Raw genomic sequence first — 117,500 nt, forward strand, 5'->3', positions numbered from 1 at the left:
TGAATGTTGTCCCATCAAGACGAGCTGTTTTCAACATCATAGGTAAGCTGTATTGAGAATTCATGAAATTGAAAACTCACCTGTACTTCCATTCTGAATTGCCAGCACTAAAGCTGTCCTACCTTCGGAGTCTTTACAGTTGACATTAAATCGACGTCCATTCTCCAACGCATAGATAATAGCTTTCTTGTCACCTCTTTCAGCGGCAGATAGGAACAACTTTTCTACGGAATAGTCCTTGCGTATGAAAGACATTATGCTTTTGGCGGCGGAACAAGGATGCGTAATAAGTGCAGACGAAATGGAACGTTAAAGTGTCAGCAAACACAACATCCCTCAAATAGCGTAGTAAATGTGCATTCCAAATCAACTGTCACGTATTCTGAGATGAATGGAGAGTCCGTTTGTCATTTCAGCAGAGAGGATATCTCAACTGTACGTGATAGTGTAGTCGGAGCGATTGTATGTAAGTGATTACGTGTATGATGACGGCTAAACACATTGGAGCAGAGTTAACGTTCATGCCCTGGATACTCAAGCCAATGGATATGTAAATTAAGTAATTATTCTATCTTATTGGAATATTCCAGACTACCGCTCCTACAAATGCATCATTAATATCAGTGATATAGCTTTGTATTACTGTCATGACACCTGCAAATTAACCCCACGGTTTTCCTGTATTAGGCAAAAATAAAATAAAAATAATTTGTTGCCGATGTGACGTCAGAATTTAAGTTAAATAGGTCGACACTCTATTTTATTTTGTTTAATTTTTTTTGGTGGGGAGGTGGGGGTAATGAAATTGCTTCAACCCATAGACAAGATACTCGTCAGTCTCAATACTTCTACAATAATTTGATGAGGTGTGCAAGAAATAAACTACAATTATAATGTGAAGTAGACGATATCAAGCCAGTGTTGTTAAACAAAAAAAAATATTGACCCAAAGATACTTTGGCAAGAACATTTACATGCATGGAACTAAAGGAAAATTCTCCTTTTTTTTAGATGTGGAAGTATTTAGGTTCGACGGCTGAAACTAGAGTCGGTCGGGTTATCGAAAACACTTTTTTTTATTTGGCCTTAAATGTCTCGGTATAACACGCATCATCAAATTCAGCTGAGAAATTAATTTTGATCTGAAATATGATGACGATTGTAAGATAAAAAAAAATGAGTTTATTAAAAAAAAATTGCAGAAAACCTTATTTAACTGGCGTGGTATAATGTTAATGTCGATAAATATCTCGAATGCCATTTAAAATCGTCACGGTCTTCTGGTGTTGTCAGTAATGGTTGATTTAATTTCCAATTGTTAATATACGTATACTATATCGATCGTGCTATCAAAGTATTTATATAGTATGACTAAATACCTGGTGAGCGTTCTGCCAGTAACAAATTGATAGCTCAGAACGAAAGCGATGTATACCCAGTTTTAAAAGAAATGTTATGGAGAACTGTAAATCTCTTGGCAGCTCGAATCAAAATTCTGAACTTGATTCAACCGTATTTTATATCCATTAACTATTGAAAGGAATTGGAGATGTGAATTTGTTTCTAAACTATATCTAAGTCTTCCTTCAAAGACTACTCTACTAGCGATCAGGTTTTGTATCGATTACGCAGTCAATACTGGTGACAGTACACCGTTCTCATGCCATAAGATGCGATAGTCAGGAAAGCTAAAATAAGAGAAGGGGTGGGGAGTGGGAGTGGGAGGGGGTCGGGTCATAAGTGCAAAGTACATGTTGTCCTTGTAGCGTGATAACTGATTAATATACCTTCACACTCGCAAAGATAACTCCAAGATCAGAAACATACTCCCTGGCCGCAATACCTTAATTGAATGTCAGAAATACTGCATCAATATCATTACATTTTCTGTGAAATTGTTTTTGACGTTCTTGAATTCTTAATCCCCTGGCCACATTAAGACCCTCGTCATTACTTCGAATCCACACCAACAATCTTTCATTTTACATTTATGCACATTTTATTCATTCAAATTGATATTGAGGAAACAACAATTTATCATTCTTGAATTACTTTGTATAGTTACCCTGTAGTTTTAATATTTCCTCTGGCAAAACAATCTTTGTGATTGCAAATATGAAGATTTAGATAATCATGTCTTGCCTACGTGAAAGACCAAAGATCTAAATGATGGTAATAAATTTCGTTAGATGGAAATATTTTTTGTTTGGCTCACTTGTTAAACATGATGGTACTGAGAGAGTTTACAGAGCCGTAGAATGAGGAAAATTTAAGCTATTTGTAAACATGGTTTGTTTGTATATCGAGCTCTAAAAGGCGGCACTCTCGTTACACTGATGCAACTCATTCCTTTAAGTCAAGAACTGAACGAGCTAGTAATGTGTATTTTGGATGTCGTTGGATTCCATCGTGTTTACTATTAGTTAATAATGGTTGTTATTTTTTTATTTAAAAAAAAAAGTGAAACAAGTAAGTGTAGATATGTGCACATGAAGAGTATAACGTACTTTAAAAGTCTGAATGACTCATGACATAGCAAATAAAGTCGGTAGGAAATTTTGTATCATATGTTGTGTTGGTTGAAAAGGTTAGAGAGGTCGGCTTTGAATCAGGTTGCAGGTTCGAGCCCTTTCGGTGCGGTTTGTTTCTGAATGGCTAAAGTCTTTGGGCACGATTTGAACCATGACTGTGCCTCTGTCAACCCAGCTGTATAATTAGGAACCTAGTAGGATAGGGGGGGGGGCAATCTGTTTATAGATGCTGCAATGTATTGCATACTCACCAGGGAGTTGAGGAAGTAAAGGGCCGCTGTGCCGCTATAGATCCATGCCATGGTAATAATTCTAAAATGATTTGAGCGGGAAATCACTACATAAAAACCATCGTCAATTATTCATTATTATATTATATAATTTATTCATTTATTTAAGGTCTCGAATTTCAACAAAAGATAACTATAGCTCTGATACGCACTTGTGGGGTCGCAATCTTACAGTCAATGACGTTGTGATGTTTTCTAATCCTGTCGTAGAGGGCGTCGATTTAAAAAAAAAGGAAGATTACACCTAGATGAAGAAATGTAGGGTCGGTTGGGACATGAGAAATATATAATTAGATAAGACTGCTTTAGAGGAGATATGATAAAGTACATGTCACCCTTAAGAGTACTATACTGTCACGCGAAGGTCACATTGTGTATGTACTGCAGAGTTATTAGAGTGAATACAAACATAGCATAATGTGGGTAATCAAGCCGTATGTTCTAAATCAACTGTCATTATGCACTTTATCGTACAGGAATACAGAATTCCTCTTTTTATAGCTTTTATGTCAGAACTACCATTTGACCTTCTGTGTCAAAGGTTAAATTTAATTCCTCCAAATAAAATATTCTGTCGTCTTTGAGATAATTGTCTTTTTAAAAAAAATAAATGTTTAACTTACGAACAGAGAATATTTTATTGAGTTTGAGGATAAGGCCTAACAAAAAAATAGCGCCAATGGCGTTGTAGCACAACTGTACAGTTTTTAAAAATGTTTTCCCATATTCTGATCCATACTAGGTATACATGTACGTGTCCATTTGCTGAATACATTCATTTGTCTATTTGTCCTTGTTATCTTTGCAATATATGTGATCACCTGACTGTTGCTATGGGCATGGTCTTGTTGCTAGGCACATTTGCATACATTTCTTGAATGTGTCTGTGTTATCTTTGCAAAATATATGATCAATTGGCTGTTGCTATGGGCGTAGTCATGTTGCTAGGCATATTTGCCTACATTTTTTTGAATGGTTATTCATTTGTCTATCAATTCCTATTGCTATCTTTGCAATATACATGATTATTTGGCTGTTGCTACGGGCGTGGTCTTGTTGCTAGGCAAATAATATGCATTTTTTGAATGGTTATCCAATTGTCTATCCATCCCCATAGTTATCTTTGTGAAATACACCACCGATTGACTGTTGCTATGGGCCTGGTCTTGTTGCTAGGCAAATTTACATACATGTTTTGAATGCTTATTCAATTGTCTTTTAATCCTAGCTATCTTTGTGAAATACCTCACTGTTTGGTTGTTGCAATGGGCGTGGTCTTGTTGCTAGGCACATTTGCAAACATATTTTGAATTCTTAGACACCCCTAAGAATGTTCCCACCAAATTTCAGACCGATCTGCCCAATAGTTTTTGAGTAAGTTTTTTGACCAAAAATTGCATTTTTCGACCCAAATCACACACCGGTGGTAAGATCATTTTGATTTGAACAATTTCCCAACAAGACACCCAAGGTGATACACCCATCAAATATCATGGCAATCGGTACATGCAGGAAATTTAACCTGCCAAATACAGTATGATCATGGAGGTCTTGATATGACTATTTTTCTTACCCCATAAAATGTGTGACTTCTTATTCTTTGTTCAAACTGTTTTTTTGAATACCTAAGGATTGTGCATTTATATGAACCTGTTTTAATCATAGTGTCTAAGATTTAATTCAGCTGTGCTAAAAAACAGGCCTAGGTTGCCAAGCAACCTTAAACAGATGTTAATCTTCAAACCATTGACACTGACATTTGAAGTGGCCCATAAAAGATTTAATGATTTCACATCAATAAAACAAAAATCTTTCATTTCCAGGCTGAAGTCAAAGCATTTTGTAATACAACAAATCACATTTCTAAACGTAAAATGCACATTTCTGATGCGATCATTTTCATTTGAACAATTTCCCAACTAGACACACAAGGTAATGGACCCACTAAATATCATGGCAATCGTTTCAGCGGTTTTTAACTTTAAGTTGTTTACACACACACACACACACACACACACACACACACACACACACACACACACACACACACACAGACACACACAGAGACAGACGCCGGGCGATCCCTATAGCACTACTGAACCTCAGTTCAGTTGTGCTAAAAATGTATGGTTCTTATTACGTTCAATTTTACAATAAATGGGTAGGTAGAGTTTTATTTTATTGCATATATATATTTTTTTCATATGTGAGTGTCTAGTTCAGGTAGTTATGTTTTCCGTTGTTTTCCATATGGTCTCTGTGTTATTGGTTTCTTCTCATCAGATGTACAGCCAGTAACGATTGTAAACAGGTTATTTGAATAACATGCGATATTGGCATATTTATATTTGAAATTTGAACTTGCGAATCAATTTATTCCTTTTAATAGTTTTTTTTGACGTTTGTGGCATCAGTTTTTCTGTTTTATCATTTAATATTTTAATGTTATAGGTTTTCTGTCGTTTTGCACTTTTATTGGTGAAAGACAAAGTGGGGGGGGGGTCTGGAAGATAAAGGTAGGACGAAATATAAGCGGGATAAGAGATTGGAAGAACGCTTGAAGGGACAAAGAGGCAGATGGACGCACGGACGGCCTGGCGGTTGGACGGACAGACAGACAGCCTGCCAGATAAACAGACAGACAGACAGACAGACAGACAGACAGACATATAAAATTTTGAACAATATCAGCACCACTCTTGGGCTAAATTATTCAAGCCCATGCTTATAGTTTAAAAAATGTCCGTATTTTTAAAACTTGAGAATAGTTAACAGATAAGAATTACATACTTTGTGCACAGATATACAAGATGGAATGCAAGGTCACTTTCAAATAATTACATCTCTAAATAATATCTTTTGAAATATCAAAAAAGTAATTACTGATCTAACTATGAACCACTTATCGAAGTATGCAATTAATATCTAGTTTTGATTGTTTTATGCCAAGCGATACAGTGTATCTTTGAAATCCGTGTCATCTTTTATTGATTTATGTATGTGTGTATGTTGGTATGCATGTATGTATGTATGTATGTATGTATGTATGTATGTATGTATGTATGTAAGTACGTACGTACGTACGTATGTATGTATGTATGTATGTATGTATGTATGTATGTATGTATGTATGTATGTATGTAATAAATAAATGTATGTATGTATGTATGTATGTATGTATGTATGTGTGTATGTATGTATGTATGTATGTATGTATGTATGTATGTATGTATGCATGTATGTATGCATGTGTGTATGTATGTATGTATGTATGTATGTATGTATGTATGTATGCATGTTTGTATGTATGTATGTATGTATGTATGTATGTATGTATGTATGTATGTATGTATGTATGTATGTATGTATGTATGTATGTATGTATGTATGTATGTATGTATACAATGTATGTATACAATGTATGTATACAATGTATGTATGTATGCACGGATGTATGTATGTATGTATGTATGTATGTATGTATGTATGTATGTATGTAAGTACGTACGCACGTATGTATGTATGTATGTATGAGTTGTCTGATGATCGCACTATACGTGAAACTCCGAGTTACAACCAAGAAAGAGTTCCAGAACTATCAAGACTATATATATATACATATATCCCTCTCTCTCTCTCTCTACCTATCTAGCAAGCTATCTAGCTATCTACCTAGCTAGTTATCTAACTCGCTAGCTGTCTAGCTATCTATCTAGCTATCTACAGAAATAAAGTCACATTGTTATTTATGCCCAACTTTCGGTCAACAAAGTGTTTCCAATACAAACTATACATCCCACTTTTTGATAAGGTGGAGAATCCGTGTAAAATTTGGATAGCTTCTTGCTAGGACATATAATATGACATATGGCGATAAGAACACTAAATATTCTACTATCTCAAATTAAATGGTTTCATGGATATGACGTTTTTTAAAAACAACTTGCAGGGTTTCTTTTTAGGTTTAAGGAATAGATAGGCATAGATTCTCTAAACAAGAAGAAGCTCACAGTCAGTGGTTAATATTTGTTTGTGTTGTAACAAAATGATGTTTTGTATGATTTATGATCAGGAATGATTACGACGCTAAAATCGGAAATTTGATGACACCTTCATTAAGAAAGTCGACGCTGTCAAAACCACTTACATCTGTATGTCCATAATATATGCAATTTACCTTATTTATAAATGGCGCCGTTCGTTTCTAGAATTATTGTGACCCGGGCAATAAAATCTAACGAACGAGGTTGAAATTTTAGGTAGAAAATAAAGATAATCATGATAATCTATTGATCCAATAATTCTCCATTATTTTGACACATCGACCGCGACGGCACATCAATTGATGCCACACAACCTATCTTCATTGGACATTCATCTTAATTTGTCTGTGCGGTAATCTATTTCATTCCAGACTGCAATAGTCTATGCTCTATTTGACGTACAAGCGTTTCGCTTTCGGATATGATCTCCAGTCATAGATTGCTACAGTCCATTTACAAAACCTTTGCAGAGATTCTGGCGTCATTTGACTTGACAACGTCATCGGATCTAGAAATGACTTTTCTGTTTGTGTAATACCTATCTCGTTATCTGTACGTGTAATTTATATGGAACATTTTGCCTGCATATCAAATATTAATGCGAAAATTATTAAAATGTTACTATCATGGCAGATTTGCAATAAAATAGATTGCGATTATAGCAGCGTGAGCATGCCATTTATGTAACAAATGATCTATACCGACCTCAGCACATCGAGGCTTGTGAATGATAACCCATATTGTTGGATGAATGCATGCGCGTATCCCATGGGGTATACGTTCCTAACAATTTTCCTGTCTGTTGAATAAAAGGAATGTCTGTTTCACCATGGACGAATATCATAATTACTTCTTTTCAAGCGTTTGTTTCATAATTACTATTTTAGGTTTGTGAAAGACAATGTTTGAACTAACTGTCGTGAAATAATTTTCAAAATTAGCCCAACATTCCTTATCCATTGAATCAATACTACAATGTCAACACGTGACAAAAAAACCATACTAACACGGAATTTACACTTGGGAATTCGTACTCTTTCATAATTGATACAAATTGTAATATTAATTCTTGTTATATTTATATTGACCCAAAAGGTGACTGCAATAGTATTTTAATCGGTTAAGAGGTCATTGACCCAAAAAATGCCTTACTGGAGGTGAGTACAATATCATGGTCTTCATTTTTGTCGTTATACTGTTGGACAGTGCTTTCTTCAAAGCATTAGAGATTACTGTGTTGTTTGCTCATCTTTATTTATTAGTCAGGTTGCTGCATTTGATCTTAAATGCTACTGATTATATGTCATCTGATAATAATTTTGTCAATGGCTTGAATCCCAACCCATTTGTTGTGACTTAAAGAGGTGAAACTGTACAGTTGTTATACAGAACCAGAACAAAACAAAATGGCATTTTGGGATCCCTATATGTCTTCACTGATGAATTAGAATAGTATTGAAACCCTGGCTGTTAATAAAAGAAACATTACAATGCAACTGAATAAGACTGCTCATAACAGATTGTAGTAAGTTTCGAATGACTTAGAGCGCTAAGCTGCTTGGTTTGGCTTTAAGTTGAACTGTGTGAATGGTCACTGACACAGTTCTATATCGCAGTTTGAGCCTAAAATATACCTTGAATTGGTTGGTCTGCTACCGAAACGGCTTATAGGTGTGCTAGCCATGAATTATCTTGGCTAAACGTGAGTAATTCTGGGGTTACCATGGCTTGGTTTGGCTCCTACTGCTTGGGTAATCCCTGCTGAACTGTCACGTGCTGAACTGAGTGGGTCAGAACCCTGGTTTCATAATTAGCTAATGCCTGGATTTGTCTTATTGGGTACAGTCAGGCTAGTCGTAGTCGCGCACTTAAGTACTAATGTTCAGTGATTCCAGTATTATGCATTCAGTTGCCTACAATGCAGTATGGATAAAGAAAATGCCATATATTCAACAATGTAATCTAACTACTTCTCTTGATCAGCAATCTGTTAGTACATTATATTGTTTAAGTGGGCTAGGACCTATGCACATACTTAGTCGAGTGTTGAAATTGGTCGACACGTGCACATTTACTAATTTCCAATTTCAGATACCATAAAATTGGTGTTATTATATATATTCTGCAGTCGTCAGTCTTATAACAGAGAACATGTGTGCAACATGAAAAAAAATTAGTTGTAATTATTTTTATACATATATACATAGTAATTGTCTCTTTGGCAATTAAATGTCTAGGTAAACAAATAATTTTAATGATCTATTAATAACGTCACACTAGAAGGATGCTACCATTAGATTTGGCGGGAAATGCCCAGTTTGACTTTTTACATCCACTACACAATCTAATTACAAATATTTCCATTTTGTAGAAATAATTTTTTGAAAGCATTCAACCGAGATTCAAGAATAATTGACGAATTCCACGTGTAATATTATCTGCCTTCAACCGTGAGCATACAAAATCCCATTAGATCGCATAAATTGATTTTTAAGCAAATTTTGCGAATTGCGTGATCCTTTTACGTTGATGAACAAATGCCTTACTTTATTATATTCCGAGTCATTCCACTCAATTTCCCTTAAGCGCAGGTCTTTAAAAAACGCCCCCTCCCCCACCACGCCCTAGACATTTTACCCTATGTCACCTGAGAGCAGAACGTATTATGTCCCCAATATGCCCTTTTCTCCTTTCCACGAATTCCATCGTCTCAAGGTTTCTATGACGCCTATCTTCAAATACTATTCAACTCAAGTCCCATTTTCCTGTGCGCTCATAGTCAATTGTCCGGTTACAAGATGCATTACGTGAGATGAATTTGAAGTCGTATATGCTGTTACATTCAGGCTTGATCTTGTCAATACATTTAATATAACACCTTCATAGTTAAATGATGAAAATACATGTGACTTCTATACTAAGTGATTGAATGTATAAAATAAATATGAAATGTGATAAATGACAGAGAAGGATTTTTTTTCTGGAAAACACAGGTCATATGACAAACAACCTTAAGTAGCCTATGCAACCCCCTTCTCCTTGTAATTACAGAATACCTGTATGGGGAGAGGCGGGATGCATCTTCGGAACCGGCATGTCTAGCAACTGAGTGCTCTTTTCAGTCACATTTCCTCGCAGAAATCCAAAGCAACCACCATGCTATGCCTAACGCCGAATTCCCATTTTCAACAGCACATGCACTAACCACTTCCACATGAATATTATTCATATTGATCACAGAAACTTCACAAATGCAATGTTTAGCCAATGACTTACAACTCAGTCCATCACAGAATTGTATCTGCCATTGCAACGTATTCCCTCTCACAAACTATATTGTCCGAAATAAGCGCCAGAAAGACTTTTTACGAAACAGTATTCAAAATGAAAATGTCGACAGTTGCAAATATGTCGATGGAAGAAAACTCATTAAAGGTCAAATATTTACCAGCTGTCAATCTCATCTGACCTTTCGTTTGGCGAAATCATATGCCCGGATGTATGGTGTAAAATAGCTGCTCAGGCTCATTATGGTGACTCCTTATAATTCTAACGTCTACGTTTTATGTAAATTTGAAGATTATAAATGATTTAATTATCGCCTCTAGGTAATTAAACTAATCTGAGAAATGATTGCTTTTAATTAAAGTTTACAGAGCGATTAGGAAGTATGTCAGTGATATATATTACAGGAAAAATATCCATTGAATGCGAATTTGGTTGTTCTTTTCAATTGTCAACTGTATTCATCGAATTAATGAAAACAGTAAGATTTGACCTTTGACCTCCTCTGTGTGAATATAATCAACCCAGGATGCCATTTATCACAAGACCCACGTTCATTACATTTAATGGATTCCCCAGGTTGGATAACGTTATTATGAATTTCTCATTATGTCAGTGCTCAAATACAGGAAATAATATATAATCGTGCGTGTCTGAAAAAAAAATAGTACAAAAAATAAAACGAATTATTGGTTTGGGTATACATTAGATTTCACATTATTCAAAACAATATATACTTGCGATGAATTAGACACAAAGTTAGGATTTGGCCACTACATTAATATGTGTACTTTAAGAAAAGTGATTTTAACAGCTTCTGATCGATCGCGAAAATCTCCATTCTTAGCATTACTCGATGATGGAACCTTGAACTAAATAAATGTCTTTCAAATGCTACTCAACAAATGATAGTGTTTTACAATTCCCAAAATATTATACATTGAAGCTGCACGTTGCAAAGTTAATTTCGACCAAGGTCGGTAAATAATCAAAATTAATATCAATATATCATGACAAGAAAATTTAAAATAAATCATGTATTTTCTGTAATGGTCAGAATGTTCAGTATAAAATATTCAACAAGAATTGTGTGCATTTTACAATAATTAAAAAAAGATTTACATGAAATTAAGATAAGTCAAACAATGAACACTGCAATTACCAGGAAATGAAAATCCGAAGAAAAAAACATGTTGAAAATACATTAGACGACGTTGCAGGGATTTCATATTACAATGATTGAAAGGTATTTTCGACAATGCTCATAAAGATTGCAAACAGTTGAGTGTTTTACATTTCTCTGTCATCTTGTTCAAAGTACAACTGTATTAGCACAGTTCCAGTACAAACTGCTCATGGCATGTTGAAAATACTCCTAAATTAGCGATACCTCAATAAAAAAAATAATAGAACAAACTACAAATCGACTACTGAAATACTGCGCCTATTTGAGTGTGTGATTCAGGTGGTCTATCCATCAATACGTGTTGGTATTAATTATACAGAGCTCACAAGTCCCAGACTGACTAATTGCCTTGAGACTACTACATAGTAGCCTAGACTACTCTCCAAAGTAATTATAACTCCAAGGTAGACGTCAATACTCGTTAAACAGATAATGAAACTTCTTAGTGTCCATGGGATCTTCCTGAATGACAAAAAAAGTGATAATTCATCCGAACCGTCATCGTTAATAAAAGTGCAACGTAAGGTTATACTAATTTTAATTTTAAAGAGAGTTTTATAACAAGGTATAACAAACATGTACATGAGCAAAGTTGTTCGTATCTGGACAAAAAATATGAAATTCATATACCCTGGTTGTTCTACATCACAAAATGGCGTATCTATACTGTTTGACCTTATGTTCTCGAAATATTCTTGAAAACGCACAGGATCACGTTTATTTGCCCATTTTTTCTGAAATAAGGATAACACAGCTGCAATGTTTCATGAATATCTTTTTTCTGCCGGACGAAACACGTGACTTAATAGTTTTGTTTTTGTCTTCTACTCAGTTTGACCATTCGTCCCCTACTGAACAAACTAGAATATTTGGCAATAGTTAGATGTCAGCCCCAATATTTGTCTTCATTCAGTAAAGGCAAGCACGGGTGACCTAATGGGTCTTTGTCATTACTCGTCTAGCGACTCATAGTGACAGCACCCTTAGTTCACTAGTATTTATCGGCTGAATGAAGGCAAATATTGAAGAATAACTTAATTATACCAGCGCCAGTAATATCAAAGAAAAATCGAGGGAAAGCAATGGGAATTTTGAACATTTTGACTCATACACAGCAGAACCAGTAATGTCAACACACGTTATCATGATGTAGAACGACCAGGGTATAAATTCCATATTTTTTGCTTTTGAATGGTATAATAAATCTCATTAAGCAACGAAGCCAGAATATAGATTTCTTTCACATTCATTACTTTGCTGTTACCCTGTTAAAAAACACATAGTTCACTTTCAACCGTTTCAACCGTTGGAATGAACCTAGCCTTTCGGCAATTTTTTTTTTTTAAAAATAGATTGTCAAGTATGAATGTAGACTGTTTATTTTAAACTTCCACATCATAACAACGGAAGACGTACGCGTGCTAGTCGACTGTGCAAATAATATTAGAATAATAGTGTATGATAAACTTAATTTACAGTTTTTATTTTTGAGTCTAGACTTGGAACGTTCAGTGCAGGCTGTATCTCGTAATGACATATTAAACGTTTGACGATCACAGACAGACAGATGTAGAGACAGACAGACAGACAGACAGACAGACAGACAGACAGACAGAGATATGAGCGCAATTATAATTTCGTTGTGAAAACCAATTTATTGACATGATGACTGTAATTGAAGTTCTTCTAGAGTCAAGTTTTTCTGTAAAATAGTGCGTGCACTGTGCACATGTGTAGAACTATTCTTGTAGAAAATCTAAATTGGAATAACCAAGGATTATGTAACACGTGATCGAATCGCCAAGGATGGTAATCTGATGTGTCCATTCAAATATCTAACCATTTCAGGGGATCGACTATATGTGCGAGTGGTTTTTCACCATGTGAGGATATGTTGATTAATCAAAATATATCACATAAATTATCGATATATCTTGCCCGGTGCGGTAAAAGAGGCTGTGTTTTACGACGATGATGCAAGGTAATATACAATACTACTGCCGTCGTGTTGAGGTTAAGAAATTTTCTTTTATTCATTTTTCGACAACTGTAAAGCAAGAAAGAACAACAAAACGTGGTTGAAAATCCCATCTCAGATACTAGCGATAGGCTATATCATTCCAACCAGGATCATGGAAAAAAAAAATAAACACACAGAGAGAAAAAAAAACATGATGAAAATTGCATTAACTGAGCAGAACATTCTCTCAGAGATGTAGTAATGCAAAATGTATAATTCAAAAATCAATGACAAGCATACATTTTATACTGTTTTCATTTTTTTTTATAATTACAAATCTCTCAATCTCAAAATTGTAAAACCATTGAAGGTAAATAACACAGATAAATCTCACAACAGAATAATTGATTTTTTAGACCAATTCATTCGATACCTGTCTACAACTGGTCCGTGTTATAAAAAGAAACACGTCCACTCCTATTGCTTTTGAGTTTCTTTGCTATATGCTGGAAAAAAGGAAACTATGGCTGGTTTGTAATTGTATCGGCAATGATCGACACTGTCTTACATATCGATATTGCGTATTAAGTACTCTATAACTATCAAACACTTATTATCATAGTACAGACACCGAGCTCTATAATAGTACTTATATACTAATAACCACTGCACAAACAACCGTAGTAGCTATATATTCTATTATACAACTTGACACACAAGCCTTAAAATTGTTCGAAACAAAAATACGGGATTTACCAGGGTCGTGCTACATCACTAGAAAGTACATGTACAGCCTTGCTTCAGCAGTGAGCTAAGTATGAGTTAACAAATTCAAAAGATACATATCATTTTCTTGATATTTAAAAAAACAACAATTAAGCGTGGCACGCATAATTATATCATTCCCAAAACGTTTTCATTCAGTCGGGAAACATAAGCGTTTTGTCACACCTCGTTTTCGACTCGTGTTGACAAAGCCCCTTGATCACTCTTCTGGTTTGTCTTGTTTAAATGAAGGAACAAATTTGGGAACAATGTCTAACATTTAAGAAATTTCGCAAGCAAACAAATTTCCTTGTTGTTTACTTTTCCACAAACGGCGGACTGGTTAGTGTTGTGAATACATCTGTACGCCGGGTTGCTTATTAGAATTGTTGTCTTTCTGCTGTGATATTTGAATAAAAAAACATGTCCCGGATTGTATTATTTTTACCAATATTTACAACTACTAGGGCTTTCGATAACCAAATGTAAAAGTAGCGTATGCTAAAAAGCATATCTAACTCAAAGACACACAAACGGTATCCTCAAATGTGTGATTTAATTAAATTAAATTATTGGCAACTATCTGACGTGTAAAAATATTAGTTTTCATATCTCTTGAAGTTTCATTAAGTTAGATGAGAAATATTAATTAATTCTTAGGGAACAGTGGTCTTTACAGAGAAGCCAATTTCTGTAAAAGGCTAAAAAGAAAGCGAATAATTTTACAATAAATGTATCGTGCAATGTTTACATGGTCGACTTTACTTCTTTTTCATGATCGATACAGTTCGATAATTTCGTTATCGATAGATTACACTAATACTATCTCTATACCTAGATGTTGCTAGGCCTCTTCCTCGATGAAGAAGCTGCATATTACACCTGATCACGTGATAAAGTTTAATCAACCAAAAATCTGTAAGTAGAATGATCAAACCACTTTTCAAATTTCTCCGTATAAAAGTTCAGTCGGCCAAATTTGACCAAATAAAAAAAAATATGTGTGTTTCAGGTAACCCGACCTACGCTAGTTTAAGTTAAGCCGCCGACCATAAACATTTTTCCCCAAAAAAGTAAAGTGGTGAGACTGCTCTGCTATTTCCGTGTAAACTTTCTTGCCAAAGTTTCTTTGGCCATTTTTTTAAATCCCATTCCAGTGGAATCAAGGCTTTCAAAAATGTAAGTTGAATTTTTACAATACAGTGTGCATAGTGTGTTTATCTATTTCGCATATATAATTGTTTCAATTTGCTTTCAATACACCTCATCAAACTATCACAGAAGTAGTGTTACCAAGAAGTATCTTGTCTTTGTTTCGAAGCAATTACTCAACAACATGCCTTGCATGTTATCGGAAACAACATTTTTTTTAAACTTTTGGCTTGGGATATATACAGCTCACAGGAGCAAGTTTGCGTTGTACCTTTTAACGTAGATGTATCACGTTATGAGATTATCTTAACGTCTATAGTTTATTTGTAACGGCAATAATTCTAAATATCATTATAGTGCCCATATAAACCAACTTTAAAAGGGACAGTGTTTTCTTTACATTTACAGTGAACAAGTCCAAACTATGGTTTAACTTTGGACTAGTTTCAAAATTCAGTAGCCTTCTCTTTTTACAGTCATTTTCGAAAAACAAACTATCCCGGCAAAGGTTGGGATAAGAGGTAAGCTGGAGTGGTCATAGATGGATTAGAAGTCGTACAACAGAAACGCCAGGATTATCCCCCCAGTTATATTTATCCTACGATTATCAGTCATTGTAATAACTATGTATACTACATGGTTTAAGCAAAGAGAACACTTTATTGATGAATAGGTAAGATTTCGTCATTTAGAAAAATTCAACTGTTTACAGGATGTTGAGTACTCGTGGATTAGCATATACGACATTGAAACGACACATTTGCCATACACGTCACATGTGTGCACATAAATGCACCCTACGTACATTAAACGTTAGCACAAACTTTAAAGAATAATACTTCCCTTTTTTACTAATATATCTATAACCTGACACTTAAAGTAGCCGTAAATATACCAAACATAATCAATATACTCAAACACACAAGTATGACTTGATTGATAAACTTAATTTGCAAAATCTGACTTGTTTTCGTCCTTTTTTTTTCATTTCAAAGAGGTCGCAATAACAACTCGGAGAAGGTTATATTTGCATAATGATGATATGACAATAATTACAACCCTCTATAGATTTCGCAGTTGTCAAGTTTAGTATATGCACATCTAATATTTCCTTTCCAAAATTGTAGGAATCTATTTTTTTTTTTAAATTAAAAAATGTCATAACATTGTATGCTTCTAAAAGTAAAAGGTTTTTGGCAGCACTGCAACCTGATTCCGTAATGTAAAGAAAGAAAAGACGGTTTTGATCATACAATAAATCCATTTCGCCTTACCATCATAAATATATGTGGGAATAATTTGCACATATTGACATTTATGTTTATAGCAAAATATTACCACAATTTGGGGGGGGGGGGGGGTCATAGAATTAGCATCCTTCCATCATTGAGGCTTTGTTATGTTATACGGTGAATTTAACAATACCGTGCAGCTTCTTCCTCCATTTAATCTAAACGACAATGTATTGCAACTCCATGCAGACGTTTGGGTGCCAATGTTTTTTTCTTAGTATCAAACACCCGATGAAGGTAGCGCAAAATGTCATTTGCACATCGTCGTAAACCACAGCCTCTTTTACGGCACCGTCCAAAACGCGCCGCCAATACACATGCCACCATACATATATATCAAATGAACACCGCAAAGACATTCTTGCTCACCAGAGCTGTTATTTCCTCCGCGACACTGCGAAATAACTGTGCGGTGTTCATTTGATATCTGTTTGGTGCCACGTGTCGTATTTCATTTCGATTAAACAAAATGTAACAAGAAAGTGTATTCATTCAATATTGCTATCTTGAAGGGTAGACTGTCCAGTTTGTTGTTGGTTTCTGCGTGGTTGTTTCAAACAGAAAAGCTGCACGGTATAGTGAAATTCGCTGTACAGCAAACGTGTCAAAAGTGTTGATGTCTAGTACTTCGTCTATAAATGTGCGTATATACAATCTGAACATTTCAATGTGTTACTCAGATCAGAATAGCGTCTTTTTTCTTTAAAATTTAATTTGCATAATGACATTAGAGTGATTTTCGTAAGGAGTCGTTGGCAACTTGACCTATGACACTGATTTACATGAATACGCACGTTCAAATTATCATACATTTTTGTACGTACGTACGTGCCGTGTCACATGTCAGAAGTGTACGTGTGTATATATGACTCACTTGTCTATATTTGTCTTGACGTTTGGGCCCACACACTACAACGAATCGCTTACTAAATTATAATGCGACTACCTTGCCTTGCAGGACACAATGTAGCATTCACATTTCGATGTCTCCAACCTTAGTCGAGAAATTTCGATAAATTTCTTTAGAAAGACTGCAGTTTTTTTTTTTCAAATATTATGCTAAACGTCTAAGTTGTCAACTACACATATGGACAGCAACGCATCGAAAATAATAGTTTGGCGAAGAAACTTAAAAAATGTGTTCAATTGCACTTGTTGTACGTTACATTTGCTAACAGTGTGATCTGTGAATGTTGAAACTGATGAATGTTCGAGAAGTACTAACTATTTCAAACGCTCGTAGGCTCAATTATTCTTAAGAGGAAGGAATTCGTGTCAATATTTCCTCAGAATATTAAAACAAAACCACATTGCTATTGACAATTGTGGAGCCTTTTTTTGTTTCATATACGAAATTCAAAGTTTCACATACGCTATTTTTGTTATTAATAAATTCTGGTCTATACTAACTGTGAGTGCTTGCAAACCATGTCTCATTACTAATATATCTATATGACGGTACATGATGAGAGTTGCAAAAATGGAATGGTCGGGCAAAAGATTTCTCGTTAAATGCATTTAAAGGTAATGTACAATGAAAATTACTTAAATAGTCCAATCAAAACTCCACACATGCTGTTCATTTCTCTGTAAATTTTTACAAAGTGTAGTACAGGCGATAAATTTAATAAAGTACTGTTCGTTACATAAATGCACATAGTGACGTTACAAAGTCGGATCAAAATGTGTGTTCACAGAGGGCGCCAATGTGTAGGAGATGTGAGAGCTACCCGAACCGAGCCGTGACCTAATGCTAACGTCATCAATGTATCGTATGTAGCCCCATCTCTTTAGTGGCAGTAGAGGGCGCTGGTCATCTGGCATGCCGAGATAAGAGGAGAAGTCACTGTCCAGGTCAAGGGAAGGAGTTGATTGTGAAAACGTATGAGAGTGAATGTCTGCCATCGTGCTGCTGTTTGAATCAGGGTAAGGAGGACATTCAAGATTATCCTGACTTGGGGCACGTACCGGTGGTGGCGGTGTAGGCCTATCGGTAACACTTTGTTGTACTTTCTCTACTTTGTCTTCAACATTTTGCATTTTGTTCTCCATTTGTCCAAGAGATTCAAACATGTCGTATTTGAGTCCAGACATGTCTTGTTTGAGTTGCAATATCCAGGGGTCGGGGCCTGGTGCGTCATCATCATCGCTTCCTCGGCGTTTATCAAAGATGTACCTTCTGACCAACTGCTGTACAACTTCCTGTATAAAAAGAATGGGGGGAGTAATGATGGTAAATACAACTTCGTATGCTTGACAGGATGGGGTGGACTGGTAGTAAATATAATCATGAATATGACGTAGCATCGACACCACATGGTGGGGCGTGTCACGTGGGACGTGTCACATGGGTCGCTTGGGTAAATTCAGTCCATTTTAAAAATTACAATGACTGTTCAATTAAGAAACGGATAATGACAAAGTCTGCACGAAAGACACCAACCACCATTCCTTTACAGCGTTCGACCACGTACGTTGTGATAGTATACTAGTGTGTGCACACCTTCATACTTTATGAAATTACTATTGTGGTTGTAGGAATTGTATTGGAATTTGCATGCAGTTGCTTTGTTATTTAAATACACTAATAAGCATAAGAGCGCTAATTGCACATGGAATTGTAAACCATGCATGAAAGGTTGAACGAACTGATTTCATTGTCGTAGGGGGAGGGGTCAGCAATGCTGAGCACTATCAAACACTGCGTGGTTCAACACATAGACTCAAGGCGTATAACTTCAAAATAAGCACTCTCATCACATTCATAGACACGATTTGGAGATTAAATATATGAATGAATATTACTACCATTATCAGAGCCAACTTCCAATAAGAAATGTGGCACGAACGTACATAGTAAAATATTGGGATATTACTAGGTTTGGAAACAATGCAAAACTCGAAATACATTTAATCTCTCACCTTATATTCTGCGTCCTTCTTATGAAGCAGATTCTCGCGTCTCTGTTGATATAATGAAAGAATAATCATCAGGAACCATAGTTCGTAGTTATGTCCGTCTCCACACAGAAATGCCATTGTGCCAATGAGCTCCAGGTTAATATTACAAGCATTTATATTTTGTATTTGATATTCAGCACTAATACGAGAGTATTTTTGCACTTAAACTGTGGAACGGTTGGTCAATTAATAATTTTATATCGTATTTCAGTACTAGACCCCATCCCTACAGTTCCCCAGCAATAAGCGCGGGAACATCAGTAGCACGTGTTCAATGTAAATCATGCATTTCGTATGCATAATTCTTTATGCATACATTAAATCAAGGGCCCCTTAGGTCACTCGTATTTTTGTTAGCTGAACGGCGAAAAATATTGGGAAATGATAGACAAATACTCTGACAAATAATCCTCTAGGATGTAACAATTGTACATACCTCTTTCCTGACTTCACCCTCGGCCAGGATCTTGCGTTTGATCACGAGACAAACCCTCCATATTGATTTCCATGTTGGCAGAAAGTTGAACGGTGGCGGCAGTGTAGCGCCCTCTTCGAAGTAACTCATCCATAGTCTTGATCTTGCATATTTCCATTGCATATCGCCATCTTCCTGTGAGTACACAGAGTGAATGATAAAAACAATGAAAATCAATCAAAACCTTAATTGTGTGAATAACGATTGAGGAAATTATCCTAGTGGGTGAGAATTTTTTTTTATAAAACAGTTATAGTGGCTGTACATGTGACGTCACTGTGGACATATTCACAAAATATAATGATCCTATCAGTGAGATAACGCATGGTTTAATTGCTGTTCTTTGATTCAAATCATAACAGGAACATTTTAATTAACACACAGCAAATGATCCACAATTTTTTCTCTCTCCAAAACCACTATTCTCCCGATTATTTATTGCAACTTGGTTCTTTCTCATTGTACATGCACCCCTCAAATATGTTGCTGTCAATAGATTATAGTTATTTTGAAGGTTACTGAACTCTGTTACCTGAAATGAATACCTTACCTCTACATGTGTGTATGTATTGCTCATCATAGCAATGAGTACATTCAAAAGTACTACCAGGGCGATCACGTGGTAGGCAGCATACAAAAGACCACCAACACTTTCAGTGAACCAATGGTTGGCGTCTTGAATGTCAAGGCTCCACAACTCAGAGACACCGAATAGTGCCCAGAATAGTGTACTTAGGGCTGCGGGTATTCTATATTAACAACAATAATAATAATAATAATAATAATAATAATAACGAGAACAGCATTATTAGCTTGTAGAATGTGGCGAACGTCAACGCATGAAATGCTGACGTTGTTTCGAAGTATGTATGTGAAAAACGTCATCATAAACTGTTGTGAATGTGATTGAATAGTGAAATGACGTTCCCGTACAGAGGAATAACACTAGTACAACGCTACCGCAGTGTGCAGTAAACGTCATATGAAAGTGTGTTGGACGTCATACCGTGTAATCAACACACGTGATACATTTATTATTTGGATACATGGGAAGTGGCCAATTTCGAAAAAAAAATGATCGTTTATGATGTACAGTACACTCATGTAAGACACCATACTTCAAGAGAAACCACAACAAAGTTCTAATTCTAACAGGTTTCACACCACCTTGGAACATATGGATGTTGTCACGCATGTATACCGCCCTCTATCCGAACGCGAGTAAATAGTTCAGTCTTGTATTCAAAAAGTATGTTCATATGTTTGTATACATGTATGACAGGGTAAGACCTCAGAAGGTACTAACTTTGATAGCTTATGATGACTTAGACAACGCTACAAACAAACAAACAAACAGACAGACAGACAGACAGACAGACAGACAGACAGACAGACAGACAGACAGACAGACAAGCAAACAAAAACAGACAACTACATCAATACATAGATAATATAATATCAATATTAATATAATAGTAATAATAATATAATTAATTATTATTAATGATAATTTTATGAATAATAATATTAATATTAATGTTAATATTAATATATAATATATGAGCAATCATATTACATCAACATGGAAATATGTCGTAAAGCACTAGCTTTTGTAGGTGTTCGTAAGGAAATTTCACAAACAGACAAACAAACAAACAAACAAACAAACAACTAACTAAAAAAACAAAAACAAACAAACAAACAAACATACACATCGGACCACCAAACAAACACAAAATGACAGCAGCAATAAAACCTGTCGTTGAGTGTGTGATTCAAGACGAATGTCACAATATCTACTATAGTTGTCTTAGGTACAGACAAGTAACACATTTTTGTTTTAGTCTGTGGATGAGCATAATACTTACGTGCCGAAGGGTTGTTTACAGTTCAGTTCGTTGTTGTTTTGGCACCATATTTTAATCTCCCTGGAGTAATACCAATACAGCTGATTAAGACCCACCGAAAAAGCGAACCACACCAAACAAAATATCATCATGAATTTGAAGATATCAAACATCATTCTCCCCAACGATATCTGCATCGGTCCAACGTGTAAACTGACAACGGTTATCCTTATGACGCGTAGAAAACTAAACACTTTGGCAATGGCAAACAATCCTTCGGAGACTAAGACAGGGTCGAATGCGTCCCACGTATTCCGCGACGAGTTCGTATACACCGGACCTTGAAAACGCGACGAGGATTGTCCCTTGGATCTTGTTGTCGATGCGTAGGAATTTGCCCTCGATTCTCGAATCGCTGTATCTATATCCGACACCGATTGTTCTATTTGCCCAATGACTTTCTTAAAATTCCCTGTGATATTTTCACTCAGCTTTTGTTGGTACGACAAGATCGTCTCCAAACGTAAGTTCAGCTCCTTAATTTCCTCAACTACGGCGTGATCATCAATGACACCAGGTAATGGTGTACTTAGATTGCGTTCATCGCCGCTCGAGTCTATATTGATATAGTCCTGATCGTCTATAGGTATTTCGAAACCTCCACGTGAAGTTGTGCTGTTGGAATATGAAGTTGCAGCATTGGATCCAACTGTCTGGTCATAATAGGAGACACAATAGAGAAAGTCAGAACAAAATAGAATCAACTGAATTTGGATCGATTCATTTAAATTATATTATAATTGTGATATACAGCAGATATATTGTAGATGTTACCTATTTCATTCAATGTTATTATTGTTTGTTATAAGTTTGTATGAAGTGACATGACCAGTTATTCTTATGTCTGCAAATCCTAACTTATATTTTCGGGGAGGGGCTTTGTCTGTCTGTCTGTCTGTCTGTATGTCTGTCTGTCTGTCTGTCTGTCTGCCTTTGTCTGTGTATGTGTGTATGCATGTATGTATGTATGTATGTATGTATGTATGTATGTGTGTGTGTATGTATGTATGTATGTATGTATGTATGTATGTATGTATGTATGTATGTATGTATGTATGCATATGTGTGTATGCATGTGTGTGTGTACGCACGCATTGACGTCTGATTGTCTGTCTGTCCGTCTGCCTGCCTGCCTGTCTGTCTATCCGAGTTAACATCAGTGACTTTATTAACTTATTAAGTTACTTTACCTACCCTGAGCAAGACTGTTACTCTGAGAGCAATCCAAGCCCAATATAGTGCAAATGTGACGTATTCAAATAACTTCCATCTAACGTTCTCATCGAGGTATCGCGTTCCTTTATTCCACACTTCCCTACACTCAGCCCACGTGTAACCTGTTGCAAAGAAAGGTACAGCGTTTATAGTAAGATTTAAAGTCATTAAAATCGACCGATAGAGATCATATTTTAGAATATGGATGAACAATGAACTTATTAATTATGAAGAACTGTAAACAGAGATTATGCAAATGAAGCTGCTAGAAAAATATGAACACACAAGAAATTAAGCAGGACATGAAAATGAAGCGCCAACTATGATTGTCGTCTTCTCGTGTTTACAAGATACGGTCGTCACTCGACATTTTCCCTGCGTATGTAAAGTCCGTTTGTAATCTGGCAATGACAGCTCCCTCTAAGTTCAGTTTCAGTATGTACTTTCTATTGTAGCTTGTTAACGGTGAGAGGCATTGACACATTGCTATTCGTTCTCACCTATTACCCATATTAGTATAAGCCATTCAGTAAAACTGGGTAACTCCTTTTTGCTGTCATGGAAGGTTTTCTGAGCCTCAACTGGGTCGTCGTCCTCCTCAAATACGTTTAAGTCCACGGCTTGTAACCCCAGTAAGACGAGAAAGAACAGAGAAGACGCCGTGTGGCAAATAAACTTGACGTAAGGTATCCTGAGAAAACGAGCAAATCTCCCGGTAGGAGCAAGAATGTAACACAGAGAGAGAACGGGAAAACATGCCCCTATAAGGAGGGTGAAACAGCAAGCTCTAGTCCGACTCAAATCCCTCCATCCACGTAGTCCGTGGTACCATATTGCAATTAGCCGTTGTTGGCAGTGTGGATGTGCCACGAACTAGAATTAGAAAGGGATACAAACAAAGTTATCAGTCAATATACCTTTTGAAAATAGGAAATAATGTCTCGTTTAGTACAATGAATTGATAACATCTAAAATGAAAGTCATGATAATATTAATAAAATTAGGGTATCAAATTTATAGATTTAAAAGCCCGGGCCGCGTGTGTGTGTGTGTGTGTGTGTGTGTGTGTGTGTGTGTGTGTGTCGTCTGAATTAGTCCGACCTTTAACAAGTATACACAGCAGTTTTATGGTTATAATTTTTGTTTGTTTGTTTGTTTGTTTGTTTGTGTGTGTGCATGTATGTATGTATGTATGTATGTATGTATGTATGTATGTATGTATGTATGTATGTATGTGTGTGTGTGTGTGCAGGCTTGTTTATTTGTTTGTTGTTTGTTTGTTTGTCTGTCTGTATGTGTGTTTATTTGTTTGATTCTCTGTCTATCTGTCTGTCTGTCTGTCTGTCTGTCTATGTTATGTAATATACACCGTTTACACAAGCCAATTTGACATAAGGACACAGGGTACAGGACCAATGATCAATTTTGTACTCGCGATTTTCCGGATTTCTAATATTATTTTCTGTATATTTCAAATAAAGTTTTAAATACTGTTTCCTCGTACTGTTTTTTTTCTATTTCCTACCTGATATCAATGTCTTATCTGAGTTTATCAGCTTTGCATTAATGAGTAGCTTGCTAGAACAAACTAACTATTTGCCCAAATTAACGCATTATGCCGTGAGTGTAAACATCTACTGATCCGACTAAATGGTAATACACGGAAAGGGGTGAAACTCCAAAGGGACGTGTCCAGAGGACATCCGTAAATCACCCTGCCACTTAATTTATTCATGAATTCACAAAACAACAGGAAATAAACAAATGGTAAAATCATGCATATTTTATAATCATGTAAAAAGCCGACGTATTAGAAGAAATGCTTGCGAAGACAGTTTTGACACGATTGAAAACCAAAAACGTCTGTCGCCTGGACAAAACAGTGTGTCGTTCATTAGGATCATGGATGTAGGATATACTAGGATTGACATATATTATTAAAAAGTCGACGTTGTCCAAGAAATGCTTGCCCGATAGATATTCACGATTGAAAACCAAAAATGTCTATCGTGAAAAATGTAGCATCGATGATATATTTAAAAGCCGACGTATTCGAAGAAATACTTGCATGATAGATATTCACGATTGAAAACCAAAAATGTCCCCAAAATGTAACCCGTGCAGCGCAGCACGATCGACATTTTCGAAAATAGAACATCGCGTCGTTTGGTACATGATAAGACTTTTGGGTTTTATTAAACAGTGCGAAAACGTCACAAAAATGGGGAAAATGTAGGACGAAACTCAAAAATGAAAAAGTATTGACTTCTGTGCAGTGTTTCATGAGTGAATTTTACCCTTTTCTCCTTCCTTATGTCCCAACATTTGCTACGAAGCGAAGATAGCGATTGACAGAATGCGAGTTTATTCCCAGAGAATCCTGGGTAATTTGTTTACAAGTTAGGCACATGTCGCCAGTAATAAACAACTCAGGGGTCAAAGGTTTCAACTTCCGACTTCCTGCTTTACGGATGTCATCGGGACATCGTCAGTGTGTTGGCCTGGTTTCGTGTTAGGGCACTTACAGACAAGCTTCAATGCTGTAACTTCGTCAATGCTTCCCTTCATTTGTACTTTAGGATTTCTGGTTGTGGAATTACCATTGTACCGTTTGAAAGTTGATTTCTTTGCAAATTTCTGGACACGTCCCTTTGGAGTTTCACCCCTTTCCGTGTATTACCATTTAGTCGGATCAGTAGATGTTTACACTCACGGCATAATGCGTTAATTTGGGCAAATAGTGAGTTTGTTCTAGCAAGCTACTAATTAATGCAAAGCTGATAAATTCAGATAAGACATTGATATCAGGTAGGAAATAGAAAAAAAAAACAGTAAGAGGAATCAGTATTTAAAACTTTATTTGAAATATACAGAAAATAATATTAGAAATCCGGAAAATCGCGAGTACAAAATTGATCATTGGTCCTGTACCCTGTGATAAGGATGAACATTTTGAGCACAGGTATTAACCCTGAGCTTGCATGCGCAGTGTTTAAAATATAAGCACGACGCGCAGAGAGGAGCCTCGCCTTCATTTTTTCGTCATTTCCGTTTTAATTTTGTAATTTTGAATGAAATAGGTACTCACCTTCTTTTGTTTATATCTAATTGCGACCTTGACTTTGTAGGGTTCAAGGCCATACATGTCATATGAACGCGCCCACTCTTCCGGATCATGATTGAGAATGATTCCCTGTTCTTCGGAATCTCTGACGTGACCCAATAAGTCAGCAGCGAATGACTCGCACTGACTGGCTAGTTCTTCATAGAGGTAGCGAAACTCATAGTCCCGCACACTGAGCGTGCGCAGTTTACTACTCAATTCAAAAGCCGTACTTATGGGATCTTCACTTGTTAACGATATATAGGCCTGGCTTGCCAAAGCCCTGTAAACATTTATGGTTCCTAACGAATGTTGCAAAGTGAATTCCTCTGTTTGAAAACTGTAAAATTCTGGGTCATCAATTCGTGCCCCGTGGTCAAGAAGGATTTTCACAATGTCATAATTGTTGTGGTGCGCAGCCAGGATGATGGGTGTGACATCTGGATGCAAGTCCCCGTTGAGGGCGCGACAATAAAGCCGATCCTGAAAAATAATAGACGTGGGGCAAAAGTTATTTCATAAAAATAACAGACAACGGTTCGTGTGGTGGTTGCACTGGAAACTGACTCTGTTTCGAATTACACGCATCTCGCACTTATCTCACATCAAAATCACGGCGTTGCCATTCACAGATCGGATACTTATTTTTTTACCGACAATGTTCTGATTAGCTTCTTTTGACTCCATAAAAATGAAAATTATTCCACAATGTTTGTGATCTCATAAATATCAAGACCTAGTTCTGCAAGTATATGAACTTGGACGAGGGTGGCGCTTTATGAAATTTAGAAATCAAGCGCTACTACTTGCTCAGCAACACGTATTAATACAATCCAGAAGTGCTAAACATCGGCAACCTGTATTCTCCAATATCATGACGTTAACAGTAACCCAGAACACCGACTCCTGAAACAACAGCTAAAGCAAGGAATTAGATTGATTGATTGATTGGTTGGTTGGTTGGTTGGTTGGTTGGTTGGTTGGTTGGTTGGTTGGTTGGTTGATTGATTGATTGATTGATTTATTGATGCAAACGATGTTAACGGCCAGAACTCATACTGATCTTGGCAGTGAATATCACCTAATTTTGACCCGGATTTTTTTTTATGTCTCAATAGTATTCACAACAAACTGACATACTTCGAAGATTTAACCTTCTGAGATTTAGCATGGTTAAACACAGCAGAAGAACGATAAGTCATTCTACAGAATAAAACATGTGAACCTGACGTACATGTACGTAAAAAATGTTCGAGCTTTCACGAGTATATGGATTATTAGAACAACGCTCCCTTTGCAACACCTACGCTACAGACATAACGAGTGGAGTGACGTAAGCAAAAGTCACAATCCGGACCTCTACATCAAGTCAGACTATAATTAACCGATGGCCTGGTCGTGTTACTCAGCTTGAAATCATTACTGATATTTTCCGTGTTTCAGTAAGAATTACAACCGTGATTAGACTCGGCAGACAAACATGATAGGTTAGGATTGATAAATCTGAACCTAGGATTGTCCCGCTTCCGTCTGCTAGGAAACCACATACATCATGATTAAAATACTGGCGGATTTTTTTTTCGCTCGATGAATTGTCAGTGGTTTAAAGTACGCAAACCCGTTCAAATTGTGCAATGCACACCGAGGAATTCTCTATCACACGCTGCTCGTTTCAATATGGTTGTAAACTTTCACTGTCTTCGGGACACGGTCGTATTTTTATTAATTAAATGATGTATACTATACCCCAATTTATCAATTACACGGATCCAACATGTCTCAGTGCTAACAGGCATACACGAATGGATAGAATTTTGTTTATGTTTTACGACGTTATATGTGGAAACACCTGCGGGATGAGATGTTTTATAATAAAAATGACAAATTTCCCCATATATAGGAGAAAAAAAGTACTAACAACTCTTGCCTGACCTAAAATTGAAAAAAAGAAATGGACGCCGAGTTTGGTATTGTTATGTAACATGAACGTTGTCTAATTATTGGTATAATATTTTGACGATTTTCACTTAATTGTGGTTATCCGATCGAATAATGTCTTTGTAATAAATAATTGACAATTTTTGTAGTGAATATACATTCGGTTACGTGATGAAAAAGTTATCCCATTTGCAGCAAGTGCACGTTTAATATCGGTACCTTTTTACCAGGACAATAATTCAAATTGTAATATTTAACACCATCTGAGGTTCATCTGAGGAAGAATGCAACTCGGGGACCAATTTCCATGAAAAATCAAAGTTTTTTAAAATTCTCTCTCGATATTTGCCTACGACAGATTGGTCCGTGTCGTTCTTATAATAAAGCATTTTGGACTTTTAGTAGCTTGGTGTAGACAACATTAACAATCTTTTTTTAAAGTTTCCATACACTTGACACTGTGACAGTATTTGTTGGTCATGTTGGCTTCTGATGATTACAATTCATTTTCATATTAAATGTGTACATTACACCACTCTATTTTAATGTAGAATGGGGCTGAATTTTGCTTAAAAACAACATTACAGCAAAATGTGATTTGAGAGAAAAAAATTTACATAAACCAATAAACTGATTTTGAAATTAGTAATATCATCAACTACGAAAAGAGGGTCACGTGCCACTAGACTAGAAGATCTCTTGTCTTGAAATTAAAATTCTAGTTGTGTGACATTCTATCTAAGTAAATATTTATTCTTACACACGTAAGTACGTTCTGGAGTAGGGAGCTAAGTATATATGAATGCACATTTAATTGGTTCTTACATATCATCCCAAATTGCAAATTATTTCTACTTCGCTGACGTATATGGTTGCTGTAGCAACACGGCTCGGTTTATTGTGAACGATCATATTTCCAAACATTCATGGCGTAACACCTTAGCTGGCGATCACTTATACAGCATCGCAAAGTATATTTACTGTATTACCAATCTGTTGAACGCTTGAAAGGCAACATCTGCTTCCCGTTTATTTCATTTTGTAATGAAAATAAAATAAAGTGCTCTACTTGTGTTTTTCATGTTTTCGATCCTTAAAAACAATTTGAAAGCAATAATAATATTGCCGGCTGTGTTTACCGTTTATCATTGTACCGGCCGGTGTATATATAGTTCGAATACCATTCATTCTCGAGGTTGACACAAGCTTTCGAGCTGAAGATCCTTAGTTGTGTATTCTAATTCACAAATACTGAGAATCGCCTTCAGCTACCATATTCACAATATGGCAATTTGGAGTCTTACAATGGAGTAGGAACAAGAAACAATTATTATTTTTTGAAAAAAAAGTAGCGGCATACTGTTTCAGTTGCATGTGAAAGGGGTTAGTGCCAAAGGGCTTAACTCCGGTTTTTTTGTTATGTTTCACTTTTAACATTTCTAATTCCGTCGATGTGTGATTTCTGATGATCATAGAAAAGGTCAGTCTCTATTCTGAAACATAACTAGATTAAAAAACTTGAATTAAAGTTGGCTCACAATCGAAACGGCACAGTGACAAAAAATGGTTGTTTTCCTAAAATGATGTGTTTCTAAAAGGCCTGATGGCATTTTCCGATAGGTTTCTTTTTCCTCTCTGATCTCATCAAAATTGTTCTCAAGCTGGCTGAAAACAGATAATGCGAAAAGAGTCATAACAGCCTATTGGCGAAAATACGCTTTTGGACCTTTTGTAAAACAGTTTTCTTTTTTTTATTTAGTTCCTACGTACTGGTACTAACCCCTGATTTGTTCGGAACAAACATAACGTTTTGTACAGATAATGCTTGGTTTATTTTATCGCTGAAAACTAAATTTCACACTTAATTTGCTTCGATGACAAAGTTTACCCAACCCCCGCAATTCCACTCCAACACGATAACACACTAAATATTTTCGCCTCGTGCACTAAGTCAGCAGATCGGTTTTCTACATATCATTTACTTCCAAAGCCAGTATCAAACACATTTGAAAAGAAATAGTGTTCCCAACTTGTTATTCCTTTTGACTTTTTGAACTGCAGATAACCCCGACTTATGCCGAAACATTTCGACATCACAGTTTGCTCTTTATGTCTCAAGTATTTTCTTGTCTTTCAAGATAATTCGTTTCGTAATTCCACATTCTTGAGTATCGAGTTGTCATCTTATTTACCCCGTATAGTATCTTGTTACGATGAAGTAGCATTGCGTGATAGGGAGATATTCTTGTGATTTATATTCAGCCCGCTGGTAAGTGACTTGGCGGGACCTAAAGCTACATGTGGTCTCGAACTTTACGAGGTTTCCTGTCACATTAGTGTAGTGATTAGTGTGCCTCTACAGTTGGACAAGCCGAATTATGATTAGTCAGGTTTAAATACGTGCAGCGTTTGGTGATACAATGCCTTTCACGTTTTACTTTGTTGTTTTGTTGTCGTTCTTGTCTCTCTATGTTGTTGTTTTTGTTATTGTTATTGTTGCTGTCGTCGTCATCGTCGTCGTCGTCGTCGTTGTGTTTGGTTGCTTTGTTGTTGCTGTGGTTGTTGTTGTTGCTGCTGCTGTATGTGTGTATATACTAAAGGCATATAATAAATCAAATTATGCAAGTTTTATTATGCATCCTGCATATATTAAATTACTCTTAATATAACATGTTCATCGAATACAGTACTAGTAATTGTTTTTGATACAAATTTGCATCATCAGTAAATATTCGTGTACATGTATTGTTGGAAAAAGGGTTCTTGACAGAATGATGACGTCGACCGCAGGTCTAGATGAGACCTCTTTACCGGTATGATTTCTAAAAGTTACACTAAGTTCATCTCTTTATATATACTTGTACATGAGATGCAGTTTTGGTGGGGAAGGTTTCGATTAAATCCATCTGATTGGATTCTAATCTAAATATATGATTGGTTACTAAGACTAGAAACTTCATTGGTTACGTAATATACATTATTTGGATTCGAGATGAATATGCATTAGCTTCGTTCTTGTGCATATCAAAATACTGACTGTGTTTGGTAGTGTACTTTCTTTTCTTGTTCTTTAAAATTTGAAAATGCAGCCATATCAGTTGCATTCCATCGTTAATTAATGATTCTATTAATAATTGGAGACACTATTTTATTAGAAGAAAAGAAATAAATATTTGGAGTGTAGTGAAGTTTATATTGCATTCGATTAATATATAGACTCATTAGCAATTCTATACATAATTGGAGACACTATTTCGAAAACAAAAATATACTTGTGCGTGTCCGTACGTTGTAAGGTTTATATTGGATGTAGATACCCACTCACCGGAATATTCCTTTTCTTGATATTTTCACAAATTAGCAGTACAGCAGTGGTCAATTGGACATCCACTGCACGTAGTAATGCATCGCCTAGTTCTACATCTCGATCGACTAAAAGTTTGACAACATCTGAAATATAAAAATAAATGAAGATAATCATTTTGAAACTGATTTAAAGTTTCTAAATCTGACAATACATCCTAATTTTCAAGTTGATTCAATAGGTTAGTCTAAATTTGACAATATACCCGAAATTACTAAGTAATAAAGTATAGAAATTAGATTCACTTGTTCCAAATCTGCTCATAGAAATAAGCGTAGGTTATAACCCTTCATTTGCTCACTATTCTAAAAAATATCTACTTGTTATAGTACTTGCTTAGTTGAATTGTAAGCCATGGCTCTGTCCGAGGGACGAGTTATCCAATTACTTTGAAATTGAACAGATGTCCTATCTGCACTAATGAATGACAAGCAAAAACACTGTGATTACCAGGGGGAGACTCTACATGTACGTATCATCAACTTGATACCCTCGGTCTAAATAAATCATTTGAAAAAAAATCTTTTTTGTAAAATATTTCGATATGATAGCAAGTGGGGACCATGCATCTTGCTCAGATGATTGATGTAAACGCAAGATACCACTTGTTTGGACGGAATAAATAAGTGTATTAACTACCCTTTCCTTCCTGTCATATTTACTAAGGGACTGTAAGGTGAATTTGTAGGTTGTTAGTAATGCTCACAACGGTTATAATCAGACAAAGTGTGTCTCATCACTTCCAAAATATGATCCATAGGTATATAATTTGATTGTAAAGTTGCACAGGTTACAAGTGAAACCTTTCGGGCCATGTCATTATAATGTTGTGTTGTGATATCAGTACGCTTTAGGTGATTAGGAATGCAATATATTGTATCCGTTTTGATTTTAGTGGGATTCGATGATCATAAGCCTGAAGGAGGGTGGCTAAGTGACTTCAAAGTCTTAAATGGGAGAGGGAGGTTATTATCAACAAAAATATATTGAAAATAATTAATAGATTGACAAGGAGAATACGTATATTGTATAAGCGCAAGATATATCCTCATGAATATATTGCAAAGCACACTTCCCTCCTGTATGTGTGGCAATATGGCTGCCAATCATTAATGGCAGGTGTGTGCATTCGAATTCAACGTTAACCTTGTCTGACGTCAAAGTGAGGTTTACACATTCCCTTTAAGACACGCCTGTCTCGACACCATATTGACACTTCATGTCAATTATGAGTAACATACATGTGAAGAGAGTATTTTTTTACAATGACTCTAATGGGGCCAAAGTTCACATAGTAGCGCCCTCCATCTGTAATACAATTAAATGCCCCTCACTCGAACTTCCTGGTTGTTCTAGACTTAATTCCTCCAGTGTACAACATGGCAGCCGTCCAATATAAATATAAGTAATAACTGGCAGATCTGTAGTTATGCACATTCAGACTACACGACCACAAATGTCAGAGTAACAAATTTATGCTTCCGACATTGCGTTTTCAAAAGCAGTATATAAGTAAACATATATACATGAATTCTCTATTTAAGGGATATGCACAAAGGCCAATATGAAGGTCTACATTTTTACATATGTTCAAATGGTCGTTTTACAACAGTATAAAACAAGCAAGTTCACAATACAATATTTAAAGGTGTTGCTCATTTCTACACTGACACTGTTGATTTTGTCAGTGTCTGAAGGTGAAAATGAGAATGTGATTTTGGGGTGACAAGACATTTGATAAACTCCTGACCTTGATTTTTCTTAAACGAAGAAGCTGTAATGGGCTGTTATTCGATTGTCATCTTCTTTATTGTTTTAGGAAGACCATTTCACATTATTATTTTAAGTACGTCCACCAAACATATGCTATCTCCTTTTTGTTCTTTTACAGTACCCCACAAAAGATGACACATTGTTAGGGAAGTGTCAGTGAACTTTTCATGCGATAAAAAATGTATCTTTTGAATTCGGAACAAACACAACACGCTAAACCGATTACAGACGACTTGGATGAGAAGACAGTAATGGAAACGAAGGTTGAAAGGCAACCTGCTGACTCAGTTCTCAAGATCTAACCACAGCATGCTGTGAGTGGATTTACACTGAATGACGACATAGTACGTGAGCTCATCTAACACTTAGTGGGATTCAGTTGTATGCCATTTGACGTGTAAAGGAGTCACTATGGATACCATCAAATGACGATCTGATGACCCCTTATGCTCTCATCACGTTCCTCGTGTAATCCTTCCCCTTTCTCCTTGCAATGTATAAAGGCGTGAACTCACGCCCCATGAAAGTGATAACACTAATACAGTAAATCACACGATCACACAAGAATGTTTATTTGAAAGGCCATAAAGTCACACTTCTAAACACACTGCAGGGATTGAGTGCCATTAACACCACGTTGAGACATGTCTGGGGGATTTGTTTACTCCTATCGAAGTGGCGTACCTTTCACTGTAGCACGAAGAATTCGTTCTTTTCATCACAGTAATACCAACTTTTTCTCTGAATGTAGAGCTAGAGAATGATAGTGTACTATATGGCGGTAGATGAAGCCCAAGTGTACCAGGCACGAGACATCGAATGTGATTACTTAATTTCACGACTTCTCTCTAAACATGGTTTGTGATGAAAATTAGATCCTGCACATATAGTCTTGAAACATAGACCTTACAAATATAGGGTGAATTAACCATAGACACTACACTTATAGGGATAAACTATAGAACTTACTCGTACAGGGTTAAACCATATACCCTACACGTATAGGGTTAAACCATAGAACTTACCCGACGTATAGTCTTACACCCTAGACCTTACACGTACAGGGTTAAACCATAGACCCTACACGTGTAGGGTTAAACCATAGAACGTGTACGTATATGGTTAAACCATATAACTTACACGTATAGGGTTAAACCATAGACTCTACACGTATAGGGTTAAACCATATATCCTATACGTATAGGGTTAACGCACAGACCCTACACGTATAGACTTAACCCACAGACCCTACACGTACAGGGTTAAACCATTAACCCAACAATCATATAGAGTCTCTGTTTACACCTAAATTATAATCATATTTTGCGAACAAGGCTAATTAGACAATAGTTTTAACTTTGGGATATATCTAATAACTTTTTGTAAAAAAAAACAACATACTACTCTTCTGTCACAAACAACGTCATCAAGTCATGTGACTGAAGCTCATGGTGCTTGATACAATTCCAAAAAGAACATGTACAACTAAGCTTAAGTGGCAAAACCAGGACTGTGATTTGTGATGTAAAAATTAAAGAGTAATAAATGGACGGCTGATTTTTATCTCAGTTGTATTTATTCATACCTCGAAAGAACAACCTCAGATTGGGAAAGGGTTACAGGGGTGTGGTGCTCCTGATTTTGTTTGTTTCCCAGAATTGCCTCGCTCAAGTGTAAATCAGGGCTACTCTAAGCCGGACTTGCCAATTTCAAAAACTCTACTTTTAGAGAATGAAGGATTATTGAAAATGACTTTTCTAGTTTCCTCATTGCATAATGCAATACAGCTGACCTGAAAATGAGCCTTTGATCCCCTTTACAGTAGAAATGATGCTGGTTTGGTGTTTCACTCATGGGTCATTACTATGTTTTGACACAAGCTAGACATTGTTCAACTATAACAATAACAGAGACACAACAAACACAGCAGGATCCTTTACCCAATCACATTGGACAGTGATAAGCATTGCTATTCTTTCACAATTCAGTAAAAACAGGATTCTAATGAAAACATTACACATGGACTTGATGATTTTAATAGCTTCAATTGGTTATTTTATAACCGATAATCAACATATCAACTTGACTACTCCCACATCCCCGCTGTGCTCTGTACTATTCTTGTTTGCATTATATGTTGTCTGAGTGTGTACAAATGTCATATTACATAAGTGTATAACCAAACCAACTGCAAAACATGTAAATGTAGATGGAAATGATTTTCTTTTGGTTTATACTTGTACACTGGCTTTGTTTCTCCATTTAAAACGAAAACAAAAATTAAACCTTTCAGCATACTTATTGGATAATTGGTAAAAATCTCCAGGCTTTAAATTAAGATGTCTCGATTATCAAATTCTCCGTTGAGGCTTTGCGACATGACCGAAGAGTTGACATTCGAGAAATTACCAAAATATCTCAGATTTGCTTGAAGAATGTGTTAGCTGCACATTAACCGGTTTCTGTCAGATGTACTTAGACTGAGACTGGCCTTTAACACGATAATTGGAACAAATGCATGACCTTTGTAAGTTGTTGATTATGCAGCACCTGTAACGACTCGATCGGATGATGTAATGTCTTGCGTGATACTGTAAGTGATATGGTGATATGTCTCAAACGTTCTTATGGAAAAAAAAACATGTAAGACTACTAATCAAGACACTGTCGGTTAATGCAGGTAAAAGCACTAATCGATTAAGCAATCAGGAATGTGGATGGTGTACAGGAGAGGGAATTGGTACGTGGATGGATTACGTTTGTGGCTGGGTGGGTGAGTGTGTGATTAAATGTTATGCACGTAGGTGGGTACTCATATATTAAGGGTAACATATATACTTGTATTGGGTTTTTTTAACCCCTCCCCTTCATTTCACCTCTGGAAGACGTCTAGCTCTTGATTAAGTAAGCATTACGTCAAGGTTGGAACCCCGTCTCTTCCTGATCAACGTAATCTCCAAGTTGCATTTCTTCAATTTTATTCAGATATATTGGGCAATTAAATGTAATACCTAATTGTATCTTTCCGAGACTGGGTGGGAGGGTTAGTAAGTGGGTGGGTGAATGTGTGGTGAAGTGAGTGAGTGAGTCAGTCAGTCAGTCAGTGAATGAGCGAGTCAGTGAGTCAGTCAGTGAGTTTGTATATGCGTGAGTAAGTTCACAAGTGATTCTTTAAGTACATGAGTGGGGAAGGAGGGAGGTGGAAGGAGAAATCAGGACGTTCGTTTCGTTCGCCCATGTAACATTCCTATACCTTAAGATAACCTCTTACTCTAGGCGAATTAGATCTACAGAGTCTTGCTCTAGCTTGCTATCACAACAAACATTATATAAATATGAATGACAAAAAAAACATAAAAATCTCGAATTAGTTTGTTTTCAACATGCTAGAAAGATTGAAGACTGAATTGAAGGCGTTAATTTCGTTTTTACTGCTCGAATGTTTATTCAAGGGAACACCGGAAAGCGATCGCAACACAAATATCGACGGAACGTACGTTGTCACAATACATCATGCCGGAGTAGAAGTCATGATAGACAATTTATATTTTAATTTTCATTTAATTACGAATTTATCACTGAATAAAGATGAAGAATATTTTGGCGAAATGAGACGAACTATGATTGATCAGTTGTATAGTTTGATAGTATGCAGTATTTGCTGTCACGAACTCGATCACGTATTTAAACGCATGCGCATTTATACATCCGAAACAATACCACACAACCATAATGTCGAATAGTCTCGGAGATTACAACTGTGATGTTTCCAAAATGCTGTATGGGTGATTGCGTTTGCTGTATGGCACACAGTAAAAATAACATTCGCATATATGTATCTCACGTCACGAATGAATAACAAAAACACGGTAATAGCAATTCGTCCTCATGCTTTATCAAATCACAAAGGTAAAATCGTCGGTTGTGTCATACAGATTTAAAGTACATAAAAAAGTCACTACCTCAATAATGATTTTTATTTGAAATTCTGATATGTTGTTTTTTAACTAATAACTAATGTACATTTGTTTTAAGTTCTTGCTGACACAATACATAAATTGGCTAAACCCCATTCAACATCACACAAATTAATATTTTTTTTGTCAACAAGAACACAATTACTAGTACAATATTTTATATTTGCTTTTCCCACAGACTTCAAGTAAGCGTATACGGAACCATAAAATCATGGTTATCATTCGTTCAAAAAAGCAGTCGCTTCATTGAAGAAATTGGAGTGTATTTCATCGCAGCACAAAGTGAACGAAAAATAGGGAAAAAGTTACAATTCTAGAGATTTAGAATGACATTGCCAAATGTCTGATAGAAAATACCAAAAGCCTTAGTGTCCAATTTATCATATGTTGATATAAATCATTGCCCTTGACCGAGCCATTACATCTCGCCTCAGGAAAAAGATTGATGTGTAAATTATTCTGTTCATCAAAATCCTTTCACATCATTATATTAGGATATCACAGATTTTGTAATTATTGTTTACAGTTCCAAGTCCAGACGGCTTAACCATTATTATAGTTACGATTCTCAATTACATTACAACTGAGAATTTATCACAGAATCGCATCACAGGGTATCCACTTAATCAAATTATACCAAAAATGATCGGATCATTACGAATCACTTTAACAATTCACCAATACCAACCAACATATGAATCACTCCAAAAAAAAAGGCAATTTAACACTTGAGGTCGAACACTGACAGAATTAATCAGCCACATTGCAAGTCAGTAATCGGTCTATAAAAATCAGATATGCTTGGTTAGGTTTATTTGAAATAATGATATATAAAGATACGCTATTTCAATAAACCAATTACTTAGTTTTGATTTAGAGTCAACGTCTCTTTGAAGCGACAGCCGAAAGTTGTGATATTTCCCATGGTCAAAATGGATATTAAAGGATCAAACAGCTTAAAGTTAGGGAGCCTTTATTTTGTAAAGTAATTCTAGGTTGTTAGTGTTGCCACTAATTCATTTCTCTAGACATTGTTGAGTGTCCCAGAGGTTGATAACCTTTCGGAAACAATGATATGATAGAGGTCAGTAATCAGAAAAGCGCATTTTTAATATGCATAATTTTGCATACTTGGTAAATGGCATAATCTTGTCATCTCTGTCCATCCTGGTATTGAGATTACAATTTATATCAAAACTGAGATAAAAAATACAAAACTATAGAGTTTGAGTTTAGCAACATTACATCCTCATTGCAATACAATATCGTATTTGCTCAGTTTAACCTAAAAAGGACAGTAGGTGAGTATACACATTTTGAGGGGTACTTTGTACTGCTATGCAAGGTAGAAACCAGCCTGGCAACCAATTATGGTTGTTTTCAAAATTCACAAAATCGTAAAAAAAAACCACGATATTTAAAGGCTTCGTCAAATAATATAAACAAGCAAGCGTACTTTATAGGTGGGAAATGTTGTATTTACTTCACCAACTGGCTATATGTAATGGACCAGATTTGTTTATAGTTCCACGTTAATTATTAGTGATTTTAGACCACATTTCGTTCACAATATATACTTGCAATGTATTTGCTGTATATATGTTGCAATTGTTTTATTTTATCGTGGATTGTACATCACATGTTATGTAGTAAGTCATGTGATGTGCAAAATAGAACCTAGTAATAAACGAAGTGATGTCCGCCTTATAATGACAGGGCAAAGAATGGCGTATAGAAAAGCCAACATACTTGTGTAACAATCATTATAAAATTGATAGCGAGAAAAAGGTTGAGAGGGGATAGTAGAGTGTGATCTGTAAAATGCTCATCGAATATCAGCGAATTCAACAAAAGTCACTAAGTGGCAAAACAGTCTGATAGACAGAGGAAGAAGAAGAACTATTACAGAATATCACATCACTCATTATCGTTATGATAATCTTGGTCACGTACATGGTTTCTTTTATTGCATGTATGTGTTACAAATTTATCAACGATCAGACTATACTGATCACAATAACAGAGCATTGCATTTTAAACATACAGTTCCTTGACACGGTATAATTAATGATCTAGCATTTTATGAGAGTCCTTCAGAGAATAAGGAGATTTATAAAGTCATCTAAACCGTATAATGTACTTTAACAACCATATAAATAATAAAATGTGTCTGGTCCAATCTTACAAGCATATCATGCATTTAGTGACAGACTAGATTTGACGGATGTGAACAACCGTATACAAGAAATTAAGACCGTTAAGTAAGTTGTTATCTGCAACCACACACACATCTCAAATTCAGGCGCAAGACATACAATCATAATTACTGTGAAGTATAGCAGCGCATTTTTATATATAGCATAACACATTTCTAGCTTAAACATAAATTTCAAACCATATCATATCAAAATATTTGGAGAGAAAGAGACAGACAGACAGACAGACAGACAGACAGACAGACTGGGGACAGGCAGACATGCAGGCAGACACTGGTGGGGACAAAGACATACTCAATGATCATGACCAATGATGTTGCGTTTGGCAATGAAATGCATTTTAATTTCAACAAATATATACACTAACTTAGTTGGCGATAACCATAAACATTGATATACGCAATTGATTCTTTCTGTGAGCATTGCTAAACTACAGAAACCTATTATGTGACCACTGGTCTTATCAAATTTCAAAAACATATGTATTTATCTGAATGCAAGACTGCTGTTCACCTACATGTAGTACATGCGTTGAGCCATTCTTTAAACACGTTATACTGTAGACGATATCAACCTTTCAATATGTGTAATAAAACTATTTTCATTCTGCCACGACTCAAAGAGCTAACTCCTGAGAATAAAGAACACCTTCGTCTTTTATATTGCTATCGACCCCTAGATAGCCATGGAATCAATAGAGTGTTGCGTTGATGTCGGAAGGGCTTGTAGAATGTAAGTAACAGCAGATGTTATTACATCGACACCTGATTTTAGGCAAGTGGTCTATATACGTGTATGTGTTTGATTACATGGATTCAAATGGTGTTAACATATAAGGCACTCACACAAAAACCGTCAAATATATTAGTAAGTTAAGAGTCTCCACTTAATATACTTCCTATTTACATAAGGATATTAAGCCATTTTGTATGCACAAATACTACGCAAACATTATATGAAACATGGTTCATTACTTAGCTTTGATGGTTTACATGCCTTCACGGACTTTGATATGAGTAGTATTTATTGGCAACGCCCACTCGCGCTTTGTATGTATGTATGTATGTATGTATGTATGTATGTATGTATGTATGTATGTATGTATGTATACATGCATGTATGTATGTATGTATGTATGTATGTATGTATGTATGTATGTATGTATGTATGTATGTATGTATGTATGTATGTAAGTATGTGTGTATGTGTGTATGTATGTATGTATGTATGTATGTATGTATGTATGTATGTATGTATGTATGTATGTATGTATGTATGTGTGGATGGATGGATATATGTATGCATGTATGTATGTATGTATGTATGTATGTATGTATGTATGTATGTATGTATGTATGTATGAAATCAATTAAATTAAAATATGAAAATAGCCCAGTACAGAAGCTCTCCTAATGTTAGACAACATATCGCACGTCATTGTGATTACCTCTAATATAATATGACCAACTGTCGATATTAATACAATTTACAGTATCTATGAAATAGAAATGACTCGTTAGCCGTTCCATTGATTGTTGTTTTAAACACTTGTTTTCTTCTCGGCAACATGGATAAAGCGAATCATCATGAATTATTGCCTGTCGACATATGAATGCGCAGTATTCACATATTTCGCATTGTTTTAATGTTTTATAGCTATACATTAAAAGGCCTTTATCATACGCAGACGCATTGTGTTACGTTAAAAGCGTGTTGATTTCTTCATACATGTCATTTTCGACCTCTCACCCTCTGCAAAGTGCTTTATTAATGTTTGGATATAGTAACACCACAAGAGACTTCACAGAAACCTAATAACACTGTGAGTCTGAGTTTAGCCCCAGGCAATCAAAGTGAGTATATTTTATTGGAACGTAGAGTTGCTTAGCTACTCAATGTCACAATATATCGATACAATATGGATTCTATTCGTGCTATTTCCCTGGAGCAATATGATGTTGCCAATGTATAGATGTTATCATTTCATCAAGTGAATTGCGACTTCTGATATATATATATATATACGTGTACAGAATTTAAATACAGACAAATATATTCTCTTGTCTTCGCTGAAAGCAAATCTGAGAAAAATACAACATACATACATACATACATACATACATACATACATACATACTACATACAATCGCACGCACGCACGCACGCACGCACACACACATACATATATACATACATACATACATACATACATACATACATACATACATACATACATACATACATGTACGGCGCAAGACTATGAAAATAACCAAAATGGTAAATACAAGTTGGACATCATAAAACACACATCAATGTATTTGCTACTTAGAAACCAATTATGATGAAAAGCTGTAAACGTCTAATAAACTCATCTGATTGAAGTACACACATAAAATAACAAAGTAAATTAATAAGAAGTAATGTAAATGTAAATTACAATTAAAGTATAATCTATATTTCGTCAAATACCTGCCAACAATAAAACTCAATGTACATGGGAAAGACGTTAGGTCATTAAAACATATGTGATTAGATACTTGCGATGTGTGAACATGTCAACTTAAACCATCTATAGCACAACGTAACAATTTGTGTGTTTGCTATCCATTCAAAATATTGCATCCCTATGCAATTAAGTCGACTAAATTCTATAGAAAGTCTGACTTAATACTCATATCGTCACTCTAGCTTTACTTTCAGGTGGACATGTGAGAGTATGGTTCTTTTATTGGGGTTTTGTGCTTGAATTATCCGATTAGCCACTACTGTCTGTTCTATAAAAAATTCACTTCTTTATTTGAATAAGTGCAAAAGTATATTTTGCAGTTAGTAACAACCTATTTTTAAAAATAAAATAATCCATTAATCTCTAACGCTTATTCAAAATGCCGTCATACTCATAGTCTTAAAAGCATAGAATTACAATATCCAGTTTTAGCAGAATTAATGGCAAGTTTCCTGTCAACTGTATTGTCCGTGACAATTTTCCCTCAATATTAAAGTTCATGAAATATCTTCAAACTTTGCCATATGAAAGCTTATTAATCGTCCTCTTGATATAATAAAATAAGTTTGGTAGCTCACCGTCTGGTCTTCAATGAAATCCTCAATATTTTATTTTCCCCATAGAGTTAAAACAATATTCGGCGACCATATTTGATTCTGAAATTACTAAAATTTTTTCGTCATCTTTGACTTATATTTGAAAACGCTGTATGGTAATCCCAGTTTCGTTTTATTGATTTTAACTGAGAAAGGTTTCTTGAAAAAGGTAAGTTTAAAAAGCTCATTTCAGAGGTGCATTCTACGTGAACATTATTTTCTTCTTGTAACATTCTGTTTCATTGGTTGCAAGAAGCTGCAAGCGAAGACTGTAAAAAAAATATCAGTAATCTACGGGGCTTTCTTGCAGTCTATATTAACTTAGGGAGGTTTATACAGACATAGTGTCATTGTTTAAGTCGTAAACCCTTCAACATTGATGTCATTATGTTAGAATGACAATTCGATAGCAGTTAATATATATGTTTTCCAGACAGTGTTGATCAAATAAAGCCATTACAAGACGTCCTTGAAAAGTACAACCAAATGTACAGATGTTCTTCTCATCTATCTTGAATTCCTGAAATCCAAAGTTGTCGCACAGAATTGTAAAACAAGTTGACATATTAATCAGAGATATTGAGTATACTCTTTGATGTACATTTTAGATAGGAGCGACACAAGCGCTGATTGACTTAACTTCCTTTAAGCGATTGTTTCCTTGACCTCTCAGCTGATATAGATGTACCTAGTGATATCCATAATTTACTTTACTTCAGCTAGAGTATATAAGTTTGATAAAAATTACTATTTACCAACATCAAAAAAATCAGGGTGTGAATATCAAACGTAGAGTGGCGGGACGACGTTAACATTACAATTTTCTTGTGAAGGACACGGCAAATAGCTCTAACTGAGCTAATAAGGTATGACGTCCAGTCTCCTGAATAAACATTACCTCAGCGTGAATATTATATCAATAAAAAATGAATTTCCTGTGATGGGCATATTCTCTCCCCTCCTATCCCTTATTACATAACACAACGTTACTGTGACGACAATTACAAATGTATTATATGATTACATATTATTTGTGGGTTGCCTGTCAATATTTTTGTTCGTGTTGGGCTCTTGATATGTATGCTAGTCTAAGAGTGCAACAGTCCATGTTCTAATATACTTTATAAGATGTTGTGGAATTTTCTAATCATACGTTTCAATTGATTGATACAAGTATAATGCACTTGTATTAATATGTCTTACGGGTCACCATAATAACTACATAGAGTTAGCTATTATTACCTCACAAAGCTAGTTATGCCGGTGTCCTTCAAGCCATATTGCTTTGGACATCAGTAACATACACATGTTAAGTAACTATATCAAATTAGAAACGAATTGTTCAATATACATTCAACCTAATTTAACTTTAATTACCGTTATGCCTGATTTAACCTAATCGTATAAAATGTATGTCAATTAAACAGACCGCTTGTAAGAACGTTATTGTAGTAACATATTATGTATATTATAGTAATTCTCCAGCTTTTATCACACCCCAGGCTTTAATAAAGCGATGTTTGCAATTACTGTATGCACATACATATACAGAATGTAAACTGTTCTTGTACTGTTAATCGCAAATGACACCTCTATAGCGACAAAATGAAAATACATTTTTGTTCACTATTTCATATTATATACGTGTTATTATTAATATTTATGACTTTATGCATTTAAACTTTTAATGAGTATTATCCGCGTTTTCCTAAAGCAATTATCATTAATGTAATCATTTTGGTACGTACAATAACCAGATTTACGATGTTTTACTTAACATTTAGGGTACAAATGTCAATTTTTAAGCATAAAATGAAAACTTCGAAAGTCACAAGAAATACAAGTAATACAACACATATTCCTGAAAATTTGAGTGCGCGTCATGCCATAAGAGCGCCGTAATATCTCATTTCATAGATTTTAGTTATTAAGTTAGTACTTAGTATTTCAGAGCTATTACACATATGCAATCAATGCAAAGACATTTTCTAATCTATCAATATATTGGGTGTGCGCTCTATCCAAGGGACAGAACTACTTATTTAGATAATTTATTCTTTTAATCGAGGTATGTAGCTCAAGTTCAATATTTGCGGTTACTGACCCAGAATGAGAAAATAGATCGTTTATATATCTAATATAGAACATTGGCTGTCGCCATTGCTCTGTCATAGCGTCTCCTTTCATCCCCTACTTCAGTCATCAACATCAAAACATACATCATAGCAAAAGTACATTAACAGCGAAAAGTACTTTAAATTGTCGATCACCATGACACCACGTCGGAGTCTCTTGAAAATCAATCAGATCCACACTGGCAACTGAAACTGATAAAACTTTGATCTATGGATAGCAAAAAAAAGACGCTATTAAAAATATTCGTTCTTGTTTAAAACATACATACGATATTCCGAATCTGAAGCTAAATGATGAACTTCATATGCAAATGAGCGACATGTATTTTTAAAATACGTTCTCCCTACGGTGTTACGACAATGAGTGCAACGAGGTTTATAAAATTAGTCATAAGTTGTAAATGCAACATTCTATTGGTGATATCAATTCGAAAGTGCCCAGTAGGACGTCTGATTCCTGCTGTCAACAAGTCATTCTTGCTGTAATATTTACCTCTATTCATTCTAAACAGTAAACAATTCTACTGTGCTATTTCCAATAAAAGTGTTATACATGAGATAGGCAAGGCTACTAAAAGGTGAATAGTCCCTAATGAGCATTCGTCCCCCTTGCTTTTCTTTGCGTCTTTGAGCTGTCGCTGTTTTCCGTAGGAACCCCTGTGGAGAGACAGGAGGCAATTTTACTTGTGCATGTTCGATTAACTATACGTCATACAAATGTAAGACTGTCAATCATGTCCTTTTTTTTAAATTCTGTAATAAGTTAGAACGCTATATACATTGTCATGGGTACTATTCTGGTGTACTTTTATATTGATTACGCATAAGTTCACCTATCGGCTGTACTGAGTGGAAAGTAATGAAACCGCTAGACTGTTCACAAATCATACAACCAATTAGCAAGTTTCCTTTAAAATTAACAATATCATTACACATGTTATATGGTCGTCAAAATACATTACACTGGATGTACGTAACAAGTCGTACCGTGAACCGACGGTTGAATCATTGAAGCGATTAATTTTCAATTTTTGGCTCACTCTAAATTACCCCCTTCAAGGATTTGGCTGTCGGGGATGAAGTACATAAATAACATCGCAGACGTAACAAAACAATCAGTAGGTTGCGTGAAACTTGGTTGGTTTTTGAAATTTAGATTGAATACTAAAGGAATAGATTGATATCCATGAGATGACGATAACTTTGCGATGAACATATGACCACTAACATTTCAATCGTAAATCTTTGCTCTGAATATTTTGCCGCTAGAGGTATAGCGGATATACAATGGTTGAACCACATGCACCAAATGTGCAAACAATGTCACAGTAATGTAAAATGAATCTGTTGTTGAGATGGCGGTGAAACGTTTATTTGTGTCTATACGGCAACTATTGAAATAATAGTACTCATTTTCGTGCCCTGACCATACGATTCACTCGACAGCTCAACGAAAAGTACAATAGTTAGAGATATTGCAATAATTCGAGAGCCATATGGCCATTCTAACAATACTGCCAGTATAATTTGAAATATCATCTTGATGTTATTCCCTCACGCGTATCAACCGAGTGTTGCACAGTAGTGAGAATAAATTCTTTCTTTTACATTTTTAGCAAACTTTTAGGTTCAGTATTCATCAATACAATATACATCACTTACCATAATTTCACATTGAAAAGTTTCTCTGTTAAAAAAGCGTGAAGAACTATAAACATAGTAAGCAACATTGTAGACAACATTTTTAGTTACACTGATCCTATTTGATTTAATACATCCATTCCCGACGGATTACTTTCCTCATATACATTTATGGGAGAACGTTACATGCTAATAACTATCAATGAAAGAGATAAAAACCCTTTAAAACTTCAGAGTCGAATATAGAAACACTATTACATGTCTACCACTACAAAGCAAATTGCCGAAGTGTTTGTCCTTGGTATGGAGTTAGTTTTCAACCCTACAGGTTATACAGCATGATCATCACGTAAGATTAATGGCCAATGTATCAAAGTGGCACAAACTTAAATTTGTACTCGTGGGAAAATACTGACATAAAACTTCGGGTAAACTATGTCGTATAATGTTAATGTCGATGCTTGTATTTGATATATTAACATTCGTTTCCTGGTGTTGTTAGTTTGATGGCAAAGTGGGTGTTTCTTTTCTATTTCAGTATACCAACACGTAAATGAATACTAAATGCATTATGCCAAAATACAAATGCTTAAGTTCTACCATAAGGAAATAATGGTTAAGTATATGGTACACTTCTGAAATACAGCAAAAGCTACCCCAATACACGTAAACACAGCTTATAGCCTTGTTCTTCGCATACTATTTATGAAGAATACATACTGACATAATTATATATAAATTATCACCGAAAGTCACACAAAATTATGTTACACTGATTAATCAGCCTTTTACGCATTGCTTCTGTAAAATAAATATTTTATTTATATGCATCGTCGAAAGGTATGAACTTAGCTCATTCCTTGAAGCGCAATTTCTACTCGATAGGAGAATATCACCAATACATATACATATATGTATGCATCCGTTGTTTTAACCTGTAAATAATCCATTAACGATTTAGGAATATAAGCAAATAGTTATCAATTAATTTCGTTTAGCCAAGACGTACCCAACTTTTTAAATTTTCAACACAATACTAAATTTGAATGAACCTTTGGCGTTGCTACAAAAATGTGTGAACATATTACATCAAAGTATGTAGTACATATGAATTATTCATTAAAATGATTTTAGAATATAAGCTAAATGTCATCAACTAATTCCGTTCAGCCATGATTGTATTCAACCTTTTCTAGGCAGTACTAAAGTTGAATGAACTATGGGCGTTGCTACGAAAACATCTTAACATATTACAGCAAAGTCATTATGACCTAAAATATCAACCTCGCACTTTCAAACTTAATTAATTAATTCAACAACAATAAGCTGATATGTTATTCTCTTCACGGATTAACGACGCTGGCAGGTTTCTTTTTCTTGAATTACATAGTAACCTATATTTCTTAGAATATTCTTAAAATGAAAACGTCGAGCCATGTTATAAGGGTGTAACGAAGCGGAGAACAAATTGACAGATTTATGTCATTCGATGTAAGAGTCTGTTTATCTGATTTCTATTTTAGCAATAATTTACTGTCTAGTTAAGTAATTTTTTAAACATCTACACCAGACAAACAGCTCGGGTAAATCTACTGCTTTAGGGCATTAATTGACAGTCCTAATGGAATATTCCAGTCGTTAAATCAAGTCCTCAAACGGACGGACAAGATGTCTTGATAAAAACCTGTTCTATGCTTTTAAGCCTTTTAAACTGACTAGTTTAAATTCAATGAACTATTGTGACAGTTTTGTCTCTATTGCATGTCATGGCACACTGCATATAATATGGCAAACCTGATTTCGTTGCTTGATTGAATAGAGAGCAGTTTGAGAGGAATTATGTATCTATATCAGAACATTTTCAGTAAGATAATATTATGACAATGGAACAGTTCAAGATATCTTAGCGATTACCAAATAATTCATACATACAAATATGTATACACACATGGGTTGTATTGTTTGTAAAGTTACATACATACATACATACATACATACATACATACATACATACATACATACATACATACATACACACACATACATACATACATACATACATACATACATACATACATTATGTTATTTAATCTGTATCTGGCACTTGCTCCTCTCTGTCTCTCTGTCTGTCTGCCTCACCCACCCTCTGTCTGTCTGTCTGTCTGTGTGTATGCATGTCTGTCTGTCTATCTGTCTGTCTGTCTGTCTGTCTGTCTGTCTCGCTGTCTCTATCTGTCACTCTGTCACCCCGTTGTCTGTCTGTCTGTCTGTCTGTCTGTCTGTCTGTCTGTCTCTCTCTCTCTCTCTCTCCCTCTCTCTCTGTCTGTCTGTCTGTCTGTCTCTCTCTCTCTCTCTCTGTCTCTCTCTCTGTCTCTCTCTCTCTCTGTCTCTCTCTCTCTCTCTCTCTCTCTCTCTCTCTCTCTCTCTCTCTCTCTCTCTCTCTCTCTCTCTCTCTCTCTCTCTCTCTCTCTCTCTCTCTCTCTCTCGCTCTCGCTCGTTGTTTCTCTGTATACGTTATACACAAGGACCATAGCTGAAGCCAAAGATGCTGCGCAATTTGCAGATGTGCACACTTCAGGAAATAGAAATAGAGATGACACTAACAGCCGTTGTCTCCACCAAACAGGTTTATCTGTACTATTTCTGTAGGTTGGTATTATAGTCAATGGTAAATTTGAAGGACATTTACAAGAATATATTCGAATGAGCTGACATAGTAGTTACAGTACACACGTCATAAAATGAGTTTTAATAATAAAAACCCTTTTAGACTGTCAATCCCATGTTTCTTAATATTAGTTTGTCGACAAATTTGGTATAATCGTTTTACTTTCGAGGACATTGATGGGATTATAAACTGGCGTAATTTGTTGAAACGGAATATGATGTGACATGGAAATATACAAAAACACAAATGTTATGCTGGGTTTACATTTCCCCACCCTCACCATCGCAGTTTGTCATATATTTAAATTAATGTGTTCTATAAATTACCTTGTTAGATAGATAACAATTGTACCATGCACAAGCTATGTTCAACAAAAATATGGAATATCTATGACAACACGCGGCTATGTCACGACAGCGCATGTCTAAGTCAAATTTGTCTTCATTCAGCAGGAAAACACTGGTGATCTAAGGGATGTCACTACTCGTCTAACGTGTAGTGATGCGGGGCCCTTAAATATTTTACTTGGTTGAATGAATGAAAATAGTAGGCAATGCTATCTACAACATCACCTGCTATACGCATGGCATTCATTTTAAAAACTGCATTAACAGATTACATCTGTTCAAAACAAAGTCGTATATTATACAGAATATTTCTATATTCCTAGTTGAGTCGATTACCCACAGTGCAAGGCTTAAAGTCGCAATGGTTAGGTACATTAGACAACCTACTGGTCAAAACGTATAATTAATGGGATTGGTAGATTTTTTTGTGAAATAATGTGACCCCCCACCTGTCTGTGTTAACTATTGAAAAGGCAGTTAGTGTGAGATTATTTACCCTCATCCTTAACAGACTTGGAAAAGCTATACATCTTTGCACAGAACAAAGGCTGCGATTCCCCTGAGTGATAATGATGTATATAGATGCCATCGAAATGACAAGAAGATTTGATTCGATTCAGTAGGGTTTTATTTCATTACATTGTATATCTTTATTGATGGCTGTGAATATCTTTATAAATGCTAGTCCGAAGCCAACAATGTGTGTGTTCAAAAACACTCGCATTACTTGTACCTCTGACAGATAGAATCTAAATGAATCATTTGGCTATCTTTCAGAAGTCACAATCCTCGCCACATGATCTTAACGCTTTTGTGTCCAGGATTTCTTAAAACTAAAACAGGAAATTAAGATACTCACGTTTCAATCTTAACCAAAACTCCAGGGAAAATGTCAATTTCCTTTTTATATGCTTTCCATACACATTTAAGTATTAAAGTATTGAAAACTTTTAACATTTCCTCTTTCAATGTTTCTTTTTTTTCGTTTCAAATCATATATTGTAGTTGCAAGCGATTATCACTTTTATTATTACGAATCGCATATTACATAAGTATAAATTTACATTCGGGTCATTTTTCACCGGAAACATAAGACGTATAAAATTCATATTTCAAAAGTAGTACTTGCCAGATTTGGAGATTGCCTTGAAGTTATAATACCTTACAATTCAGGTGCAAAAAGAAATGTGAGTGCATATAATTTTTAAATTATTGAGAAGGAATCAGTATTTCAATCATGTAAAAGTGAAATATTGATGGTTAGATACATTGCGTAGTCAAATGTCGATACGGTGCCAGAGGTGCAAGACATCTTATCAATTTTGACAGATGTACAACTAAGCAGTGTCACATCATTGGGCATATTTGCTGCATGACAATTGGTGAAAAGGTGAACTTGTTCACCCTAATTTTATACGCAAATTTGTAAGCTGATGTCATGATATACAGATATGAAATCTCCCGGATGGCAAGGTTGTTTTCAAAAGTGGCCGCTGTATAATAGAGATTACTATCTTACTTAAAGAGTACTTGAAACTTTGGTGATTTTTACAACTTTTTTTACAGACCACATTATCTATAACCTTTGCATAAACTGTGTTAGTTTGTCTTGCTTACACGATGTCTACTCCAAAAATCAAAAGTAATCACAACCTGTAAATGAGTTGAAAACTGTCGATTTATCATACGGCCTTCCTTCTGATTGTTGACAGAGTGATATAGCACGGCAATACTTTTGTTGACATTTACCTGGGGACGGAAATTGAGACCGGTGCTGTATCTTTGGATAAAATTGCACGTTTTGATATTCGAAGATTTGGTTTTAGTCTCTAAATAAATACACTGATGAGCTATGAACAGTTTCAGATGGTCATAAAATGCATTATCAAACCAAAAAAAAAACTATTTTGCATCGATATCTGTGACTGTATGTTGTATCTTTTGTGGTAGTCACAGTGTCTATCGTGACGCTTGTATTATCTATTTCTCATTTGTGCGACAAACAGTCTTCTAATATTATGATTGTAAATGTATTATCAAGATAACTTTGAAGCATTGTAATAAGTCTTCTGGCTTAATGTAAGGCTTGTTCATCTGCCTTGGGACAGGACGTGGTGTCTGTATTAAGATATATTTTATTGGTTCTAGGTTTGACCTTTGGAAATAAAAAACGTGACCTTTGTTTAAATGACATAGGTTCGGATTCTACATAGCACATATCGTTTAGGTGAGCCAGTTGCCTTTAACTTATTACGATAATTAAGTTTGCCGAATGATATACAAAGAATTCTCACTGGATTCAAAATTTTCGCTGATTGTAAGGTGGTATTCTTCTTCTCACCCAAGAGATTTTAGTTAAATTGACACTGAGTTCATTAAACTATATATAGGGAATTAATGAGTTTTCCCTCTAACCTTGTTACACGGAATGTGGTTCCTTTAACAAATAAGAGCAATATTAATTCACTATAAAACGTGTGACGCATACAATTTAGTGGCAGGCCTTTTGGGCATATGAAATGTACATGTGTAACCGCGTGTGAACAAGAAAGTGCAAAACGTTGATCATCATGGAACCATCTAAATTGCTTAATCGTTTTGTTATAGTTAATCCTGTTCACTCGAAGACATGTGAGCTTGAAAAAGATAAAAACAAAAGATAAGCGGTAAATACTTGTACGGAAATTTGCGTGGGTGGCCAATTTTAAATGTGTTTCTTACAATTTCAAGACATGGTTTTCTTTCCATGATCAAACGCTATGTCTTTTTAGACGTAGGGAATATCTTATAAATGAGAATCAAATCCACTCAACTATTAGAAGAATCAAGATAAATTGAGACACCATTCCAAGAAATAAAGGCGTGTTCATAAACCATGGGTTCTAGATTGTCATTTCATGTTTTGTTTGTTCATGTATAGGATTCGCGCAATTGACCTTTCCAAAATTGTCCATGGTGACGTTCTACTTCCCGTCTGTGTGTACCTTTGGGGTATACATGGAATAGGCTACTCAATTAATCATAGAACACTGCTGCTTTCTATATCTGAACAATACGAAAAAACGTATCTTATTTACACTTCTACTGAATAGCATTGGACAAAGCTCTTAAGAAACGGTACAATGAGGTGATTATACCCCCAATTTAAGTGAGGGCGCTGTATTCTCAATTTCCTGTTTTGCAGTCTGGACTGGCGTATTGCCAAGAAACACCAAAATGAATCTTGTTTTACATTCTTTGTTCTGTGTCTTAGCAGTGATCGAGCGCTGTCACGTGATTATGAGCAGACATGCAAATATATTAGATGAACACTAAATATTCACAACAACTAAGTGCTTATTACCTTTAGATACACAGTCATGGATATGTATTGCTCATCTAATACATATGCATATCATTGCTGGACCAAGTGAAACCTTTCTGATGTTAAACAATGTAAAGACTCTCCAGAACGCAAGGTGTATCAAAATGTCATCATTTCGTGGAATGAATACTGAGAGTAATGTTTTAGGCGCATGTATACACATGCTGTCGTAACTTGTGAAACACGTTAACTATTAACAATTAATCTGAACACCCCTGCATTACAGGAGCTATGAAAGACAGGCACACGTTCCCACAAATGCAATCTCCGTCAATAAACCTATTATTTAACATCACAAGTCAACGAAAACAAATTAACGTTTTGAAAATCTTTAATGCAAAATGCCAGAGTGTCTACTTGTATCGTGTCTGCGTAGAATTAGTAGTGACACAAACTAGTCGTTTTAAATTGAGGTCAGTCCCTACGTATTGTATTGGATAGTATCATAATTAAATATCTTCGAAACAAAATGCTTGGCTGCCTTGATTCACCTAAAGTGAATTTTAATGTTCTTATTTTGAGTCGGTGCACCTGTTACTAAGTAACATACACGTTCATCTAATAGCACCATAAAAGGATGATACATTCATTCTTGTTATATAATGGTCTAACAAATTTAAAATTGTTTAATCGCCATAAGGAAGTTTTTACAGGTAATCAAATCTTATTCAAGTCCTAAGAAGAAAGTGTTATAACAGCAAAATTTATTTTAATGTAATTTTATTTTTATTTTATCACTGTGATTGACACTACTATAACAACATTTAATGCTCACCAAAAAAGGGTATTTAGAAAAAATATGAAAATATCATATGTAGTTTTGTGCCAATTATACACTTAAAAAAGTGAACCGTTTCCAACCAAATTAGTAAAGCACTAGCACAACTTATTTTTATATTGACAATTTTCTAATTAACAAGCAAAAGAATATGCTGTTTTTAAATAATGACACGGAAAGTGCCATAACGGTCACAGATCAATGGTCTTTTTGCAGTTAGACTCACATGGATACCTTATCTGAAAGCTTGAAAATATAGCATTTTCATCCGTAAGGTGTACAGTAATGTAGACAGTCTGTTTTATGGTAAGATTACAAAGCTTGTTTATGTTCAATGGGAATTTATTCGAATCAAGATGAATTGTGTATAGCGGTTCACCTTATATACCTCGCAATTATCTTGGATGGAATTTCACTTTAATGACATCAAATGACCGTAACTGAATCTGGCTCGTAAAAAGTGCTATACGGGAGGCGACAATTGCCTAGTAAATGGGTTTTATTCGCATGCAACGCATTTTGTATACTTAAAATAGGAAATCGATTAGTTGGAATCTATTGAACAGATTCAAGGATGTTCCTAGTCTGGAAATATAAAGCGGTTAGGAATTCAAAAAATAATTGCCACCAATCTGTAATTAATGACCAAAGGGACATGACGCCATTCCGTGAATTTGCCACCTATAGGGATTCTTTATTGGCGGGAAATATCGCCTTTTAATGTTGTTAAGGTTGTTTTTAGAATAATGTTGCGTACATGGGTATTGTAGGGCAGCGTCAATGAAAAACATTCAGAATTATTAAAAGAGTAATGTAACAAGTAATAATATATTAGAAATGTATGGTATTTGCCATAATTGGCAAACATTATATAATTGTGAGATAATTATTTAAAACATCTCATGTGTGATATTCCTGGATAACAGAGAAGTCGAGTTTTATGTCAACGAATCCAAAACTCTTTTCGGCGTGATTTATTGGTGAAGACAAAACGTTATTTATACGTCAGTATAGTGATTACATCTACTCATGTGGTATGATTGAATCATTAGTTTCATCTTGACTAATTCTCATTCCACAGAATTGATTCCAACCCTAAACACCATTATCCTACCTTTCAATGACGTACTCATGATGTCACTTCAGGAACGGAGATCATATCGAATCACAATCTAGACGAAATAGCGAAGTGAAAAACTGAAATTGACATGTTAAGCACTTAGCCTTTATGAACAAAATAATATGTGACAACAATGTTTTCCATAGGTCCTAGTAAATATAACATAGTTCACAAAGAGAACAAATTCTTGTGAAGACATAAGTAAATGCAGATTATTAATATGCACGATAGTTTTTTTTCTTCTCAAAATGTAATCACTTTTAGACATGATGCCATAGTATACAGGTATGCGTACAAAATTAGTTTCATGTGAAGCAATAGATACAAATGTACAGACATATACCTACCTACCTATATACCTACCTACCTACCTATATCTACCTACCTACCTACCTACCTACCTACCTACCTGCATGCATCATCAAAGCGTCAATGAAAAATATTTCTTTTCAGTATCCATTTGTGAAGGTCGATCTTTAAGTTTTTATGTATTATTCTCAAATTGGACTCAATTTAATTTTTATCTTTATTTACAAGTCCATGGCATTGTATAATTTTTTATAAAATGAAATCAAAGGACCAATATGGACAGGTTAAGTATACAATCATAGCTAAACAAGGAAAATGGCGATTAGATCTATTATACTGATAATGAAATATAGAACAACAGTATATAAGGGCCCATTTCAAAGTAATTTCCCTTTCAATTCAGGATTACAAATAAGCTTGGCCGAACTATTCAAGCGAAAACCAATGTGTCTTTTTTGACTGCGCCCGATAATGTCATCTTACGGCCTAGTGAACCTCACATTTTTGGATATTTCAAAGACAAGCACATATCACAGCAACCTTTGCTACACGTCACTAGACTTGTCAAGTCAGATTATAAGCTTTGAAGGGTTGTCTGAATTTGACGGAAATTGAAGAATATTCTTTCAATCCACTTACGATTCTGAAATCCCATGGTATAACACATACCCCTTGCACAGTTATATATTAAGATACTCAAAGCCTAGAGTATTTGTACTTCATCTTCGACTCTCCAGGGATCACGGAATTTCTTTCATAAGAACTGTGCTTGATAAAGAGTGACGTTCCACGTAAAGTGCTGTTATAACTTTGATTGCATGTCAGTACTTATTTTGACAAAGGTTGGTCAATTTAGGCCTTTTCAGTACCAACTTGGTAGGTTCAGTAAGAATTAAGTAATATAGCCTCTCTTTATTCTACCTAACTGTTGAAAGTTTGAGTTTATCTTTCATGCAATAATTGTGGTTATCATATTTAAGAGCCTATAACTGACGGTCATTGTTTCTCCAAAGGGGTGACTCTCCTGTTATGACTCATACGGCACAGTAGTCTCTTTTAGGGCAAAACACTCAGGGGTTTAATACAAATAAAACAAATATTCACTGTCAATCGCTAGGGTTAACTTCGAATTCCGCATCTCAATTCCTTAAATCATAGAATGAAATATGTATAACTATGAAATATATGACTTAAGAATCATGTTTAATGGTTCAAAAGCCAGGCCTATCACTCTGCACCGTAAGAATAGATCTAAGTGTTAATTTTCTCTACGTCTGTTGCCAGGATATATATACTGAACGGGCACGTGAAGCTAATGTTGTTTTTTCTTTCTGCAACGGCTAAATCGACTCCTTCTTTCCTTAATCTATTGCGTTTTTTCAGTAACAATTAAATTTGGATTTAAGGGTTTTATTTCATAAGATTTTATTCAGAGTATTCATTCTAATATATATATATATAAAATAAAAAGCAACAACAACAACAAAAACAACACTAACAGAGTGTAGAAGTTGATCGGTTTAATAGTCCGAAAGCATTGCATAGGAGAGATTCTGTCTAATTTTGACTATTGTATGTGTTACACATAGACACTGTGTCATTTCTACATAAAAAAACATAAACAGTTATCAACTAAACGGGTACTTGTTGGTCTAAAGGTTTGTCAAACCACAAGGAAGGCAAGTTAAAACAAATACTACAAGAGAAAACTGCTTGTTTGTAATCAGTATTTGAAAGTAAATTGCAAAAAAAAAACCCCGAACGAATGTCATATAATAAGATTACACTGTGCAACATTAACTTCTCTAAAGAAATGGTCTTCAAATAGACATTTATATTACTCAGAAAGAATATTGCTTTTAGTAGCTAATGGGTCTTTTAATAAAATCAGGAAAATCGTTATAATGAAATAAACAGTCGTTAATATTTTCTCTGGCCTTTTAATGAAACATAAAACGAGGCCTACTTTTTCACATCTGACCTTTGATTATCTGTCATTTGTCATTGAATGTGTTCACCGTAACGAATCATGGGTTGTGAAATGTTTCTTATCAATGCCAGGACCTAAGACGACTACAGTACTCAATAAATCACGCTAAAGCTATTCTGTACATTTAGTACCTATGAAAAATGCTGCTATGGCCAGCAAGCTGGATATAAGTAGTGATAGACAGTTTATTGACATAGCGTGGATCTAAGATAACAAATAAATGTTCACTTTAACACGGCTGTATTACCCACCATAGATTATAAGATATACTGAGTTACCTTCAATTTCAATTTGAATGTCAAGTATTGACAGGTTATAATTTAACTTGCTTTGAATCATTATATTCACCTAAGCTTGTTACATAGACACATGGGCAGATACATACATACATACATACATACATACATACATACATACATACATACATACATACATACATAAAATGCAAAAGGAACCTGAGAGACAGTCCGAATCATTAGATGTAATCCGACGTTTCGAATACAAATTCTTTTCCAAGGTATTCAAAGGCAAGACATATTAGGTAAACACCTGAATATACCTGAAAGTATGTACATACATACATACATACATACATACATACATACATACACTTGAAAGTTCTTAACACCGTTGATCTTCAAAAGTAGGAGTGTTAGTCGTTTACAGTGGCCAATTATTTAAGTTTACCAACTCTTTGGCTCCAATATGTCTAGGTAGTGGAATGGAACTTTGAAAGATAAGTTAAACATTAACAAGATAGCTTCCTGCTTGGAAATGAAAATGTAGATTTCTTTCCGGCGTAAGAAGTTTTCGTAGAAATAGTATAACCTTGCACACTAAAGAAATACACTACCAGACATTATCGAAAATAGGGTTTTAATAACGTATGGTTGCTTAAATTGTCTAATTACCGCTTTCCACAGTTAGACCGGAAGTAGGTTTCATTCTTAAATCACCAGGTTTTCGGTTTATCTTGCCCCAGTGATATATATATATTTCATATGTGTTTATTTTTGCAAGGGTCATCACCCTCGTTTTCAAACTCTTAATGCGTCGTATATTCTCTTTCAAGTGAGAATGTGCAAGGGGCAACGTGTCTTTCACAGCTAACTAGAATATGTCAAAAGGAAATATTTTATTCATTTGAGTTTTGGAGGGGAGATATTCTTTCAAATGAATAATAGTTAAAATAGTACAATCAAACTTTTTCACACTAATAAATATTCAATTTAAAATCACAACCTTTGAACTCGGTAAAAAAGACATAACACTCTCAATAAACAATTACGATTGTTTAGTCGAAGATTTATTGCTCATTTATTTCTTGTATGTCGCCAGATTTAAGAAACGATACTTTTAGATGTGAACTTCTGTCTGACATTTCAATACCTTGATTACACTAATGGGATAGTGAAATTTTATGTGCCAACTTAGGAATGCTAAATAGTGAAAGTTAACTTTTATCCGCGGAACTCTGACCATAAAATTTACTTTTCTTTAGAGTAACGGTACGTTTTAACGCCTAGTAGTCGTCTGCCTTTCAAAATGAAATGTTACTACTAGAGTCAAAGGGAATGTTATTAAAAGTAGCTGAAACGAACGACTTTTTACGATTTACAATAAACATAAGTGACAAAGCTAATCATCGTAAAAATATATTGTTTCATCGGAATCAGTCAAATTTGGTTGTCATTCGATACTGCTTCCTCGAGCTCGTGAAAGGCCTTCATTTCCGAAGATTGAAGATGTTCCGTCTCATTTCATTAAAGTATAACCATTTTTCCCTCAAGAGGATTTCTCAAAAAATAGCATCAACTCTCTTTAGTCTTTCAGACTTCATTTCTCCGATCACATGTCTGTGACTCTTAGAGCTAGAATATATCATTTTGCATTAACAGGAGTTCTGTTCGCTCGAACAGTTCTTTGATATTGGAAGCCACTTTGCACGTCTGTGGGATAGCACTTCCTTCCTAGTCCAGTCATGATAGCATTTGTACAGTCATACGTTTGATTGGCGCATGTGCAGAATACAGGGATGCAGACGTGTGAATTGTAGAGTTCATATTTGTAGTAGAGATTGGGATATTGGAGCTGCCTTGGAATATTACCACGACTGTGCTGTGAACAATATTCAGTCAGGCAAATTACAGCAGTTTATTGAGCAACGAATACCATAATACTATTTTTCTGCTCTTGAATGATATGGTTGAGCTATTACAAAGTGGCATTTGGTTTGTGATGTTTGTAGTACTCTGGTGAGAAATGTATACGAATTAGCCAAGTTTTACTTTCACATTGAAATGTTTGAAAGTATTAAAGTAGTGTGATTTAAATATATGTACATTTATGTAAATTTATTTAAATCTGAATTTATGTAAATGGTTACCAATTTTATACATCATTTTGATATCAAGAGATAAAGTACTACATTTTGCTTTTTGTTATGTTATGAATGTATATACTTTGATTTAATGTTGGCATAGACTATCATATATGAATGTGGGCAATTCGACAATGAGTATTAGGAGACAGACGTTGCATAAATAGTCATCGACGCACCTAAAAGTAGGAGGGAAAATGGAACAGACAGAAAGGAGATATATACTTGTTGAAAGATATATCAACCTATTATGCAGCTCGAAATAAAATGAAAAAAGGTGTTTTTCCCCAAGTGGCATAAATGGTGGTTCTTGCCATACCAGGGGATAAATCTGTTAAATATAAGAAATGACAGATCGACGATTCCACAGAAAAGTATACAAATGTCAACATTATTTAAAATAACATGTTGAAAACTACTTTTTGTTCGTCCATTACGCTAAATCTAACACTTTGAGGTATGCTTATTTTTGCTTTTATAACCAACCCTGAAGGCATACTCGAAATTTACCACGTTTCTAGAAATTTTTAGAATAAAGATAGTCCATCAAATCGCTGTTTGGGTAATATTTAACTTGGAATATACGATTTCGCACAAAGGTTCAAAACACATAGGTGATTTAAAAAAAAATACATCAGCTATTTAATACGTTTTAAGGTATGCTCCAGTGATATAAATTTACATAACAACATGTTAATTATATTACATCTAACGCAAATGGTATATTTGTTTATCAGAAAGAAAACCATATAATGACTTAACGTTGCTTCAAGACCAATGATTAGACATTGCACATATTAATTAGTTAATAGATAAGAGTAATATGGTAATAGAGTAACAGGTTGAAATGGTGATCGCATTGGATGTGGGGGCGCTGATTTTAGGGTGCGGACCAAATATTCAATTTGATTGGATTTATTTATCGTTCAATGCCTTCAGCTGCATAAATAGGTTTGCTAGTTAAAGATTCCAAACTGAACATGTTGTACAATATTATGAGTAAGCCATTATATCTAACAAAGCAACTAGTACTACAGGAAACTATCTGTTTGAAGTTCTTGAAACACGTTGACTGCAGAATGTATTTAGGACAAGTGGGTAAAACGTTGTAATGCAATTGTTAGCCCAGACCAAGACGTTGCTATTACGTGGTTTGTGATTTGACACCAACAGTGTAATACAACCCATTGCTATGATATCATATGACATATTGTTGCATACTACAGTGTTCTACATGTATACCACTTCATCAATATATGGTTCGTTTGAAAACTTCGAACCTTATAAAGTATGTGTTCTCAAAAAGAATGCCTACTGAAAGGACATTAAAGGAATGATTATTTCAAAATAAATAGGATATTTTGTTATTGCTCACTCTATTCATTTATTGCTTTTAATGGGTTTAATGGTGTCATAATTTAAAAACTGAAAGAAGACACGTGGATGCACAGTAGCCTGAACTAGATAGAGAGAAAATACATACATACATACATACATACATACATACATACATACATACATACATGCATGCATGCATGCATGCATGCATACATACATACATACATACATACATACATACATACATACATACATACATACATACATACACACACACACACACACACACATACATACATACATACATACATACATACATACATACATACATACATACATACATACATACAAAGACAGACAGGCAGGCAGACAGACAGACAGACAGGCAGACAGGCAGACAGACAGACATGCAGGCAGGCAGGCAGGCAGGCAGACAGACAGACAGACAGACAGACAGACAGACAGACATATGAGTTGAATAGTCTTTATTGTCTGGGAGGAACCCTGAATTTTCTCTGACCATTGTAAAACTGTATTGAAATGAATTTTCTATTCAAATTACGTATGTCCATACTACGAACGTCATAAGTAAGGCAACGTGAATTTGAAAGATTACAATTTTATGTACTCATTCTTTTGTCAATTTCCAAAATGTAGTAATATGACCACGGTCGACAGACGTTATTGATCACGTCGAAAAATAACACCCAATAAAACGATCACAGACTAAGAGTGGCCGTAAAAGGTCACTGCTTAAAAAGGTGGCCATTTGGTGATCAGAAATCGATCATTATTAAGGCACGGCAATTGTGGACTGAATGTTGACAAGTCTACTGCTGAGAGTATCCAATACAGTCAGAAGTTTTGTACTCTCCACCTCTAAAAAATATTTGTATCCATATCAAATTAAGAAAAATCCATTAGTCTTTTCTGTCAATATCTGATATGAACATCGAATAATTTAGCATTGAAATAGACAATGCACTATTATTGAAATGATCAGAATCACGCTTCGTATTTTTTTAATCATGAATTCCTCAATACACTGATTGCATGTCATTCAGATAAAGTGTAATGAAATTTCTTTTGGGGACTTCCAAACTGTTATCATCGCCAACAGAGGGTTTAACCGTTTTGCATTACTTAATTAGTTTGCATTATTCAACACGACCTCTAACATTGTGTAGATGGGTTAAATGAACCCGTATGTCTATATTAAAAAGAAAAGTGACAAGTATATATTCCGTGACCTTGAACTTTGTCTGCCAATATGAATACAAGAAAGGGGGTGAAGTATGACTATACAAAATTAATGACGTAGACACGTGTTTACATGACGTACTACGCAAAGGTAAGGATGGTGGTATAATCTGGTAAAAATAAACTTAAGATGTCTGTTTATCGTAATTACTTCATCATCAAAGTGGTCTATATAATTTTCGAGTCTGTCTACTGAACTCAGATAGTGAGATACAAATAATAACTAAAATAACGAAATTCACGGCTTTTTGCAAGGTTTATTGTTGTGTTTGAACGCAAGCGCAGACATATATACACATACGTATATACACTACTATATGCGTTTCCAAAGTTTCTGCAATAGTATTTCGACGTTTTCCGAGAAGTCTGACTTTGGAAACAACATAGTTTTTTTTTAATTTCAGAACAAGTGCAAGTAGTATGAGAACAATAAATGAATTATAATTAGAAATCATTGATCTTGTGGTTTTAATGTTCTTGTTTTGCCAATGAAATACGTCTCTCAATGTTTGGGAGACCAAACAGAGAGAATCGAAAAATGCCGTAGATATTTGGTTAATTTCAAATTTTGATTTTGATTCCTAAAAATCCTAACGCTAACATTATACACTTCTTGTCATATGATATGTTATTACAACATTAAGGGCAACATGATCCAGACACAACTTCACATTGCGTTTTGTAGGCCAAAAAAAGGAGAATTGTTTCTGATAAGGACATTTTGTCAGTTACTGTTACTGTTCTTTTTATTGAGCCCCTTAGAGCAAGTGTGTATTTTGGGCAGATTTTACATGCTTGTTCATGATTGGCTCTTCAGTTGTCTTTACAGAAGTAGGGAGGGTTATTTTCTGTGTTTCCCCCCTGGATCTGCAGACTGCGGCAGCATGGGCTGGGCAAACAGGAAAAAAATGACGCGAGGGTGTTTAAGTGATGCGCGCGCTGACCAGAAACAAGTTTTTTTATTTGCCTAATATAAACTAATTTCGAAATTGTTCGAAATAAAGAATAAAACTAAAGGCTTTATCTGTTCCCATAGTGTGATGGTTAAGAAGTAACACATAACGAAAATATTAGAAAAAATATCTTTTAATATTGGCTGTAATGGCAGAATGAGACGTGAAGACAGGTGGTCAAAAATGAATGTCACAGTTATCTGCTAACTCTAACTGATTTAATACTTGACGCAAACCGAAAAATTTACATCACAAACACCCATCAAACAGATAATCAAAGGTAAAGGCGACCCGACTCTACTTTATTACCTTGTTTCTAAATTGAAAAGAAAATGTAAAAAATGCAATCTAAGATGAATTTCTGCTTGGTCTCGTGGAAGGGAATTTCAAGTGAGTAACGTCTACATTTGTGTTGGTTTTATCACCAGCAATATGTGGTATTCGTCTCCAGAGATACGTGATTTGCGTTGTTAATATAACCTCCTTGTGTTGACATGCCAACCACAGACAATGTTTCTCATCACTTATTGAAAAGACACGCATACTAATTCAAAAAGGAATTCAATTAATACAAGTGCCTTTTAAATCTGTTTTAACCAGTTAACAAATTAGATTTTGTCGAATATTTAAACTTTGAGTCGTCGGTTTATTCATGGATATTCTTACCATGGTGGCACTGGCAAGGGTTTTCTGTCGGTTGAAAATAAAAGCACTGGGCAGAATTGTATCTATGAAACTAGTAACCTCGTTATCACCGCTACTACTGTGAGACTGTAACACGAGATAAACTTTTGTGACGTCATAAATGTCTCTCAACTTGATGGTAGATTCGTATTAGCAATAAAGATATTGTTTCACGACACGTTAACTGTACAGTACTCGAGCTCTCAGTACCACTAGTTTCATTGAACTGTTTTATAGGAATGGATTACAGCAGATACAGCAGACACTCATATGTATGATGTTATATGTCGGCTCACTCTACTTTTATCACATATTTATGACACAAAATATTATCAATAAAATAATATATATTGAAAATTGAAATAGTCAATTTCAGTTTGATTGTATGTAATATGTGAGATTGTTAACATTCTGAACTGTGATTGAGATAAGAGTTGGAAGTAGGCTAGGAAAGGGCTTATTACTACAATTGACCGTTTTGAATTCATGTGATGGAAATCATATGTCACTGGGTGAGTACTTTGTTGTGTATAAGAGTACTGTATTAGGTCAACTTAAAGTGAACCGACACTTTTGTAAAACATAGGTCTAAAATAAAAAATATAGGCTAAAACCATTCCATTTCCAAATATTTTGCTCACTTTCACTCACTATTGTAAGCACAGTGACGTTTTAAAGTTGTCGGCCAAGACCGGAAGTGACGTCATAACCTAGCCACCTTCCCTCACTATTTGTGTTGTTCTCACTGTGTATAGTCATGGCGGAGTGTCAGGCGTACGGGTGCAAGTATAAAATCGGTCGTGTTCCAGGAGGAAAAGGTTTTTTTGTAAATCTGAACTTAATTAAACCTAACAATACCTTGAACTTTTAAATATATTGTGCTAGCTTCAATCTAGTAATGGCATTAACCTGGCTTCATTCTCTATTCGAGACTGAATGTACAGTAATCGTACTCGTGAAAAGGAAATTCTGATTAAATATTCAGATAGGCATGCGCAGTAGGGAACCATTTTTGAAAATGTATTAAAAGTACAATCACTTCATATAGATGAAAACAATAAATATGTAAAGTTTTATTATTTACATAATTCAGACAACAACAATACCACTGACGTATCAATATAAAAGAAAATAGACATAAAAAATGAACGTTGATTACTTATAATAGATATAAATAATAATATGATATCCAGGTGAGAAAAAAGCTTAAATGCAGACCTACTGCATCCTGTCTAACAAAGTTCTTGCACATGTATAAAAATATTCATCGCAAAAGCAGCAAATACACAAAATAATATTTAAAAATATGTCTGTTGTCTTTCAATTATTAGACAATTTGACAACAATTACAATATATATAAATTAGTAATTATCAACAGATGTACAATTTCTTTAAATGTATTTAAAAATCTTAAATCACATTACTTTATTTTTTTTAAAGTACCCACAATTTGCATGCCAGTAAGGCATGCGGCCATATAATTCTATTATAGCAAATCCGGAACAATTTATCGCATATCATTAAATTTTCTAATATGTCCGAACTTTTCTACAAAAGCATTGAAAGGCCGCACCTTTTTTGCTTGAAGACTTTTTTATGATAGTTTCTATGCGCAGTAATAGTGAAGAATATACGTTGCCGGTTTAACAGTTACGACGAATAGTATCTACTTCAAGTTATTACATTGGTTATCACTCAATTCAGAATACCCTTAGTGGATATTCTGAAAAATCCTTTCCATATTCAAGATATATAGTTGCTGACAATCTCATGGGCATTCAACGCTTCTCTGTCTTTTGTGATTTGTTATCATTTTTTTAACACAAAAGAAGTCCGTTAATCTGAAATTGAATGTCGTCTGGCTCGACTTAAGTCTCACATTACTACATCTTATCGTCTGGGTCGAATATCTTCGTTACAGTGTGTTGTCGAGTTCGACAAAGTTTTACTAGCATTATTACCACATTTCATCGACACATGTTTTCCTAGAATGGCCGCATTTCATCGTATAGCTCTACACGTGTTTTACTAGAATTGTTACATTTTATCGTTTGTTGCTAACTGGACACAATGTTAGCAAAGTTACTTATTATTTTCCGCGGATTCACCTTAATCGAGCTGACTGTAAGTTTGTATGTTGTAGTATAGATGAGTCTGTACGTATTTTAAACCATTTAAGCAGACGAATAAACTTTTTGCCGGAAGCTCACGCTAATACAATGTAGCAATGTTGGTAAATTTGTGTGGCTGATGATAAAATCATGGCATCATTCGTAATTTTTTTTATCAATTCATCGGTCGACGGTTTGTTTTAGGTTAAATATCTTTCATTGTATGACAACAGGTCTCCAAAATCTAGAGAAACATGACCATAGACATAACATTGTCTATTTTACCAAATCAGATTTGTTTGTAAGTTTGATTATTTTGCATATGTGTATGAGGTTTTTTGTTGCTGTTGTTGTTGCTACTGTCTACTATACCACGTCGTTGACGTGTTGCTGTTTTTGTTGTTGTTGTTGTTGTTGTTGTTGTTGTTGTCCGTTTATTATTTTTTGTTAATTTTTTTTTACAACATGCTATGTTGAGCACAAAGCATCTTAAATGATCGATAAATTTTGCACATTAATTTTGATCTATTTTCTTCAGTAAGGTTAACATAATATTCTATTTTACTAAGCTTTTGTCTCTATTTTTAATGGAAACTTAATTGATGATGATGATGTTGTAAAAATAATTATGATGGATTTCTTATAACTTAGATTATCTGAGAAATGACATTTATTCATTCTCAGTCCTCCTTTTATTTAAGGTAATGCAAACAAGTAATGATGCTCTCACTCCTCACGTGTACAAAGGCAAATAATCCAAAAAGTAAGCTAAAATTAAGCAGTCGGCAGATTTATTGCTAGTACAAAGGTCATGTTTGTTCTCTCCCTAAAGCCTTCGGGGCTTCAAGGAACGAACCCACCCTCTCCCACCCTCTCCAATTAAACACACATGTGTAAAGCTGTCATGATAAGCGATGTCTGTACTGTATACGATAAACCCTACCCTCAATGTGTCAGTTAAGTGACATGATTCATTTTTCTACCAACACTTTGAACCCGATACGAAACGTTGACTTGGAAATGTCGACACAAAGTCTGTATGATTAACATGAAGGTGGTAACGTTTCATTTACATTCAATTTAGTTTATAAAAGAGTTACAAGCAGATTCCAACTAATGTATGCAAATGGAGTTTAGCTTTGTGAAGTCCATTTTGCCTGTCATATAAAGAGCTATCGGATGCTACGACCACTAAAATGCCGTAAAACGATGTTTTGCCCTAGAGAATTAACCCTCAGCTAGGGATTCCCAAAGGGCCCCTCGGTTAAGGCGTCATTAATTATCGGTCTAATAGAGGAGTAACTTCTTTCAATTAGGAATAGAGTTGCGCTACACATATCAAACATTAGGGCTGGTGAGTTTTATTTCTAAGTCAGTACTTTTTATCCATGTGTTTGACATACCCTGATTTTAAATCATTACTTCGATTTTCTGAGGTAAATTAATCGCAGGGATTGTTACCAAGGTGACAATTTATCGTTGTCATGACGACTGTAAAAGCTCGTTACGCTTAAGGTTAAAAGCCGCTCATGGCAGAACGTTAGATTACAGGAAAGAATAGCGAGTTAGAAATTTATGGTGTGAGGCTTTTTACGCAAGGTTCCGTGACACTGTGGAATCGAAGGCGCTGAATAGCCCGAGTGTAATTAGTAACACAGTTGAAACAATCTCCCTGGAGACGTTCTGACGAGATCCACCTTCCCGTTCTTTTCTTCCATGCCATAAATACTCAATTAAGTTTCTGGAGTGTTCAAATACACTATTTTCAGTTGATTGATTTTGGAAAAAATCTTAATGGTGTGGTTGTATCGGCTTCCAAATACTAAGCAACAATATTAAATCGTTGTACTTATACACAAGGCAAAATAAATCAAATAGTGCCTTCTTTTATTTGACGATACTATAATTAAACCAGTCATAAAAAAAAGTAATTTAAACAAGCAATAATCCTTTTATTTCGCTATATTTGTTATCATAGATTTCTCTTTCCTGGACTTAGTTCACGAATTATTTATTCCCGAGGCTCCGTTTTTTTCTTATTTCCTTTTTGAAAAATATTGTCATGAATACATTCATTGGAGAGAAGAAGTTCTAATCATTGAATGTTAGTTTGAAAACTGTTTACAGCATACTTTTATATCTCATTGATTATTGCACTTACAATCTCAACTGAAAGACTAGTGTGCTATTTTCTCGAACAATACTATAAGTTAGTACGGCTTTCGGCACTAAAAGTACTTTGGGGTAAATTATTGAAAAGTATCAAAAGGCAACTAAAGTTATTTTCACAATTATGAGCAGAAATCGAATTCTTTTCCGACAATTAATAGTCAACAAGCTGTAAAGAGAATAGAATAAAAGAAACAGGTTTACAATTCCTTACAATGAGAGAATTCTTGTAACAAAAGGTATCTCGGCTAAATATGTTTAAGTAAATCTTTTGAGATTTATTTTTAAAAAGTATATGAAATTCTTTTAATAACCACTTAAACGTGAATTCATATTCATGTAAACAAAGATATTTGTTTACATTCTGCAATTTGACCTCAATTTAATTCTCAGACTGGAAATGCAGAAAACAATTTTCTCTTTATCAGCTGATATATAGAAATATCAGTCTTATCTCTCTCCCTACCAAATCTTATATTTCATCTGTATAAAGAATTCATTTTTTCTACTTTTACATTTGCTGGGTAATGAAAGATTGTGTCATATAACCAACTATTTTTTTTAAATACGCTAACAGACCGATATTTTACTATCCAGTAATCTGAATATTAGTTTAAAATATTTCAAAATCATTTAGAAATAAGAAATAAAATTTCAAATGAAAATAAATTAACTAAATTGAGCTCGTGTGTGTATAATAAGCGTATTATTCGGATACTTTCACTGTTGACGCATACGCATGCGTATTGCAAACAATAATATATAATATCGAAAAGTTCAGTAACCACATATACATTTTTGTTTATATCCGAAGTTTTGATTTAATGAAAGCACCTTTACGCTATGTGTTGAAAATTCATGACTGTTTCCGAGTGAATAATTGGAGACAAAGTTATAGTTCATTAAACCAATCATTTGACCGTTAAATGTCACACCAGATTACTGAAAATGTCGTTTCGGGGCTAATTGCCGTAAAAAGGTCTGTTACAAACACTTAAAGTGTCTACCTTATGATGTAATGAAATTACATCAGTGATGCAACTACTACATGGATGGTAATAAATGTAGCTTACATCGCCAAGACGATGACGTAGTTGCTGGGCAATCTTCCAAAAGTTAGAGTGACTCTATCGGAACAATTTACAAGCAGTTAAAATTAGTGTATGTGTCTCATTATGTAATTTTTGCTTTGAATGATTAGCGACGGGCTCACTTCCACTGCTATGTATGCAGTGTATGTCGGATAAAATGAACAGACAAGTAAATTTAGATAATGAGGTTTTATATGTAATTAGGATGTTTCATAACCAGAATTATCTGACGTCACTCATGCTGTTTCATTCAAAAGAAAATTGTGTCTAGTATAATGTAAATATTCAAATTCACCAATGACTACAGTAACCATATTTTAATAAATATGACAGATTCAATATCAGTATCACAGTCGATTTTTTACTCCAAATTGTGCATGTGACAGCATACCGTCACCAGTAAATGCATAATTGTACATGAGTATTTCTGTTTGTAATTTGAGAAAGTATAAATATGTAGCATGAAGAGCGAATTTCAAAATGATCGATGAAAGCTACCGACGTGTTTCCTTCTTCTAAGATATTAAATAAATATTTGAGATTCATCGCACCTTGATTCAGGCAAGATCTAAGCGACGGTTAAGGGGAACACAAAAATAAACGTGTAAGTAAAGAGCATCCGTGCATAGTACAAACAATCTAAAAGAAAAGCATTCACGTCTCGACTAGACGTGTTTCCTGTCCATTTTTTAAATGTAAATGCGCTTTTACTTTGCGGCGATGAGAATGAAAGTTCCTCAAAATAATGCATTTTTAATCAATAACGGATATACAATATATTTCGTTATGTTACAAAAACAGGTGGTACTGGCGTTGTGGTGAATTTCATTATTTTTAACGAGAAAGTATGACGGAAAAAACGCCATCAAAAATGTCATCAATGGGTTTCGATATATACTACCTCCATTAAAACAAATGAGGGATATATATGTACAGATATTTCTGCACCACTGACAGTAATACGGAGTATAACAGAGAGGAAGGCATGTATAGTAATATTCATTATCAAGAAAAAAACAATGCATCAAAATTAATATCCAAATATAGACTATCATACCTAACCATAACAATCACAATAATTAAAGCGGTCATAGGATAAGAATTGGGTATTTATCTAGGATTTTATTTAATTAAAAATAAAAACAACGTGACATAACATATTACAAGGCCTGCTTTGAAAAGCAAGAAATTGCAAAATATAAAACAAATGTGTAAAATTGTTTGTTGGTGCATGTACAATATCATACTTTTACACTTTTTGCATATTTTTGCAATGTATATAGTTAAAAGCATGATTTGAGGAATCAAGTTGAAAACATTATAGAGGTGTTTTATAAAAAACAACAACCCAATTCTCATTCATATGGCCACTATAAGTATCAAAAAGGACATGATCTGTCTATACTCTCTCAATGTGTTTTACTGTAAAATCACACACAGTCACGCACACATACATACATGCACACACACACACATTTTTATTTAGAGAGTGTGTATGCATGTATGTATATATGTATGTATGTATATATGTATATATGTATGTATGTATGTATGTATGTATGTATGTATGTATATATGTATGTATGTATGTATGTATGTATGTATGCATTCATGCATGCATGTATGTATGTATGTATGTATGTATGTATGCATGTATGTATGTATGTATGTATGTATGTATGTATGCATGCATGCATGCATGCATGCATGTATGTATGTATGTATGTATGTATGTATGTATGTATGTATGTATGTATGTATGTATGTATGTATCTATGTATGTATGTGTGTATGCATGTTTGCATGTTTGTGTATGTATGCATGTTTGTTTGTATATAGGTATGTTTCCACGCATGAAAATATGTAAACATAGATTGATTGTGATATGTCTGACCATAATACGTATGCATGCCTTTTCTATGACATGCAGTTGCTAAGTAACCTCATGTACATATCATATAAATAAAATGTCCTATCAGTCCAACTCACTCATTGTTGCTTAGCAATCATACATGATAACCAAAAAAAAACCAGAGAGAATGTGTAATGAATAAAAATGTATATTATTGCTTGACGTCTGTTGTACAATTTCTACATCAAAGTTATAACATACCAATATGTTAATGATACATTTCTTTAAACTTCTAAATCAGATTCCGTTGTTTATGCAATATCTTATTTATGGACTTTGTGGTCATTTGAATAGGTTTATATTGACAGTTAATATATGAAATATTATGTGCATTAGAGTTTTATGCACATTTTACATAGTTTATGATACGTCGTACTATCACATTCAATCATTTGGCGGACTGTTAAACTCATCAGATGTCATATGGTACATGAATTTCATTTATACATTCTGGATGGGGATATTTGCACACCATGATAATTTCAGTTGTGACATTGTAGCAAAAACAAACTCTAAAATCATTATGGATTCTGAAAGCCCCCTTCTTAGTGTATAGCCGGTCATATTCGCTTGACGTCTTGTATATGCAAATTATATCATTACCGGTGGAGGCCTGGAGTGTTACAAGCTCTGCTTCTCTAAGTTATTCGAATCAAAATGACATAAATACGGTCGAATTTGCTCTAATCAAAATATTCCATTTCGTAAGTAATTGACAACCAACGGTTGTAAATTGAATGCAGGGAGTTTTTTGTTTTCACATGACACTAGAACGCCTGCTACTCATTCTGTAATATGAATGGCTATCAACGGTTACTATTTATTTCACAGATGATGGATTCGAGCGGAAGAATATAAAATAAAACAAATTTGTTGAAAGTAAATATGTTACCCACTTATTGTACTCAGTACACATAATCGTACATGAGGGTATTTCTGTGCTCAGCCAGGTAAATACTTAGCCATCCAAACTCACCCTATTCCTCCATTTTTTCAACAAATGTTGTGACTGTTTTACTTAGTTTCGCTTAAAAAATGTTTGCGCCATTACAATTATCAGCAATAATGTATGAGTACTGTATGGAGTGCTGTAAGAGTGCGGTCAGTCGTTTACGTATACCATGTCAGTAAAAGGGTATCAGCAAATCCTCCATTTTGAATGAAGCATTGTGGGAAATACATTACCACTGGCCTCTTAGTGGCAACCAACAGGTGCCGTCAAGAGGCCAACAAGTTGACTTTTTGTTTGCCTTCTGGTAGATAAATAACGCAGCAGCGGCTGTGGTTTGCCGAGAACGGACGAATATAATATCATTAAATTTATGCGACTAGACAACGTTTTAGTATATGTTTACACAATCTTAGTTAATGAAATATGTGTCACTCCGGGTACTCGTAAGACGCTATCATTGAAGGAGAAAAACAAGAAATTATAGACTAGATATCGACCGTTCATCGGAAACCAAAATATTCAATTTTCCCTTTGAATGAGTGACGTCACCCTTGTAACAACATAAATCTCAGTAAAAAAATCACAATCTACAGCGTAATTAAATATTTGTTTCCGTGCTACGAACAATTGCTCTCCGGGGATCGCCTATAAAGTCGCTTGTTCCTTTATTCGGATATCCCATGTGGATAGTCATCACAGTCGCCATGTGTTTAAAGAAACACAATTTATTTCCTAGCTTCAAAATGGACTAAAGTGAATTTGTTGGGTCCACCTTCGTGATGAATTATAATCATAGTAATTGTCATTTGATTGACAAATTAGACAGTCTGTATTGACGACACCCGAGTACAATTTGTCATATATCACACAACGGTTGGGCCGCCTTGCATGACCTGCCGCAATAAACTCTAATCTACTTCCTAAAGCGCCATTTTTCACATTTCCATTGACACGTAAATAACATTTTTATCACTTCACCGAGACAGAATGGATGACTCTAGATAATTTGCAGTTCACAAATTTGAGACCAAAATTGCTTCAATCGGGGTTCACAAACTGTTTAATATGCATGACGTCATGATTTTTATTTCTGTCCGCGTATGCAAATTAGAGGAAATTTATCTAGAGCAGACAGGGCGTTAGTTTTGACGACAATTTCTGCGTTCAAAAAATGTGGCCGACATTTTTTTACAAGTTGAAAGTTCAGATGCACACTATTATAAGCCGTCTATTTTGAGAATGAGCTTGCTTTTATTGAAAGATTGCTGATGTGGGATAATGGCCACCACGATGGGTTTCATGTGAGAGGTTTGGTCGCGACTTTATGCTCTACAAAGATAAGAAAGGGAAAGATAATCCCGCTCTGAGTTTAGACATGTAAACCCTAAACCTCTTTCAGTAGTTTTGTTAATCTCTATGTATTATCTTAATTCGAAATATATGTCACCAAATGATGCTCTAACGAAAAATTATGCCCTAAAAATTTATGGAAATTGCTTTTTTATGAAAATCTTTGCACGGGGAAACTCTAGAGGGCAAATCATCGAGTCATAAACATTGATTACGTGCGAATACCTAGAAGAATACATCGTCTCTGCATATGAACTTTCGCACATTAAACAGAGGCAACTTTTTTTTATCAGAATTCAAGTATAGAACCATTAATTTTCATCAAAGAATAACTGACATGTCGTATATAGTGATTGTGAATTTCCGTGGGGCGGACATCAACGTGGGTCTAGCTCAATGGTAACTGAGGCTAATACTTCAGCCGGCATCAAGACTGCTCGTCGAGATACGTTACCGCTGCATCATTTAACTCGCTACGGCAGTACAAGTCACTGCTTGTATTTAGCCGAATCTATGTTGTCTATTGAGTGCAACATCCATGCGGCGTTCAATTCACTGGGCCGCGAAGAACGATTACCTTCGTGGTAATAGCAGTAAACTTTTATTCATCTTGCGATATACAAAGCATCTCTCCATGACCGCTTAGCAATAAAGAGATGTTCATACCACGGATCAAAAGACGAGGGGTATTTTATCTACGGGTCAAATCTTAATCGCTAATATCACAGCATTGAGTGCCAATCCCCAGAATTTGATTACAAATGACGTAAAAAGTTATGGAGATAGCTGTGTTCAGTGGAGATAATTCAGTCGCCATCGAGCGAAAATTCTAACCTCACTTTAATTTCCTTATAGAGAATAGTTTTTTCCTTTTCCAGTATAGTGAATAATAATTGATAATTATGAAAACTAATTTTTACAAATAAAATGATAAATAAACAGTGTTTACGAGATTATTAAACGCTTAAGTTTACAATTTCCTAAAAAATATCGTGAATCAGTCGACATCTACGATACATATACAAAATGTTCAGGTCGCACTGATCACACCGGGGTGAGCGTCATATAAAGTCGACTTTGAATATTTGGAAATGGGAATATAAGATTGCTAGAATAAGGTATGAAACGACAAGAAAAACGTATGTTCTTACCTATATTGCCATTTTGGATCGCGATGACGAGAGCAGTTCTCCCCTCTGCATCAATACAGTTAACGTTCAGTCTTGTTGGGTCTAGGTTTTCCAAGGTCTGAAGTAGCGCCTTCTTATCACCTTTGTCAGCGGCTGCCAAGAATAACTTCTCCGCCGAAGTGTCTGCAAATCTCCACGTCACACCTGCAACTCTCAACATAACAAAGCCGTCGGGTCAGAAAAAGAAGAAGATTTTTTTATCAACAAAACCCGCGAAAACAGACTAGAAACCAATACACTAGTGCCAAGAGTTTCATCGTGAACAGCTGCTGCTACACAATGGTATGATCACGTGATCTAGATCTCGTCTACAGTCCCCTCTGCTCTCAACAAGTGAAACTGCGCAACGACACTTCGCTAGTGAAAGGAAGCACACAAGAAGGCAAGGCAAGGCTAGGCTGTTAGTAAAGGTAGTTATTGCTGCTACTTCAAGCTAATTATATCCTCGTTACGAAGAAACATGAATTTCATACCGATATCCTTGATACGAAGTACTAGCCCACAATTTCCACAAGCATATATGATAATTTAGGTAAAAAGTTGCTTAATTTGCTAAATTCAGTTCTCAGCAAAATCTCGAGGGTGATTTTTGGCTTAAGCAGATTCGCTGTCATCATTTTAATTTATGGTAATAGGATTGTAGATTTTTTACGGCAATGTCAGAACATCACTTTTAAGGGAATCAAACATGAATTCTCAGTGAAAGGCCTTCATCAACTATAACAATCTCATATCCATCTGCTTCCAATGCCCCGAGGGCTTTTCGACTCGACCGAATTGTACATCTCCAGCTTCCCTGAAAACCAATAGGATTTACTCTAAGTAAAACGCACTATAAATGATGTTATAGTGGATATGATATTTCTCGCAATCACTATGCTGTTCTATTGATCATCGTTCTCCCCTCGGGGACTGACCGAACGTAGGAGAAACAGATTGTCAAAAAAGTTCCCGCCAAAATAATATGTAAAAATTATCGTCCGTCTGTATTTTTTGAGATGTGTAAGCTAGATTTTAGACCTACACTTGACATATGATCAATATTTATATCATGATGCTAAAAAGACTCCTAAAAATGATCACATTGCTAACATTTTTGTAAAAAAAAAAACATGCTTTCACGTTTGTCAGCGTACATGTCAACTCGCGACCGTGAAAAGGTTAACCTAAATCAGTTCACGGAATCTCATACTCAACATATACAATTTCTGCTTGTCAGGGGATAAAATATGATACACACGGAAGTGGCAATAATTCGCCATCAACTGTCATAATAGTGTTTTTTTTGTGTTTTTCGACGGTGGAATTGGATTTCAGTATCAGTTTCTCTACTGTGACCTTTCACATCAACGCTACTAAAGTAGACCCGCACACGCTGGGTCACACGGAACGATTTCAACCTGGTGGTGTCAAATTAGCACATTTTTCGTTTCTTAATCTTTAGGGTCGGGTACTAATTATCAGAAGTCATATTAGCTGAAAAACTATCCTCAATGAAAAATCCGGATGCCTGCAAATAATTTTTAATGGTTGAAATTTCATATTCCGGTATACACTGTGAAAACATATATGTGATCTGTTTACTGAACACCATAGCTAGGTGTATACATGACATTGTTTTTGTACCAGCAAGAAGCTTATTTTACTTTCTATGGCAGTCGCTCCCCGCAAGAAAAATCTGAACAAATTTAATTTTTTTGCGGAATTTCATAGCATTTTAGACTACATTAATGTCATTATCCCCAATGTATAAATATACATTGGCGTTTTGACTAAAATGACCAGATTGCAACGATGTTCACTAAAAATGTAATATTTTCGTTCAACCATACATGTCTGACGTTGATACGGGTAGAAGTACAGAATAACACATATCACTGTGGTGCAATGAAGCGAAAGTCACATGCAGTTACTGTAAAGAGTGATTTACGGCCCAGTTTGTTCAGTACAACGAAATCATTAAGGGCTTTAATAGCATGGTGGGGAATACGTATTCATGACGGTATCTGTGTCGTGGTAGCTTTCCAGGTATCCATTGTTGATTGCCGTGCACGAACGAATATCGACCGTTCAAGTAAAGCGATAAAGCGCATACTGGTTACCATATGAGAATATTGTCACTTTGACAGATGAATAAAATCAAGTTGAAATCACTCGTGGCCTTCTTATCCTTAAAACATTGATATTTTCGGACATTTAGCGACTTATCGAGTGAAAGTGTTTCAAAATATCAGCACAACAATAAAGCAAATTTATTATTTTTTTAAAATTATACTGAAAATGTAAAAAAAGGTCAATAGTGTCAAATCTAACTGTGAATTGATAATGTTATGTTGAAAATGTGAAACCAATATGAATAAATACACGTATTTATGAGATATCTAATCTTTCAGTGTCAAGTTCCTGTGTTCTACTTTAATTGTTTTAATTCGATTTGCTGACTTTGAAATTTCACGAGAACTGATTGACATTTTCAGACTCCAAGTACAGTAGCATTTACCAATGACAAGCCTCCAATAAAATGAGTGAGTTAAAAGTCATGAACTACGCACACTGTGTTCGCTGGTTGCTATGAAATTATTCATACACATCGTAAACATTGTACATGTATGTACACCACGAGTTCTCATATCACCAACTTAACGATGACACCGTACGTGATCAGGCCTTCACATTTGGCCGTTCGATTCGAAATTCTGTATATTACTGCAAATGTTTGCCGTTTCGTTCGAAATACTGCATATTAATTGTCGATCGATCCGAAAACAAGCAAGTGTATATGCAAATGTTTGTCCAAATTCGGCGTGAAATAATGTATATTTCAATTTGATGATATATAAATTTAGCCCCAGAACACTGAAATAATACATGCATAGCTGAATTGGGATGGCAAGATCGTCTCTACTCTGACCCAGGCTACGTACTTCCAGATTTTAAGGCGCCTATACTGTTTTGACGTTTCAATGGTACTGGCCATGGGGAGTTCTGACTGAGTAAGATATTTGCTGGTTGGTTGGTTTGTTCGTTTATTTGTTTGTTGATTGTTCGGTTGGATGGTTGGTTGGTTGGTTGTCTGGTTGGTTGGTTGGTTGTCTGGTTTGTTAGTTTGTTTGTTGGTCGATTGACTGATTAATTAATTATTTGATTGATGGATGGATAGATGGGTGAGTGGGTGGATTGATTGGTTGATTGATTGATTGATTGATTGATTGATTGATTGATTGATTGGTTGATTGATTGATTTGTTGGTTGGTTGTTCGATTGATTGATTGGTTGGTTGGTTGGTTGGTTGGATGGTTGGATGGATGGTTGGTTGGTTGTCTGGTTTTTTAATTTGTTTGTTGCTCGATTGACTGATTAATTACTTATTTGATTGATTGATGGATGGATGGATGGATGGATGGGTGAGTGGGTGGATTGATTGATTGACCGGTTGATTGACTGATTGATTGATTGATTGATTGATTGATTGATTGACTGACTGACTGACTGATGGGTCGGTCGATCGATTGATTGATTGGTTGGTTGGTTGGTTGGTTGGTTGGTTAGTTGGTTGGTTGAGTGACTGACTGATTGACTGATTGATTGATTGATTGATTGATTGATTTGTTGGTTGGTTGTTCGATTGATTGATTGGTTGGTTGGTTGGTTGGATGGTTGGATGGATGGTTGGTTGGTTGTCTGGTTTGTTAATTTGTTTGTTGCTCGATTGACTGATTAATTACTTATTTGATTGATTGATGGATGGATGGATGGATGGATGGGTGAGTGGGTGGATTGATTGATTGACCGGTTGATTGACTGATTGATTGATTGATTGATTGATTGATTGATTGATTGACTGACTGACTGACTGATGGGTCGGTCGATCGATTGATTGATTGGTTGGTTGGTTGGTTGGTTGGTTAGTTGGTTGGTTGAGTGACTGACTGATTGACTGATTGATTGATTGATTGATTGATTGATTGATTGATTGATTGATTGATTGATTGATTGATTGATTGATTGATTGATTGATTGATTGATTGTGAAAAAAATATTGCCTCTACTCAAAAAACAAACATAATGTCGGTCAGAATACCCCTTCTGTGACACCTTGATTAACTCTTTGTTTTCAATTGTTAAAACAATGTTTAGGGTCGGCGGTTTAAACTAGGGTCGGTAGGGTTAACGGAAACACAGATTTTTTAAATTTTGCCTTGGACGTGCTCATGGCACACAGTCACTGTTTAAGGATATCTCATTCGTCAGAAATATAAATAAATGGCATATGGTTGTAAGAGAAGTTGTGATTGGTCAATGCATTCTATGGTGGCATAATCGAATACAAATGGTCATGTAACATAATGCATTGTATGTGTCCGTCAAGACAAAATAACTTACTTTGATGTCACGTGACTTGAGCTGCTTAGTTACAGTCGGCGACTTCAATCAAACATCTGCTATTCATCAATACAAGTCATGAATAAATACGTCGATTATACTTTTTTATTCATGAAAATGAGTACTTATGCATCAAACGATAATAGTCGTTTTATTCATCTGTTTGGTGACTTATGATTATTTCAGCATTCGGTTAAAAAAAATAAAAAATGAATGTACAGAATTTATTTAGAAGACAAATATGATCCTTTAATGCGATATTTGAGTTCAGGTTTTCATAGATTGATAATTGTGAAATGATTGATGGGATATAGGAGACTATGTTAGGGTTGACAGCCACGAACGGTGTATTCCAACTACAGAAGTAGAAAAAAAAGTAAGAGTATGTTACGGCTGTGTAAAGAAATAGAGGAAACACTCGAAAACGAAAAGTCAATACTTTCAAATGAGAAAGAATGTCAGTCATATCAAATTACATTTGGACTCAATTTACATATATAGTGCTATTGAATAAAGGCAGTGTCGACTGCGTCTTCAGACCTTCACTAGCAGATGTTTTTAAATGGTTTGGTCAAATAAAGCAATAGTGGTATTTCCGATAACCTAAAAAGGATATATTATGATTTAAAACAAATGTAATTAAAACATATCAATGCCACGTCCTACCTACTTAAGCTCGTAATAGGTATATTTATGTTTTCGGAACCACATCATCTCGCAGGTGACCTTCACTTTTATCACGTTCAACCTGAATTCTTTTTAACTGTGGTAATTTTTAAACAATTTTTTGACGACAGTTTAATATAAAATAAATAGTTCGTATTATTTCATCCAAAAATGTAAAATTTTAACGATTTTTTTTTTGGCGGGAAGTTTTTTTGTAACTGTTTGAAAAGGAAAGTTCAAGCTGTCGGGAATGTAATGGAAGTTATTTTTTGCAGTCACTGTAGATAATCAAATGACTTTATGGCGAGCTATTTACATGTCTAACGGCATTTCCTGTTTCAAGGAACGGTTTCCTAAGACAACTATTTGCACGTTAGGGTGAAACATTAACCTGGCACAGTCTGTTCTTTGTTGGTGTTCAGGCTGTGTCAGAAAAAGAAAACGCGCGTGGCCGAGATTGTAACAAACTGATTACGTATTCAGCGATGACGTCACGTCCACATAATTTACATTCCCCATGCGATAAAATAGCAGTAATTTGATTTCGCTTGGAATTTGTCGGAGTACGATTTAAGACAACGTTCTTTTCGTTCTAATCATCATGGGTATTCACCTTTTTTCCACAAGGGTGCGTTTGATTTCCCTCGCAGTGAGCTGTCGTGATCAATACCCAACTGTCAATTTTCGTTTACGTTGACATTCACACAATTACACCGGATATATCAATGGTATGCTGGCAAGCTAGGCGGCTGTCCTCAGAGCATAACGTGTGATTATGTCTTTGATTCCGGGGCAAATTCACAAGTTAAAATCTTACAATGTCCTGCTTATTTGATTGTACAGGTTTGTAAAGCGATAGGTGACAATCGTGTACACCCTGTAAAGTGACTTTATTAAGCTTCTTAGACGAATGAAAGTGGTACTTCCTTGTGTGCTAGCCTTGCCTCGTTCTTAATGGGTCTACATAATGCCGACAGGTTTTTACTTTGCAAGATTTAAAAGCAGTAATGTACCGACATAATATCCGTCTTTACTAGGTTATGTAATTGATTTTTTTTTACAAATAGGAACTGAATCACTTCATACTGCATTGTGACCCATATGAAAATAATTTCAGTCGGGTACAACACTATGAAAAGATTGCTGAAAACAAATAAGCTATCATATTTCATATAGGCATTTGGATTTTCTAGTTCTTTAGAGATAGATGTTAAAGTAGCAAGCGCCTCGCCGAAGACCAATTTAACAGAAAATCACTGTTCTCATAATCTCTTCTTTTGCGCGCATGAATTTTATGCCTGGTCTTTTAGAACTAAATGACTACAAAGTTTTATACATGTATTCCCCATTATGTTTAACACTGGAAAGAGTCAAACTTCCTAATCCCCACCCCACCCCCACCCCCAATGTCAACACATTATTCGGTCTTTGTGGCGATATTGGTTTCCAAAATGACAGAATGTTAATATAAGTTTACATGTACCTCTATTTCGGGCATTTGCACGGAAACCCATGCCAAATTATTTTAAAATCAATTTTCGAAGTTTATATCATGTTAGATTTACTATTGATATTTCTTGAATGTAATAGCGGATAATTACAAGTTTCTTGAGATAAAAAGGTTAACACTATGCCATGATACTGTCAAGTGCAAATAGTTAAAACGCCTGTTATAATCTGTTGATCCCACTCATACCAATGCAATATAGCCGCTATTTACACTTGCGTGGGTATGTTTGTGTGTTTGCCCATGAGCGCCGTTGTGTGTTTCTCGTCACAAGGTCTTTTTCGGGCTGATACACGACAGACTTCCGGGCGCCGGTATCTTTAATGTAACTGTCAATTGCCATGGTAACAAGTGATAAAATGGTATCCGATACATTTAGCCCAGAGAGTTGTCGTAGTCTAGGCTCAATATCTCAAGCTATATCGTTTCAAACCAACACGAGATAGTAAACACTAGATCTAAAAATAATGCTATGCCAGGGTATTAATTAAATCAATCTATCTATCTATCTATCTATCTATCTATCTATCTATCTATCTATCTATCTATCTATCTATCTATCTATCTATCTATCTATATATATATATATATATATATATATATATATATATATATATATATATAGTGTATGTATGTATGTATGTATGTATGTATGTATGGATGGATGGATGTATGTATGTATGGATGGATGGATGGATGGATGGATGGATGGATGGAGTTCATTTGAAAGATATATATAGAATCAACCAGGCAAGAAAAGTTGAGATGTAATCATGTATTCATTAGAATACTTTCCTCGTTTTTTATTACATTATGTCTATAAAGGGGAGATCATGTATTTGAATACAAATGTCTACGTTTATTATCTATACTTGAGTTACTATAACTACATTCCATACTTTTGATCTGATTTACAGTTCTACAACTCAATCAATCTATCTCTTCTGATATTTGATCTCAATTTGAAGACATACTGGCGTCAGATATTATGCTAGGGGTAAGAAACGTAAAAGAAAAACACCACAAAGGGATGATTGGAATTAATATAGCTTAACTCACCTTCGTCTGACTTATTCACAGATTGCTTAGACGAACTCCCCGAACTGTTTGCATTGATAACAAGATTAGTATTGCCAATAGCATTGTGTTTGGCCGTCACATCAACCATGCTTCTGTCAAGTTTTCCTTTCTTTTCCGTTGTTCCTTTTGGGTCGGGCTTTTCACACATTACTTTGTTTAAGTGCGTCGTTTCAATGATTCCACGGGAATTCCGTCTTTCCGCTATCCCCGTAGTCAGATGCGTAGTTTCCATTAGACCCCGAGAATTGGTCCTATCTCCCATTCCTCGCATCGATCGCGATTTCTCCGACATTCCTCTGTTTGTGTTGCCTCTCGTTATGGAATCAATATTGGATCTATTCCTGCCTCCTTGGACAAAGTTCCGATCTCTGCTATCCCTCTCCCCCGTACTTCTTTCCCGGTGACCCCGTTCTCCATTATTTCCGGGATCCCTCGTGAGCATACCAGCGTCATCCGGGACGTTTCGCCTTGGTAATCGATCTCTCCTTGTTTCGTCAGATCTGTCCCCCATCGCTTTACATTGGTGTCAAATGTTCATTCCCCTTTTAATAAACTTTCACATACTCTGAAACATATATACAAAACACAGTAGGAAGAGAGTATTACTTTTAGAACCAACAATGTGACGTCACAAATCCTTCGTTGTTGGCAAGTCTCGCTTTTTAATGTCGTTTATATTCACCAACAGTAAATCAGAAGTATTAGTGTTGAGTCAAGTTTTTAGGACGTGGTGTCAAAGAAATGTTATAATTACCCACATCACCTTCTATATCCCCACATTTATAATGATAATCCGAATTAAGCCCTATTATTATGAGATTAGTGCTTGTCACACTGTGTACCTGAATCTATCAATCCGGTAGAGAAATTGATCTGTGAAAATAAAGGTTTAGTGGCATAGCTGATTTTAAAGAGAGCATAGCAAGTCGATGAATGACACCAAGACACTCTTTATATTTCAGAACACACAGACATACATATCACCAGTCACGGACAGACAGACAGACCGACAGACAGACAGACAGACAGACAGACAGACAGACACATATGCAATTAATGTAATAAGCTAACATGTATGTATGTATGTATGTAACTATGTATGTATGTATGTATATATGTATGTATATATGTATGTATGTATGTATGTATGTATGTATGTATGTATGTATGCAACTATGTATGTGTGCATGTGTGTGTACGCGAGTGTATATTTAAATAGATATGCGTGTGTATATTTACATATACATTCCTAAAATATTTCCTTTTCCTGCGACGATTAGGTACATTTATTATACACACGAGGAATTTCAGAAATATTCAAAATTAATACTTATCATTTTGACGATTTAGGCAAGAAAGTTGCCGGTTCACTCCGCGATTGGAGTTTAACGTAGGTTCAAGTATTAATACGCAGGCTAATTACTCACAGAGCAATGCATTAGTTATACATATGAACGATTTATTATTTTGACAGGTACAGTATGGTAGATATCACTTGTGCAATATGTTTTTTTTTGTATGAACAATACGATTCATATATTTTTTAATGCTACAGATGCTAGAGATACTATGATAATAATTTGGTTTAATTGATTTTGGCCCATCTCCTCTCTTCTTCAACACTGAAAATATTTTAGTATTCCATCTGTTATTTTTTATTACTTGGATTGTGTTAAATTCACAGTTTCTAGCGCTTGATGTTACAACAACCTTCTATCAATTGTAGCTCTACGCCTGTCTCAAACTGTGCTAAAACTACCTATTAATAGCCAGTTTCTCTATTGAGCACAAGTGTAATCTTTCACTCTCTAATGTTTAACTGTAAAGCGTTGATAAGGACAAGGTTGGCTGGTCCACTATACATATGACACACATATACCCTGACAGTAAAATTGAAGTGTCTGATGCAAGTGTGTCATGTAATCTGTGTAGTCCACCACCCAGCCTTGTCCTCGTCAACAATTTGTTTACGATTAAACACCAGGGAGAGAAAGTTTACACTAACTTGTGATCAATAAGAAAAACTCAGTTTAATAGTAGCAGAGTTATTAGGTAGGTTTAGCACAGTTTGAGACGGGCTTCGAGCTACATTTGATAGAATTTCGTTGTATATGTTCATAAATTGTCCCTCTCCTCGTACCAATATCTTGCTTGCTGTTGCCAGCTAAATATTTTGTTAAGTCTGTTGCCAAGTGTTGAAGTGAGTGAGGTCAAAATGTGCTGATGTGTACCACACTCTGCATTGTTCACTTTTACGGTTTTGTGGTCTAAAAATATCTTTAGGGCAGTACCTGGTCACTGTGTGACGATTGAAATGATTGTCAGTTTGTATATGTATACAATGGCTAAACCGGATAGCTATTTGTTGGCGCCAATTTGTTGTTATAGGATAGCACATGGATTTATACAGACAAGGAGAGAATTCTTCAAAGATTACACAATTTCCGCATTTTTGTGGTTTTGCAGTCTGTAGAGAATATATCTTAAAGTTCAAATGCCAGTCGTTTTTCTTTGACTAGGTTTAATGAGAAGGAATCTGTCGCAGCTATAATATCATCATTGATACATTCGTAATTGAAGGAAGTTCCTGAGATTAGACGATCCAAACTGAAAAAAAACGTAGCGTTTCTAAACAGACGAAAATTTTAATATTTTATCACGACAAGACAACATTTGCCAACGATGTATGTTAACATTACTATAGTTTCACATGCAATGCGAGACGGCGCCTCTGTGTTTAACAGTCTCACTATATAATTGTACGTATGAATGTTTCGGTCGCTGATAGCATGTAACACAAGTTGTTCAAATTATCAGAATACAAGTCAGGGTGAAAGACCTCTAGGTCAAAACATGTTAAATGGATATAAAGAAGTGGCCATTCTCTCGTTAGGTTATCACTCACTCCATAGACTCAGGAAGGAAATTAGCCTGGAGAGGAAACCGGCCTACACATTTCAATGTAATCCATCGATACTAGATTTGACGTTCTGTTTCCACTCTTGAATATTTCCAAGCCTTTGGTATTAGCCTTTCTATGGTGACTCAGTTTCCACTGGATTCGACCCCGTGTCATTTTATTACACAGAGGGTAATTGATGTATGGTCTCTCTTTTCGCATATGTTGTTTTTATCAGTGTATTGTTATCCATTACATATGTTCCATTAATTCGTAGGTCATCGACCCGAGATGTTATCCTGGAGCTCAAGCCTATACGATCACACGAAAGTAAAGAATAGTACAAGCACAAATTATAAACACGAAATATGCTAATTAGGCACCAGACGCATACGTTGAGACAAACATAAATATCCTAATTAAGCACCAGACGCATACTTTGAGACAAACACAAATATGCTAATTAAGCACCGACTGATTTGGGCTCCACTGATTATCGTCTGCCAAAAAAAGCTACACTGTCTTCGAGTTTTCAACGTTGGGTTTGTAAAAGATTAATGCAATATTTATGACGGTACAAGTTACATTTAAACCAATTATCGGGTTACTAATCACAATGATGATCATCAATTCAAACTACCATATGGAAAATGATTTCGGATACAAAAGTTGAAACGAGTTCATAGAATATTTACAGTTGTTGTACTTGCACGTAATATATATATTATGTGTACGTGTATAACATGTGACACCAATTTATAGGTTGACAAAAACAGAATGTACGGGATGTATACCCCCTGGTTGTTCTTGATCACGACAGTACGTATCTAAATCAAATGGTTCTGTGATGCGCTAAACGCAAGTCAAAACGTCTAGTAATGCTTAAAATTTCATCTTTTTTTCATGAATTAGGCATCTATGATAACATCATCACCAACTTTTTTCTTGATTTACCAGTGTAACTTTTTGTAAATGAAGAAAGAAAATTACTACATTTCAAAACAACAACAAAAAGTCACTGATTCGCACAAGGAAGGAATATCTGTCCAACATGTTACTCTCAATAAATATCTTCACTCACATTGCTACATTTCTTTTTCGTATAAAATCCAACTGTCTTACCACGATATTTCGAAGTGTGTGATTTGCTTCAAACAGCCGATGTTAAGGTAACTTTGGGGGAAAACGTTTTTCGAGATAATGATATCTAGGGGTAATGAAAATCTTATTGTTGAGTAAGACTTGGCAATGTAGCTATGTTCATAATATTTTTTCGAACAAGTCGACGCGGGTTTTTTTCGGGTTGAGCGGATTCGACTAGCTATTCTGATATTATGAGGGTTTGAATTTAGCAGCGGTCTTGACTTTAATGAACACTGGGTTTTATTCTAAACTAATAAATTCGATTTGCAGTGGTCCATCAGAATCACTCATTGTTTTCAAAGTAAGAGAGAAAATATCAAGAATTCTAACTGGGCCAGAGTTTAAGTTACAGAAAAAACTAGGTACGGGACATTTTAGTTCAGAAATATTAGAGACACCTTTTTGGAGAAATGTACACATGTAGACAAAATTGATAGAAACCCACAGATAAAATAAATACAACTTTGATTAACATGTGAACTACCGACATCTTACTAGGGACAAGCCAAAAATAAAATGGTTGTCCACATCGACCGTACCATTTACTAAAAATGATTTTCCAAACCCTAATTTATAATAATGTATGGTATACTATATATAGCTAGGTTATATATCAACTCACAGAAGTCGACTATACTAATATACAATCATGTAAAATTGTCACTGGTGAGTAATTGACTTTATAAAAAAACAAACACAAGAGGATGTGAAGGAGGGACTGATTGATGCAGTGACAAATTGCATCGATATAAATGTCGTATCGTGTTTCTTAAACACCAATTTTGCATTCTCTATCGCTCCTATAGATTATCACACAATGACATTTTGCCGTGTATCAACGTATCCACCAATATCTTAACGATGTTGCACCTGTCGCTGTGAAACACTGTATCGATATTTGATACATTGTTTGTATTTGGTACGACGATTTTTCAAATATCATTTCTGTAACATTAACACGTTATCAGCATATCAGAACACGTGAGAGTGTGGTATATGTTACATATATGTATTTGCTGTAGTTGTTTGCACAAGGGGTGTGTATTCGATCCAACAAGATAATTCATACAGTGTAACGAGTCTACTCATTCGGTGCATGTTACCTACAACTCCGAGAGGACTCAAAACAAACATTTGTATGCGCTATGAACAGTAATAAATGTCTCGTGCTATTATTTATATTTTGAGATGGATACTATATATGATATGATGGGATATGTATCATCTTTCCGTTTGATATGAGTGTGTATTTACACACAGTCTTACATTTATCAAAACAATATGTCTCCAGGTTAACTGGATGGTTCAGATCAGCCTGTGTTTGTTATCTTGCCAATGTGCACACTCTGTGTATACCTGTCTGTCTATATCTGTATATATCGTGATGTGTGGATGTGTATCACCAGTTTGGGTACGTCTATTATTTGGACTGGTGGTGAGATTTGAATCTCGATGACTTAATCAAATTCTGAAATATTGCAATTTCATTATTTTTTTTATCATACAGGAATATAGTCGTGACCAAGGTATGACAATGCAACATACATATACATACCAACATTATTACAAGCTAACTTTACTGCGAGACAAAATCGATTTTGCCTGGGGCTCGTCAAACAATACTTAGAGATCTTTTCAAAGATTACATTTGAACAAAATAAGGTGCAATGCTCAAAGGATATTAAGGGTGTCTATTTTAATACATGATATCAAAGTGAACTATCCACTTGAACTTCCTGCAATGTTGTCCATTTAGTATTTGACATCAACACGTTCAGTTGGCCGTGATTTCAGAATTAATCAACTTGATTTTTTATTGGACGGAGATTCATCAAAGGACTTAATATTTTAACGATTATTAACAGTCTGCTTTATGAATTATTAATGTGTAATATAATTTTTTTTTTTGTTATGGGTGTTTTAATTTAATTTTTAATTAATGTTTAGAGTAACGTTGGCATATTGTGTTGATACCATTGTACATACTTACCACGATTGCAATTCAAACATGTAATCGATATTTTGGTTATATTCCCGGATATTTTTTCTTCGTTCAGTCAAGGAAAATACGAGCAATGAATGGTCTTGTCATGACGAGTTGAACACGAGTAGTGGTAAAGTTTTATGGCATCAGTATTTTTTTATGTAGAAGTAAAACAAATATTGCCGGGTAATTTAATTACATTTGTACAGGCAAAACAAGGTAATGAGGTCGATCCTAAAACAATTGGTTCATATTTCAAGCACCCCAAAACCATACAAACGCGCACTGCTATGTGGCATATAAAGACAGTGGTATTTTCTGTTCGAGCGCATACAACTTGGCTTATGCATGGTATAATTTACAGTGTTGATTTCAAACTCTCCGGTATAGAAAAAAAAGGAGAAATTATTTAATGTAATTGTGACTGGAATATCAAATGTGAGTTGTATGCTATGTCAAGTACTATTAAGGGTAACCACAAAGTGCAAGTGTATGTAGTGCTAGTATTTCAAATCCATGGCAACCGATCAAAATGACTCATTTCGTACAGGAAGTGCCGCTCATTACATTTGATATCGATTTTCTCACTAAATTCAAAATAGAAAATTGCAGTGACAATATTACTATCACACTATCAGATGTCTTAGAATGTCCTCTTAGTGACATGGTAGACTCGGGATTTGTGATCGATGCGATGAATTGAAACAATAATGTATGCTAATTTAGTATAAATATAGCAATAGATCGGAGCAAATGGGGGGAGGGGTGACTGCAAATTTCAGCAACTTTCTTGACTCAGTTTCAAAACTTGTTTTTGTTTGCTTTAAAACACACTAGGATATGGATAGGGATGTAGACATACCCTCCATCCATTTATGTAAAGAAAGAATGTATGCTTTAATATAATACCTATTCTCACTGTAGTGATACTCTTTCAACATGGAGTTCCTGCATCAAATAAGCACATATATATACAGACAGAGAGACAGGCGGCGGACGGGCGGACAGGCGGCGGACGGGCGGCGGGCAGACAGCATTCATCCATACTCACACACGCACGCACGCACGTACGCACACACACACACACAAACATACATACATACATACATACATACATACATACATACATATATACATACATACACACATACATACATACATACATACATACATATAGACAACAACAAATTTCTTAAAACCACCACACATGCATGCATACATCATCACTCTCTTGAAATTACTTATTTGTTGAATACATGAATTCATTGCTGGTACTTGCAATACCCTGTCTGTGTGTAGTACGGTAATCCGACCTAATTTTGGCATCCTTCTATTCTCCTAAAATCTGTCCATTTCACCAGTATATAAGAACATGAGATTTATTTTCTCATATCACTTCCAACGTATTATTGAATCCATATTGGAACATAAATTTCAATCACACATTACTCAATAAAAGTTTAATATGTGTCAAACGTAACCATGGCAGCTGAATATCTCAAGGAGTTCAGCGTGTGTTGATGCCGGTGTTCGATACGGGCTACAATATAGAATTTATCTATTTTCCTTCCGATCGATAGTTAAGTTATGAATTCGTATTCATGGAAAAAGGATTATTTTCCCACTTTACCCAGCGGCGTGATCTTAAAAACCACAAAAGATGTAACTTGAACTATAATCCCCAGTATTTTTTTCTATTAATTCTTTCACCCATGGAAAATACGAGTGACCTAAAGGGCTTTTGTCACTACGAATCGCTAGACGAGTACAAGTAGTGACAGCACCCTAAGCTAGGTCACAAGTATTTACAGACTGAATGAAGAAATATATTTATACGAGCGACAGTGGTATCCAAGAAACGTCGGGAGAGTAATGGTAATTTTGAACGTTTTGACTCCTATTTCGAACACAGCAGAACCAGTGACGTAAACAAGCGTTGTGTTGACGTAGACGCGCATTGTCGTGACGTAGAACGACCAGGGTATAAGTTTCATACTTTTGCCTTCTAGTGGTATAATTCCCAATGTTTGTTCTTATTGTTGGCTAAGACTTGTGTCGTGTTGTTAGACATGCTGACACAATGATATAGTCACCTCGTAACAACACTCTATCAACAATTGTTTGAATTTGTTAAAAACGGGTACATTGAACGTATCGTTCTGTGGACTATTTACACACTAGCCCCATCTATACGTAGGTCGTCCTATCTGAGGCAGTCCCAAGTCCTACCTGAGGTAGGATAGATTTGTGTCTACACGTAGGAAGGTTACGGCGTAGATGTCGCGCGTTCCGTCCTGACTGTACATAGGACGAAGTCAGAAGGGTTTCAGGAAACCTCTCCAAGGTGTCCTAAGTCAGGACAGTTTCAGAACGGTTTCAGGACGCGTTTGCGTCTACACGGGCTTCAAACTATCCTGAATCCTACCTCAGGTAGGATATTTAGTGCCGTGTAGACGGGGCTAGTGACAGCAATCCTATGTACATATTAATATCCACGGCTGTAGAGAGGTTTCATCAGTGAGGTATAATCGTGTCATGTAAAGGTTTGTTGGTATTGTCAACTATGCATGCCCAATCACAAAAAAAGGTACAGCTGTTCGTGCTTTAATGAAATCAAGCAACAACAATATATTATCAAAGATTGCAAAATTAAATATTTAGGTATAAAATTGAAATAATTAAAGCAAAGAGTTTGTGAGAAATGATAACGATACAATGAAAATCACAGGGCATGAAACAAACGTCGTTTTGGTCGACACAATATTAGTAAACATGGCTACCTTATATTGTCTGGTTTAACACTAGGTCTGTTGATAAGATTTTTGTTGAGCCAGACGATACAATGTAGCAGTGTTAGCACGATTGTTGTCAAGTTAGACAATAAAATGTAACAGTTTTAGTCATGTTTTGTTGAGTCAGACGGCGTATTGTTTAAGGTCTGGTGATTTTATTTGTAAGTTTCATTTTATACGAAACCAAATGCTCGAGACATAAACATTTGACTACACGTCGATTTAATTTTAGCAAGTATGGCAGCCGCTATAGGTCTGCAGCTAATTTGGCCAAAAATACAGCTAAAAGGAAAATGAGATTTTGGAATCAATTCGATACAGCCGTACATACACTAAAGAATATATAAAACTCGCGTGATTATGTTATTATCTTAGAACTGGTTGTTTTCCTCATTCACATAAGCTAATTTTGACAGATAAAGTAAACTATAGACTAGCAAATCCCCGACTTGAAAATTGTGAACAACGCATTTGGTATATTTTGGCGCGAGAATGTAACTCCGTATCCTACACACGTATTAGTGGGGCTATATAGCTGTAATTATGCTGACTGGAGCGTTGTTAGAACTTCAGTTTGAAAATGTGCATTCATTGAGTAAACAGTAATTTGTATGATGACATGTCCAACACGTATCAGCTACATGTATGTTTTCGCTACACTATGCTAAGAATCTAAGAAGTGTGTTGACATTGAACACATTCAGCTTTAGTTACAGTAAACAGTAATATTGTTTTGATTTATGATACGCCATTATGAGTACATGATTCACTTTTTCATTGTGTCACTTTTCATTAAGGTTGTATTCATAAAATCAAACAACGGATTGGATTTGACTATTAAACGCTGTTCAAGTAACATTGTACATCGCTCAAATGATTCTGATATTAACTTTCACAATAACCTAATCAGAATATCCTCTTTATTGTACGGTGTGGGAAATTCATCACGCGTTTCAAAAGGCGCTGAGGCCTATCACAATTGCTTTAGTTGTGTAATAACGGTCAGAGCTTAGCACGTTCCGTTGATATTGACGGCTTCCGTGTTACTGTGACATTACGTTAGTATACTAGACAAATAACGGGAATTTCTTTGGTTCACACTTTTCACAGCTTTGCGTTGACTCATCAATAAAAAACGTCATACAGAGATAGTTATGCAAAGAGTAAGGTTCAAGCGGTGAAATAATGTTACGTGTTTCGAAAAATCCCCACTTTTCATCTCATTCAAAAAGATTAAGACACTTAAAAATCAAAAGTGTTTTATACGATGGACTAACAAACGAACAGACGGACAGACAGCCGGAGTCACAGCCATGCTGAGACATATATATGGTAGGACAGGCACATACAAATTATGCAGACATATATAAACACATACATACATACATACATACATACATACATACATACATACATACATACATACATGCATGCATGCATGCATGCATGCAGGCAGGCAGGCAGGCAGACAGACAGACAGACAGACAGACATACAGACAGACAGACAGACAGACAGACAGACAAACAGACATAGACAGACAGACAGACAGACAGACATACATACATACATACATACATACATACATACATACATACATACACACAGACATATACACAGACATACGTACGTACATACCTGCATGCATGCATGCATGCATACATACATACATACATACATACGTACGTACGTACGTATGTACGTACATACATACATACATACATACATACATACATACATACATACATACACATACACAGACATACGTACGTACATACCTGCATGCATGCATGCATACATACATACATACATACATACATACATACATACATACATACATACATACATACATACATACATATATACATACATATACACACACACAAAAGAGAGAGAGAGCTCAAATGAATGAAATTTAATCTGTATTTTGATAGTCAAAAGAACAGAAGATTTTACCTTAACCAATCACATGTTTAACAGTTGTCAGGTAAACAGGTCGATACAATTCAGAGTGATACAAAGATAATAAACACTCAACGTTGTGCGTTGAAATGTTAATATTATGGACATTCATTTATTTAGACATTTAGTTTCAACCTGCAATAGCTGAAACAGTGAACATTTTTCATATGACCCCTATACTATTATTTTATTATTTATGCTGTACCATCTTGAAAGTTGTTTAAGCATATTTTTTTAGGTTCCGCACACAGTATAATATAATGTTAACAGCCAGACATACATAGGCCGCCTGACACACTTTAAGATGCACAGACGTAAGATGAAGTAATTCGTTGTAGCAAAGCTGTAGTTTCATCTTTAATTTAAGACGGAGATCGTAATTCGTTTTACGACCAATGAGTGGATCAGAAGAAACGTGAAGTAACCACTCGCGAAATCGAACGTAGTAACTGTTTGTTCATGGTGAGTTGCCCATTATTGTCTTTTAGTAACATATCACAAGTGTCCTGCCCTTCCATAAAACTTCACCATTTCATTTCCAAGACAAAAAACACTATTTCAAACTATTTAAATGTTTAGGTTTATATTAAAAATTCACAAATTTAAAGAAACACCCTAGAATATCACTTATCTCAACATAATGTTGACGGCTGTAAACTGTATTTCTTTGTTTGATCATTAAATTAAAACAGTTCAACATGGATAGTTTGATGTTTTCTGTTTGGAATTTTTTTTTAGGGGGTACGTTTGGTTAATATTTGAAAAAAAATTCTTTAGGATAACAATCACTTGTTAACTAACCAATACATAAATATGACAAAATAAACAACGTAACAAAAACAGATCTGAAATAAAATTGGAAGGTGGGTGGGTGGGTGGGTGGGCAAGACATACAAACCCCACAACTTAGTGGTTTGAACAGATGCGATTGAAAACACAAGCTTGAGAAAACTAAACAAAGCTAAAAAAAATGTGTGAGTTATCTTTAGGTGATTTAACTCCATTAAAACGATTCAATATTTAGTGTATCAGTTGTATATAAATTTTTGTCAAGAAAGAGGATCAAAATATTGCGATGTTAGTATGATTTTAGTGGAGCCAGATGATAAAATGTAGCAATTTTTGTAAGGTATAGTGGAGCCAGATGATAAAATGTAGCAATGTTTTTAAGATATAGTGGCGCCAGATGATAAAATGTAGCAATGTTTGTAAGATATAGTGGCGCCAGATGATAAAATGTAGCAATTTTTGTAAGGTATAGTGGAGCCAGATGATAAAATGTAGCAATGTTTGTAAGATATAGTGGCGCCAGATTATAAAATGTAGCAATGTTTGTAAGATATAGTGGCGCCAGATTATAAAATGTAGCAATGTTTGTAAGATATATTGGCGCCAGATTATAAAATGTAGCAATGTTTGTAAGATTTTTATCGAGTTTGATGATAAAATGTAGCAAAGTTAGTAATATTTTATCGAACCAAGAGGACATTCTTTTTTCCGATTTACTGGCTTCTGTTGTAGCCCGTAAATGAGCATTTCTTCCTGTAAACGTCAAAATATAAAATGTGCTGTCGACCTTGGTTTGTACAAGTCTTATTGAAAAATTACTCTCAATAATACACAGCAGAATTGCAGTATGTGAAAATCATAATGCAACTTGACCGTTTTTTTATTCAAAGTTATGAAAGTAAAGGAGTTCTCGCTATGAAACAGATTTCAAGGGAAAAATACATTTCACTTAGCCCCTGGGGCTTGACCTACAAATAGGAATTGAGCGAATTCGTGTTATTTTGACCTTTAGGATTTTCGCGGTTTAAGTCTTCAGTTGCGAACACTTAGTCTATGCATAGTTACTAATCCCAAACGTTGCCATTCAGCGAATATGGGCAATGCAATTAAGTGTGTTTATTTTAACCATAGCCTAAATTAGACTGTCTCGGATGCATCTATATAGTATCTCTATCTGGAACGTTCTTTTGATCCACTTTGTTCGAAAAAGCCTTTGTCGGGCCGAAGTTTAATAGAAGCCAATTTATTAATATAATAATACGAAAATCGCCCACTTTATTACTATAGCAACGGGATGAGCAAATTCAGATATGGTTAGGTCGAAAGAAATTACTTGATGAGTAAGGATCGCCGGGGGTGGAGATGGCTTGATTGTAAAAGGAACACTTGCATTGATGAGACTGAGTCGTTTTTTATGGATGCAAGTTCGATAATGTAATACAAGGGGAATATGCCGAGTTTATTTGTTGTTTTGTAGGTGACTTATTAAAATGTACTTGAACGTAGGTAGGTATCTAGTGACACATATTTACTGTGTTTTTTTGGAAAACTTCAAACCATTTTATTCAAGTATTACCGATTTGATGACATAAAATTGTCAATGAAAACCAACTCTGTCACAAACTGTGATATGAAGGTTATTTAAATGCTATCCAAAATATATATCATGAACGTTTTACCTGATCAGTTCGATCATTGTCATGCACGTATATTTAATTTATTTCTATAAACCATTCGGGAGTGAACAAATTCGAATTCGCGTTTCGAGTTTAATGTTGACCGACAGACAGACAGACAGACAGACAGACAGACAGACAGACAGACAGACAGACAAACAAACAAACAGACAGACAGTGACAAAATACAGATATACAGACATACACACACACATACATACATACATACATACATACATACATACATACACACACATACATACATACATACATACATACATACATACATACGCCCAGCTTGTCATATTATCTTAAATACATCTGACTGTTAGCATTCGGTATATGCTGTAATAGTACTGAATTACTTGTAGTTTTGTGTGATTTAAATTTGATATTAATAAGTGTAAAAAAATACGTGTCAATCCATCTAAACCCAACAATGTCATAACTCTACCGTGGGAATGTAATTTTTGGTGAGAACTGAATCTAAATTCTCATTCCGCCAAAAAATGGCAGTTAATGTATTCAGTCAACCCTGGGATATACACCATCCTTGATCATAGCCTGTAGCCTTTTACTATATATAGCAAACGTTAAGGACTTTCATCGCTCCACACCAATTACACAAGTATTTCAATTAAATGTATTATTATATCAAATTGTTAGCAACTATAGACTATACCTAGTGACGAAATCCTTTCCATTAACATATGTGAGTGTGTGTGGGGGGTGGGGTGTGTGTGTGTGTGTGTGTGTGTGTGTGTGTGGGGGGGTTATGTCAACATATTCACAATTAATCAAACATTTTGTTTCACAGAGAATGTATTTTTGTCGTGAAATAACATATTGTATAATTTATAACAAACGACCTGTATCTGTATAAATTAAGCAAATTTGACAAGAAACGAGGGATGGAAATTGTTGAAGATTTCATATCGACCTGAAGAATAAATCAAAATGTGTATGACAGATATTCTTCCTGTGTACCCACCTATTCTATTGTCTCCAATGCATCATGATATCCTGAAAGTAACGAAATTGAATGTACAGACACAATTTATCTTGCAATATCATCAATATATTATCATCTCAAAACAGGGTTGTCTCCTTATGTTATCAAAGCTCATATCTAAGTACGCTGCACAGCACACAATCATTTTTTGTCAACACGGTACACAGTTAAAAAGCATCCTGTGTTTTGCAATTAATTCAATGTATTCAGTGATCGATTGCTTAGTTTCTTTTCAGCTCACCTTATCATGAAACGCAAACACAAACTTAAAGAAACTGACATGTTACAATAATTGAAGCTGGCACACCTGGCAACAAAACTTTATCTGCCTTGACAAAAGATCTTACTAACATTCATTTGCTACATTTTATCATTTGGCTTGACAAATATCATACTAAACATAGTTACATGTTATCAATGGCTTGACAAATATCATACTAATATAGCTACATTTTACTATTGGCTTGAAAAATATCATGCTAACATAGCTACATTTTATCAATAGCTTGACAAATATACTAACATATAGTTATATTTTATCAGTGGCTTAACAAATATCAAACTAGCATTGCTACATTTAAGTCTGCCTTGAAAAAATATCTTACATTGTTACATTTTATCGTCTGGCACCACACGAATTCAACTGCAATTGTTCTATCCTTTCAAGGGTGAGGATCACCTACGGAATCGGTAGATGTAGCTCAATCTAAAAACAACCATGTTGCTAATATTTTTTGGTGACTTCGGAGATAAGACTTAATAGTTCTAATAAGATCTGTAGGGTCTGTGGTCTACCAGGTGACTTTCTGTTACATTTTAATTGGGATTCTAAAATCGGTATCCACTCTATCAAGTTGTAAAGTGTCGCCGGTTCATGTTCTACATTGTCTAAAAGATTGCTTACATAACCTCTCACACCTAACAGATGTACGTACTCGTTAGTTTCCCCTTTCCTTGCTATTTGCATTCATTATTCCATTCGTGGAAAAAGGGTACGTTTTTACATGCATGTCATGGACATTTGATGTCAGTTTTTCCTCCCAAAGGTAAACACTGTTGCGAAATGCGTGAAGTCATTTGACGGTGGGAAACCAGGATTTTCTGTTGACATAGATAATTTGTGTGAATTTTAGCGTATTGAGTTTGACAATTGATAATAATGATAATTGATATTAATATAAAATATATATATATATATATATATATATATATATATATATATATATATATATATATATATATATATATATATATATATATATATACACAGACTTACTTCAAAAGAATAAGGATGTAATAAGTCGTTACTCAGTGATTCACGCTTCGAGCGATCTTCAGACAACTAAATTGGGATTGTCATGGTCGGTATACACTTAATGTGTGTACATATTACGTAACAAAATGGTCGGACTAAACTATTATTTATGGGATTTACTTCTATAACTGGCGAGCGAGTATTTGCCTTCATGAATATTTTTTTTTCTCGCTCGCCAACTATATATATATATATATGGGAGTGTCTTGTTACCGGCGCCTGTCAGCAGCATAACTTGCTCGTGACAGGTTCGGGATTTTTACGGAATCAATTTGATGTGTATTGACAAAACACGCTCTTGTTACCTTTGAAAATGATTGCCTTTGTACCCTGAATACACAGAACTTTCAAAAAATGTCCAAATCATGAGCAAGCGTGAAACTGACATGACGGGGCTGGGGTTACATAACGTTTACCGATATGTGTTTCATCACACCTAAACCAGTTGTTCTATATAATAATAATAATAAATTCTTATCAGCGCATTACGCAACAGCCTCAATGCGCTTTACAAAACTGAAAAAAAAGAACAAACTTGCATAGAAATCAAAACCAAAACCAAAAACTTGACGTTCACTATTGATTTCTATTAAAAGTACAATATGTCTTGAACGTTTGTAGACAAGAGTATGGCACAAACTTAATTTGCAAAAAACGACAACTTGAAATTCACTAAAAATCAAAACTTAATGATTACTGCATGTAAAAGTATATATCGCTTTGTAACGTTGTTAAAAAATGTTGTTGTTGTTGTTGTTGTTGTTGTAAAGATTCGGTTTACTTCATCGTACATTGCAGTATACATTCTTTTAGTGGTATGAGTACACATGTATCATGACAAGTTGAGAAAAACACGTGTGCGTTAGAACAACACGTCATTATGTGCGCTAGTACTAGAAGTAGCACTGACCCATTGGAAATACGCGTTCACTTTACCCCATGTTTTTGTTCCAAAGCTATTTTGCTCATGCTGACAGTATAGTGTACCATCTTATTTCAAATATTCTGGCCAGTTTCACAATATTGAATTTTATTCATGCAACAAACTGTAGGTTTTTTTAGATTAATTATCTTTACCCGTTGCACACTGATGGCTCGTGTAGTACTAGTACATTATACATCATACATGCGGCCATGAGTCGTGGCGGTGTACATGTGTGTACGCCCGGTTGTTGGAAAAAAACACGAGCTATCACACGTAAGTTAACAGTTTTGAGAACTGATATAATGTTTGAGCAATCAAGTTCAAAGGTAATGAGAATGTGTATTTGACGCCGAAACACGTCGTAAGGGACGTCAAATGCCTGGGTCATATTTTTTCTATTTCTGTGAATGTTCATGTTATGACAATTGCTAATACATTACATTTATAACAAGATTAATTATACAGGATAGCACGCTCTAAACAAATTATTGAAATGTCTCGTATGAGCGATGCGAATAACCAGTAAAACGTCTACACGTAATCCATTATAGCTAATGCACCAACCGATACACTTAAGAGGGGTCACTTCATTCTAAATCTCACTGCAATGTAAAAACAAAACTTACTCAGGATCAATTTTAGCAACTGTCAATCACACGAATGCCGTCAGATATACTATAGTAAACGGAAACACCTGTGTGGCGTTAAGTGTCTTGCTATAAGTGGTATTGCATTTTTATACTCAACGATTGTATATCTCTAAAAAAAACACACCAAAAAACAAAGGAATACGCCAGGAATTACGGTTGGTATATCAACACACGTTGTCTTCATGGCATATATTTTCATTTCTCAGGAAACGGAAACTCATAAGTAATACTACCGGAAATGACATCACACTATCCCACCTGCGTTATTCTGTTATTTAGCCGAGAAAAAATAGTTGTACCTTCGCTTTTGTATAGTTAACATTATTATAATTTCACCAATATACAAAGTTTTATTTAGGATGAACGAAAATAGGTGTATGACTTCTTTTTTTACAACTTCATTCTCCAAGTAAATCTGCCAGAAGGTCGTAGCCAATATATTTCATGTTGGTTCTTTTACCTCGAACATGGCATTGATCTTACTCATCGTTGACAGTAATAGCGTGATATTATTTGGGTCTAATGGGTCACAATCATTAGTTATAAAAGTCCGGTATGATCAAATTATCATCTGTATATGCGAACTTTATGTTGGATCTATTGGTATTTCGTTTCCAATTTAAGTAACAATTTATTGATACAGAAAGCAAATGCAGTTAGAACGTCACATAATCTTTCACTTTGTCTGTCTGTCTGTCTGTCTGTCTGTCTGTCTGTCTGTCTGTCTGTCTGTCTGTCTGTCTGTCTGTCTGTCTGTCTGTCTATCTGTATGTATGTATGTATGTATGTATGTATGTATGTATGTATGTATGTACGTACGTATGTATGTATGTATGTATGTATCTCCAAGTCCATATATCCATCCATCTATCTATCTATCTATCTATCTATCTATCTCTCTATCTCTCTATCTATCTATCTATCTATCTATCTGTCTGTCTGTCTATCTATATATCTATATATCTATCTATTTATCTATCTATCTATCCCATCCATCCATCCATCCATATATTTATCTCAACACACGTTTAAACATGGATAGATAAGATTAAATAGGCATGACAAGATTCACAATTTAAATGTTGTTTTCACCCCAACTTGTGAATAAATAATATATCCTATTTGCCAATTTTCAACCCCATAAGCTTTTTCTCGGATCACTTCCTTTATCATTATTCCATTCCATTCTAGCATAAATGTATCTGTAGCGCATAACATATACAATAAATATAGTTTCAGAACACATAATTCTCATTATTTATTCTCGAAACTCTTGATCCTGATTTTATTAAGTTCATTGAGGAATATGATCATAAACGTTTTAATGCAATCACGTACTACATTAGTCTTTGTCGTCTGCCATAACATGATACGTGTTAAAGATAAAAAAAAATGTTTCTGGCAAGAACAGTTCGTTTAAAATGGTGCGAGAACGCAATTTCTTTTATTCTCAATAAACATATCACTTAGTCTACTATCTATGACAGTTACTGTGGTAGAGGCGCCGTGTGTTGGCAGCCACGCATTTGTTGAGCTCCTGATTTTATTGGATTTTATGACGATTTTACATTGACAATGACCTTTTGATACCATGGTTGGTGCCAGTGAAGATACCAGGAGTATGATGTTTGTAGTTTTAATCCTTGGAGTATTATATTCAGTGAGTAATCTGTCTTTGAACTTTTGCTGTGAAAGATCTCGATTTTTGGACATGAACATGGTGGGCAATATGGAGAGTGAAAACAATAGAATGAACTTGAACGTCAGAATTTGTTATTCAAATGAGACATTGTTGGCACTCAGATCACCTGGTGAAATTTCAAGAAAATTATCACATACATTAAAGGAGATTGGAATCTTGAAACATTACAGAGGAAAGCGCGCTGGGGTGAAACAACGTTGCAGACCATGGGATATAAACAATGGAGTACGATTTGCAAACCTACGGTACCCCAAAATTACGAAGTGTCACCATAAGAAGATGCCAAAGTCCATAACATTTGGACTAGTAAATGTCCGTTCCATTAAAAATAAATGTCAAATTTTTCGGGATTATCTTGTCCAGAACAGTATTGACATTTGCGTTATCACTGAGACTTGGTTGAGGGTAAAAGATTCAGCAACACGGTCAGCTTGTCTCCCCCCTGCATATAACATCAACGATTTTCCCAGGCAAAATAGAACCGGGGGTGGTGTCGGAGTGGTTTATCGGGAAGACTTGTTCGAAGTAAGAAGAGTAAAAGCGGGAGAAGAAAGTTCGTTTGAATACACACAATGGGTGGCCTTCAGATTGGCACTTTTCCAGCTGTGTGGAAAGAAGCTACAGTAATACCACTGATTAAAAAAACAGGTGGTGGTACTGAGCTATCCAATTACAGACCAGTCAGCAACCTCCCATTCATATCGAAACTCGTAGAACGCGTTGTCGCCGACCAACTTACCAAGCATATGCAGATTAATGCACCGTTACCAATACACCAATCGGCATACAGACAGCACCACAGTACAGAGACTGTTCTTGGTAAAGTTGTATCCGACATACTAGAGTGCATGGGTCGAAAAGAAGTCGCACTATTAGTTCTCCTCGATTTGAGTGCTGCCTTTGACACAGTGGACCATAATATACTCATTGACATTATGCAAAAAGAATTTGGTATCAAAAATGTCGCTCTCGATTGGCTATCTTCGTATCCTGTCAACAGATCACAACGAGTCTTGATATCTGGCAGTACATCTGAGAGTGTTCAAATGAAGTTCGGAGTCCCACAAGGGTCTTGTCTCGGTCCAGTTCTTTTCACAGCCTATTCCAGTACACTATTTCACGTCATTAACAAACATATGATAACTTCTCATGGTTACGCAGATGACACACAACTCGTAAAGATGTTCAAGCCCCGGATAAGTGATCAAACCGAGGTCACAATGTGTATAGAGAGGTGTATACGGGATATTCAGTCCTGGATGACAACACATCGACTCAAGTTAAACGATAGCAAAACAGAAGTCATGATCTTAGGAACACCTCAACAATTAGCAAAGACTACAATTGAACATATTGCAGTCGGAAATGATCAAATACAAGTAGTAGACCATGTACGTAATTTGGGTGGATGGCTAGACTCTAATCTATCAATGGATCGCCATGTCAATCAAATCTGCAAGAAAGTGAACCACAACTTACACAATATTCGTCAGATCCGGAAATATTTAAATCAAAGCGCAACTGAAACATTAGTTCATTCTCTAATTACTTCACATCTAGATTATGCGAATACCATAATGTTTGGAATGTCGCAATACTTGTTTGATAGGTTGCAACGAGTTCAGAATAATGCGGCACGTGTGGTTAAAGGGTTAAGAAAGTACGACAGTATCTCCAAAACTCTCATTGAGTTACACTGGCTTCCTGTAAAGGCAAGAGTTGATTTCAAAGTTATCCTCACAGTTTTTAAAGCTCTAAATAACGCAGCACCTGTTTATATTCGTGACATGTTTGTCCGCCCTGATAAGCCTCGTTATAATTTACGCAAAAACTCCGTTAGAAATCTTGTAATTCCCCGTTCTTATAACAAGATTAATGATCGTGCCCTGGCCATTGCAGGACCTAGACTATGGAATTCCATTCCTGATGATCTCAAAGACCTTTCAGAACTTGAACTTTTTAAACGAAAACTTAAAACACACCTCTTTAAAATGTATCATGAATTGTGATTTGGTTATTTGACTCAGAGTACAAAATTTTATTATCTTAGTGGTCATTTACGTTCGTTTTAATATTTGACATGCTTTTATAACAAGTCTCAGTCTATAATTTTAATGACCATTCACTATGATCCTTTTAACATTTGACATTTTAAGGGTGTTAACGGTATACTTGTTTTTGTAGCATTCACCTTATTTACGTTTTTGTATTTTATGTGCAGCGCTTTTGAATATTTTAAATAGAAAAGGCGCTTTAGAAAATAAATAAACTTAAACTTAAACTTACTGTTCTTTTTAATATTGAGTTTTAGAGCAAGTGTGTATGTCTGGCAGATGCCATTTGCTGACTCATGATTGGCTCTACAGTTATCGTCACTGAATTCGAAATAGATAGGGTTATTTTTGAGTTTCCCCTTGGATGTGCAGACTGCATGGGTTGGACAAACACACACACACACACACACATACATACATACATACATACATACATACATACATACATACATACACACAGTGTACATACATACATACATACATACATACATACATACATACATACATACATGCACACACACACAAAGACCGACGGGAAGGTATTGAATTGATGCGCGCGCAGACCATTTTTGGTCTAATAAAGTCTGTAAAAACTGCCGACGTGAATGGTAAATCATCAAGAGATGCCGTCCGTTACATTGATTACACCATCTTTGTGCGCAGACACTCTGTCGCCTATCTTGTTTCTTTGCAAAATTCATGAACTTGTCATCAGTTTTACAAGTTCGGGCCATGATCTGAACTTAGGTCACTTGCCCTTCACTTATGGATAATACCAATAATTCCATCTAAAGAACCGAGTTATCACAGTGTGCCAACTAGATCAGTGTCGGTTGACACGTTCATTACTACAGATTACTTGCCACTCGTATAGTTGAAGTATGTGGTAATTACTTCATGTATCAGTTGTCTAACAGAAAAATCAATTACATAATTACAACATTCTTAATATCGAATCGTTCATGTAGGTAGTAATGTGTGGGGTCGTATGTTTGCTTCAACGTGATGGTGGTGGGGATGTGGGGGTGGTTGTAATGTAGGTAGTAATGTGTGGCGTCGTGTAATTGCTTCAATGTGATGGTGATGATGATATTGGGGGGCAATATAGGTAATAATGTATGGGGTCGTGGTTTGCTTCACTGTGATGGTGGTAGTAGAGGCAAACTAGTTATTTATATGTGGGGTCTTATATTTGCGTCAGTGTAGTGGTAGTGGGTGGCGGGTAATGTAGGTAGTAATGTGTGGATCCTATATTGCTTCCATGTGGTGGTGGGTTGGTGGGGGTGGTAGGGTTGGGGTGGGGGTTCATTGTCACCAATGTATGTAGTAATGTAGTAGTGTACGGAGTTGTACATTTACTTCAATGTGACAGTGGTGATGGTGGGGGAGAACATGCCGCCCATATGGTAATAATGTGTCGTGTCGTATGTTCGCGTCATTGTAATGGTACTGGTGGGGTGGCATATCACATGCGGGCATCTGTTGTGTAGGTGCTACGGTGCGGGTTTGGGGTAGAAGTGATTTGAGTGCAGGACGGTTGGATTGGCAAGTGAGAGAAATAGGGGGGGGGGGCGCTAACTAGAATCATATCTGCCAATGCTTATACTGGAGGCTATGTTTTCACTTTGAACCTCTTCAACGTCTAAAGTAATCCGTTTGTAGAGCATCTGCCCGTGTTAGACAGTTACCACCAAGAGCTGTCTTTAAATCCTTTTAATGCAATTGGAGCACTATGAGATATCAAATTCACACACGACTTACTTTCAAACTGACAGAAATAGGTTGGACGTAAACAAATATAAGCCAATTATATACCAGCGCCTGTCAATGTCTGGTTCGTTACTACTGATATACGCTGTTGTTAAAAGTCTCAGCATGATGTCTCACGAGATTTGTATCTAAAAAACCGAATTTCCCAAGTCGGTGTAATGATTGATAGAGAGCCAATGGCTAGATACAAGTGTAAAGATATGTGAGTCAAACATTGCGTGTTGTATAATATTTTTATTTTTTTTAAATATTTTTTAAGAAAAAGAATACAGTTCAAGACACGATTTATATATTACTACCTTTGCACCAGTTGTCTAAAAATGCTGCTGATCAGAACTTATGTTTTATCAGTTGTGGACTATTAAAACTGGTTTGAAGGTGACGAAAAGTCTGCTCCTTATAACACTATCAAACTGACATACATTGATACAAAAACAACAGGCAGTGTCTCAGATGTAGATGCCTACCATGCTTTTATCAGATTGTTTATGTCTGTGCGTAGTGAGACATGTTGCTATTGTACATGTCAATATGACTAACTTTCACAGACATAACAAAAACTGATATAGAACATGGCGTGAGCCTACATTAGACGCGCTTAACGCTATTTAGTATCAATGTGTGTGTCAGTTTGATAATGTGATAAGGAGAGGACTTTTTGAAACCTACAAAGCCAGTTTTAATAGTCTACTTCTGATAAAACGACGGTCTGATCACCAGCATTTCTAGACCACTAGTGCAAGGGTTGTAAATGGAACGCAAAAAGTTTCCTTATAAGTCAAGTATTGGTTAAAGTATATATCACTTAGTTGATGTACGTCAGACAGAGAGTAAGTAAGGACTGCTATACTTTGCTAAGCTATCAAAAGACGTATATATTACATTCACTAGATGATGACTTTCATATTGATATGGATGAGAACATTTTAATTTACTATAATCCCCCCCCCTCCCCAAAAAGAGCGAAGTCTGAAAAAGTGGGTGCTCATCAGATCAAAATAGTAAATATATGTATAGTACGGTTGGAATACAACAAGAACCCAAACGAATGAAAGAAGATCTGTTACAGAATAATTTTAACAATTTCAAAATAACATGTTTCGGTAGTAATTCAGTGCAAAAACGGTTTAAATATTCGACAAGTTCCACATTGCAGGGGTTTTCTTTCAAGAAGTTATGAATTGAATTAAATGGCACTATACATATTTTATAGAAGAAAGTAACACGCATGAAACAAAGGCATGGAAAAGGCGTCGAATATAAAACAAAAATACGTCCTAGATTGGAATTAAAAAAAAAGACAGGACAAATTCAATAAACTAACGAGTGTAACACTATATCTATTTAAAACGATGACGGTGATATTTGGTGATAACGACATTATATGGTTTACTTGATCATCTCTCAGATTGAATGAGGCTGAATTGTATTAATTAGGTCAAATAAACGAAAATCGTGCTTCCGATAACCCAACTGACCCTTGCTTAAGTGTCCGACCCTAAACATTTTTTCTATATATTTAAAACAAAACAATATAAAATCGTTGTCTTCTTGACCTCCATATATGTCTGTTTTCTTTCCCTAGGAATGTTTGTACATATTTCATCAAAATGGGGCATTCTGACCGACATTTTGTTTGCATTTGAGTCAGAGCAATATATAGAAAATAAAAGCAATTAAAAAGATCAAATAAAGTAAAATAAAACCGCGACCTACTTACCCCTATTTTCTGAGGCCATGTCATCGGGAAAACGCAGTTAATTTTGTTCGTCTAATTGAAACATTAATTAGTAGACATCGTTATTGCTTTGGTCTTGAGCTGTACAATCAGCGTGGAAGGTTCACTTCTTGAATACGTTTGAAAGAATTAAAATGTTTTGCTACTGGATACCCGTGTCATTTCTTCAACTTACAAATTTACATGTTTACCAACTCTTTAACTAGTCAATTTCGTGTTTATAAACCATAACACATTTTACATATTCAACATATACTTTTTTTTAAAGTTTTATTTTTAAGTCTAATTTTTTACAGTCCTTTCCACACTTTGGACTTACCCTATCAGTTATTCTACTTCTCTCTACGAGTACATCAATCGGACGTCCTCCCTCTTGATGTTGGTTGTAACCCACTGCATCTACCGTTGTCGTGTTTATAATAGAGTGACAAATAATAACTAGCTTGTGTGTCTAGCAATCAAATAAACGTGCTACCCTATGTACTATGGTGACTTCATTGAAACGACCAATCAAAAAATGCCACAGCATGGAACTCAATATACCCCTGGAGAATATTACGTGTCGCTGCCAACATTTACAAGGTTTTCGGTCTTTCACCTCCAAACATAAACACTGGTGACTTGACAAAGTTGAAAGCTAGTGAATGTTCATATTGCGATCAACCATGCTGTGGACGGTTCGTTGGGGTGTTAAATTTAGCAATGTGTTGAAAATAGTTGAGTTCCCAGAGATGGGGATTAATGCTTGGAGGACACCTTCCATTTTTCACATTGAACAGTCGATGTGTCAATTTTCGTCACTGAACGAACTTTGTGTATGCATTCGATTTTAGTACTCTCAAGCATCGCGAGAGGGCAGTCTTGTGTCTACCCTTGTTTTATTTACTCACTACTTTAAATTAAAGTACACTGACAGGTCGCACAACCATGTGAACCTGGTTACAGCTTTGTTCTATTTATTGAGAAATAATATATCACGAGTGCTGCCTTCGGCATTCCAACTACTCTTCGTGTTAGGGAATAAATATGCAGTGGTTTCAAATCCTAAATGTTATAACTTGACTGATATAACACATCACACTCGCGACTATTTGGCGAAATCTCGCCATTACTGTGTGTTACTATAATAAGATTTACAATTAAAAGGATACATGAAATTGTATATTTTAAAACGTTATTAATCTAATTTTTAGTAAAATTGACAAGTGTTTTTTTTTACCAATTCACAGCCATTCTCATGTGAGTTTGATGTGTTTGTAATTTCTCTAAAATCATAATGACCTAGTTATGGAAAAACATAATTTTGCAAATCTTGTTGATTCAGAAATAATTTGAAGAATAACTGTGCGTGAATGTGAATATGAACACTTAAAATGTAACTGTTATTTTATGTAAAATACTTGAAGTGTAATCATGTTGAACATTCGTTATGCATACGATTACATATGGTGAAAGAAACACATCCCATGCGTCTTTACAAGACTAATTTCACGGCGTTTTATAAGAAAATATTTGACGCTTAACTGTTGTTTTTGGTAACATAATTAAGTTGTTCAACATTCTTTATGCATATGCTAAAGATGGTTAAAAGACACAGAAGCATATCCGCCGTTGCAAAAATAATTTTACGCTACGTTACAAGCAGATATTGGTTTGTTGAAGGATTCCCAGTTGTTGTTTTTATCAAATGCTTTAAAGTTTGATTATGTGGAATTTTCATTTCACAGACGGATGCGATGAATGGAAAACATCCATTGCAAGAATAATCCCACGGCGCGTTAGACAAGATATTTATTTGTTGAAGAACTCTTAGGTATTTTTTCTGTCAAATGCTTAAAATTTAATTATGTTGAATATGACTTCAACGCATAATTAATATGATAAAGATGGTGAGTGGAAGACACACATCCGCCATCCATGGATAATTTAACGGAACGATAATTAAGGAAAGTACACCAACACATTTAAAGGATACACATAATGATAAATATATGAACACCTTCTAAAAGTGACATTTTGCCTGCAGATACAAATTCATGACATTAACTTTGATTTTCTTCCGATGACGTCATCATAGTAACAATAAAACACACTTGGTGGTAGAGTTAATTAGAGAAGTACGGTTCAGCCGATAAATATTGATAATGAAGATTGGATCGTCTTGATTTATCATAACGTTCTCCGATAATTTACAATGATGTTTCATTATAATGAGATCACCATTTCCTATATGTATACCCTACTAAAGCCAAGTTATTATATGAAAAATTTACTAAGCTATTATCATCTGACCAGGTAGTTGATTTACAAAGTCTTGCAGCCTTTCTCAATCATGCTGTATCAGTCAGAGCGGAAGTAAATGAATTGGAACTGTGTAACCTTTAACCGTATTGTGTCTTTGTTCATAGTGATTTGTACTTTGGGCCAATGGCTTTTGAATGGAATAAAAGATCATATCAAAAAAATGCCAAAGCCAAGTTATTGTCCTCGAACAGAAAATATGGAGTATGTATTGACCATTCTACGTCACGAAAACCCTTATCTACGTCACTGGTTTAACGTTTTAAATCGCCATTATATTTCCCGATTTTTTCATAAATTATGCTTGAGGAAGTATAATTATTTATATTAATGGCTCAATATATCAGTGTTTTCTTTTTAAAAAGTAGCTATCACTCGATATATTTTATGGCGCTCAAAACTCAATATTAGCTTTTCTGTTTCAAAACTTTGAAATTGGATTCCATTTTAAGACTAAACTTTTACCGTCTACAATAATGACTATTTAGATTTGTTATAGGTTATTTAATGGGAAGGTATTCGGACTTTAAACACGCATTCATACACAGGTACTCTTCATCCACTCTAGACTGAGAAACAGGCGCCAGGTTTACTTAACACTGCCAGCAAATTCTATTTCGACCATTCCGTCAGATCCAGTTAGAGAGTGAAGAAGAACAAATAATTTATTCAAAACATGTCTGTTTCTCAATCTAAAGTGGAAGAAGAGAAACTTGTGTATGAAGTTTAGTGCTTTCGTGGTGATGAACTTGCATAGTCGTAGTGTTAAATACATTTGGGATACAACTGTACTCATAGAATAGTTATGCAGTGACCTATATTCTGCACGCCCTTTATCTCACATGTTAGGAATCGAGTACTACTTAAACTCTAATTGGCGTAATGCATCAAGTGTATAAATCAAATAGACTAGATAAGCTTAACAGACCTATCTGTACATATTAAACCTTTTATGTTTGATTGTTTCGATCCTGGCTTAACGTCGAGTCATGGGGTCAGAGATGTTTACAGCGCGGGCAGCAGTCAACCGTTTCATATACACACACGCGTACACGCGAGTCTCATCAGGGTTCCAGTAACGAGGGCGCTCAAACAACTTTATTTCCGAGCCCAAATTTACATAATTTACTAAACAATCTTGCCCCCTAGTGATCCTGACATCATGCAGAAGATGTCAAGTGATGGTCGGAACTTAACGTCTCTGCCAACAAAAGATTCATTTCACCTGAACATGCACATGTACATGTAAGATATATTGATATAATGTATCAACCGACCACTGACAACCATCTGGATTCCATTAACTTATATTATAACAAGCGCCCTCAGCAACCTCACATAACTTTTATGGATCTCGGCTTTAATGAATTACCGGATGGATTTTAACCCATGAAGTCCTGTCAAACTGTTAGTCTACAAGTCACAACATGTGAAAAGGTACATAGAATTAATTTTTAGGCAGGAGCTGTATAGAAGCTAAAGATCAGGACTCTGGTAGTAATAAAACAAATTACGTTTCTTTAGTGTTAGTGACACTTTTAAGATGTTATTTAGAGATAGACAGATTTTGTTGACTTTCTTAAGATTATATTCAAGACAACACCGCCCTAAGTACCGCGACGGCCTTGACAGTTTCCATTTCAATATACATGGAATTACGAACAATTGCAATTAATACCATATAGCATCATTTCACCTGAAATATGAATCCGTAGATAACGATTCTCTAAACTTTTACCAGCTGCAACTGGGACATTTCTTTTCATCAAATAGCCAAAGATATATTTTCTTGGTCAGTTACTTATAAACAGATATTGTATCTATTAATTGATGGACAAAATTATCTGTAGACAGTGTGGTGACAAGTTTAAATCTTGAGTGAAAGCTCATTTTGAAGCGGTGACCATATGTTAAAACTGTACTTATATCACTTTACATCAAACAATCGCAATACATTCACTAAAAAATTTTAAATACCAATAATAAGACTTTTGATATTCTAATCAGGGGTTCGTATAGTCCATAAACAGTACACAAATAGCTTGAAATCTTGACCGCCGTAGAGGGCGCATAAATTTTGGGTTCGGACCCACAAATCAATTTTGATTTGATTTATCGTGCATATAGCTACAAATACATACGTTTACCCACAGATGATGCAGTACAGTGCATGCGCGCGATACTACGAGTAAGTTATTGTACTTAACAAAACATTTGTTTTTAACATTCCAGTTACAGCTAGTAGTGCTTTAATACCAATCACTCACCAAAATCATCATCACAGTCATTCTAGCTCACTTGCCTCTTGGGTATGTTAATGAATAACATTATACGCACCGAGTCCTCGATCAGCTCTTTGCCCTGAATTACAGATTTTTGACAAAAGATGGTAAAGTGAAGTTGACAATATATATACCAAGGCCGAGGTTAATTATACAGATGAAATCCTTGTATCGTACCGTGTAACAATGACAGATTGACTACTTAACGTTCAAGGAAGGAATAAGTGCTACAATTTAATCTCTAGATCCTTAATTAATTTCATTGAAGACCAAGGTTGTATTAGAAAAAAACCCACAATATGTCGTTGTTGTGAATTCTAACTCGGCGACCTTGCAATGACTCTGTCAGTGTATTGATTGTTAAATGCCATCACGTGTTCGGTAAACAGCATTTTGATTCCTCTTGGCATGACTCTTGCACGTTTCTATAAACTCACGTCGTTTCCTAACATACTTCCTTTTACAAATGCAGATTCCATGTCGACCACTCTACACGTCAGGTCATCAAGATAATGTTAACGTTAGTTTGTATATAACATTGCACAAAGCGCTTAATAATTACTACCCTGGCACAGACACATACCGGCACAATGGATACTATATGTTTCTTCAACTTTACAGACAATACAATTCGTCTATAAAGACACGTGGAATTAAATCCTTCACATATCAAACTCTATCCTACCAGACATTTTGAATGGGCATAATCGTGGTGCCACCCAACGACTTATTTATTCGGAAGCAAACAGTAATGCTAATGGCGAGGCTGGTAACGCAAATTCCAAATCTAACACTAACCATTTGATCATCATGAACCACATGCCACCAAATGATTTCGTAGCAAAACATTTTTACGATTTAATTAACGTTAATACTGTTAAACTACTGTTGTGATGCATTTGACCGTTTCATTTAATTCATATAATTTGCAACATACATGGAAACAGAATAGTGCACCAACATAGACGCTAATTTGCACAATGACGTTTGTTCACAAGCTAGGTTACAACCTAAAGCTAAGCATAGCTTTTAGTCTGTAGACTTAGGCAAAGTTTATGTCTTTCATTAACAACAAGCCCACAGTCACTTCAATAATATGTGTTGATTATGGAAACCAGGAACCATATTAAGTTTGTTTAGTATGTCCTCAAACCGCTATAGTGGTCTCAGGTACTTTAGATATATAACATTGCATTATGTAACAACACTCACTCTTTAGATAATATCAACGGTTCGAAGAATAAAGTATTCTATTATCAAAAGTTACAGCGACAGTTGATTTTACATGATGCACCGAAATAGCTAACGATTTCAAGAATGCATGACCTTGTATTGATCGAAGAAAAACGCGTTTAACATATTCGTGTTGGAATTCCGTGTTTCACGTTTTCACATTTTCAACAAGAAGAAAATTATACAGGAACTTTCTATTGTGCCTTCTAAGGTCAATTGTCTACTCTTGGTACTGAGCAAGGACGTTTTATAGCAATCTCATTAGTATAGCGTGTGGGTACTAAGGAGATTGATAATCCCGAAGAATAAGGACACATTGCGTCCTCGGTACCTTTAAGTTACACAACTTGTTAACACTTTCGAGTGCAGTTGAGATTTACCAATCGGTTATTACACAATATCTACTTTGTTGAAGTGGCTAAGCTTATAAAGTATTTGGGTCTTTAACTTGTTATATTGTTTCGCGCTTGATGAATAATTTGGAGTATCGCTTTGTGAGTAACAAACAGTACTTGAGGTCTTATACGCCGTTTTATAATATATTGGAAAGGTTATCCTACACTAGAAGTAAATTGGCTTCGGTACACGCTTGAATGCGTGTTACATTGTTTCTAATAACTCTCAAACGTGTTCAGGATGTGAATTGTTTCCGATTCAACCTGAACGATTGCATTTTAGATTGATTTGCTCTCAACTACGTGTTGTTGTTCTCTTCGTTGTTGGTGTCGTCGTCGTCGTCGTCATTGTTGTTGTTGTCGTTGTTGTTGTTGCTGTTGTTGTTGTTGTTGTTGTTGTTTTGAATGGTACACTCTTAATACATATGATTATTTTGCTAATATTTCAAAAGTTGTTTATCGTCTGCAATATCAAATACATCAACAACTGCTACAGTACACGCTTGAATGCGTATGATGTTGTTTCTGACATTTTCCAAAAAAAAATGTTTTGCGCCTGCAGTGCCAAATCACTGAACCCAGCTACACCACTCTGTATTGGGCAATGTCTTCCCAAATAGTTGTTGTTGGCTTCGGTACACGCTTGAATGCATACTAAGTTGTTTCTTCTATTTTCAAAATGTTTTGGTTTTTTTGGCCTGCAGGGTCAAATTTCTGGATCCCACTACATCACTTCATATTGGACTATTTCTCCTAAAATAGCTGCAGATGTTGGCTTCGATACACGCTTGAATGTATTCTACATTGTTTCTAATATTTCGGAGCGTTTAATACGGTCTGCAGTGTCACATTTCTTGAGCAGACAACATGATATAAATTGGGTTCATTTGAATATTCCGCAATAATAGCCTTTATAAATATTCTCAACGTGTACCAGACTAAACTGTTATTCTAACCTAACCCTTCATACACATTTTAGTAGGAATGACCTTGGTTGAACTTACGATTTAAGAAAACATGGAGCAGTATTTTATCAAATTAAGACTTAGTTTTGTGATCGTTAATCAAGATCAGAACAGGTTGGACATCTCTGGAATTCGTTACCTGAATATGTACAGCAGGCTAAAACTTTTAAACACTTCAAAGACAATTACAGAGACACTTCTTCTGCCTGCATTTTAGAATGTGTAAGTGGATTTCTGCGTGATTGTCGATTTGATGTATGAGAAGGGCCTCAATGGAAAGACACCGAGCCTGCAACACTCTGCGTTGTTTGTAACGCTTATTGGGTTTTACCCTGGATAAAGATATTGTATAATGTAATAACGTTACTTTCACTATTGAAAGCTGCACTACATGTAACTGAAGTATTGTTTGTTTTGTTTTTCAATCAGGAAATCCACAATATTTTCACTGAAAACAGAAATAATAATCAGACGTTTTACATAATTAGTTAGGTTTGATTTTATCCAGAAGTTGGACAGCAACAGTAAGACTGTGGTGTTACAATTTTAAAGTACATCAAAATATTCATTTACAAATGTATGGAAATGTCTATATACTCTTTAGGCCTAAAAAAACGTGTGGTTCCGATCATGTTCAATTTTAGAATAGGTGGGATAGGTAGATTTTTTTATTTTATTTTTTTTATTTATTTTGTTTTCTTATGCGAGTCTCTAGTTCAAGTAGTTATGTGTTACGTTGTTTTCCATATGGTCTCTGTGTTATTGGTTTCTTCCCATCTGATGTACAGCCATTACAGATTGGAAGTTTTATATGATGTCAGTTTCCACTTGCACTATTCTCGCGAGACGTCACACAATATTTCGCGATTTTTATTATTTTTTCTTGATTATGTCAAAAAAAGGTAAGGGTCAGCAGTGAAAAACTAGGTTAGGTCGGGTAACCGGAACCAAACAATTATTTTTTAGGCCTTAAAATTACTAGTTAAAACTGGTAACTATTTTCATGATGGATAAGGTGGTCAAATTATCTGAAATTCAAATCTATCTTTGAATAAGATAAAGATGCATCATAACATTTTCTCAGCAATATTTATGTTAATACCAAGAATTACACAAGTTATATTGTACTTTGACAAATATATTAAATCATCCGTAGTAACGGTGTAGGATAATATATTTAGCATAAATGTGTGTTCCCAAAAAGTGCTACTGACATCAGTGCCATAGGAAAACGCATTTCTGCAATTATATCAATGCTATAAGGATATATTATGCTATGTTAATTAAAGTGTCCATTTCGATGAAATTGGCTATTTATTTTGGATTTGTAATTGATAACACAGCTGTATTATATTGTTGCTACTTTTGAAAATCAGTGTAAAAGAATTTACGCAAAGTCGTTGTTTGTAACAAAACAAATTAGGAAAAACTGAAAAGGTATCATGTAAAAGGTTTGTTGCTGTACACACAATAACAGTGATCTTACACATTTATTCAATGTTTCCAAATCTATTGAGTTACAAACAACGACTTGATATATTTTTGTCACATTTTCTTTTATAAACAGTATTCAGTGGCCATATTTCATTCTCAATGACTAATTTTGATTATCATTATGACCTCTATCTCAAACATTGAGTTTGGTGACCCCGGAATTTTTTTATTGATCATATATAGTAATAGACTGAGTAGTTTTATCGATTAAAAATCCTAGATATACAGTCACATTTCATCCATATGGCCACTTTAAGGGCAGAAATCCACATTAACATGATACAAGATATGCTTCAGGTAAATATTTAAAATATTTAGATACATTTTAAATTTTAAAAAAAAATTGTCTCAAGTTTGTCTACGTCATTTTCAGTTATTTCTATTTCTTTATATTGGTGCAGATATGTTGGGAGAGGTCTCACTCAGTGAACGAGCTAGACAACACATAAACCGTTAAAGGGGAGGAAATTAATGGCATCAACTTCGGGGTGCCAGAGACGGTTGCATGCAGGTAAAAATTGTAAGCAAACTATAATTCAGGCAAAATTTTTATTATTCTCATTATCCATCTGCTGAAAATGGCGGTCAACGTAACCCGCATCTCTTTTGCATGGGTAGTATACTTTAACGTATAAATATACATTATTATTTACACTAATCGTTCAGCGGATTGTTCGTGACAGTCCCGTGGGCGATCCGATATGCAATCACATACTACACTGATGGGTGAAATTGCCTTCATTTAGCAGATTACTCTGAAGAATCGCTTTAAATTGGCGGGACCCTTTGCCTGCTAAGTGACATAGTAACGTCACAAAACACAGAAGACTTGCAGGCGATTTGTCTGTATGCATTTTAAGTGGCATGGTATGTAACATAAGCCACTGTACGAGCTGAAAATAAGTGAGATACGAAGTAAACATATGGTCGATTACACGTCGGGTACAAAACATCAACGTGCTTCAAATTTCTCCAAATTTTGCCCAATTAAAGTTTGTCCCCAATCCGTTTTTAATAATATCTTGTATTACAGACCATTTCACCAAACCTTGTCGGAACAGCGTGCGTTTAAATGTATTATGTTTTATCTTGGCTCATACAATATTGTTAGATAAGCAAAACGACACTTTAGACACACCAAGTCATAACAAATGAAAACAAAGCAAAAGCATTCATTTTGTGATACACTGTTACTACTCAGCCCATTTTGGTCGACTACATAAAGTTTAATATAGTCTTCAAAGACGTCATTTGTAACAAATTCTCTAATGCTGTTTTCACTTGTAAATATTCCATGTGATTGGAGTGTCCATTTCCTACCAATATTTATATAAAGCAAGATAAAAAATACATTTATGATGTCACACATACTGTGTCGGCGAGGTTATTTGAAATTGGCTGTATATCATCCTAGAGTGATGACATGATTGTGTATTCACCATTTGTCTGTGATTATGTTTAATGTCAGTGACTATAAATGGCTGGATGCACCCAAGTATGCTGTCGAATCATTCAATTAATGTGCCTAAATGCGATACTATAGATCTCCCTATTACTACTGATCGTCAAATATGTGTCAGTGAGTATGAGAAAAACATAAATAGTTCTTCAATCATATGAATTAAAATTAATTTGAAACAAAAGGATTATTCTAGAGTGATTGATCTAGAGTTTGAGTGTAAAAACGATTCGTCAATGGTGTACTTGACATCACTACACGAAAAGTCAAATTTTATACCCAACCTTACGTTAACTATGACCCACCTAACCACCATCTCTGTCCAGGGGTAGTACGAGACACAGTACCACTTTTGACTGTCTACATGCCCCAGGGGAGAGATCACCGGGGGTAAATTAAGTCAAAGGTGGGACTTCGTCTCATACTCACTACATTTACATATCCTCTGCTCAAGATTTACCCAGGAGGAAAGACATGATGAAATATAACTTTTAGTATAGTGTAATATTATGAAATATTGGCGTTAGTGCAAATTCTATTTGACACCATTCACTCTGTCGTTGATATTTACTTCCACCAATAAGGACATATGCAATCTAGTAAATACTTGTACTAAAATAATGATCAAATATTGTCATGCATGCAGTCACTGACAGAGCGAACAGGCGATGTTTGCATCAAACTGGGAAACGGATATACAGGTTTTTTATGAGTCACATCACGAGCATAAGCTTGTAGTAGTAGTTAATGGAGGAAGGGAGAAGACAAAGGTATATCGTCTTTGTGAGAGGGCCTTGTGAGTTTTAGAACGTTGGAGTGAGGGGGGGAGGGGTTCAAAGATTGTTTTGACCACCTGAGAAATAACAATACTAAATCTTTTCTAATAATTTGTCCAAGAAAATTCAAACCCATTTTCAGTTAAAATCAATGGGTCACTGTAAAAAAATTTAAATATAGGTCAAAATGATATTAGAATTGAGCTATTTCGGATTTCAATATGGCTGCCGAATACCGTGTTAACTCTCTGAGGCAAATGATGACTGCCTAT

At 35.2% G+C, this 117,500-nt stretch overlaps 2 protein-coding genes across 2 annotated transcripts in view; both read right to left on the bottom strand.

Annotated features, from left to right (window-relative positions):
* Positions 1-255, bottom strand: part of LOC144445336 (short transient receptor potential channel 4-like) — a 37,469-nt gene extending 37,214 nt beyond the window's left edge. Inside the window, exon 1 of the mRNA XM_078134874.1 lies at positions 81-255. Coding sequence (XP_077991000.1) covers positions 81-255 — 175 coding nt within the window. The remainder of the gene's footprint in view (positions 1-80) is intronic.
* Positions 256-18,004: 17,749 nt separating this feature from the next.
* On the bottom strand, positions 18,005-82,425 carry LOC144445337 (short transient receptor potential channel 4-like). Its single transcript, XM_078134875.1, has 11 exons — positions 81,905-82,425; positions 74,240-74,430; positions 31,429-31,553; positions 26,151-26,648; positions 23,563-23,935; positions 23,042-23,184; positions 21,809-22,500; positions 20,491-20,689; positions 19,902-20,075; positions 19,427-19,468; positions 18,005-18,706 (listed from the first exon to the last, which is right to left on the bottom strand). Exons 1-11 carry the CDS (start codon positions 82,423-82,425, stop codon positions 18,170-18,172), a joined length of 3,495 nt encoding a protein of 1,164 aa, XP_077991001.1. The 3' UTR covers positions 18,005-18,169.
* Between the last annotated feature and the right edge of the window lie 35,075 nt (positions 82,426-117,500).

The sequence above is a fragment of the Glandiceps talaboti genome, chromosome 14 (assembly GCF_964340395.1).
Source record: "Glandiceps talaboti chromosome 14, keGlaTala1.1, whole genome shotgun sequence".
NCBI lineage: Eukaryota > Metazoa > Hemichordata > Enteropneusta > Spengelidae > Glandiceps > Glandiceps talaboti.

Excerpts from the sequence above, each read along its gene's own strand:
- LOC144445337 (XM_078134875.1), bottom strand. The coding sequence starts at position 82,425 with ATGGGGGACAGATCTGACGAAACAAGGAGAGATCGATTACCAAGGCGA. Across the intron at positions 31,554-74,239 it reads GATCCAAAATGGCAATATAG|ATGTTGTCAAACTTTTAGTC; the intron begins GTAAGAACATAC and ends TTTATATTTCAG. Across the intron at positions 26,649-31,428 it reads TCAAGAAAAGGAATATTCCG|GATCGGCTTTATTGTCGCGC; the intron begins GTGAGTGGGTAT and ends ATTATTTTTCAG.